Source organism: Sorex fumeus, unplaced genomic scaffold, assembly GCF_029834395.1.
Source record: "Sorex fumeus unplaced genomic scaffold, SorFum_2.1 ptg000043l, whole genome shotgun sequence".
In the NCBI taxonomy this organism is placed as follows: domain Eukaryota; kingdom Metazoa; phylum Chordata; class Mammalia; order Eulipotyphla; family Soricidae; genus Sorex; species Sorex fumeus.
This window is the reverse complement of record NW_026606100.1, coordinates 3466193-3597458: the sequence shown is the minus strand read 5'-3', so window position 1 is coordinate 3597458 and position 131266 is coordinate 3466193. Positions and strand designations below refer to the sequence as shown.

General features: G+C 57.9%; 3 protein-coding genes across 3 annotated transcripts; all 3 read left to right on the top strand.

Annotated features, from left to right (window-relative positions):
* The first annotated feature begins 2143 nt into the window (after positions 1–2143).
* LOC130029632 (D-dopachrome decarboxylase) lies at positions 2144–4686 on the top strand. The gene is made up of 3 exons (XM_056120638.1): positions 2144–2316; positions 2675–2850; positions 4437–4686. The coding sequence occupies exons 1-3, from the start codon at positions 2209–2211 to the stop codon at positions 4507–4509; spliced, it is 357 nt and encodes a 118-aa protein (XP_055976613.1). The 5' UTR covers positions 2144–2208; the 3' UTR covers positions 4510–4686.
* A 5818-nt stretch (positions 4687–10504) lies between these two features.
* Positions 10505–111108, top strand: CABIN1 (calcineurin binding protein 1). Its single transcript, XM_056120802.1, is given in 38 exon segments — positions 10505–10603; positions 10787–10864; positions 24690–24782; positions 26035–26148; positions 29229–29363; positions 30261–30441; positions 31443–31572; positions 32866–33015; positions 34198–34484; positions 35428–35596; positions 36752–36888; positions 37377–37594; positions 38839–38917; positions 39706–39893; positions 40495–40647; positions 41771–41965; positions 43592–43834; positions 44949–45105; positions 48280–48395; positions 51661–51822; positions 52760–52966; positions 53155–53300; positions 54543–54804; positions 55430–55690; positions 56424–56575; positions 58091–58269; positions 66688–66870; positions 70440–70516; positions 70518–70772; positions 79056–79169; positions 101200–101363; positions 101976–102072; positions 102528–103187; positions 104208–104282; positions 105506–105782; positions 109556–109681; positions 110378–110604; positions 110702–111108. Coding segments are annotated over 38 exon segments (6690 nt in total). The 3' UTR covers positions 110846–111108.
* Positions 111109–112528: 1420 nt separating this feature from the next.
* On the top strand, positions 112529–122928 carry SUSD2 (sushi domain containing 2). Its single transcript, XM_056120801.1, has 15 exons — positions 112529–112608; positions 114036–114240; positions 116093–116244; positions 116625–116792; positions 118927–119101; positions 119228–119429; positions 119560–119645; positions 120469–120737; positions 120836–120979; positions 121061–121216; positions 121714–121962; positions 122054–122326; positions 122463–122639; positions 122713–122815; positions 122904–122928. Exons 1-15 carry the CDS (start codon positions 112542–112544, stop codon positions 122926–122928), a joined length of 2451 nt encoding a protein of 816 aa, XP_055976776.1. The 5' UTR covers positions 112529–112541.
* The last annotated feature ends 8338 nt before the right edge of the window (positions 122929–131266 follow it).

Genomic DNA, 131266 nt, shown 5'->3' with positions numbered 1-131266 from the left:
CCTTGCCTCCTTGTCTCCTGGCTCCTTCTCGTCCCTCGGGGAGTGGCATGTTCTCCCACAGGGGTGCAGGGCTGATTCACGAGCCTCATTGCCGGGAAGGAGGTGCCAGGTTCTTTTCTTGCCCTCCAGGTGTTGCCAAGAGAATTTTTCCTGACAAACCTGTTTGTAATTCCTTTCCTAGTTCTCTGTGCCCCATTCAAGACACAATCTATCCTGTGTCACCCTCTAATGTTGGAGTCATGCAATGAAGTACTAATGGGAAAAATCAAAAGCAGATCCCAATGGTCCTACCTGCCACCTGAGGGATGTTCCCCTCATAGCTACCCTCGTAAAGAAATTTTATTGTAATTGAAATCATTCATACACACCCACATAATTTCAACATTTTATTTTTAGTTCAAATGATTTGACAGCACTGATAGGAGTATGGCAACTTTTTTAATAGTGTAATTTAACTTGGGCCCTAAGTGATAGTACAGTGGGTAGGGTGCTTGCCTAGCATGTGGCCAAGCCAGGTTTAATCCGCAGCATCCCATATGGTTCCCCAAGTCCCGCTAGGAGTAAATCCTAAATACGGTGTGGAGCCAGGAGTCCTAAACATTGCTGGGTGTGTATCCCGCCCCTCCAAAAAGAGAAAAAAGTATTTTCATTTGAAGTCCTTTATTTTGGGGAGGAGGGCACACCTGGCTATGCTCAGGGCTTATTTCTGGCTCTGTGCTCAGGGATCATTCATGGCAGTGCTCAGGGATCAATGTGGATCAATCCTGGGTCAACAGTGTGCAAGACAAATGCCTTACCTATGTGCTATCTCTTTGCACCTATGTACCATCTCTTTGGCCCCAACAAAGTCCTTTTGTCAACAAAGTTAATAAGGAAAAAGACAACCTCTCATTTCTCCCACTAGGTCCCACAAAATGATGTTATTCAAAGGTCTTAAGTAATTTTTCTTAATGATGCCTTTTCTGGGTTGGAGCGGTAGCACAGCGGTAGGGCGTTTGCCTTGCACGCGGCCGATCTGGCCGACCCAGGTTTGATTCCTCCACCCCTCTCGGAGGGCCCGGCAAGCTAGCTACCGAGAGTATCTCACCCTCACAGCAAAGCCTGGCAAGCTACCCGTGATGTATTCGATATGGCGAACATAGTAATAAGTGTCACAATGGAGATGTTATTGGGCTCGCTAGAGCAAATCGATGAACGGGAGGACAGGGACAGTGACAGGGACAGTGATGCCTTTTCTGGGAACTGACTGAAGATGACACAGAGCAATTATTGTAATGCTTGTCCAAACCAGTAGATTTATACGTTTTACTATTATTTAAAAATTATTTTTGTTTTTGGGGCCACACACTCTGATGGTCAGGGATTACTATTTCTGACTCTGGTCAGGATTGACCCCTGGTGGTGATCAGGGGAACATACAGGGCAGAGTCACCTGCAAGTAAGGCATGCCTCTCCCTCTGTTTTCTCGCTGGTCTGACTTCTAGATTTTATAAAGTACATTTTGCTTTGTTTATAGAAATTATAGGGCACCATAAATACTCTGGTACCCGTATTGCACCTGTACCTGGTACCTGGCTTCCACCGTTTGGTAAAAGGAACTTTACCATAGGATAAGATTGTCACCAGCCCAAGAAACCACAAAGGCAGATGTCTGCTTGGCTGTGCAGGGGTGCAGTGAGCCCAAGCTTCCTTGCTTACCCCTGCCAGGTATCCAGATGGAGAAGCGCAGATTCCCATATTGAACATGAAGTTGTTTGACTTTGAAATGGGGGCAGCTTCCTCAAAAATAGTTTAAGCCTCCGAAACGTGGTGTGCATTTGGGGGGGCGTGCATTCAGCCCTCCACCTCAACAGAGGCTTGGAAGCCCACCACCTCAGCGTCCCACAATTCCCTGGAGCCGGTCAACCGCCTGCTTTGAGCGGGGCGGGGGGCGGGGCGGGGCTCAGTGGGCGGGGCTGTGGCTGGACCAAAGTCCCTGCAGAGCGCGGGGCGGGCCTGGGACAGAACTTCCGGAAATCTGAGCTCGCCAAGGTTACACCGCTGCGAGGGTGTAACCTAAGCAGCCAATCGAAGGGGTTCTGTGCGCCTGCCCAGCCAATACCGAGCCGGGCTTTGTGGAGTCCCGCCCCCGGGCCTTATTGCCCGGGCTCCGGCTTGGCGGACCCGGACTGCGCGCATTCTCTGGCTGCGGCCCACCACCCCGTGGACATGCCGTTTGTAGAGCTGGACACGAACTTGCCCGCCGCCCGTGTGCCCCAGGGCCTGGAGAAGCGGCTCTGCGCGGTCACCGCGGCCATCCTGGGCAAACCCGAGGACGTGAGCAGGGGCCGGGGAGGGTCGGGCTGGCGGGGGCTTGGTGTAGCAGAGGAACCGAGGTCTGTCCACACTGGGGGTCCCCCAGCACGACCCGATTCTGTTTCCCAGGGACCACCCCTCTCCACCCACCTCGCTCTCTTTCCGCGTTCCATGACCTTGTTCCAAACCCCCTCCCCCCACCCCCCCGCCACTTCTACTCGGTGGTCCTTCCCAGCCACGACCGTGACCTCCACGGGCTCCACCTCTGCCCCCAGCCCCTATCCTGCGGGGCCCACGCGTCTCTAGCCTCGCCTCCCTGGGGTCTGGGGTCCAGTCCGGCCTGCACCGACCTCGGGCGGGACTTTCATGTCCCCCGCAGCGCGTGAACGTGACGGTGCGGCCCGGCCTGTCCATGGTGGTGAACGGGACGTCGGATCCCTGCGCTCAGCTGATCGTGTCCTCCATCGGCGTGGTGGGCACTGCGGAGGAGAACCGCGGCCACAGCGCGCGCTTCTTCGAGGTCCTCACCAAGGAGCTGAATATGAGCCAGGATCGGTGCGTAGGGCAGGGCGATGGGTTTGCGACAGAGGCAGTGATCCCACGCATCAGGTTGGGGCCTGCCTACAGCCCCAGGACCTTGATCCCCTCGGCCCTCCTAGGCTCCCCTTCAGAGTGGGAGCAGAACTGAATAGCGTTTGGCTCTGCAGTGACATCTGCACAAAGCCTGGCCTCACTGATCCATCTGTGGAGTGGGAAAACTCCATGAAACTGGTCTGGGGAGGGGCAGAGGGGCTTATGAGTGACAGTGCCTGGAACTCAGCACCTGGCAGGGTAGGGTGTTGTTACTCTGACAAAGCTTGAGCCATTTGTCACCTCCCTTCCATCAGGCTTCTCCAGAACCTAGAAAATCAAGACTGGTTTCCCAGAATCTTTCAAAACTAGTCAGGAGGGATTCTGGGTATGTCCTGTCTCTGTGACCTTTGGGCCTATGGCCCAATCAGGGAACAGAGGAAAAAAAAAATAGGGGCCTGACTGTCTGGAGTCCCGGCTTCTGGGTCCAGCACAATTCAGGGACCCCAAACAAATCAGAATTCCAAGTTTCTAATTCATAGTGTTCTCTTTTGTGAACAGAGGGTGAGGTATTAAATGACCTCCTCCCTTCCCCCCAGGAAGTCCCAACAATTCCCCAAACCCCTGAATCTGTAACAGAGTTAAAGGGTCAGGGAGATGGCTCAGAGGACTGGAGCGTGCTTTGCTTATGGGAGCCTGGGTATGATCTCTAGTGTTGCCTGGTTCCCCCTAGCACAGCTGGGTATAGCCACCAAAACATAACATAAACCAAAACATTTTTTTCTGGGTGAAAGTATTCCTGAGCCACGTTCCATCCTATGAGGAATTAAGGGGATTCAAAGTTTGAAAGAGCCTTTGATAATGGAATCTCAGTTGGCCCAGGGAGGCTGGTAAGTTTCAGCTGGGGAGTAACCAAAATGCCACCTGCTCAAACTGGGGAAAGAGAACAATTTTTAACAATCAGTACATAGAGAATGTTTACCATGTTCTAGGTACACTCTGTAAGTAAGTACTTAACTGGTGGAGCTCTCATTTGATCCTTGTAAGCCTTATCCTCTTGTCTGTACCACCTCATGCAGACTTTTCATCCCCATGGAGATGCCTCTGTTTAGGCCCATTTTCAGGTGGAAAAACAGGCTGTCATGCATACCCTGTCTCCCACGCTGTCCCAATACCCTGGTGCTCTTCCCAGGAACTTCCTGTCATGTCTGTGGGAGGGGCATATTCACCCAGGCCACAAATGTTCCTAGGGGTGGCCCTGCACCTGATGTTGTTTGAATGGACTGGGACCCTGGCACTTTGGAAGAGAGACGGCTGCCCCACTGAGCCCAGAGCATCCCAGTGGCAGCAGAGGCTCCTGTGTTGGGTATCTGTCCAGGGACAACGACTGTCCTGGCCCTGAGAGGCCCACTGCTCTGCCAGGGTTTGGCAGAGAGATCCTTACTGGGATGACAGGCTTATAGATGCCTGATGGGCAGGCCTGGGAGCCCATGCTAAGAGTGCCCAGGGTCTTAGACTATGAGGTGTTGATAGCAAGGAATTGATGACATCTTTCTCTCTGTCTCCTGAAGGATAATTGTTCGCTTTTACCCGGTGGAACCTTGGCAGATTGGCAAGAAGGGGACGGTGATGACTTTTTTATGATGGGCACAGAGGTCATTCCAGGGCATCTGTGAGTGGGCCACCCCTTCCTGAGAGACTTGCTGGCAAAGTAAGGGCCTGGTGGATACCGGCTTCTGACACTCCTGGTGCAGACATGCCTGGGCTCCACAGTCCGCTTACTCTGGTACACATGCAAAATAAAGACGCATTCGACTTTCACACATGCTTTCTTTGCCTCCCGAACCACTCCCTTGCATTCTGGGCCACCCTGGGAAGTGGTGTGGGTTGTGAGGAATGGACTTCGGGAATCTGGGGCACGGGCACTTCCTGTCCTCTGGGCTGCTGTCTCAAATATGAGCAAATATGTTTAGGCTGCTCAAATATGAGCTTGGAGGGCTTAGCCTGCAGGCCTTCCTATCCTGTCCAGCCCCCTCTCTGAGTGTGTGGAGACTTTCTCACAGCAGCGAGTCTGAGAATACAACTCACTTCTGACACTGTCTCCCCAGGCTTAGCACCAGATTCCAAGGCTATAGGCTTAGTTTCCCAAGACCTTCTTCTTGAAACTAGGCTGTTCCCTCAGTTTCTGACCAACTTGCTACAAATGAGAGGTTCCCAGATTGCAGGTGCCATCCACAGGTTGTCATCCATGCTCTGGGTGGTTCTAAATCAACAGGTTCTCCCCCTCAGATTCAGCTCAGGTGCTCTATCACTTCACAGAACGCAGCAAACCCAATTACTCTCTGATCAGTGAGTTATTACAAAAGATAGAACTCGGAACTCAGGAATGGCTTGACTTCATGCTCTCTCCGGTGTACCACTCTCTCCCAAATCTCCCCGTCTTCACCAACCTGGATGTTCTCAGTGTCCCTCCTGTGTAGCTTTGTGTTTTCCCTTGTCAGTACTGGAAAACTAAACTCAGGGCCTTACCGTGTGTTCTACTTGGCCCTCTTTTTTTGAGATTTAATTGTATAGGTTTGGCTGATAAAGTCCTTAGAGCGCCTCGCAGAGAGTGAGAGTGGGAGTGAAGGTTCTGCATGCTATTCTGGTTTCCTCCAGCACTCTACTATCCTCTATGCTCGGGCATTTTCAAAAGGTCACCTTTATTAACATAACAAGAGTTTGGGGAGGTGTGAGCCAGAAGCAATGGATGAAGACCAAATGTCTGAGAAAATATTTGTCATCTGGAAGACTATGTAGATATTCTATAGATAACAATATTGCAATGCTCATTGCTTCAGCTCTTGGATCTAGAAGCTGTTTGAGTCCCGACCTTCCTGTAGATTTTGCTGACCAGCAAAAATGAACCCCAGGTGGACAGGGCAGTTAAAAATTCTCAGGACTGCTTTCCTGACAGGGAGAAGGAAGGGTTGGCTTTGGGGCGAACTTCTTTAGTTTCCAAACTCCATTTCTCATGAGTCTGCCTAAGAATTCTCTGTAGTTGTATAACTTGTAAAACCCGCAACCCTGACTGGAAAACATGGGAGTGCAACCATCATAGCTAAAAACGGAATGGATGGGAGTCTCATTCTCTACCTGAATACCCTTTCATGCTTTGACTTTGCTGAGGAGAATTAAAGAACAGAGATGGGTAGGAGCTTAAAGTCATCTCCTTTCAGTTTCCTTCCAGAGGTTTGATGCAGCGTTTACATCTCATGACCTTTGAATGTCACAATGGTGCATTTAACTCGTACACCCAAGAATCAAACCATCCTTTAGTGCACAGTGAAACATCAAATTGAAACATCATTTAAGCATAGATACTCCATGTTAATAAAGCTAGTTGCAGTGAAATGTACCTGGGCCTGCTGTGTTTGTACCTGACCACTGCTGAGGGCTCTAGTTAGAAGCTAGAGTTCAGAGTTTTATCCCCTGGCTCCCAGTTCCAACAGCTGGGCACTCATTTTCTTGGGTCCAGAGTGATAGTATAGTGGGGGACTTGCCTTGCATGTGGCCAACCCAGGTTAGATCCTGGAATCCCATTTGGTCCTCTGCGCACTGCCAGGAGTAACCCCTGAGCATCACCTGGTGTGGCCCCCAAACGAAAAGCAAGCAAACATGTGTCTTGTTTTCCAAAGAAACTCAGGATGTATTTAAGGTGGTTGTGATAAGTCCAAGGAGAGAGTCAGGTCTAACCCTGAGATCACAGAGAACAGCCTCGCAGATCTCCACCTTTCATCCCCCTGTGGTAAAAGTGGCAAGTCAGCTGCTCGATGTTGGGATGGTCTCTCCACTTTCCCCACTGACCTTAGATGTATTTTTGAGATTTTTTTTTTTTTGCCATGGCTGCGGGTGGGTTGGGGGATGTGTCGGGTGCCCACCAGTGATTCTTGACCACCTAGGCTAGTGCTTCATTCAGTGCATGGGCACTAGCTGTAATGTTGCTGCGGATACCCAGGCTACCTTGGGGATGCTGGGGGCCTCAAGGGCCGCAGCAGCAATGATACTTAGGCAACCATGTGGTGCTTTGGGAATTGAACCCTGCTAGGGCTCATGGTAGGCCTGCACCCTAAGGACTAGACTATCTTACAGCCCCAGACACTGAGTTTCTTTCTTTTTTTTCTTTTTTCTTCTTTTTTTTTTTTTTATTTATTGAATCACCGTGAAAACAGTCACAAAGCCTTTCAGTTCAAGTCTGGGTTGATCATACAATGATCAAACACCCGTCCCTTCACCAGTGCACATTTTCCACCACCAAGAACCTCAGTATACTACCCCCCCCAACCCCCTGCCTGTATGGCAGATTTTCACTTTACTCTCTCTCTCTCTATGTTGATCACATTCAATATTACCAGAAAAGACCCAACATTGTTATTTGGAATTTTCCCCAACATTGAGACCTGCCACAAAGACATAATTAGAAAATTTGTTTTCTATTGCTGATTATGAAGAGCATATGATGTCGTGTGGCCACAACAGCGGCCAAGCGAATTAGGATTTCTGACATTTTAGTAATAAACCTGGAGGGATTACTGCCAGAAGCCCCTGGGTTCCAAGATTGGTATGTGTGCCTCTGGGATCATAGTTGGTCCGGATGAGGCATTTGAGGGTGGCAACCCGGAGCATTGTCATGGCAGGGCGCAGGGCCGATTCCACTCCCATCCCATGAAGCCCCAAGTGCCTCATCAATGCAGTCTCATAGCAGGCTGTTCATTGGGCTCTAAAAGATGCAGGCTACCATGCTGCCGCTGTAAAGGGGGACAGGCGAGGGACAGACACCCTTCCACTCCCAGGGTGGCATAGCATCATAGTTAAATACAAAGTCCAGATGTGTTTGGGTTGGGTATTATCTTTGCCTCAGATTTTCCTATCGCCATTCAAGCCTGATTTTCAGGGGGAAATGCTAGATCATTTGCTTTCCATTGATCACTTTGCATATCAGGAAATGTCGGCTTACGCGGTCGCGCAGTTTAGAAAAAAGTTCTGGTACCCGCATGCCAGAGCCATGCTTGTAGAAGCTCATGGTCACCAGGATTCCATCTGGGGAAGGCGGGGAGACGGCACCTACCCCATCTGGGACCTCCCGGTGATATCGGCTCTGGACAGGGCCCGCCAGGCACTGAGTTTCTGTGCTGCCAGAGGGAGCTTCTGGCATGGCCGGTGCAGTTTCTCATTTCCAAGCCACTACTTGGATTGTTCATACCTTTTTTTTGTGATGCCAGCAGCAATGGAACTCAGGGCCTTATCTGTGTATTACTGAACCACATTCCCTGGCTACATTTCTTGTGTGTTTTCAAAAGTCCGGCAGCGCTCTGTCTCTCCCGCCGCCCACATTCGGTGGTCTCACGTAGCTTCCCCCACCCTGGGGAGGTTGATGGTAATGGGCAGGCGAAGGAAGGAACGAGGGCCAGGCTGGTCGGGACCAATCTTCACTACCCTTCTGCTTCTCTCTCTCAAGCCTGAACCCCTCTCACTTCTGATTCTGTTCTCTGGAGCCCAAGCTCGAGCCTGAGCCTCAGCCCGAGCCTGTCTGCGCTTTCTCTCCTGCCCGAGCTTACAGTCTTAGTTTATATAGCAATCATGTAGGGTGGTGACACAAAGATGGGTTGAACATTAACAAATCAGCAAAGAGAGGTAAGACCACTCCTTGAGGAGATTAACTCAAGGATAAAATCTCATCTAAAGAGATTATTCCAGATTACTAGGAGATCTGCTCAAGGGTGGGATCCCAACAAGGGTGTGTTCTTTCCTCAGAGAGTAATCTACTTAAATAGTTGTAGTAAGTCTACTTCCAATATTTCTAGCAATGTCATTCAGTATGAACATAGTAAGAGATATAAACTTACAGTTTGGTTCTTCCTGAGGACATCTCACTATATATTCCGCAGTCCTCAGGCCAGGTTAGTCTTCCTAGCCCCAGCAGGGTCCTAGTCTCATCGTCACTTACTTTTGGATCATGACAGCATTTGTCCATGTTCGTGCCCTCAACTTATAGTTGAGTATCGTGGTGCTTTGGCCTGGCCCATTTCAATGCCAGGGTAGCTCACAGCTTGTCCTGGGTCCATTCAGTCCCTCGCCGGGACCCTGCTTTTGGGGTGCTAGGAACTAAGGGCAACTGAGTCAGGAAAGCAGATGCCCAGGAGTAAATATTATTCGGAGTCAATCAACTCCCAAGTTACAAAGCATAATATTAACTGGCTTCCTGTGTCTATACAGAAAGGACATTGCTTAAGGTAAACTATGCAAAAGACATAATTTACAATACAAATTCAGTGTCCTTAGAAGGATCTGACCTTATAAGCTAACAGAATCTGATAAGGGAGAAAAGGTGATTAACTGGCTGGGGAGGAGAGCACAGAGAAGAGTTTACAGATAAACAGGAATGGGAGTGACTCAGGAGCACTGTGATGAGTATAACCAATAAACCTAAGCTCCCTGTGGCAGTGTTATCCTACAATTTCCATGTATTCTCAACTATTTTCATCCGAAAGAATCTTCTGATGTTCAGTAGGACGATGCATCCAGAACTGCATGATGTCAATTTTTTTTAAAGTCTGGTTATGCATATAGTTACTGTCTCTCTGTCCTAAGGCTATTCTTTCAAAATCTGTCAAAACCAAGATTTGTGACTCAGTTCTACCTCCTAACATATCAGTAAAAAAATGGGGGGTACACAGCTACCAGTGCTCAGGGGCTAATTACTTCTGGCTCTGCTCAGTAATCATGTCTGGCGAGACTGGGGACCGTACCTGCTGAACTATCTCTCCAGGTCATCAGTAAAATTTTGTACTGAACTGATGGTATGAGTTCTTCCCCAGGTAAGTAAAATCAAAGAATAAAGATAAGGCCACAACGTGGTTTCTAATGGAAACCATTCTTGCTGGGATCAGGGAGATGGCTCTAAGGGCTGAATGCATGGTTTGCATGGGGGAGGTCCTGCTCTGATCTCCATACTACAAGATTCCCCAGTAGCCAAGGAGCGACTCCAGTGCACCCCTGGATGTCGCCTAAACACCATCACCACAACCACCACAAATAAACCTTCCTCAGGTTTGCAAGCAGCCATGTGTTTGAACCAACCAGAACCAAGCTCTGCCCTACAACACAGCTTGACATAGCAAGATTTATGCCAGAATCTCTGGAACCTCTTTTCGGCTCTGGAATTTGTGTCACACTCCCTGGATCTTGTCTAACCCCTTGCTCCCCACACACACTTGTTTGATAGCTTGATTGCACTTCTGCCCTCTCGGCTTTGAAGCCTTTTAGGAGAGCGGTGAGAAATGGGATAAAATGAAGGAGAACGCGCTTCCCCGCCACATTCCTCAACCTCGAGTACCCACTGCCTTCAGACCTCCAGTCCCAGGTTGTAACAATAACACAACCCGACTCTTAGCGACTGCTAGGGCCAGGCAGCGAATCAGGCGCTACCTACAAGTGCTGGACCCAGGACGCTCGCCAGAGCTCGGCGCCCATTGGCCCTCGGCGTCCCGGTCCGGCACGCAGGAAGCGGGAGCTGCCGGCCGCGGCCGGAGCAGCTCGCCGGGCGCGCGAGCGGCGCCTGAGCCCTCGTTGATTGGCTGGCGGGGCTGCACCGGAGCCAATGGGAGCGCTCCTTGTTGACAGGCGCGCGGCGGCCGGCGGGGGTCGAGGCGGACCGGCTGTTGCCGTGGAGACGCCTGAGGAGTTCCTGGAGGCCCCGGTAGGGGCGGGGTTCTACTGACCCGGGGTCCGGGGCGCGAGCTCCGGGGGCTTCTGGCCGAGGGCAGCCCCGCCGGGGACCCCGAGGCCAGCGCGCGTGGGCCCCCTGCCGGCCCTCCCTGCTGCCCGGGGCCTCCCCCCGGCCGGGCCGGGCTGCCGCCTCGTGGGTGCTTCTCCATGACAGCTGCAGCCACCATTGATTCTTTGCTGCGGGCTGCAAAGCCCGGCGCCAGCCTTCCACCTCCCGGAGCGGCCGTGCGAGGTGAGTGCTGGCACCTGCACCCTTGTCCGGCAGGAAAAGCCAGGCCGAGAAGGCGACGGGACGTCCCCGCCCGGCCGGCTGGCGCTGCGGAAATTGACCGGCCTGCGATAGCACAGCGGTAGGGCTTTTGCCTTGCTCGCGGCCGGCCCAGCCGACGCGAGTTCGATTCCCCCGCCCCGCTCGGAGAGCCTGGCAAGCTCCCCGTGACGTTTTGGATATGCCAAACACAGTAACAACAAAGTCTCACAATGGAGACGTTACGGGGCCCGCTCGAGCAAATCGATGAACAACGGGAGGACAGTGCCGCCCCTGCACCGGTGGTTTGGGGAGCCACCGACTCTTGGGGTTCGACAGGGTCGGGCTCCAGAAGGCCGAGGTTGCATCTGTGGGATCTGTTAGCTGGTTAGAACTATGGGAGCCAGATCTTGTTCAGGGGCCGGCCAACGTTAGTGGTAAATGCGGTAACATTGTTATTTTGTGCATATAACGAGTACATACTATTTACAGCCCGGGGGTCTCGCCTTCTCAACTCTGTCCTTGTATTGTGGATGCAGTCAAAGACCAGTGCAAGTGAGGGGCCGTTGGCACAAGGCAGCTTTACTTATGGACACCAATATTAAAGTCTATGTAATTTTTATGTTTACATACCATGAATTATTTTTCAGCCAGTTGAAAATGTCAAAACCGGGGCTGGGGCCAGGAGGTAGTGCAAAAGGGCTGGAGCGCTTGTTGGAAGCCTGGCTTAGGTGACCCAGCGAGGGTCACCCTGTATCAGGTTAGTTAACCGCCTTCACACAGGCTTTCTTCCCCGGCCAGGAAACACCACAGTTTATCTCTGGAGCAGGGTACTGAGGTTCTCAGCTCCAGCTGATCTTTATTTTGTGCTCTTGAGGCCTTGGAAACAATGGTCTGGAAAGTTGGGAAATCTGTGGGGTTGAACTTCTGAGAGTTTTTGTTGCTGTTCTGAGAGTTCTACTGCTAACCTGGGAGTTTGAGAAATGAATGCTTTCTCGTGTCTTTGTCTCATAGCTGGCTCTTTTTTGGGGTGGTGGGCTGCTGGGGCCATACCTGGTGTTGCTCAATGCATACTCCTGTCTCTGTTCAGGGATCCCTCCGAGCGAGCTCTGGTGACCATACAGGGTGCTGGGCACTGAACTCAGGGTGGCATCATGCCTTACTCTCAATTATCATTGCTCCGGCTCATGCTGACTTTTTAAAAAGACTCCTTTCAATGATTTTCTGGCATTTGTGGCGAATAGTAGTAGGACACAGTCCTTGTCCTTACTTAGTCTGCACATGACACATGCATAATGTTGAATGGGTGTTTCTTTTTATACTTTGTTGAGAGGTAACTTTAGGTTTAGAAAGTTGCAACAATAGTTTCTTTATGTCCCTCAACCAGCTTCCCTTAAAGTTCCACTGGTGTTTCGCTTTTCTACTGCCCTATCCAAGGTATCATATTGAATTATTTCTCCTTGGTCTCAGATCTTAACAGCCTTTTCTTGTCATTTTAAATTTTTGATTAAAGATTATTGATTAGTTTTTTGTTTTTATTTTTGGCAGTTCTCAGGGGTTTACTCTCAGTGGTCCTCAGGGGACTGTGCAGTGCTGCGATTGAACCTAGACCTCTCATAAGCAACCTTTGAAATATCTCTCTGGCCCTTGAAAGTTATTTTGTCCTTATCCTTCAATTTGGGCTTGTCTAATATTTTCTCAGTTTTGGAGGGAGGTTTTGCATTTGTACCAGAAAAATATGATACATATGTCCTTTGAGACTCATATGAAGGAGTTCAGTATGTCCATATGTCTTGGTAAGTTTTACCTTGAAAGTTTGATTGAAGTTGGTGTCTACCAGGATTCAGTACCAAAAAGTTATTATCTTTCCCTTTCTATTTTCATAATGCTGCTTTGATCTTATGAGTCTTCACAAATGTGTAGATATTAGGTTGTTTTCAGTATGTTATCATTGCAAATAATGCTTCAATGTTTGGGTAATGAGTAATCCTGATGACTAATTCTGTCCATATGTATTTTAATATTGTTGGGACCACATCTTCAGGGTAGATTGCTGGAAGTGGAATCGCTAGGTTGAAAGTAAGTGTATAGTCATTTTGTTGACTATTTCAGCAGTTCCCTCCATAGTGATTGTTCCAATTTGCATTCCTATCTACCATGTATCAAAAAGGTGCCTGTTTCCTCACAAACTCTCCAACAGAGTGTGTTGTAGTTTTAATTTTTGTCAGTGTGATAGGAGAGATGGGCCCAAAGAGAGAAGTGATGTTTCTGTTACTTGGCATTTTTCTTAGATATATGAGCTTGGACTTTTTTTTTATATGTTTGAGAGACAGTTGTATGCTTTTTATTTATGTGTAAATTGTTTTTCTCCCCTCTTCTGTCAGCTTCTGTTTTTCGGTTCCTCGGATTTGTGTAGTGTGTGTTTGAAAAAAATATTATAAATTGTGGTAAAATGTGCTCAACATGAAATGTACCATTAAAAAATTCCTAGGGGCAATTTTACTCCATGGTTTGGAGGCCAGCCACATATGCTAGGGGAAAAGGGAGCTCAGATAGAGAAGGGAGCACCAAATAAAGGTGTTGGGAGGATCCTCCCAGGATGGGAGAAGCATGCGGAAAGTAGACTATAGACCAAACATGATTGCCACCCATTGCCTCTTTTGCAAACCACAACACCCAATAGGAGAGAGAGAACAAAAGGGAATACCCTGCCACAGGGGCAGGGTGGGATGGGGGGGATGGGGGATGGGAGGGATACTGGGATCCGTGGTGGTGGGAAATGGGCACTGGTGGAGGGATGGGTATTTGATCATTTAAAACCCAAGCACAAAAATTTGTAAGTCTACAACTGTACCTCATGGTGTCTCACTAATAAAAATTAAAAAAAAAATTCTAGGGGCAACTGCTAGTGATTCTTGGTCAACAGGGTAAGTCTTGAGGGAAACCATGTGGTGCCAGACATTGAACCAGGGTTGGTGACATTTAGGGCAAGCATCTTAACACCTGAACTGTCTTTCTGACACAACTATTTTATTTACTTACTTTTTAAAGTGATATTTTGCTAACAGTTACAGTAGTGCTTTTATGATTTTGATATACAAAATTACTTACCTATCCCACTTCTAAAGCATCCAAGACCCTCTACTACTCAAATATGGTTTGTCCATATTTAATTTTGTCTGTTCCCTTGCTTTGTTTCTCTATATATTCTAGATGTGTGAAATCATCTGGCATTTGTTCTATCTCTGACTTATTTCAGGATGCTTTCCTGTTCCCTCCAAGTTGCAGCAAGCTACAAGATTTCCTCTTTTCATAAAATTGCATAGTATTCTGTTGTGTACGTATGCCACAACTTACTTATCTGCCTGTCCTTTGTTTTGGGGGGGGGTAAGGTAAGGTAAAGGTAAAGGCCCTCCCGTTGATCGTCAATTTGCTTGAGCGGGCCCAGTAACGTCTCCATTGGAGACTTTGTTGTTACTGTGTCTGGCATATTGAATACATCACGGGGAGCTTGCCAGACTCTGCCGTGCGGGCGAGATACTCTCGGTAGCTTGCCGGGCTCTCCAAGAGGGGCGGAGGAATTGAACTCGGGTCGGCCATGTTGGCTGCGTGCAAGGCAAACGCCCTACCGCTGTGCTATCGCTCCAGCCCTGGGGGGGGGGGGTCGGGCACATCTAATGGTGCTCAGAGTTTACTCCTGTGCTCAGGGATCACTCCTGGTGGGCTCAGGGGACCACTTGTGTCAGCCATTTGCAAGGGAAGTGCCCTGCCCACTGTATTATCTCTCTGACCCCTCATCTGTCATCAGGTGTTGACAATATTTTTAAATCTTGACTGTTGACTTAGTGCTGCAGTGAACATAGGTGTGCACACATGTTTTCGAATGAATGTTTTTGTGCTCCTGGCTAGATACTCAAAAAAATGGGAGTGGTGGATCATTTGTAAGCTCTATTCTTTGGTTTTAAAGAGGTGTCCATACTGTTTTCATCGAGTCTAACCCAGTTGACATTCCCACAAATAGTGAAAGAGAGTTCCCTTTTCACTACATCCCTGCTAACACTGGTTGCTTCTAGTCGTTTTGATATATACCATCCTCACTAGTGTGAGACGATACCCCATGCTCACTTTGATGAGAATAAAAAGTGACAGTGAACACTTTAAGATGCCTACTGACCAACTGTATGTTCTCTTCAGGGAAGTGTCTGTACATCTACCCCAACTTTTTAAAATGCGATTATTGGTTTTCTGTTGTTGAGATTTGTGAGTATTTTATGTATCTTGGATATTAGATCTTCATCTGATGTAGAGTGTACAGATATTTCCTTCACTTATTTTCCAATTTGAATGCCTTTTATTTTATTATTTATTTATTTATTTATTTATTTTGGGGGGCCACACCTGGTGATGTTGGGTTACTCCAGGCTGTACGTTCAGGAATCACTTCTAGCTGTGCTCAGGGGACCATACGGGATGCTGGGGATCAAACCTGGTTGACTGCATGCAAGGCAAGCACCTTACCCATTGTACTCTCTCTCCAGTCCTTTAATTTCTTTTTATTTCCTGATTGCTGTGGCAAGGACTTCCAGAAACTATATTGAATACTAAATAGTGGGAAAAGCAGGCTTCCTTACCTTGTGGCTGATCTCAGGGGGAAGGCGCAGCTTTTACTACTATGATTTGGCTGTGCATTTATTGTCTGTGACTCTATCATGGGTATGTTCTTTCTATTCCTGTTTTGCTGGGTTTTAGATGATTATTAAATGATTATTCATCTAATCATGAATAAGTAAAAAGTAAAGTAAAGTAAAGGCCCTCCCGTTGATCATCGATTTGCTCGAGCGGGCCCAGTAACGTCTCCATTGGAGACTTTGTTGTTACTGTGTCTGGCATATCGAATACTTTCGGTAGCTTGCCGGGCTCTCCGAGAGGGGCGGAGGAATCGAACTCGGGTCGACCATGTTGGCCGCTTGTAAGGCGAACGCCTTACCCGCTGTGCTATCGCTCCAGCCCCATCATGAATAGATGGAGAATTTTGTCAGAATCATTTTCTGCATCAGTTGATATGATCATATACTTTTAGGAGGGGTGGGTTACACCCAGCAGTCCTCAGGGGCTACTCCTGGTCTTTTGCTGGTCAGAGTGACCCCTGACAGTTCTCAGGGGGAACCATATGTGATGCTGGCTATCTAACTGGGGTGGTGGGATGCAGGATAAGTGCCTAACCACTGTACAAATTCTCTGGCCTCTGATCATTTGCTTTTTATCTTTCCTTTTGTTTATGTAGTCACTGTCACTGTCCTCCCGTTGTTCATTAATTTGCTCGAGTGGACCCAGTAACATCTCCATTTTGAGACTTCTTGTTACTGTGTTTGGCATATTGAATACGTTACGGGTAGCTTGCCAGGCATTGCCTTGGGGGGAATATTGGCTGTAGTTTTCTTATTTAGTAATATATCTGCTTTTGGTATTAAAGTAATGTTGGGGGCTGGAGCAATAGCACAGCGGGTAGGGCATTTGCCTTGCATGCGGCCGACCCGGGTTCGATTCCCAGCATTCCATATGGTCCCCTGAGCACCACCAGGAGTGATTCCTGAGTGCAAAGCCAGGAGTAACCCCTGAGTATCACCGGGTGTGACCCCAAAAAGCAAAAAAACAAACAAAAACAAACAAAAAAGTAATGTTGGATTTGTAGACATTATTAGGAAAGATTTCCATTTCTTCAAAATTTTGGAAGAGCTTGAGAAGTGTAGATAGTAAGTTTTGTTTATTCAGTTATTTCTTTATTTTTGGGGCCACTCCCAGTGGTACTCAGGAGTTATTCCTGCTTGGCACTCAGGAATTATTTATGGTGGTACTCAGAGGACCATATGAGATGCCGGGGAGCAAACCTGGGTTAGCTGCTTGCAAGGCAAGCACCCTACCCACTCTACTGTTGCTCTGGCCCTGTAAGTTTTAATGACTGAATGAGTTAATTAGCTTATTGTTGGACCACCTAATCAATGCAAAGAATCTGGGGACCACTTGGCTTGACAGTGTGGGCCAGACAAGATTGCTATTGTTGCTGATAGCTTATTTCTGAGTGAAAGCGTGACTTGGTCCTTCACATCTACACAAAGCTATACACAAAGGTGTGCCCACAGAGGTGTCCATTGGATTGCTCCACTGTGTTTGCTTTACACATAATGTCATGAAATTTTGTGCTTGGTCAAGTGAAGCTGTGCTGGGGCCCAGTAGGACCACACCTGATGGTGTTCAGGGAGGCCAAGCAGCACCACCAGGGAACTTTAAGGAACAGCTTTGTTTACTTATTTGGCTTTTGGGGCCACACCTGGCAGTGCTCAGGGGTTACTCCTTGCTCTGCACTCAGGAATTACTCCTGGCTGTGCTTGGGGGACCGTATGGGATGCCAGGGATTGAACCTGGGTCAGCCTTGTGCAAGGCTAATGCTCTAACCGCTGTGCTATCACTCTGGCCCCAACAGCATTTTATTACTTACATGTCCTAGTGAGCTCTTGGTACAGTTAAGGGCCATATAGTGAAGTTGTAGGTGGGAGAGAACTGACCGCAGAGTCTGTGTTTATGGGAGATTGAGGGTGAAGTGCTTAGGGTTTAACAGATTCATTCTTTCTTTGGGGAGTAAAAAGTGGGGGCTTCCCAGCAGTACTCAGGGACTGGTGTTTCGGTATTTGGACCTGGAGGTGCAGTGCTGCCCCAGCCTGGTGGTGCGCAGTATGGAAGGTCAACTCAGGGCCTTGCTCTACCATTTGAGGCATCTTCCCAGCCCCTGTCCTGACTTCTTACCTCATTTTCTTTACTCGTGGCTGTGTCCTACACTTGGCAATGTATGTTTGAGATACTTGAAGTACTCTAGACAATTCTTCATTTTTCATTTGCTCTCTGCTTACTAGACTGAATAATTTATGCGGCATCATCTTCAGATTTGCTGATCCTTTCTTCTGCTTGTTCAGATCTGTTCTTGAACCCAGTTAGTGAATTTTCTGTTGCAGTTGGATTTTTCAGCACCATAGTCAGCTTGGGCTGCTCCTGGTGGTGCTCAGGAGACCATGTGGTGCTGGGGATTGAACCCTAGCTTACTGCATGCAAAGCATGAGCTCTAGTGCATCAAGCTGTTTCTTAAGCTGTGAGGATCACATTTTAGGTTCTGGATGAAATGTGAAGATACTTATGAGTATGTACCAATTCTGATGTGTGTCCGTGCCCTCCCAGTTGTCAATTTCTTGAGGTCTGCATTATATCCCCATTTTCTAAACTCAGAACTTGAATTTAAGGAGACTGGCTTACCTATCCTATCCAAAGTCTAGTCAATGCCAGAAAGAAATAGAAATGTTTCTGCAAGTCTTTCAGGTTTTGTTACCTGCCACTCTACTATACAAATCTATTGTTTTTAGGAGTTTTAGGGTTCTCTGAGTATAGTATCATGCCATCTGCAAATAGTGAGAACTTGACTTCTTTCTTTCCTATCTGGATGCCCTTAAGTATCTTTTTCTTCCCTAACTGCTATGGCAAGTACTTCCAGTACTATATTGATTATAAGTGGCGAGAGTGGGCAACCTGATCTTAGAGGGAAGATTTTTAGTTTTTTTCCCATTGAAAGTAATGCTTGCCATGGGCTTATGATAGATGGCTTTGACTATATTGAGGAAAGTTCCTTCAATTCCCATTTTGTTGAGAGTTTTCATTATGAATGAGTGCTGGATCTTGTCAAATGCTTTCTCTGTACCTATTGATATGATCACATGGTTTTTATTTTTTCTTTTATTGATATGATGTTAATTGGCTTGTAAATGTTAAACCATCCTTGCAGTCCCGGAATGAATCCCATTTGGTCATGGTGTATAATCTTTCTCATAAGCCGTTGGATTCTATTTGCTAGAATATTTTGTTGAGGATTTTTGCATCTGTGTTCTTCAGCGATATGTAATTTTCTTTTTTTTTATGTAGGAGTATTGCAATTTATTCAGCCATTGATTAGGCTGACTAAATTGGGCATGAACTCCACCTTACTTTTTTTTTCTTTTTTATAAATTTATTTATTGAATCACCATGAGAGCAGTTACAAAGCTTTTGGGTTTAAGTCTCAGTCATACAATGATGAAACATCTGTCCCTTCACTAGTTCCCATTTTCTACCACCAAAAATCCCAGTATACCCCCTATCCCACTCCCTCCCCCTACCTGTTGGGCAGATGATTTCCACATTAGTCTTTCTTCACTTTGATTTCATTCAATATTTCAATCCCAGACCCATCATTATTATTTGGGATTTTACCCCAACACTCAGATCTGCCGAAAAAGCAACCGTAGACAATTTGTTTTCTGTTGCTGGTTATGAATAACATATGATGTCGCACTGCCGCAGTAGAGGCCGCAATTTTGGAATTCTGAAATTTTAACAATTAAATCTGGAGAAATTTCTGCCAAAACCTGCTGGGTTCCGAGATTTGTTCCTGAGTCTCTGGGATCATGGCCTTTAAGCAGCTTGATCAGGAGCCAGAGAGGCCATTCGTGGGTGGTGACTAGGGGTCTCATTGGGGTGGGGAGTAAAGGACTGGCTTCACCTGCATCCTGTGAGGCCCCACTTGTCTTGTCACTGCAGGCTAAACCTGACTGTCCAATGGTCTCTGGAGGATGGTGACCACTGAGCCGCCAGGGGGAAGAGGCCATGGCACGATACCTATTCCCACCTGAGGTGGCCCAGCGCCGGTAACCTACTGCGGGGACTGGACACATTTCTGCCAAAAGCTGCTGGGTTCCGAGATTTGTTTCTGAGCCTCTGGGGTCATGGCCATTAAGCAGCTTGATCAGGAGCCAGAGAGCGACTCAGAGTCTTGTTGGGGTGGGGAGGAAAGGGCTGGCTCCACCCGCATCCCGTGAGGCCCCGTGTGTCTCGTCATTGTGGGCCCAAACCTGACTGTCCAATGGACTCTGGAAGATGGTGGCCACTGAGCCGCCAGGGGGAAAAGGCCACAGCATGAAATCTATTCCCACCTGGGGTGGCCCGACGCCAGTAACCTACTGCGGGGACCAGACACATCTCTGCCAAAAGCCACTAGGTTCCGAGATTTGTTTCTGAGTCTCTGGGATCATGACCATTAAGCAGTTTGATCAGGAACCAGAGAGGCCTTGCCTCCAATTATATAGCTGAGCTGGAGGTGGTTTGGGGGTATGTCTCACACATACCTAACTTTTGGCCATTTACTTTCTTGGTAAACTTGGCCCCAAGTTGTTGGGGTCTGACCAAAGGCACAGCAGCAATTTTGGGGTATCTAGAAGCCTGAAGGCACCATCAGACTGCTGATATACTTGCCTCACAGGTATAGATTGACCTGCTGGTGGCACCATACCCCCTGTATTGTTTTTGTGCTGTCTCTGCTTTTGGTATCAGAGTGATCAGAGAAACTGGGAGTGTTTTTGTTTTTTCCAATTTCCTGGAAAAGCTTGAAAAGGACAGGCAATAGGTCTTCTGTAAAGGTTTGGAAAAATTCACTAGTAAATTCATCTGGACCTGGACTTTTGTTTGGGGGACGACTTTTGATTACTGTTTCAATTTCTTCGATAGCGATAGGTCTGTTTAGGTATTCCAAGTCTTCTTGGTTCAGCCTTGGAAGGTTACAGGAATCCAGGAATTTATCCATTTCTTCTAGGTTCTTTTGTTTTTTGGCATACAGAGTCTCAAAGTAATCTCTGATGATCTTTTGACTTTCTGTAGTTTCTGTTGTGATGTCCCCCTTTTTATTTCTGATTTTTTTTAGGGTTCTCTCTCTCTCTCTCTCTCTCTCTCTCTCTCTCTCTCTGTGAGTCTTGCGAGTGGTGGCTATCAATCTTGTTTATTTTTTCAAAGAACCAGCTCTTGGTTTCATTGATCTTTTTGGATTGTTTTGGGGATTCACAAGTCTTTCTGAGAGAGAGTGAGATAGAGATTTAAGTGAGATAGAGATCCCCAAACTTCTGTCCCATTTTCAGAAGAAAAATGACATTACTTCCCTGGAAATCTACCTTCGTTAAATGAATGAAGAGAAAGCGTCTCCCAATTGCACCTGTGGCTGTACCTGTTCTAGTTTTACCCTCTTTGGAGTCATTGAAGTAAGATAACACAAACGTGTCTTTTAAACACCGGGATGGACTATAGAGCAGAATATATTGAAGTTAATATAGATGTTCTTTTTTTTTTTGGTGTGGAGAAATAGCTTGACTTTTAGCATGGAACAATTCTGAAAAGAATTAGAAAGTTTTTCTTTAGGGGCCATACCCTGCAGGTACTCAGGGCTTACTCCTGGTTCTGTGCTCTGGAGGAGCTCAGGAGACTATATGGGATGCTGGGGATCAAACCCAGGTTTGTCTTGCACAGGGCAAGCACTCTACCTGCTGTACTATCTCTCCGGCTCCAAGAATTAGAAAGTTTGAAAATTCTGTTTCCTCTTCTTCACCATGGACTCCTTAAGGATCTCTTGGTCCCGCTAATCATATCTGGGGGAAGTTTTTTTCTAAGAGTGTGAGAATAGGCAGAGACAGGCTAGGACTTGGACACATTTAGGGCTCGGAACCTGTCTACCATCTTTTCCTCTGACTGGTCAGTCTCAGGACTATGCGTCTCCTGTCAGCATGGAGATTGCACCCACCTTGGTTCTGGGCACACAGGAGCCCCTGTGAAGGCACAGGCCAGTGATTGTGATGGCAGCAGTGGTTGGGGGTGTCTCTGTGTTCTGAGTGGTGGGCAGGGAGCAGGCATGCTATCTTTAGAATTCCTTCAGGAATTGCCCAGCCCAGCATGTTGTCCCACTGCGCCTAGGCAGGGACCCGTCTCTCAGCAGTCCCTGGGTTCTCCTCTTGCTTTCTTCTTCCTAAGGATTTAGCTGGTATCTAGAAAGACTTTCCTCCTGGGTCTACCTCCTGCGAGGGAGAGCGGGAGAGCGGGTGAAAAACCTGTGGATGGATGGGTGTCAGGCTAATTGGGTATATTGTGGCCTTTTACTTAACTTTGCTCTTCCTGAATTACAGTATCTTACCCTTGCTTTCAGTTCTTTTGTTGTATCACTGTATCACTGTCATCCTGTTGATCTAGATTTACTCGAGCGGTGCCAGTAACGTCTCTATTCATCCCAGCCTTGAGATTTTAGCAGCCTCTCCTTACTCATCTTTCCAAATGATTGGAGGTTCTTTTAGGGTCAGGGGAATGAGACTTGTTATAGTTACAGGTTTTGGTATATCGAATACACCATGGGGAGCTTGCCAGGCTCTGCCCATGTGGACGGGATACTCTTGGTAGCTTGCCGAGCTCTCCGAGAGGCATACATATATATTTCTCTCTATAATTTGTTGCCTGCTGTCCGAACTCCATCAAACATGGTGTGGTAATTATGGAAAATGGGTAGGAAGTATCCGCGTGGTCTGGAAGGCTGCCTGGAGCCTGGGGGTGGTGGCTTGTGGAGGTTGACTGCCGGGGCTGGGTCTTGGGGCGAGGAGGGTTCTCGCCTGCCCCCCTCTGGAACGCCTCGAGTGAAAACAGCCTGGCGTGGAGTCTCTTCTTTTGTGTATCTGTGAGAAATGGAAATTGCTGGGTCTTGTAGTCATTTGAGATCTAAGTTTTGAGGAACTTCCATACTCTTTTCCGTAGCAGTGGCACCACCTTTCTCACATCGTGATGCTTGTTAATATGTGCATGTCTTTGAGAATAACGGCCTAGGTGCTGGGTTTTAATATTGATTGTAGTTTCAATACCCCCGCCCATAAAAATTGTATGATTGTCTCAGTGCCCATCATGGCAGGCCTTATAGTGAAGCTGTAGTGTCCAGACTTAGTCCCCCTACCTCGCGTTGCCCCCCCCCCCCCAAAGTAGATCCCAGGAGATTTAAGAGCTATCAGCCTAGGGGAGGTTTGAGTCCTCTTTCTCTATGAAGGAGAAAGACCCCTGGAGTATGCAGAGCCCGTGTGTGAGCCCTCTCCAGAAATCCTGCTCTAAAGCTGCGAGGGTTATAGCCATAACTGTCCTTTTCTTTACACCAGCCGGACATGCTTCTGTCTGTCAGGGCTCATTCCCACTGCCTGCAGTGCGCCTCTAGCTTCTGTCTCCTCCTCTGGCCCTCCCTGACTTATTTGGTGTCCTACCAACAGGCCAGAACTCCAGCATCTCTGCTGTTTCCTCCTGAGTCTACTTCCTGCAGTGTGACCCTCTATCCCCACGGCCACAGGCCCTCGCAACAGCGTTACCAAGAAATGTTCCACATATCACACTACTTGCCCAGGTAAGGAGTAAAGTTAGTGGGGCTTAGGGGCATGTAGGGGAAATCTCAAATAATTCTTAGGAGACCTGGGGTTGTTCCTAGCAGGACAGGACGGTTCAGTGCTTGAGCCCGACACTGAATGTGACTTTCCTCAGGCTTAGCAGGGCCCACAAGGGTGACTTCAGCTGTGCTGGGCGGGGGGCTACAGGGTTGCACCTTGCTCGACACCCTTAGAAGTTACCTGTGTTGTTGTTGTTTTTTTTTAATTATGTTCATCTTTTGTAAAAAAATTATTTATAGTAAACATTTCTTTCCATTGCCTTATCGAACATTGTGCTCTGGGGGGCCAGAGTTGGTCTCAGTCTTTCTGTTCTTTGGAGTTTCTGGTGCCCGGAGCTTTGCCCCTCGAGGTCAGCTTCTCTGGCCAGGGGACATAAGGGCTTACTGGGTGATTGCCCACGTAACCAACAGGAGGCAGCTGCTCACCAGCTGCCTGTGTGCCTGGAGCCTGGGAGGCCCATGGCCTGGTGTCTGGCTCCCTGAGGGCACCTGATGTGGTGGGCTCTTCACGGCCTTCTCTCTGTCGCCCACTTTCATGTAGGAGACTCGTGGACTGGCACAGGCCCTGCCAGTGAAGGGAAGCAGCTCTCCCAGTTCTCGGCACTGAGCACTCAGCACTCAGAATGGTAAGGATGGATGCTTGCCTATTGGCTACTGTATTCTAGTGTCCCATTCTTGTTCTTTTGTTACTTCATTCCTGGGGCAGGAGGGTTTTTCCCTGGAGGCTTTTCCTCTGGCATCCTGTCTCTTGGGAGAGTTGTTGCCTTTGAGGGTGTGGGTGCTTGACATTGTATCAAAGTGGCGGCTTGTACCATCCCACAGTTGCTACAACAGCACAACATTGACACTTTGTTGGAATCTGTTATCCTGATGCCTGGGTCTTTACTGTATTGGGTTATTGCTTGGGTATCCCTAGGCTCTGTGTCCTTTGCAGTGGATGGTATCCAGGACAAACTTTTCAAATACTTGGGATGATCCCTCTAGAAATGTTCTGGTTCTTACTCTTTTCCTCAGTGATCACGTTTAGTTGATTCCCCACATTCTGAGGAGGACATAGTTGTTGGAGGCAGAATAACATACGTGCCAGAGCAGAATTGTATTCATTGTGGGTTATAAAAGAGACATCTGACAAGTCAGTGATGGGTGGAGGGATTGCTCAGGATGGGAGATCTGTGCTTAAGTAGATAAAGGACCAAACATGATGGCCTCTCAGTATCTGTATTGCAAACCATAATGCCCCAAAGTAGAGAGAGAGTAAGAAGGAATTGTCTGCCATAGAGGCAGGGGGAGGGGTGGGAACGGGGGGTGGGTGGGAGAGATACTGGGGACATTGGTGGTGGAAAATGTGTACTGGTGGAGGGATGGGTATCTGATCATTGTATAACTGAAACTCAAACATGAAAACTTTGTAACTGTAGCTCACAATGATTCAATTAAAAAACAATTTTAAAAAAGAGAGACATGTAACAACCAAAAGCAAGTCTTCTTTTCCCTTAAACTCCTTTCTAGATTCGAATTGCAGCCTTGAATGCCAGCTCCACAGTTGAGGATGATCATGAAGGAAGTTTTAAAAGTCACAAAACCCAGACGAAGGAGGCCCAGGTTTGTGATCTGTGCTCTTCCTCTGCATGTAGACCTTGCTTCTGATCTCTGTACAGAACAGACCTCGTTTTAAATGTGTTCCCTTGTCTCCTTAATGGGATTTGAGAGATTTCATTGTGGAGCATCGCCAGCAATCCCTGTCACATTGCCCTGCTTCTCCTAGGCACTCTCACACCGCAGAGGAACTGTGTCCTTTGTGTTTGTGTCAGTTTGGGCCAGGTCAGCCCTAGGGAAGGGGAGGGAACGGCCTTTCTGTGCCATTCCATTCTTTGTGCAGGCTGTGGGAGTTGCCTTCCTGGTGAACCCAACAAAACAGGTGCTAGATGGGCTTCAGGGGTCTCCGCTGAGGTGCCCTCACTTTTCAGTGTGAGGAGAGTCCCTTGTGGGGAACTGCAGGACTGAATCTTGTGGAGATCAGTGGCAGATCCAGGTTCCACTTCAGCTCTCTAAATTTTGGTGCTTCCTTTCTACCGTGAGGTCTAGCATCATTTCCATTTTGACCTGCCTGCCTGTCTGCCTGCCTGCCCTCCTTCCTTCCCTCCCTCCCTCCCTCCCTCCCTCCCTCCCTCCCTCCCTCCTTCCCTCCCTCCCTCCCTCCCTCCCTCCCCCATTCATCTGTCCATCCATCTATCCATCTCTCCATCCCTCACTCCCCTCTCCCTCCCTCCTTCTCCTTCTCTATCTCTCTACCTTGCCCTACCTCTGTATAACATGGGTTTGTGCTTATGTTTGCTTTCACTGAAATGAATACTCATCTACCCCATTACAGGAGAAATCAGGATAGCGTGGGGCCCTCTCAAAAACCTCTTCATCCACTGTCCCACGTCGTTGAGGTGTCTCAGTGGGGCTCAGCCTGCCCAGTTGTCCATCTTCCAACAGTGTTGGGCAGGGGGTGGACAGAAAACAGTGGAGTCCGTCCATACTCCCTTGGTGCTCTGGGTTACCCTGGTTTTGTGAGCACTCTTCCAACCAATTGAGCTCATAACCTTGGCACTGAGACGATTCTACCCTGGGTCTCTGCAGCATTTGCTGTTGCTTTGTGCCTGTGTTGTTTCTATCTTCTGGGGAATCCTTAAGGTTTCTGTCTGATGATGGGAGGTGGAATACAAACATTATTACCACTGCAGAGGGTCCAGCTGACAATTAGCATACATAGCCTTGATTACAGCTCTCCTTCCTTAGACTTTTGACTTAAAAAAGACCAGTGTGCTTCATGTGTTTTTATGGAAACGTGCCTTGTCTTGGTTCACAGGAAGCAGAGGCTTTTGCCTTGTATCACAAGGCTTTGGATCTGCAGAAACACGACCGGTTCGAGGAGTCTGCCAAAGCCTACCATGAACTTTTGGAGGCACGTCTGCTGCGGGAGGTGAGGTACCAGCTGGCCGTTGGGGTGCCCTAGACCAGGCATTCTGATCCTGACCTTTGTCCTCCTACCTTTTTTATTTTTTATTTTGTGGTGCTGGGGATTGAACTTTATACCTTGCACGTGTAAGGTGCACGTGTAACCCATGGGCCTTACACATGCAAGGCGAGTGCTGTACCGCTGAGCTCCATTCCAGCCCTCTACCTCCTACTTGTTGCTTGGATCATTTCCCCTCTCAGCCTCATTGGCTTGCTGTGGGGTTGAGTGAACCAGTAGTGCATGTAGCAGGGCCGTTTCCTTGTCATAGTAGGAGCTTTGTGTCAGCTACTTTTGTATCTTTATCTTCACCTCCACTTTGCTATGAGGTATGGAGTGTTGTCTCATTTTACAGTCATGGAAGCAGAGACTTAGGGAGCTATTGATGGCTCAAAGGCCCCAAGATGAAAAGTGTTATATTAAGTATTTGAGTTTTCTGATACCTAATGATCTCTTGGCAACACATTTTAATAGGTGCCATAAGCTCAGGAAACCTGTTTAGATGCACCATGGATAACCCAAAGCCCTGTTGAGGAGATATTGTACATGGGAGGGGCAGGCAGGTGGGCCTGGCTCCCGGCTGGGCACTGTGCTGGTGGTGAAGTTGGTTGGGAGTAGGTTTCAACCTGAAACTGACTTAAGAAGAAGTGTATTTCATTAGAAGGAAAGGCTTTTGTTTCCAACTTGGGCACCAACACAGATGCCCTGTGAGTAAGGAGCAGGCAGGCTACATTTTCTGGAGCTCTGTCCTTTGGCTGGGCAGTCTCCTACAAATCTTGGAGGCAGATATTTGTGTGTTAAGCCCCTCCACTGCTAGGTTCCTATTACTGATGAGGCACATGCTACTTGTCAGCACAAAGCATCTCTTCTCTTACCCAGGCCCTCTCTTCCAATCACTAATTGTGTGGCTTTGGAAGAACTGTTTGTTTGTTTGTGGGCTAAACCAGTTGGTGCTTGGGAGCTTCTCCCAACTCTGTGCTTGGGGGTGGAGGTGGGGGATTGCTCCCGGTGGTGCTCAGTGCTCCACCCTCTGAGCCACCGTTCCTGCTCCTGCTTGCAAGGTTGTTTTGCGCTGGTTTAGTGCCTTGGGATTAGGGCTACGGGAATGAAGGGCACGATGATCTGTCCCCTCCCTTTCAGTAGGCACCGAGTGAGGGCCGAGGGAGGAGAAGTGGCATTCTCTGCATTTACTGAGCCCCAGACATTGCGGGCCCCTCTCAGGGGTGGCTTTTCCTGCTCTGGCCGGGCTGCCTTAGAGATAGGAGTGGGTGGCACTGCGCTGAGCTCTGGTCTGAGAATAGCAGGTTGCAGGTGAGCCAGCATTCTGCGGGGACCAGGTATGGAACCAGTATAGGAAGGGGACTGCCTTGGAGGTGGGGGTGTGTCCATGTGCCAGTGACTTCCCATCTTAAAAGACTGTGGAACCCCCTTCCCCTTTGCTTAGAAACAAGGTGTGGTCATCATAAAATTGAGAAGTACAGAAAATCTACAGTGATATTTTATTTCACATTCATCTAGTTGTAGCATACTTAGTAGTAAACTAAATGATCTAGTTAGTCTCACACACAGTTGTTATAAATGGCCCCGGAGCACTTAGCTAGTGGGCATGCTCTGCGAGTGTTTCTGGATGAGGGGAAGGGGGGTGCTTATTGTTTCTCATGGGCATGCATGAACTTCTCATGGAGGATAAGAGTAGTGTTGAGTCCAGCCAGTCAGCTAGGTGGAGGCTGGTTACAAGAGCTGCTGTGGCAGCTGGACGTGTCACTGACGATCTCATCTCTGAAGTCAGCTTGAACAGCCGCTATGCCTGTCCACACCAATTTTAAAAACAGTTCAAGACCTAGAGGCACAGAGGCACCCGGAGACTAGCGCTCTTCAGCTTATTCTCGGAGGTTTTTCTCTTTGTGCATTATTAGACAGTAAAAGCTAATGGATGAGACTTAGTTTGAAGGATTATTATTTTTTTAAGGTGTGTGGATTTGGGGCCATCCCTGACAGGACTCTGTGCTCAGGAGTGAGCCCTGGCAGTGCTCAGGGTGTCACATACAGTGCTGTCAGCCAGCTTAGGCTGTGCTGTAAGGCTAGTGCCCTTCTCCTGTCTTATTTCTTCAGCACCTGAAATTTCTTTTCAGCCTTCTTGATGGGATTCCGTCTGTGCTCGAGGGACGGTTTCTTGTTTGTTTCCTGAAGCTTCCTGAAGCTTCCATGTGCTCAGACCGTACCTGTTCCAAACTTGAAGATCAGCCCATGAACCCATTTTAGGGAAGACTGAGGCGTGACTCCCCTGACAAGAACTTTACATTGGTTTTTCTGTTAGAAAGTTCTTTATTTTTTGCCTGGCGATTGGAGCAATTTTTCTAATCAGTGGGTTTCTTTAGGAGTTGTAAGATTTTTCTAAGAGTTGTCACAAAGACTGGAGTGAAATGAATTTATTTGGAAAAAAAAATTAGTATGTTGGTGCTGGGAGCACAGCATGCAGTGGGGGAGGGGGGGTCACTGAGCCTCACACGCCAGGCTGGTGCTGTGCCAACGGTCCTGCCCATGCAGCCACTCTGTGAGAGCCTGCGTACGGTCTCCTGGCTTTATGGACTTTCACTTGAACTACATCTTTACGTTACAGAAGTTCTCGGACACTAGCTTTTTTGTTAGCTTCTTGTGTGATTACTACAGAGTTGGGAGGTCAGCCTCTCAGCTTCTAATCCCATGCTCTTCCTGCTTCAGGACGGGAAGGGGCGGCTGAGTTGGTAGTGTGGGTGAAGTTCAGGTCTTGTTTGGTGCCTCCCTGACAGTGTTTTCTCACCCTGACACTACCCCTTCTTGCCTGATGAGCTGCTGGCCCAGGCGTGGTGCTGGTGGGATTGGTGGTGCTGGGGAGGCCCCTCCCTGGGACCCACATGCCTGAAAGCTGCCTTGCACTAGTCTGCCCTATCTCTGTGTGTTTGGCCCTCTCAGAATGCCTGGGTAGCACTTCTGTTTCCTGGGAGGCCATGCATGGTGTCCTGCTTTGGGGTCGTGGTGTCACCTCTGCTTCTCTGTTTTGTTCACAGGCAGTTTCGTCTGGCGATGAGAAAGAGGGGCTGAAGCATCCTGGGCTGATGCTGAAATACTCCACGTATAAGAATCTGGCCCAGCTGGCGGCACAGCGGGAGGACCTGGAGACAGCCATGGAATTCTACTTGGAGGTGTGGTTTTGGCTGTTGGGCAGGATGTGAAGTTGTGGTCTTGGGGGCCAAAAAGAGGGTGTGCGCTGGCATGTCACCAAGCTGTGAAGCCTGAGTCCTGGTTCCCGGGGGGTGCCGCAGAAAATCTGGAGAGGCCTGGAGAGGAGGTGGCCTGCACCCTTCTCACCCCTTAGAACCCCTGCAGACAGGGAAAGGGTCTCACGCCTCCGTGTTCTGCACAGTGTCTCGGGAGCAGCAGAGAGGAGGAGGATCCTGGAGAGGGAATGAATTGGCACCTAGGCTGGTACTAAGTAGAACCCTGTGCAGGGCACCCTGCTGTGCTGTCTCTGCTGCACTCATCGCTGTGGCCACTGCCCCTGTACCAGGCACAGTGCTCGAGGCTTTTCATGCCTGCCTGATCTCAGACCCAGGCCAGCGAGATCTGATTACCCTCCTTTCAGTGGTCCCCCTGGTCCCCCTGGTCAGTACAGGGTGGGGATGAGGACTGAGGTCTCTCACTAGAGCCTGTTTGTTATCTAGAACCCCACAAGACTCTCCAGTTTTATTTTAGTTTCTGTTTAAATTTCTTTTAACCTCTCAAAAGTGTAAGGAAGGCAGGGTTCAGAGTGACAGAGTATGGCAAAAAAATGTTGGACTCAGTAGGTCTGTGTTACTTTGTTGGTAGTCATGGGGGGTCATGCCTGGCAGTCCTGGGGGCAGGCAGGGCCTGAGGTGCTAGGAACGGAAGCCAGGGCCCCACGCATGCCCGGAACCCGCATCCCCAGCCCACGGGAACTTCTCTTTGCCAGTTTCCTGGTAGTGTGAGCAGCTGGGCTGGTGCTGTGTCCCCCGGCCAGAGGGCGTCTGCTCAGGGAGAAGGCCAACAGAGCATGTGCCCTCTGCTCGTGCTGATTGCAGGCCGTCATGCTGGACTCCACCGATGTCAACCTTTGGTACAAAATTGGCCATGTGGCCCTGAGGCTCATCCGGGTACCCCTGGCTCGCCACGCTTTTGAGGAAGGGCTGCGGTGCAATCCCGACCACTGGCCCTGCTTGGACAACCTCATCACGGTCCTGTACACCCTCAGCGATTATACAAGTGAGTCACTACACTTGAACGCCTTCTCCTGGGTGCTCAGGTTTCTGGAGAGAGGAAGGCGCTCGGCTTGGGTGAGCTTGAAGCTAAGTTGAGGCTGATTCTGTCTTCACATATCGGCTTTGTTCTGCTTGCTTTCATCTGGCTCCTTTGAGATGTGCTGCTCCTGTTGGAGGAACAAGTAGCATGCTCTCTGGGTGGTCTTCCCTTCCGGTCCTATCACCTCATCCTGGCGCTGTTCCATCCTGTGGCTTGTTTCCACAATTAGCTGTCCAGCCAACCAGCAGTTGCAGTGTGGCCTATCTGATGTGGGAACCTCTCTGTTTCTCACTGTGGCCCATACCTTCACAGAGCAGCAGCATGCCTGACGAGCCACCAAGGCAGGCACTGTTGGGGTGTCAGCGTCCTTGTGTCCCCCCCCCCCCCCCCGCCCCAGGCCAGAGCAGAGGCGGCCACCAGGGGCGCTCTGTGGAGGTCTGAGCTCTGAGACCTGTGGGCGGCCCCCATTGCTCTGGGTGGGCTGGGCCCACTGACCCCAGTTACTCTTTTCAGGACGGGCGGGCTCAGGAGTGCACGCCATCAGTTTGAAGTCTGGAGGGCTGCCTTTCAGAGGCCTCTCCCACCCCTTTCAAAAGGCACCTAGCACCAGGTCCCGGGAAGGTCATGATACAGCTGTCAAGGTAGAGCCACACCCCGGCACATGCACACTGAGAAACAAGTGTGTTGTTTGGGGCTTGTCACTTCACCTGCAAGAAACACGCCAAGACATGTTGTCGAACCCCAGAAAGGGCCACTTTGGGTCTCCTTTCATTCAATTTTTTTTTTTTCTGTCCACACCAGTATTTTTTCTGAAGTCTTTCCTGATTGATGGGCCACAGTGCATCTCGTTTTGCTCGCTGTGCATTTTTGTTGAGTCCAGAGCGGGGCACGCTCTTGGGGTTACCTGGCAAGGCCAGAGGTTTGGCGTGCACACTCAGCGCTTATTCCTTTTCTTTCCCCACCAGCCTGTCTGTATTTTATCTGCAAAGCTCTGGAGAAGGATTGCCGCTACAGCAAAGGGCTGGTCCTCAAGGAGAAGATCTTCGAGGAGCAGCCTTGCCTCCGGAAGGACTCGCTCCGGATGTTCCTCAAGTGGTGAGTGCCACCGCCTCCCCCACCCCCACACTAATACAACACGTGATTGGGGTATGGGGAGGGAGGGTCTGCACGCATTCTCCCAGGCCCCTGGACTTCCTTCCCCGTGGCATCCTCGTGGACAGGCCCGTGCCTGCCCTGTTCTCTCTCTGCCTCCTTGCCCACTGCTGCCGTCCTTCTCTCTCCCCTACCTGCCCCCCTCTGCAGCCTGCTTGCTGCTCCCTCTTTCCAAGGCTTTGTTCTCAGTGATGCTCAAGTCATGTGTCCCAGACATACATCGACTGAACTGATAGACCATGTGCTCAGTAGCACTGGCCAGGCATTCTTTCTTAGCCTGGCACCCCCTGCCCCCCATCCCTATTCTCCGACCTCCCGCTTTTCCCCCTTGAGGAGAAGTGTTGCCCCAACCCCTGGCGGCTTCCGTACCTGACCCCTATGCTCAGTCCCATCCCTGCGTGCTGGCCCTCACGGTGCCTGCACCTGCCATGCCAGCTTCCTGCCTTTCCACCTGTCAGCCTGTGCTCCTCCTCATAGTCTGCCCCAGGTCACTCCTCTGCAGCTTTTCAACGTTTGGCTGCTGGCCTTCCCCAGCTGTCCCACCCGGTCAGCCTCGCTCTCTGGTATCTCCAACCCGGACTCGCCCGTCGGAAGGTTTTGGTTGTGCATCTCATTGTTTGGTCCCCGTGGAACTCTGCCTCTTGTTCTGAGCTGTGCTGAGGGAATAACTTTTTATAGAGAGATAAACGGCTAAGTCTATAAGCTGGTGGAGTCCCTGCTGGGCACCTCAAGAGCTCTTGGACATGGGGTGGGCACTGCTGGCCTCCTAGGGCGGAGCTGTGTCTGGGGGAATAGGCATGCCACCTTAAATTCCCATCCTTCCTGTGGTTTGGGGGCATTGTGGGTTTCAGTGGGCATGGCTACCCGCTGGCTCTCGGTTAGGTTGGTCAAGGGTGGGCTAGCTAAGTCCTTTTTAAAATGTTCTGTACGTAACTGAGAACATGAGTTTGTTTCCTGTGGTGTTTCTGATACTGCTGTGCTACTGTTCTTATACATGAAGACCTTTTGTTCAATTCTGAATTAAATAGAAGGAACAAAGGGTATTAGTCACTTCTAGTGGATGTGGGTATTGCAAATGCTAATTACTGTCCCGTGGAGGCCAGACTGAAGTGGTTATTTTATTTGTTGGAAGAATTAATGCAGATGAAAGGGTATTAACTGCACCCCTGCTGTAAAATTTCAGCCTTGGCTCTGCCTGGTAACAGTGTAATTTCTCCCTTTCTTACATGCCGATAGTGACATGTCCATCCACGATGTGTCGGTGAGTGCGGCCGAGACTCAGGCCATTGTGGACGAGGCTCTGGGGCTGCGCAAGAAAAGGCAGGCGCTGACCGTCCGGGAGAAGGAGCCGGACCTGAAGCTGGTGCAGCCCATCCCCTTCTTCACGTACGTCACCTGGTCTCAGGGGTGCTGACTGGGCTGGGCTGGAGATGCAGAGTCTAATCTGTGCGGGTAGCTTGGCTGGGCACTGCTGACTGCCCAAACAGGCCTGCCTCTCTGATGTGTGCCCAGCCTAAGCCCTGCTTTGTTGCTGGGCTTCCTGACAGCCTCTCAGAGGGGAAAAGGAAACTAACCTTGGCCAAACGCTGACAACAGGTGGGACTGCCCCAGGGACGTGGGGATGTCCCTGAAGTCGGGGCAGGCAGTTCCTCTTCCTGTGGGGTTGTAGTGACCCTGAGCTGGAGCACAGGGAGGGCAAGAGCAGAGCCAGCACCCAGCACCCCCACAGGATTCAGCCTGTGTGCAGGCCTGCAGGGAGGCGAGAGGAGCCGTTTCTAGGAGGAAAGAAAGCTGCAGGGTGGGGGTGTGGGGGTTGTGAGATGTGGCTGGGCCGTCCCTCTCCATGAGGCGTCAGATTGGGGCTTTCGCCCAAAAGCTTGAGAAGCTGCCATTCAGGAGGGGTCAGGACAGGCCTATATACACGCTCAGCACAGCATAGCATGCAGCCCAGGCGTGATGCAGAGTGGCAGACAAGGTGGCCGTCCACGCCACACGCTGTCGTAAAACACACAGCCCCACACCTACCCCTGACACGCCGTGTATGATAACCCTACCCTGGTCTGCGTGCTCTCCCCAGCGGCCAGCCCAGGTCGGGGTGCGTGAGGTGGGGCTTCGTGCTTGCTCTCTCCGCCTAAAAGCCAGATTGGACTCATGGTAGGAGAGAATTGCCACAGGTGTTTTGTTTACTTGGTTTTTTGTTTGTTGTTTGTTTTGTTTGGGGGCCACAGCTCGCAGTACTTGATGCTCTAGGGCCCATGTGGTGCCAAGGCCTCCTCACAGGCTTGTGCTTGGCCCATCCCTTACTGAAGTGAGTGTCCACTGAGCTGAGTGAGGTTCCGTCTGGAGGCGGGGACACTCCATGCCTTTTGCCAGGAGGGCCCCACCCCAACTTCTGCTTCTACTCCAGGGCTGTGCCTCAGCTGTGCTGGCCTTGAGATTTTTGTCAGTAGTGACGATGACAAAACCAGGCCCACCACCCGTCCTCCCCGCCCCAGAATGGCACCTGTCCCTGTGCTTGGATCATCCCCCGAGAGGTGCTGACCAAGTGTGGTGACCCTCTTCTTGCAGCTGGAAGTGCCTTGGGGAGAGTTTGTTGGCCATGTACAACCACCTCACCACGTGCGAGCCCCCGCGGCCCAGCCTGGGCCGGAGAATTGACCTGTCGGACTATCAGGACCCCAGTCAGCCGGTGGTCTCCTCGGTGGCAGTGGCGCCTGTCAGAGTGATCCAGCCGAGCCCCGTCAGCGCCAACCCGGCTGTGACTGTGGTGGAGCCCGTGCTCTCCTACACCCCCGTGGCCACGGCCGGCTTCCCGCTGCACAGTGCCAGCCTGCTGGAGACCGGCATTCCCTCTGGTGAGTGGGCTCTTGCGGGCGGCTCCTGGGAGACCTCTTTTGCTGAGCAGGAGTTGGGGCCCGAACACCTCCAGAGGTGCTTGTTCGAGCGAGAGCCCCCGGCTCCCCTTAGCCTCGTGCGGGGCTGCTGCTCCTCAGGCCAGCTTCTGCAGCGACTCTGCTGGTGGGAAGGCTCAGGGCTCCAGCGAACAGCTCCTGGGGTCTGCATAACGCGTGGCCGACAAGTTTGGATGAGGTGGCTTTTCCATTAAGCAATACGTGAGCTTGCCCGTTCCGCAGCTCCTGGTGTGCTGGTATTCCACACATATGGTATTCCATACTTTCAGGCTTCAGCGTAATCAGCAAAGTTGCCACCCTCTGTGGGAGACTATTTTTGCATAGTTTCATTGATTTCAGTTATAACTGGAGTATAAAGAGTTCCAGAGAGAGAGTTCCCAAACCTTTCCTTGGTTTGGTGTCACTAGGAAAAAAAAAGTATCTGGCAATTAAAGAAGTTCCAAGTGACGTGTATGGGATTGTTTCTAACAAGTCACTTCACCACATGTGATACATCTCTGCATTTTCTGGGCATCACATGATTTAGCTGCTCACAGCAGTGGGTGCACAGGATCCTGGGCAATGGGTAGAGTCATTGTCACTGATACTTGCTCTGTCAAGGACCCAGAGGCTCAAAGCCCTTCAGCTGGTGGGAGGGTTGGGAGCAGGGGCAATGTTTGACTGAGCCTTTGGTGTTCTGTAGCTAGGGGAAGTTCAAGAAAAATGTGAGAGGTGAGTGTCCTGACTTTCCTCAGGTCTCTCTGTTGTTGGAGAAGCGCTAGGAACTCCTCAAGCAGCATAGAAGATGAAACTTGCTGCTCGAGTCGGAAAAGAGGCTAGACATGCGGGGCGGTTCGCTTTCCAAGCCTTCTCCCTCATAAGGCTTCGGCGTGCTCTCTTTGCAAAGGTGACGTTTCCGGGGGAGATAAATCCAAGAAAGGAGTGAAGCGGAAGAAGATTACAGAAGAGAGTGGAGAGACAGCAAAGAGGCGGTCGGCCCGGGTCCGAAACACCAAGTGTAAGAAAGAGGAGAAGGTGGATTTCCAGGAGCTCCTGATGAAGTTCTTGCCGTCCAGGTACTGTGGCTGCTGCTCTCGGTTTAGGACTCCTGTGTTAGCTCCGCTGAACTGTCACTAGGGCAAGAGCAGTACAGTGTGGTCCCAGGCTGGGCAGGTGCGAGTGAACGAGTATGGTTGGTCCCAGGCTGGGAAAATGCGAATGAGTGAGCAAGTGTGGTGTAGTTCTAGACTTGGCAGATGCAAATGAGTGAGTATGATGTGATGTGGTCTGGGCAGGTGCGAGTGAGCGAGTATGATGTGGTCCTGGGCTGTGCAGATGTGAGGGAGCGAGCGAGTATGGTATGGGTCCAGGCTGGGCAGGTACGAGTGAGCGAGTCTGGTCTGGGGCTGGGCAGATGTGTGCGAGCAAGCCAGTGACCAGGAGCTTGTGTTTGTGCTACGGGGAGGACATGCTGGGCATTGGGCCAAGCTCCAGAGTTTGGATCGGTGTGCCTCCTGCCCGCCTGCCATGAACTTACCTTCTTGTGGCAGACAGGCCAGACTCAGAACCCACCACCAGACTGTCTGACAAAGAGTCACAGGGAGGCCCAAGACACGGTGCAAAGGGCTGGATCACATGCTTTGTGTGAGAAGTCGGGGCTCGATCCCCCGCACTAACACCTGGCACCACCTGGTCCTCAGGTACTGGCTATGGAGTAGATCCTAGGCAGTCCCGGGGAGGCCCCAGAACACAAAAGGACGAGTCTCAGGCGCCCTTCGTGAGAGAGCAATGGCAGAAGGCCCAGAGCGGGCACTGCTGGTGCTGACACTGGGGAAGGGACAGGGGACAGCAACAGGGACAAAGGCACAGCCGGAAGAGAGCCTGGTATGTCTCAAGACCTCAAGGAGAGAAGGAAAGGGAGAGTCAGCCCCAACCCGGTGACACCTCTGTCCAGCCGCCACCATTTCTTCAAGTATCTCCCAGGAACCACATTCTCGCAGTTCTCCCCGCATCCTCCCTGTAGCACAAGCATAAGCTCGGCTCATTGAGTGGGTGGGTGAGGACTCAGCTCTCCCAGGCCTGGGAAAAGGCAGAGCCTCACTGCAGCCTGGGGTCTGGACTCGACTCTCCCTCCTAGTCTGTCAGGCTCAGACTTTGTTTATCTTGGAAGAATTCGGGTGCCCGTGGAGGAATGCATGTTGTGGGTTGGTGATTGGGGGTGTCCTACGTAGGCTGAGAAAGTTGGACCCTGAGGAGGAAGAGGACCCCTTTAACAACTATGAAGTCCAGTCAGAAGCCAAACTGGAGAGCTTCCCCAGCATTGGCGCGCACAGACTGTCTTTCGATTCGGCCACGTTCATGGAATCTGGTAGGAATCAAGCCGTGAGGTCGTTCACACTTCAGTGTTCTTCTCTTTCCCTCTCATCATCTCAGGGTTTCTTCTGGGGTGCCTTTAAGAGTGTGGTCAGAGGTATCTCTGGGTTTGTGTTCACTCCGAGGTTCATGGTTAGCTGACAGGCCCATCCACTGAGGGGTGACAGTGCCTGTGCAGGCCCAGGTGTGTCACCCGGCCAGTGTGCGTGCTCTGTGCCCTTTCCTCTGCACGCTGCAGGACACAGAGAGGGGCCAGTCACGGCCACCCCAGACTTGGAGATTCAGAGAGCTGGTGAGGGCGGGGACCGGGACCGGATCCCAGTAGTCTGCCCTGGGCACTGCACGTAGTGGGAGGCCCCAGGCTCTGTCCCACTCTGTCCCCATCTCACCCCACTGCCACCCTCCCGCTTCTCCCATAACACGTGCAAAACTCCAGCATGAAAAGACCTTTCTCAAGTCAGCTGTTTCTCCCTTCCTGGACAGAGAAGCAGGACGTGCACGCATTCCTGCTGGAGAACCTGACGAACGGGGGCATCCTGGAGCTGATGATGCGCTACCTGAAGGGCATGGGCCACAAGTTCCTGTTGGCGTGGCCCCCAGGCCTGGCAGAGGTCGTGCTCAGCATCTACCACAGCTGGAGGCGGCACAGCACCAGCCTGCCCAACCCACTGCTGAGGGACTGCAGTAACAAACACATCAAGGTGGGCCGGCGGCCGCCTGTGGCCATGGGCTCCTACCTCGCTGACCCTATCCGGCTGTATCGGCTTTGGGCTTGGAACTTGGGCCCCGGGAGGTTTGAGGCAGGCGGGTGTGGGACCTGGCTTGTGCCTCAGCTGAGCAGAGGGTCCCTTCAGTGGGCACAGGACTGTCAGATTGCTGTTGCCTGGTGAGTGTTGGTAGTGGCAGCGAGATGGAAAGATCTGGAAGCAGAGCTGACGGAATGAAGTGCAAATGACAGTCAGGAATTGAGTGGGGGAGGGCTCCCGGGATTGATGAAAGCAGTTCATGGGGTGGGGAACCCATTGGTGGGGGAGATAGAACATTTGACTCTGTTCAGGGTGCCAGCAACTTGGCAATATTTTAAAGAGATGAGGAAGTGGAAGAGCAGAGGTGAAGTGGCGTGCCCCAGGCAGTTGGGCCACCTCCAGGAGAAAGGGGCCATGCCACAGGCACCTGAGCCACCTGCACTCAGCACCTCAGACCCTCCCATTCTGCCTGCAAGGGTCAGGAGAACAAGGCGCTCGGGCCTCTGGGGAGGAGGAAGACTGATGGTAGTAGGAGCACTGGGGAGCACTGAGAGCGTGAGGACTTGGTCCAGGGCGCCCAGCTCAGGGGCGACAGGCCACTCGCGCCCTGGGAATCAGCCCTGTTGGGACTTATGGCTCCACTGTGACCACTCAGGGACCCTCCCCGGGTAGTTTCTGCCCCTTTTGCTCAGGGTTAGAGTGGGACAGTGGAGAAACCACAGCATCAGCTAGTGCTGATGGTGTGTGTGTGTGGGGGGGGGGGGAACCTCAGCACCAGGTGTGGGATGGAGGAGCTGCAGCATCAGATGGTGCTGATGGGGGGGAGGGTTGGACCTCAGCACCAGGTGCGGGATGGTACAGCTGCAGCAGTGGGTGGTGTGGGATGCTTGGCAGGTGCCTCCTTTTTGCTGAGCATCAGTGCCCTGTGATCACGCAGCAGACCCTCGCATCAGGAAGGGTTGACTGCTGTAGTGTGGATGTGGTATCCAACAGACACCAGGCACCTGCAAGGGGAGTCCCTCGGGACTGGAGGCAGGGCTTTGTTCCTCCCGAGTCTTATTCTAGTGTAAGCCTAGAGCCACGCGCCTAGTGGCTGCTAATCAATCACTCTTGAGGCAGTGGGAAAGTGGGCAGAGGGCGAATCCTGGGTTCCTCGAGTGCATTCTCTCTTACTTTTGTGTCACTGACTCTCTGTGCAGGACATGATGCTGATGTCTCTTTCCTGCATGGAACTCCAGCTGGACCAGTGGCTGCTGACCAAGGGCAGAAACTCTACAGGTAGGTGCTGTGTGTGCTGTGGCGGGAGGGGTCTTCTGCACCCTCGGAGCCTGGGGGAGGGGGAGTAGGGGAGCTGGAGTGTCTTTACCAGCAACAGGCTCCCATCTGTATAGACACATCCTTTGGGTTGTCTTGTCAGGCCAGGGAGAATCTGGGGTCCCAGAGAAGTTGCCCAGACACTTGAGCAGTAGCCGAATAAGCCCCCAAGAGGGAGCCACCTGCCTGCCTTTTTTGTTGCTAAGCATTGAAGAAAGTGGCGTCTTCGTTTTCTGGCTACCACTTGGCACTGCGTTTCCCCAGTAATTTTCCCAGAAGGGGCTGGTGGCTTGGATAATAGAGCACAAGAACCCAGGCAAGGCCCTGGGTCCCATCACTGGCCCCACATGCCCCCCAGCCCCAACACTGTCTGGGGTGACTCTAGTGGACCCGACTATTGCTCAATGTGGCTCTCCATCCCCCCGCCCGCCCTGCTTCACGCACGCACATGTATTTTTCTCTAGAGGGTGTGGATTACACACACACACACACACACACACACACACGTATTTTCCTCTAGAGGATGTGGATTATCACTCCTGGTGATCAAAGTTGAGTCTGTACAACAGTGCCCCCAGCTCTCCGTGTCTGCATCTCTGATTGCTTTGGCTTCTCTGATGCCACCACGGAGGGCTGTGACGCTCTCGGCGCCAGGGGCTGCTGCGCGAGGGCGCAGGGCTCCCTCTGCAGGCTAGCAGGTGTTTGGACCTTGCTGTTGAAGTTGATGGCGTTCTGGCCTGGCTGCTTTTCAGTGTCTCCTCGGAACTGCCCTGCGGGTGTGGTGAACGGCAGGTTCGGCCCTGATTTCCCGGGAACCCACTTCCTCGGCGACCTCCTGCAGCTGTCATTTGCCTCCTCCCAGCGGGACCTGTTTGAGGACGGCTGGTTGGAGTTCGTCGTCCGTGTTTATTGGTTGAAGGCTCGGTTCCTGGCGCTGCAGGTGAGGCCTGTGGCTGGCTGCCTGGGAATCAGCCCCCTCTCCCCCCTTCCCCTCCAGAGGGGGTTGTTCATGAATTCCCAGCTAGTCTGTGGGGCATGTCTTTGTAATTGCAGAGCTAGAAGGGCACAAAGGAATGTAGACTTTTCCAGAAAGCAATTTACCTTCCCTATTTTATGTGAATTCTCAGGCAGTTTGCCCTCAGTGTCCAGTCTGAGGGCCAGGATAGGCTGGCTGCTCCCAGCTCCTTGTATGTGGTGATACCCAGTGCCCCTGGGAGAGTGAGGAAAAGATGCCACGGTTATTTCTGGGATTGGGGCAGGCCCAGATTCTAATTTGGCACTTTTGTAAGATACTTGGCCTTGCTCAAATGTCAGTGTCTTTACCAGCAACGTGGACTTATGATACCCGTCCTTAGTGGTATGAATCACTCATTCACTTATTCATCCATTGGTTTACCAAGCCCTGCCTCTCCTGCACTCCCGCTGTGTGCCAGGCCCCCTTTAGAGGGGTAACAATTGTCGGCTAGAAGCATGGTGCCTCCGGACCATAAGGCACCTGGCACAGCTGAGTGCGTTCCCGCCTGTCCCCATTCCTTGACCAGGGAGACATGGAGCAGGCCCTGGAGAACTATGACATCTGCACGGAAATGCTCCACAGCTCCACAGCCATCCGGGCAGAGGCTGGGGCAGAGCCAAGGGACATCGTTATCCGCCTGCCCAACCTCCACAATGACTCTGTTGTCTCTCTAGAGGAGGTGAGAGGGACTTTTCAGGGGTGTTTTCTTGGTCAGGGGTGTTTTCTTGGGTTTGGGTGGGTCTGGGCAGGAGCAGGAGATTAGGCCATGTACCGATCAGAACTCCTTCCTGGAGACATGCCACTCCGGCCTACAGGAACCCTTGAGGACTTGCAGGCAGGCCCCCGGCTCGCGAGATAGGCTTGAGAGTCTCTGCCCTCTGGATCACACACACAGCAGCACCCCTGGTGGAACTGGAGGGAAAGTCCTGCAGAAGCCCACCGGACTGGCTGGCAGGGGCATGAGTCGACCGTGAGGGCACAACTCCGACTTTCTTGGGTTCTGGGCAAGCTCTCCCTGGAACAGACCCGTGCAGGTCCATGATGGTTCCATGGCCAGTGGCGCCTCCATCAGCAGAGTTGTTCTGGGCAAGGGCAGTGCCTGGTCCCCAGAGCCACTGACACTCTCCTGTGAGGTCCTGTGCCCAGAACTCACTCCATCTCTAGTGGCCAGATACTCCATGGTTGTGCAGCCTGCTTGGATGACCCATCCACGAGGCTGGTCAGCTAGTCTAGTTCTCCTTTTTGAAATTTCTCTGCTTCTGGAGAAGTTTAGATTATTTTTTCCTTCAGTATATATATTTTTTGTTTCTTTGTTTGGGGGCCACACTGGCGGTGCTCAGTGGTTACTCTTAGCTCTGATTTATTCTTGGCAGTGCTCAGGGGACTTTATGGGATGCTGGGGATTGAACCTGGTCGGCTGCATCCAAGACCAGCGCCCTCCCCACTGTATTCTCTCTAGCCCCTCTTCAGGGGTCTGGAGAAGATATATTTTATTTTAGTTTTTTCCTGGGGAAAAAAATTGGACCCAGACCCTTACACATGCAGGAGTAAGCATTCACTCTGTCACTGAGCCACATTCCTAGTTCTAGTCTCTCTCTCTCTCTCTCTCTCTCTCTCTCTCTGTTTAAAAATAGCTAAGTGCCACAACATTCATGGAAACACTTTACACATGAAGTATTAATTTGCCATAGATGCTGCTGTATCCAGGGGAGTCAGATTCTCTGTTCCTGCTCAGGGTCTGAGAGGGGCCAACTCAGGCCAGTTCTGGGGATGGTCAGGCAGCATTTCGGGGCCTTTTGCAGATTGATAAGAACTTGAAGTCCCTGGAGCGGTGCCAGTCCCTGGAGGAGATTCAGCGGCTCTACGAGGCGGGTGACTACAAGGCCGTGGTGCACCTGCTGCGCCCCACCTTGTGCACCAGTGGCTTCGACCGGGCCAAGCACCTGGAGTTCATGACGTCCATCCCCGAGCGGCCCGCTCAGCTGCTGCTGCTGCAGGTACGCATTCCTGGGAGCACAGGTCTGTTCCCGGGGGCTCTGAGGTCGCCCTTGAGAACCCCACAGAAAAGAGTGGGAGTGACAGTTTCCTTTTCTCCTGGTAGAGTTTTGGGACTATGCAGCAGCTCGGGGGCTGCTCCCTTTAGGTGGGGCTCGAACTGAGGCTCCAACCCTAGGAGCACCTCCCCGGTCCCAGACCCAAGCCATTACTCAGCCCCTGGGAAGATGCCAGCCAGCCAGAAGGTAGCGGTCAGGCCTGGAGGACACCTGGGGCCTAGGAGTGTGGGTCCCTGCATTCAGAATCCGGCATGGCAGAGGAGGAGGGAAGAGGAAGCAGTCATCCTTTCACTTGTTTCTTCATTCGTCCGTTTCTTTTTTCCAAATCGCCTTTAGATAACTGTTGTGTGGCTGTCAGAGTGGCTCAAGTATCTGCTCAGTGTAAGGAGTCACGGTAGTAGACGTGGGCATGCGCCGTCCCACGCACCTGCTCTGGCTGCGCTGTAGCCACTGTTTCCACCCTGCCAGCAAACACCCTCAGCCTGCTGGGTGATGGCCTTCGATCAGAGGCGTCAGCCTGCGCCTTGGGTTCTGTGTCCGCCTCTCATGGCTCTTGGATGCCTCTGCAGTTCACACTGAAGAAAGTCAGGTTAAAGCCGAGTGATAGTACAGCAGCGAGGGCATTTACTTTGCATGCGACTCTGTGGGTTCGATCCCTGGTGTTTCCTGTAGTTCTCTGAACACCGAGTGATCTCTGAGTGCAGAGCCTGGAGTGAGCTGGGCGTGTGCTGCCCCCCAGAGGGGGTGATTTTGCTGTGGTCACAGGTTGTAGCAGCATATCCCTAAGAGAGTGGGCATTCCGTAGAGAGGGGACAGAAGCACCAGCAGGTCTGGCTGCAGGAAGGGCAGAGTCCATGGGGCAGCAGGGCTTCTAGCTGCTCCAAGAGCACCACAGGGGGTGTGTGAATTCAGGCAAGCTGGGGTGTGTGAAGCCACCCCAGCTCAGTGGTGAGTTACGCCGAGAGGCAGGATGTTTCAAGGTTGTGTTCTGTGTCCACAGGAAAGTGATCTCACAGGGAACAGTGACCTCCCCCCCCCGAAAAGATTTAGACTCCCCAAATCAGCCAGTGCCTGGGGCCCAGGGTTCCTCCCAGTCAGGGCGCAGCACTGAGCATGGGCCTGGCGGTGGCCCAGCTCAGAGGGCTCAGTGCCCAGGAGGAGGGGGCCTGGGGCATGACTGCATCGCTGCCTTCTCCATAGCCCCTGCTGCGGCCGCTGCTCAGCCTCCCTTGGCCATACGCTGTCCCGGCTGCCCGCCCTCCCCTGAGAAGACCCTCTGGAGCCACCGCCCTGGTGGCCCAGGGCACGTGAGCCCAGGGAGAGCTGGTGGCGTCTGGCAGCCTCGCCTTGATGGTTTGCGGGCTGTGTGGGAGGAAGGGTGTCGCCTTTGGTCCTGACACCGTTGTCCTGGGCAGGGGTGTGTGTGTGCGTGTAATCCACATCCTCTAGAGGAAAATATGAGTGTGTGTGTGTGTGTGTGTGTGTGTGTGTGTGTGTGTGTGTGTGTGTGTATGAGTGGCTCCACCGCCCCCACTCAGTGCCCCCTCCTCCTGCTCCTGCCTGCCTCAGGACTCCCTGCTCCGCCTCAAGGACTACCGCCAGTGTTTTGAGTGCTCCGACGTTGCCCTGCACGAGGCGGTGCAGCAGATGGTGAACGCGAGCGAGGCGGCGGCCAAGGAGGAGTGGGTCACGACCGTGACGCAGCTGCTGCTGGGGATCGAGCAGGCGCTGTCGGCCGGCGGCAGCGGCAACATCCTTAAGGAGTCGTCCTCAGCCTCCGGCCTGGTCCGGCTCACCAGCAACCTCATCCAGGTAGTGCCCCGCCCCGTCCCACTTCATCCCGCCCTGCCCAGCAGAGGCCGCTCTCCAGGTGCCCCTGGGTGTTCTGAGCCCGTGCAGGGTGCCTTGGCTTCTCTGGCTGGTGAAGGAGGCGGGGCCTCGCAGCCTGCAAAACTTCCCAGAGCTGGTTGGGCTGGTGTCCGAGGTGGGGTAGCCCTCACAACCCCGGGGTTCTTCTGGACCATCTGTGCCAGGGAGGCTTGTGGCAGCAGTACCTGGCCCACCGGCAGAGCGCGGGAGGCAGAGCCGGGTCCTCAGGTCCTCAGCCCAGGCCGCTCCAGCACCCCATCATCCTGGCATCAGAGTTGGCCCGAGGCCCTGCAAGCAGGCAGGCTTCCTGGGCTCTCCTCTGGTCCCCCCTCCCCCCACCCTCAGGCCATTCACAAGTCCCGCCAGATCTGTGACCTTAACATTCTGCCTGGCATTTCTCCCCACCTCGCCTTAGTTCAGGCCTTGGCCATCTCGGCCAGTGTGGCATTGCACCTCCATTATGTGCCGCGGCCGCTCCACTGCCTCACCCCCCCTGCACAGCCAGCTGCCCGAAGGAAGATGCGGGCTGCTCCTCTTCACCTCCGCCCTGCACATCCCCTCCAGGGCACTCCTGCCTCTGTCTTTGCCCGTTCCCCTCCCAGCCCAGGGCCCTCGCCACAGCATGCTCCTCTGCCTTTGTCACCCACTGCTGACCTCTCTGGGCCTTTGCTGCGACCGTATCAGTCCTTAGCTCTTCCGTGGCCTGTCTCTGACTTTGCTCCCCGTGAGCGTCACTGCCCTAGTGACCGTAGAAGCCCTCGTCCGTCTGAGGACCCACCTGCAGCTGGTTGAGGGTGTCGGCAGCTGCATGTGGCAGGAAGGAGGGTGCTCAGAGCTGGCTCCTCTGACGCAGGGGGAGCTCTTGATGGGGCTGTGGGACTCTGCGATGACACACTGGGCCCCAATGTTTGGGGCTGGGAAGGCTCCGTGCCCCTGACCCCCCTGCTATGCCCACTGGGCCCCAGCCGCACCCACCACACCCCTGCCCTGCCCGGCCTTCCCAGAGGGTGGAACGGTGCAGCAGCCCTGCAGTGATGCCGTGCGTCCCACCTCCCAGGTCATCGACTGCAGCATGGCGGTGCAGGAGGAGCCCAAGGAGCCCCACGTCTCCTCCGTGCTGCCCTGGATCATCCTGCACCGGATCATCTGGCAGGAAGAGGACACCTTCCGCTCCCTGTGCCACCAGCAACAGCTTCAGAACCCTGTGGACGAAGGTGGCAGGGGGTGGGGGTGCGGGGGCCCCTGACCTGCTTGTCCTTGCCTTCTGCACGTGCCCCAGGGCTGCAGCCTACCTTGTGACTGGCAGAATTTGCATGATGTGGTGCTTGCACAGAGGCAGGTGCCCCCTTGGGGGGCTCATTGTGCCATGACCGGGAGACAGTGAGGGATGTGCCTCACGTCGCTTCCGGTGGCAGCCTGGGAGGGATGACGGATGCTGAGGGCTTCCACACAGTATTGACACTGCTCCAGAATGTTCCCTGCAGCCCTGTGCTTGACTGTGCACCTGGCCCCTGTCCCTAGCACCCCTCGTGGGGGTGAGCCAGTGATCCTGCGATGGGGAAGGCTGGAGGACAGGCTCTGAGTCCCACAGCCACTTCCTGGCTCTGACCTTAGGCAGGTCGTACCATCTCCTGCCTCCATCCCTATATGCACATGGGGAACAGTGGCACTTGTCTCAAAGGGCGGTTCTGAGTTACGCATGAAGTCCAATGTGACCGTAAATGCTAGAAGGACACCAACAGTGAGACAGGAGGAACAGCCAACTCGGTGTCAAATGTTGAACTTTTTTTTTTTTAATACAGTAGAACAAAATCTGTGATCAAAGCATATAGTGTAGTGAAAAATCAATAAATGTCATGATGTACCCTGGTTAAAAGTTTTATTTAAAAATAAAAGGTTTCAGGCTGGAGCGATAGCACAGTGGGTAGGGCATTTGCCTTGCATGTGGCTGACCCGGATTCGATTCCCAGCATCCCATCTGGTCCCCTGAGCACCTCCAGGAGTAATTCCTGAGTGCAGAGCCAGAAGTAACCCCTGAGTATCGCTGGGTGTGACCCAAAAAGAAAAATAAATAAGTAAATAAATAAATAAATAAAGGGTTTCTGGGCCTGGGGAGCTATTATAGGAGCTGAGGCAGTTGCTGTGCATGTGGCCGACCCTGGTTCAGTGTCCAGCATCGTCTGGCACTGTCAGGGGTCGCTGCCAGTTTATTCCTGAGTATAGAGCCAGAAATAGCACAGGTGAGTATGATCCAAAATAAGAAAACAAAGGGTTTCTTTTAAGCATCTAACCTGAAAAATCAAATACTTCTCTTCCTGCATAATGAAATGAGACGCATTCCAGATGTCTCCACAGCAGCACCTGGGGCTGATGCCTCGTTCTCCTGTGTAGGAAAGAAAGCACCATCCGAGGTATCTAATCAAGTCGTCTCAGTGGTCACAGGCATTTGCAAACAGGCGTTCCTGCTCCTCTTAGTGCAGCTTAGAACACTCCTGCAGGATGAAGTCAGCCAGCCAACATGAGTCAGAAGGAAATTCCTCAGGATGGAGAAGCCATGGGAAAGAATTTATGAGGCCACACCAAGTCGGTTTAAAGCTGGAACCAAAAGAGAGCAAAGAGGCTAATTGCAGCTGCAGAGCAGAATGTAACCGTTATAAACCTTGAAGTGCGTGATGAATAATATGCACAGCCAAGTTGCAAATGGGAGGCAGGGGACCACTACAAGGCTTTCCCTGATTGTGTAGCTCATCCTTTGAAACTAGAAACCAATCTAAAAGACTCAAAAATCATAATCTCTCGAGCTTGATAATGATTTTATTTAAACCAGTGCTTTTGATACCTTTTTGACTGAAAGTAAAAAGCATGAAACACATTTCAGGAAAGAGTCCTCGTTCTAGGAGTATGATCCCCACTGGGATTTTCTGTTCTGACCTGTTCCATTCCAGTCCTCTTAAAAAAAAATCTCAGTTACAAAAGAAAAAAAAATCTTAGTTACTAGTCCACTAGCGCATTATGGCCTGGAGGTTCAAAAACAACAGAGGAGCTACAAGAATCTAAAAATAATTCTGATGGTGAACAAGCATTTAATTGAAATTTAGTTGTTCTTTTTTTCTTTTATAGTATGTGAATAGATCTGAACATAAGAATCTTTGACGGAGCTGGAGAGACAGAACAGTGGGTAGGGTGCTTACCTTGCATGCAGCCGACCCGGGGTTTGATCCCTGGCACTCCGTCTAATCCCCTGGGCCCCACCAGGAGTGGTCCCTGAGCAGAGAGCCAGAGCACTGCTGGGTGTGACCCGAAACAAAAAAAAAAACCAAAACCAACAACAAAAAAGAAACTTTGAGACAGGAGAGACGACTGAATGGACTGGAGCACGTGCATTGCCCAGGGAGACAAGGCTCAGTCCCTGTCACCCCCCACACTGCTGGCTGGATATGTACATAAAAAATAATTTTTTTCTGGAGCTTCACAAGCCATACTCAGGGAGCCATGGGCCTCTCCCAGCCATTCTCGGTCAACTGGACTGATGGTTCAGCATGGGTATCCAAGGGTGTGGTGCTGCTCGGGCCCTGCAGGGGTGCCGGGGATTACACAGGCCACCCTGGCAGTGCTTGAAGGGCTCTAGGTCTGTACCCAGGATGCTTGGGGGACCAGGTGGTCCTGAGGATTGAGCCAGGGTTGTCCACATGCAAACAGTACCTTAGCCCCTATGTTGTCTCTCTGGCCCCGAGGTCACGGTCATGGTCCTCCCGTTGTTCATCGATTTGCTCGAATGGGCCCAGTAACATCTCCATTGTGAGACTTGTTGTTACTGTGTTTGGCATATTGAATACTTCATGGGTAGCTTGCCAGGCTTTGCCGCGCAGGCGAAATACTCTCGGTAGCTTGCTGGGCTCTTCGAGAGGGGCGGAGGAATCGAACTCAGGTTGGCCATATTGGCCACTTGCAAGGCAAATGCCTTACCCGCTGTGCTATCGCTCCAGCCCTGGCCCCGAGAAACTTTCATTTTAGAAGTGGCATATGGGGCCCTGGATGATAGTACAGCAGGTAGGTTGCTGTAGATGTATAATGGGTACAGTGCTCAGGAGCCATTCCTGGCTCTGTGCTCAGGAGTGACCCCTGGCAGTGCTCAGGGGACCATGTGTGGTACCAGGTACCTTGAACCAGTTTCTGCTGCACGTGAGGCAAACCCTTTAACCCCAGTAGTATTTCTCCAGCCTGATTTGAATTAGGTTTTGATAAGATACATTGCTTCAGCAAGGCCAGCGCTTAAAAGAAAGAAAGATAGAAAGGGGAAGAGAATCCATGACCTCTGAGCTTGAGCCAGAGACGCCAGCCCTTGACTGCACGGTAAATCTGCGTGTGTCTATCTGGTCTTTCCCCAGTGATGTCCGAGACGCCCATGCTCCCGTCCTCCCTCATGCTGCTCAACACCGCCCACGAGTACCTGGGCAGGAGGTGCTGGTGCTGCAATTCAGACGGGGCTCTGCTGCGATTCTACGTAAGCGCTGCCCACTGAGTCAGGGCCGGGGTGCTGGGGCAAGGGCGTGCACAGGGGCGTGATCCTCTGGGCTGCCTCGGCCTCTTCCTGGACTCAGGCCCCCATGCTCTCATGCTGGTTTGTGATTCCTGCCAGAAAGCCTGAGCTGGATCGATTTCCTGGTGCTCCTGAGGCTGGGGGTGGTTGGGTATGCGCTGGGCCTTGTCTTGAGCTCCTTTTGGATTTATATTTAGGACCCATGTTACCGAGTCATGTGTCATACTGATGGAACCAGCGCTTCATGAGAATTTTATTTTATTATTTATTGCGGTGCTGGGGTTCAAACCAGGATAAGGCAAGTGCTCTAGTTCTGAGCTACATCCCCACCCTCCAGAATAGTTCTAGAATAACTGCCTTCACCACCACTTTCTATTGAATCCTGTTTGCCAAGTGCTGTTTCCCATACCAGGTTATAACTGCTCAGGCACTAGCTCTCACGTTCAGCGCTCAGCAGTGCTTACAAGTGGCTTCCTCTCTCCCGCCAGCCGGGAGTACTTGGATTTACTGGGGATAAGTAGCATGATGCCTATCCCCAGGTCCCACTGTTGAGTGCAGGGCCATTTGTCCATTGAGGTTACAGAGAGATTTGGGAGGCGCCCCCTGCCCCGATGAGCCTGTCTTGTCTGTTGATAAGCATTTTCATGGAGAATAGCTTCACCCGTTCATTTGCACACCGCCCACTGCTTTTGCAGTCCAGTGGCAGTTTTGTTTGAGCCCACTTGGTCTGTGAAACCTAAAATATCTGCCACCTGGCATTTGAAGGAAAGGCTTGTGACCTCGGCTCTATTCTTATTTCTCAGCAAGCGTGTCTTCTCTACAACTGGAGCCGTCTCTAGTCTCTTAGCATGCTGCGGCATTGATTCTTTTTTGTGTCTCTTCTGCATCAAAGTGTAGCTTCCATGAAGGCCAGCATTTATTTTTCTTAGTTTTAGTCAGTGTAGCACAGCCACTCGCGCGTAGAAGTTGCTTGATGCCTACAGGTTAAATTGAACAGCTGAGACGCTCCCAGCGGCAGGGAGAGCCCCTTGTGTGCAGTGCTCAACAGTTTGCAGAGTGCTTGTGCTGGATTGGTCTGGCTTAGGGCCCTGGACACTGTTGGTGTCTGAGGTGGTTTCCAGCTACTGCTGTAGCTGCCGAGGGTCTGTCCCACCCTGTGAGCTTCAGGGGCTGCTGGGGTGCCTACCTGGTCAGCTCCATGCTCCGGGACCGTATGCAGAGGAGTCGTGCCAGGTTGTGTCTGTGTTACTGCCCAGAAGCCAGCAGCTCGGGTCTTCTGCCTACCTCTCCCAGTCGGAGGGTGCAGACCCCGTTTTTCCGCAGACTCCCCTTCATCAGGCGTTCGCCGTGTGCCAAGGGGGAGCAGGGGCAGCGTGAGAGAGAAGCGCTTACCTCTGCAGCGTGAGAGAGAAGCGTGGGATGAGGGGATGATGATGGGGCAGAACTGCTAGTTTTCTCCTGAGTGCGTCTTTCTTAATGGAGCATGAATTCTCGCTGCCAGGTTTTACCAGTCGTTTGAGGGAGTAGCGCTGGTCGGCCAGAGTACCGCTGTGTTTCATTTCCTGGCTCCCAGCTTCCCTGTTTGGGTCTCAGCCTTTAGATGCTCTTGCAGCAGCCTCCTCTTGGTTGTGACCGTGGCTTGCGGACCCCTCCTCAGTGTGCGCAGGGCTGGGCCCCGCTGCATCATCTGTTCCACACACTCCTCCAGGCTGCCCAGCAGACTCGTCCTTGCCTTCTTGCCATACATCATCATCTCTCAGAACCATATTTTTGAATTGTTCTCCAAAACATTGAACCAGCTTCATATTATTATTTTTTAATTTTTTTATTATTGAATCACCATGAGATACAGTTACAGGCTTTCGTGTTTAAATTTCAGTCATGCAGTTATCAAACACCCATCCCTCTACCAGTGCCCATTCTGCACCACCAATGTCCCCAGTGTACCCCCCCTTCCCCACCCTCCCGCTGCCTCCATGGCAGACAATTTCCCCCATACTCTTTCTGGTTTGGGACATTATGGTCTGCAATACAGATACTGAGAGGTTATCATGTTTGGTTCTTTATCTGTTTTCAGCATACACCTCTGTTCCCGACCAATCCCTCCAACCATCATTGACTTAGTGATCCCTTCTCTATTCCAGCTGCCTTTCTCCCAGCTCCTGAGACAGGCTTCCAACTATGGAGCAGTATTCCTGGCCCTTGTGTCTACTGTCCTTGGGTGTCAGTCTCATTAATGTTATCTTATATTCCACAAATGAGTGCAGTCCTTCTATGTCTGTCCCTCTCTTTCTTGACTCATTTCACTTAGCATGATACTCTCCATGTCTGTCCACTTATAAGCAAATTTCATGACTTCATCTCTCCTAACTAGGCCAGCTTCATATTAAATGTTGGGTAATTCCCACATGTCCCACCAACCCTACTGTGATTTGAATGTGAGGATGTATTTCATGATACTAAATTTTGAGGTGCCAGGAATCAAACTCAGGGATTCGTGGATTCTAAGACTGACACTCTGCCCCTGAACCATGTCCCTGATTCTAAAGTGCTTTCATTCACATATTAGTGAGGTTGATCATGTATTTTACAAGGGCCACACCAGGTATCTTGTGAGTGGGCTGGAACGCAGTGCCCAGGATCCCTCCTGTCCTTTGCACTTGTCAGTACTGTCTGTTCCAGTGACTTCCTTGGCCCCACGGAGACTCACATTCTCATGTGATAACTGCTTGTTTTACTACCTGCCCCTGCGTTGCGATCTGCATCTCGTCAAAGCAGAGACTCTTTTGCACTGTGCCTAGAATAAGGGGGTGCTCGGTGTATGTGGGGGAGCAGACAGATGGCTGAATAAATAAATGATGCTCCCAGAAGGCACATCTCCAGGCAGCTGGTAGAGATTGATGGGGGCGAAGGGAAGGAGGCAGCTTGGCACGTCCCTCAGGGCCTCTGCCACAGTTGCCAGAGCAGCTCCGAGTGAGGCTCCCTACGCCCCCTCTCAGAAGAGCACCTGGTGCCCGCCCCCAGAAACCTACTGAACCAACAGAAATTGCCCCAGTGTCCTCACCTTTAAAAGTGCCCCCCAGGGTGGTATTGCCCACTTTGGGCAGTGCTGTGCCAGGCCATCTCGGAAATAGACGTGACCTCCCCCAGGTGACAGCTGATACAGGTGGGTGTTCTGGGACCCCACAGTAGCTGCCTTTTTCTCAGGCCTCTCCCCCTGCCGCTGTAGGTGAGGGTGCTCCAGAAGGAGCTGGCTGCGTCTGCCTCTGAGGACACGCACCCCTACAAGGAGGAGCTGGAGACGGCCCTGGAGCAGTGCTTCTACTGCCTCTACAGCTTCCCCAGCAAGAAGAGCAAGGCGCGCTACTTGGAGGAGCACTCCGCCCAGCAGGTGAGGGGAGCCCGGCCCCAGAAGATGGATGCAGGGGAGCGGGGCCCCCGCAGGGGGTGCGTCAGAAGCAGAGAAGTCCCCTGATGCAGCAGGAACGCAGCCAGGCTTTCTTTGCAGACACCACCTTTGAGAATGTAGGCTACTCAGACGTGCCATCTCCAGGAAATGGGTTTTTTTTCTCCCAGTTTGAAGACTTGGACATTTACAATTCCTTGGAAGTTATTTATGGAATTTCTCCCCGGCACAGTCCCTTCACCACTGGAAGCTGGGACCTGGGGCACTCCCTACAAGCCCAGCACCCTCTGTTGGTCAGGGGGTTGTGCCAGGGAGATCCCCACCAGTTATTGGTCTTCGTGGTGGTTTGGGTTCTCGGGGCACCAGCGGGGGCATTGTCTCAAGGCTTCTCAGTCCTGTCTGCTATTCTCCCCCTTAGCAGAGTCTAACCCCTGAGTGGAAGCTCTGGTGGGCACGGCGCCTGCTTTCACCCCCCTTGAAATGTAGACCCACCCTGGCCCTGGACAGGCAGAGGCAGGGGGAGGGTCAGTGGCCCACTCGGGGCACCACTCACAATTGAGCTCCCCCCAGGCTCCCCCAACACGGCTTGAGGGTAGCCCTCAACTTCTTGTACACCAACCAGGCTCATGCTGGTTCACTTGGACAGACACGTGAGGATGGCCACCCCAGCCTTCTCTGAGGCAGCCAGGCCGGCCCCCAGCACTAACCGATTGGGGCAGATGCAAATGTCGTGCATGTAGAACTTGATGGCCTTGGACTGCTCCTTGTTTTTGGACAGACTTGGGTTAGGGGTTCCAGGGACACGCCGGTGACAGTGCTTGTCTGGTCTCGCTAGTGGAGGCTGGCTTCTTCATCACTTTGCATGTTCCCCTGTGCTTTTACCCTGGCGGCACTCTGATTTGCTCTTCTGTTTCTTTTCAAGGTGGACCTTATATGGGAGGATGCCCTGTTCATGTTTGATTATTTTAAGCCCAAGACCCTTCCTGAGTTTGACAGTTACAAGACCAGCACCGTGTCCGCTGACTTGGCCAACCTCTTGAAGAGGATCGCCACTATCGTGCCCCGCACGGAGAAGCCAACCCTGAGCCTCGAAAAAGTCTCTGCCTACATCGAGGGGACCTTAGCTGAGGTAGGGGCCGCAGGGGCGGGGTTCTGGCCCACCTGCTCCTGCGCGGCTCCTGCCACCTTGGCCCGGCCCTGTAGTGGTGGCCGGGAGGCCCTGAGCGCCTGTGCCGTGTCGCTGGGAGGGAGTGGCCCTGGACATGTGCCTCGCTGCCCACACCTGAGCCTGTTCTGCCTTGTGCCCTCACCCACCAGGCGCCCTGCCTCCCAGAAGGGGCAGACCCCTCCCCTCCTGTGGTGAACGAGCTCTACTACCTGCTGGCTGACTACCACTTCAAAAACAAGGAGCAGTCCAAGGCCATCAAGTTCTACATGCACGACATCTGCATCTGCCCCAATCGGTTAGTGCTGGGGGCCGGCCTGGCTGCCTCAGAGAAGGCTGGGGTGGCCATCCTCACATGTCTGTCCAGAGCTGGAGGCCAGGGAGCAGGTGCTGTGGCATCAGGGTTACTAGGAAAGGTGTCTTCACTGTAAGGAAGGGCAGAAGAGCGGCGTCTTTCCAGAAGTCCCTGGGAGGGGCACGGGAACCTGAGGAGAGGGTAGGAGTGCCTCTGGCTTCAGGTGGGAGGGCACCGGCCATGGCCAGAGCCTCTGGCTTTCTGCTGTTGGTGAGCTGCACCCAGTGCTGCCAGGGGCTCTCCTGGTTCTGTGCTCTGGGGGCCTCCGCAGTACCAGGGCATGCGGGCAGCCCCTTGCGCCACCTCCCCGGCCCCTGTGCTGCCTCCTCTTTGGCTCCTGGCCCCGGGGAGTTGGTTGCTGTGTGCGCTTGTTCCCCCACTGTAGGGGGATTGCTTTCCAGTTTGGGGGGCTGGAGGAGAGTGATAGAAGTGACTGCAGGCAGAGGTGGTCCTTCCTGTTCCAGGGGTGGGGGTGTCCCTGCTGAAGGCTTGGCTGCCATGTGGGATGCAGGCTGCCACCTCCCCTCCGTTCCTGCTGCTTTTTCCTCGAATATTGCTTGTGGGCCTGCTGTCCCCGAAGGGCCGTTGGCTTCACTGGGAAGAGTATCTCCTCATGGCTGCCACACCTAGAAGGTCAGCCTTCGGCTCAAAAGGACAGTCCTCTGGGCTGACCCATGCCAGACGAGCCCAGGCCAGTGGAGGCACAGTCTTCCTGGGCATCCTCAAGGGCCAGCGGTCCCTCGGGGAGAGTGGAGGGGCTGGGAGCTGCCCGTTCACATGATTTCTACAGCTGTGGAATTCTCCCAGGACCCTCTGTGTGTTCTCCTGTGGTTTGCTCCAGCAGGAACCATGCTCACCTCCCTGGAGGTGATGGGGTACCCAGGGCATGATACTCACCTTCTCCCACTCCATGTCAGTGAAGGGAGGGTGCTGCCCCCTCGTTGGGGGGACTGGGCTTGGGGTGGAGGGGAGGTCACAGGAAGTGGACCAAGCTGTGCATGGTCCCGTCAATGACATTAGCGCCACCTTTGCTTATGTGGTCCTGCCTCTAGCCTCTGTGCCCCTGATTGAGTGGGTCTGGGCCCACCAGTGAGCACCAGCCCCAGGGCCAGGAGATACATGGGGGTCCAGCCCCAGATGCCTTCTCTCTGGCCCTAACAGTTGATGCTTTGGTCACCACCACAGGTTTGATTCCTGGGCAGGCATGGCCCTGGCCCGGGCCAGCCGCATTCAGGACAAGCTGAACTCCAATGAGCTCAAGAGTGATGGGCCCATCTGGAAGCACGCCACGCCGGTCCTGAACTGCTTCCGACGGGCCCTGGAGATCGACAGCTCCAACCTGTCCCTGTGGATCGAGTACGGCACCATGTCCTACGCTCTGCACTCGTTTGCCTCGCGCCAGCTGAAGCAGTGGAGAAGCGAGCTGCCCCCCGAGCTGGTACAGCAGGTGGGCAGAGGCGCCGCGGTTGTCTGACTTGTACTTGCACCTGTGCTTGGAGCCTGGGCCTGGCCTCCTGCCAACACGCACACCCTGCTATGGGCAGCGAGAACCCCGCCCACTGGGGGTGACTCTAGGGCCCGGTTGTTGCAAGATGCTGGCCGCCAGGGTCGCTGTCCCCTCAGTGGAGCATGCCGAGTCCCGGTGGGCTTCTTCAGTCAGGGCTGGCAACACCCCCTGACGTGGGCCACCAGCTCTGTGTTTACTAGGGACCCTTCGTCTTCCCGAGACGGAAGAGGAGCCGTGCTCAGGCTGGCGGTGTGACCCCAGACAGGTCCCCCGGAGAGCCAAGTGCCTGGGGGCCGGGGCTGCCATGATGACCGTTCAGATCAGCACCCGGAACAAGCCGAGCGAGGCTGGTGTCAGCCCTCTCCTGGGAGTGCTGGGAGACGGAGGAAGCCCCTCTGTGGGGTTCCCCCTTGGCGGTGGCGGGGCTGCTGGGCGTGGTCCCCTGCCTTCTCCCGCTCAGGCCTGGCCGGGGCCAGGCTCGGACAGTCGCTCCTCGACCCGGAGGTCAGCAGGGCTGGTTCCAGCGGGCATAGTCCTGAGCGGGTGTGGCCTCGCGTCCTTGCAGATGGAAGGCCGGCGCGACAGCATGCTGGAGACCGCCCGGCACTGCTTCACCTCGGCGGCCCGCTGCGAAGGGGACGGGGACGAGGAGGAGTGGCTCATCCACTACATGCTGGGCAAGGTGGCCGAGAAGCAGCAGCAGCCGCCGGCCGTCTACCTCCTGCACTACAGGCAGGCCAGCCACTACCTGCACGAGGAGGCCGCCCGCTACCCCAAGAAGATCCACTACCACAACCCGCCCGAGCTGGCCATGGAGGCCCTGGAGGTGACGCGGGGCAGGGGCCCTCCCCAGAGCTTGGCCACAGCTGGAGCCCGTATGCCAGACACGGACGCATGAGGATGCCAGCCGAGTCACTTGTGGTGCTGGTGTGATGTGTGGGGTGTGCTCAGGGCTCTGGGTGACAGGAGGCAGGCTGCCCTGGGCCGAGCCTGACCCGACTTCCCTGGTTGGGGGGCTGTGGGCCCCTCGCTCACACGTTTGTCAGTGTGGAGGGTGGCAGGAAGCCCTGCCCACAGTGCCAGCAAGGCCGCTCAGCCTGCACTGCCACGCGGAGCTCGTCCACTGCTAGGACCGGAGCAGACACTCCTGACTGCAGCCATGGGAGAGAGTTGTGGGGACCCTTTCTACTGGTGTTGGGCAAGAGGCACAGAGAGGGCGGTGGGCACTGCAGTGGGCACGGTAGTGGGCAGCTGACCCCTGGGCAGAGCAGAGGCTTGTGACTCTACTCACCTACCACAACCGCCTGGGTTGCTGGTAAACATCGGTGCTGGAATGCCAGTACCACGATGCATTTTAATCGAGGGCTTGATGTATTTTAACCGGCCAGCTTGTTTCTGGGTGAGTTCTAGGCTGATTGGGCTAAAAACTCGCACTCAGAGAGCAGCGTGTAGGGGTGCCGGTTCGGAGGCTCATTTCCGGTCTGACCTGTGCCTGGAGCTGCTCGGCCAGGGGCCCCGCAGCCCCTGGGAGTCTGCTCACGCCTGGGTCCTTCCCCTAGGTCTACTTCCGGCTCCATGCTTCCATCCTGAAGCTCCTGGGGAAGCCCGACTCGGGCGTCGGCGCTGAGGTCCTGGTCAGCTTCATGAAGGAGGCTGCTGAAGGGCCCTTTGCCAGGGGCGAGGAGAAGAACACGCCCAAAGCGTCAGAAAAGTGAGTGCCACATTCCTGCCCCACAGCTTCACAGCTGAGCCGGGCGCCGGGGGCACTGTTGAGCATACGGGGGGGTCAATTCTCCAGCCCCCCATCACGAGCCCCCTGGAGGCTGAATCAAGCTGTTTCTGTTGATCCTTGAAGGGGAGACTGAGTGTGCCGTCCCAGTCCTCCCTCTGTGGCTGTGGCTGGCGGTGAGGCCTGCTCCCACGAGGGGGCCCTCGGACCTGGGGCTCTTCTGTGCATTCTCCCGAGGAGCTTGAGAGGGACACACCACCTCTGCCAGTGCCACACTGTTTGGTGGCTTGGGGCCCTAGTGTCATATCCTCAGAGGGCTTGGGACAGTCCCCTGGGCTTTTGGATTGTGTGTTCTTCCTGTGATTCAGACTCTTTAGTATCCTGGTGTCTCTGTCCTGGAGACTCAGCTTGGCTCATGTCAGCTCTGCTTCTCTGCTTGGCCAGCCTTGTCCTTGCGGCCCGATGGCGTGGGGGGCAGGGGGGGATGGGCACAAATGGCAGATCCTGTCGGGGACCCCGTGTGCCCAGGAGGTCTTGATACATGTTTTTTGATCACAAAGGCACAGTCTTCCACTGATCATCTTCCTTCCCTCCTTCCTTCCTTCCTTCCTTCCTTCCTTCCTTCCTTCCTTCCTTCCTTTATGCATTATACCCAGCGATGCTCAGGGGTTACTCCTGGCTCTGCACTCAGGATTACTCTTGGCAGTACTGGGGGGACCATATGGGATGCTGGGGATCGAACTGGGTTGGCTGCATGCAAGGCAAAAGCCCTACCCGCTGTACTATTGGTCCAGCCCGATCATCATTCTTTAAAAAAAAAATGATAACAAGGGCTTGGGAGATAAGCAAAGGGCTGCAGTCTTGCTTCACATGCAGGAGCCCCAGATTTAAGCCCCGACACCATGTGGTCCCCGAGCACTGCTGAGTGTGGATCCCTAAAAGAACTTGAAACTCTGCATATAGATGCATCTAGAAAGCTCCATACAGACTGAGTGTGGCCCAGTCCACGCCCTCCCCAGAACCAGCCTCAACTGCAGTTCAGTTTCTGGCATCATTTCTCATGCTTCCCTGCATAGTGCACCCATGCAGATGACAGGGTGTAACTGAACTCATGAGGGAATAATTCCACGGATTTGCTCCTCCCGCAGTGCCAGTCCTGGAGACGACGCCGTCTCCTCAGCCCTCTCGTGGCCACTGGCTGTGTGTGGCTGGGTGTCACTCAGGGTGCACAGTGCCATGTTTTCTGTCGTGCTGTTTTCATGAAGATTCGGAGTGTTTCGAACCTTTCCCTCAACATTTCCACAGACATTCTTGTGTCTGTGAGTTTCCGGTCGCCTAGACACTTTCTCCGCTTCTGTTCCGAGCTGAACACCTGTCGGGTCTCAGCATCCTGTGGGAGGTGGTGGAGATGTGGCGGCGGGAAGGGCTGCCCGGACCCTTCGGATGCCCGATCCCGTGTCATGCAGACTCTGACGCGTCCCCGCCCTCTGCCCGCAGGGAGAAGGCCTGCCTGGTGGACGAGGACTCCCACTCTTCAGCTGGGACGCTGCCGGGCCCCGGAGCCTCGCTCCCCTCCTCCTCTGGCCCAGGTCTGACATCCCCACCTTACACAGCCACTCCGATTGACCACGATTACGTCAAATGTAAAAAACCCCAGCAGCAGGCGACGCCGGACGGTACAGTCCCTGTTCCCCTCTGCAGCCCGGGCGGCACGCCCCGCGGGAGGGCGCTTCGGGCAGCCAGGCGCTTTGTTTTGGTGAGGGGGGTGCTGGGTCTGGGGTGACACGGGCAATGTTGCGGCTGCTCATTAACCTCATGGACTCACGGTGATTCTGTGCTCCCGAGACATGCTCAGGGTCGCCACCTGCCAGCCAGTCCCTGGGGAGGGGCGGGGAGGGCAGGGGGTGGCGCGGCGCCTCCAGTCTCCGCCTGATTTCCAGGGGAGACGCTGTGGAGGCCCGTGGGCCAGGCTGTCGGGGGCACCTGCGCCCAGGCGGTGCCTGTGCCGTCCGCTCGGTGACGCCTTCACCCAGTCGTGGGGAGGTGGCGGGGCTCAGCCAGGGCCTCACGCGAGGCCGCCCCACGCGGGCTGGGGCAAGTGGCGACTGGCCAACCACATTCCTTACTAACATCCGGAGGCTTGCATGCTGGCCTCGTCGCTTGGTTTCCTCATGTTCCCTCTCCTTCCCAGCAAGAAGCAGGCGACGGCGTTTGCTGGGTCATTCCCGATGGCGGACTTAGTGGGCCCGGTGGGTGGAGCCCGAGGAGGCAGCGCTTGGGCTGAAGGGACCCCCCCCCACACACACACACACATCCCGGGCTCTCACGCACTTGTCGCGTGTCTGATTAGGGTAGCCCAGCCCCGCTCTGCGTGGGCCCCGGGAGCACGGGCGTGCAGTCAGCTGAGAGCAGGCTCCGGGAGGCTGCGGTGTGTGTTGTGAGGCTGTGGGTCTGAGTGTGTGCCGAGGAGTGCCACCCCCTCCCCTGCCGCCCGCTCCCAGCTGGGGCACCTCCCTGCCTGTGCGGTGTGGAGCAGAGACAGGAGGGCAGGAGGGCAGGGCTGGCCGCAGGCTCCCGCCTGGACCCTGCAGGCAGTGGGCCCCAGGGAAGGCCCTTCCCCCTTCTTTAACTCCACATAACAGATGCTCCTGCGCATGTTGAAGAAACACACTGCAAGCAGGTTTCTGTCCTGGGATTTGCTTTCTGTGTGGCCCGCCCTGGGAGGGCTGCACTTCAGGAGACACAGCGGCTCAGACCTTTGTCCTCAGGCTCGTGGCCTGCAGCCCGGAGCCACACGAGGCTGAGGCTCCGTACTGGTGCAGACACCCTGCAGGCCAGAGCTGAGAGACAGGACTGCCATGGCCGTTGTTGCTGGCACCTTCCCCAGCCTTCTGCACTAGCACATGTATATGCAAGGGCCCTGGGGCAGCAGAGAGCCAGGGAAGACGCTGCTGTCTCCTGTCCAAGTGTCAAGATGAAGGTCGGGGCTCCAGCAGTTTTCAGAGGGAGCCGGAGTACCAAGGACTGTCCATCTCAGAGTGACTAAAACATCCTTTTCTGAAAGGGATCACTGGCACAAGGATTAGGGGGTGGCGCTCACACATTGTAGGCACCCCCAGCCACATCCCCAGGCTATCGGAGCTGGCAGTGCTGCATCGGGGGGCTCCTGAGCAGTCAGGGGCTGTTTACCTCTGCTTGCAGGGTTGGAGCAGTAGTCTAGTGGGCAAGGTGCTTGCCTTGCACATGTCCAACCTGGGTTCGATCCCCAGCACCCCACATGTTCCCCAAGCCCTGCCAGGAGTGATTCCTGAATACAGAGCCAGGAATAAGCTCTGAGTACTGTGGGCCCCAAATAAAACAACAAAAATGACCAGAACCTCAGCTTGCAGCCTGATTCTCTTAGCCACTGGGTAGTCTCCGAAGAGGGGCAGCAGCGTCCCGACATGGCAGCCCCTGCCAAGCCTGGGCCTGGGCTCTGTGCACTGTGGAACTTGTCCGGGGTGATTTGCAATCAGACAGGGCTGTTCTCAGGAGCAGGGCAGGGACCCTACCTCCCGTCTGCCCCTCTCCCACGGATGGACACTTGCCGAGGTCACTTCTTACGGGGACCAGCATTAGCAGGGCTGAGACCAGTAGCTCCAAGTGTCTTTGGTCGCTCCCACTTGCTGGCTTCTAGTTGCTCCCCATCCTTGCTCCCCTGTTGGCTGGGTCACCCACCGAGGGCTGAGTGCTTCCTGCAGCTGTCTGTGACCCTGGTTCAGACAGCCATGGCGACTGTCTAAGTCAGCACTCTTGGGAATGTCACTTCCCGCTGGCCCTTGGGGGCCTTCACCTGAAGCTGTCAGAAGCAACCCACCAAGCCGAAGGGGGCTGCTCTGCCCTGCCCGCCCTTTCAGCATCCATCCTGTGCTGAAGGCTTCCGTATTGCTGTGTCCCGAGCAGGAAAATGCCCCGCAGGGAGCGCTTGTGAGCTTCTAGGGCCTCCCAGTAATCGCCTCTCACACATGTCCGAGCACAGGGCGGGACTCAGCCCTTGCCCACATGCAGTGTCTGTGCATACTTGTGTGTGTAATTGTGTATGTACATGTATGTGTGTGTATGTGCATGTATGTGTGTGTGTTTGGGGGGCCTCTCACCGTGGAGTCTGCTTGCTCTGTTCTGGACCTTGGGCAGATGCCTGGGGTGTATCAGCTGGCTCCCATCCTCAAATTACCCTGAAGACTTGTCCTGTTTGCTGCCCTCCTGCCGAGGGCCAGTCGGTGCTAGTCTGGGGTGAGCTGGGCCGAGGGCCCGGAGGGCAGCCCTCACCGAGGCTGCATGCATGTGCATTTGCTCCCACTGGGAACCTGGGGTGCAGGACCCTGGGGGCTGAGCTAGGGACTTCCTGGCCCACTAGCTCCTTGCCGCCTGGGAATTTCAGAGCCAGACAGATTTGTGTGGTTACAGACTTGGCCCAGTGGTCTGCCGTCAGGGTGTCCCAGTAGTGCTGGGACAGGTGCTGGAGATCATCCCAGTTCTTGCCGGGGGTCCTGTGGAAGGGAGGAGGCACGGATCAGTGAATGGCACAGTTCGAGGAACTGAAACCAACCCTGAGGCCAGATCCCGCCTCCTGGGAAAGGGAGGCCTTGCTGGGGTAGCCCATCACAGGGGGTGGAGAGAGCTAGCTGAGGGTCAGAGAAGACTAGCTGGGATGAGAGACTGGTGTTCGTGGTGGTAGGGTGCCCACCTGGCCCTGTGACAACACAAACAGGCTTCCCTGGGCAGCTGCGTGGGTCCCCAGGAGCCCCGTGTGAGTTCATCCCACTTGCCATGCCGTCACTGCGTGTTGCCTGTCTTGTCTGTGCTCATCCTCGCCTGCTCGCCCACTCTGCCTCCACCAATATTGCCCGTGCTGCCCCTAACCCTGCCCACACTCTGTCCTCCAGGCTCTGTCTCTCCTGCTTGCACCTGTCACGGCTCGCTTCCAGGGACGGCGCAGACCGCATGCTTAGCCCACAGTCCGGCTCCCTGCTTCCCCTGTGCTGGGGGCGCCTCCACGTCTGCTGGTCCTGTTACCCAGAGAGTGTGTGTTTAATGTGCTTGGCTTCTGCCCACGGCCTGTCTGCCCGGCCCGGCCAGACGCTGATGCAGTGCTGGCCTCCCTCCCTCCTGCTGGCCGGCAGGTGGCTTAGTTCTGTATTTCCGTTGCATTGTTCTCTCGTTTTCAAAAAGTAACACAGACAACAGACTCTAAGATACCAAGGGATCCATCCGAGGGCAGGTGTGTGAAAATGCAAGTTATGCACCGGAATCACACAAAGACACTCTGAAGGGGGCCCTGTGTCCATGCCCCTGGTGGCCAGGCCCAGGGTGGGGGCTGCACGGGACAGTCAGGCCTGGGTCTCTGCTCACTCCTTCCCCAGGGGCCCGATCCGCTTGTGGTGGGCAGACTCTGCTCCTGGAACCACCTAACTTCCCTGGGTGCAAGAGACCCCAGTGGGGATTCAAGCTGCCCCCTCCCCCCCCCCCCCCCCGGTTTCCCCTTAGGGTGGGAAGTGGTCTTTGGGGGAGGGAGGCTGTCTCAGGATTATGTCACCAGCTCTGTCCTTTCATTCTTGCCTTTTTAAAAATCACCTTTAGGCCCTAGCTGGTCATGGCATTTATTGGGTCTCTGCTGTGTGCTGGGCATGAAAGAGGGTGCGCTGTCTCTCTATCACACACACACACACACACACACACACACACACACACACACACTATATCTGTAACCCCCTGCCCGGGGCCTGAGGCAGCCAAGAGGGAGTGCCATGGGCTGTTTCCGGGGTTTGGAGGGTGGGAGGACTTTCTCGAGCAAGGAGGTCTCCAGAGTCATGTTGGGCAAGTGGAAGTGGGAGCAGACCTGGAAGCTGGAGACTGCAGGGGTGGGCCTTTGGGTCTTGGGGTGACCCAGGGTAGGAGGAAGAGCACCTGAGGGGAAGGAAGCAGGGAGCCTGCTGGCCTCTGGCCTGGAGAGTGCAGGGAGAGGGGTCCTGGTGTCTGTCCATGGAAGTCAACTCCCAGACACCGTGCTCCCCCTGGCCTCCACCCCCCACCCCAGCACTTACGTCAGGGGTGACTGCCTGCCTTGCTGCCTGCCATGGGAACCAAACGTTGCCTGGAGGCCTCCCTGGCCCAGGTCATGCCTTGCTTGGGGAGCAGAGGGATCCGCCATGGGGGGCCCAGCAAGGCTAAGTGTTTCTCCACTCGGAGTGGTGGGTTCCCAGCAGGGCGGTGCCTGGTGGTGCTGGGGGAGCCCCGCCTCTGCAGGCGTGTCATTGCGGCCACCCATCCCCCTCTTTGGGCTCCCAGGTCTCTCCTCCAGGCCCATGGGAGGGTGTTCAAGGGCAGGGATTGTCCAGTTCGGGGATTACTCATAGCAGCTGACCTTAGAAACCTGTTTTCTGCCTGGGAGAATACTTGTCATCTTTTCAGGATTTACTGGTCACAATTACTGCCGTTCTCATGGTTTACGGCCACACCACTTCCCTCAAGCTTCTAATGAAAGGACAGGATGGCCTGAAAGAACTGTTTCTGGTCTGCTGCAGCAAGGGGAGAAGACACAGGAAACTGGTGTCTTACCATTGAAATGCTCGCGGGCGGGCCTGCAGAGCTGAGGGTGTGCAGCGGCGTCTCGCAGAGCCAGCCTGAGTAGAGAGCCCGGGGACAGTCGCTCTCACATGGACCAGCCTGGCCTTTCCCTGCGCGTTGCCACCTCTGCTCGAGTGCTGGTGTCCCTGTGAGTTCCGCCCTGGAGGCGAGGTTGCCAGGACTCCAGGTGGGCAGGGTTTGCAGCAGGTGGCTAGCGATGCCCACCCTGGAAGGGAGTCAAAGCCGGGACACAGTCCAAATGCGCACTCCCACGACAAGAGTTAGCACTTCACGGGAATTAGTCATTGTGAGCAGGGGTTTTGGCAGTGGGGAGGGGCTGACACCGAGCACTGCTGGGTGTAACCTCAGAACCAAAATATTGGCACCTTTTAAAAAATCATGGAAGGTCAGCTCGCACACAGCGTGACTCCCGACTCGGCTGTCCCTGCACGGTGGCTCAGCCGCTGCATATACTGTGATGAGACGGCCCCAGCGACTTTAAGTCCGCAGCAGCATTTCACTGACCTCAGCCCTGTGGGGATGAGTGTCACACCTCCGTGACTGGCTTAGTTTGTAGCTGGAACTTCGTATCTTTTAGGCCCCTTCACCCATCCCAGCAGCCCCCTGCACCTTGGAGGACTGTTTTCTGTCTTAGTTTTGTTTAAAACTGGAGTCGTGGGCTAGAGGGATCATACGGGAAATCGGGTGCTTGTGCTTGTGCCAATCCATGTTCGACCCCTGGCTCCCCATATGGTCCTCTAAGCTCCGCCAGGAATAACCCCTGACACTGCCGGTGTGCCCCCCAAACACAAACACAGAGCCGAGAATGGGATGACCTCACCTTGAGCACAAACTAAGGAGGGAGCCCTGAGCACTGCCTGATGTGTGTGGCCCAGAAGCAAAACAAAACAGCAAAATTGAGATCACTTCACTGTGGGCGTAAACAGGAAGTAAGCCCTGAGCACCACCAGGCGTGACCCCAAACCTGGACTCGTTATAGCCCAGGCCAAACCTCTCAGACATACGTGACCCAAAAGGGTTGGAGAGAAACTTGGCCCTGGCCCTTGTGGGTCCCCATGGGTGGTTCCTGTTTGCAGTGGCAGCCTTCACCACTCTGCCAGGCATGTGCTGACTTCACCAGCCTGAGGAGGACGGGTTTGCGGGTCCAGCCAGGGCACCTCCATGTGCACAGTCCCCACCTGCAGGGGGCGCTGGTGCACCACATTGCCTCCTGGAGACTCCTAGACCCGGCTCCCTCCCGTCCTGAACCTCAGCCTGAGACTTGCTCTGGGCCCTTTCAGTGCCCGGGTTCACCACTAGCATCCACGCACACCTAGAGCAGCCCCAGTGCCCCAGGTCCACAGCCACCGTCTCTGCGGGCTGCCTGGCTTCCCCGCACCCTGCCCCTCACCCGGTCTGTGCTAGGTTGGTAGAAGTAGGTCCCCATTGGCCCCACCCACAGTTGTTGTTCCGAGCGAAGAGAAGCCCCAGGGCCGCGGAATGCTGCCCTTGTTTTCCTCCACACCGGCCTCGCCACAGCCTCGGCTCCGGCCTCCCGCCTCTGTTGCAGCGTGCCAGAGAGTTCTTCGCGGTGCAGCAGCTTGGAGGAGGCATGAGCGTGCTGGGCGCAAAGAGCTGCCTGCGGGAGCCAAGCCTGGGCTTTCACTGTGTTCACAACTAGGATCCCACAGATTAGCGATTCCTTCGGGCCCCAAACCCAACAGCTTGGGTGCCTGTGAGCACGCTGGGCCTCGTGCCAGTTCTCAGAGAAACCCTCCAGCTGGGCTTCCCGAACGTTCGAGGCGAGGTATACTGCCCAGCATGGGACAGAGGTGGCGGGAAGGCGTACGGGGTGTGGGCCTAGCCCCAGGCCCACGCCAGGGCCAGGGTCCATGCCCCAGGGCAGGAGTGGCCACTGGGAGAGTGCAACTCTCCCCATCCTGCAATTCTCATATGTCTGTCAGGAGAGTTGATGAGAGTGGTGGTGGACAAGTGTTTCTGCAAAGTGTGGCCCAAGTGACAGACCTGGGGGTTGAACTGTGAGCCTGGGACTGGGGTAGTGCTCCTGGGTAGCCTCTAGAGCCCCAGGCCTCTGTGCCAACCCACCTGGTTCTCCCGGCTAGGGCTAGGCAGCCTCAGAGAGGTGGAGCCCTCACCCTGGAGATTCAGGCTGGGGCCATCTCACGAGGGCTGCAGGCTTGCCTGGAGTCCCACCCACCTCTCCCAGAGCACTGGGGAGTCTGTCCCCCAACAGTGCCACTCAGGGGGCCCGTGAAGTCTATCAAGAATCCCAGTAAAGGCACTCTTCTGTTACTGTGTCTTTAATTTTTTTTTCAACGTGGGAAACACTCTTTATTCTTAGCACTTGGTTCATTTCAGTGGGAAATAAGGTCATGACGAATAGCAGTACTAAGTTTCTAGCTGTGGGGGACAAACAATAAGCAATAAGAGTAACGTTGAATTGGTGATATAGTCTGTGAGAAGGACAAACAGTACGGCAAGTGAAGAGCAGGGTAAGCAGTTGTACATCGATTCCAGTCATTCTTTTTCTCTGATGTTCCACCTTTATTAAATTGGCAGCCTCACTATCAAACTCTGCACCTACAGTTCCGTGTTGGTGTTCTGTGTCTTTAATTTTTAGTGTCCACATTTTTTCTTATCACCTCCACCTTAATCCTGAAATTCCCCATGTCTTCATGCTTGTGTCCACCATGTGCACTAGAGTGCTTATTAACACAGTAACTGTTTCTGCGTCAGGTCACTCTTAGTCATTTCAAATTTCCCGTCAGGTGGATCTGACATCTAGGTCATCTCTGGCCCTGGTTCTGTTGACTGTTTGGTCTCTTGACAATACTCCAGCTGTGTGTGTCTTACCATTTTAAGATTGAATTCCAGATACCATGGTAGGATCAAAGTGCATAATCTGCACCCTTACTTGCCCCTGTAGGCCTGATGTGACCTCAGCTCCTCAGCTCTTTGGAAGTGACAGCTACAACCCCCGGACCTTTCCGGCACCCCTGGCAAATGCTGTTCTACCCCACCAGTTGCCATTAGCACCTGGTCCAAGTTTTTGCTAAGTTTTTACTCACCTCATTTATTTATGCCCAGTACCTAGAAATACAATCTAACACGTGAATGCCAGGTAACAGTGTGCTACTGAGCATCTCTTCCCAACTCCAGCCTCACTGCACCTTGTTGGGTGCATGTGGGAGTCTTTCCATGGTAAATATCAGATCCTTGGACTGAGGGCTTTCCCTCACCCTAAATTACCAAAGCTGGGCCAGGACTCCGCCAGTAGGGGGAATCCCAGGAGACTGGACCCTGGACCTCGGCGCTTCCGGTGAGTGCCTTGGTGGTCTCCAGGACGCGCCTGGCTTTGCAGCGTTGGATGGGCCGTGCTCAGGCCCTGTGCAGGGCGCCTCCCCAGGCCTCCGCCGGTGGCGCTCTGGGTTCATGCGCCTGCCTTCTCTCCCTCCTTCTCCCCGCAGAGCGCAGCCAGGACAGCACGGCTGTGGCACTCTCCGACTCCAGCTCCACCCAGGACTTCTTTAACGAGCCGGCCAGCTCCCTGGAGGGCCTCCGGAAGCCCTACGCAGAAAAGAGGCTGCCCGTGGCCAGTTCCCAAGCAGGACCTGCCGGTAAAGACCTGCCGGCGGCCTCCGAGGATAGAGGTACGGAGGTCCCAATGACTGCGCTAAGTTGCCTTGATGGCCCTCGGCAGTCTGGGCAGTGCTGAAGGGTGTGGGCTTTGGGACAGGCATGCAGGCCTGACTTGGGGTCCACTCTGTGCCTCCACATGCTGCCCTGTGACCTACCTCCGGTAGGAAAGTTCTGGGACTTGGGGCTGCTGCTCTTCTCCCTGTAGGGCGGGAGTGGCCCTGAGGTCCAGCCCCCAGGGGGTGAGAGTTCACCCAGGTGCTTGGGGGAACTTCTGCCCAGGCCTGGCACACAGCACACACACAGCGCAATGACACTTGTCACTGCTGTCATCCCGCCCTGGCCACGCGACAGAGAAGCGATGCCCAAGGCAGGAGCACGATCTTATTTTTATGGCCCCCCGTAAATAGTTATAAAAACAGTGTTCGGATCCTGAGGTCACAAGTGTGATTTATTTTCACTGAATCACATCGGGCCTTTAGGCGGAATGTGCTTTTCAGTTGAGGGCACTCTGTAGGCCTGATGTGACCTCAGCTCTTCAGCGGGGTCCCCAGGCCCCCTGTTGAAAGTCATGGCACGGTCTCCAGTGGGGCTTGCTGGGAGACAGGCAGGACAGGGTTCAGGGTTTGGTAACACATAGGTGTGGCCCAGCGCTCCTCCCAGGCAGTCTCTCAGCCTGGAGTGACCTGCCAGGGCCCTGCGCCCTCCCAAGTAGCAGGTGGCAGCTTCCCCAAAGCCAAGCCCCTGCAACCAAGGGAGAAGGAGAACACACCCGCTGGGGTATGCAGGGGGACGGAAAAGTGCCTGTGATGCCCAGCGCTACCCAGCGGTGCTGATGGTCTCTGTGAGGCCTGGCCGGGGCGGGGGGGGGGGGGGGGGTGGTGGGCATGGCAGGGGGCTGGGCCAGGAGAGCCTGAGCGCTGGTCTGAGCTTCTGCTGCCCTTTCTCTCTGCAGCTGACCATGTGAGCAGGTGGTGAGTGGGGCTGGCATCGGGAGGGCAGGGTAGGACCAGTCATGCCATCGCTGCGCCTGGAAGCAGCCTCCTGCGCCCTTGGATGTGCTCCTTTCGCGAGGCCCCACCTGTCCGTGTCGGGAGATCAGGCAGCAGCCAAGGTGCTCTGAGCCCCTGTTCTATGGGTCGTCCTCACCTCCCCAACAGCGCCCTGTTTCCAGGGCTTCCCCATAGCTTTCGGCCCCGCCCCCCCCCCCCCCCCCCCCCCCAGGTGCGGGATGTAGGATGCACACAAGACTTCACAAGACTTGGGAGGAAGGGCCTGTGTCCAGCACTGGGGTATGCCCTACACATGTGCCCCATCCGCTTGGCTGTGCAGACTCAGCCTATGGGTAGCACAGTCCATGCGGCAGGCAGCGGAGAGTTAGGGGGCCCCTGGGTCTGTGCTGGTTACGGGGGCCACCAGGGAGCAGGATGCCACTTGCCCCTCCCCCCGCCACTGCCCTGGGCCCACCTATGAGTTCCTGGGGACTCGTGTTCCTGTCACTGTCCACTCTGCTCAGTGTCAGGGCCGTGGAGGAACGAGCTGTCAAGAGGTTACTGTGCTCACTCCTCAGAGCTCCCCCAGAAACAGTGTCAACTGTAGCAACAGCAAAGGTTTATATAGATGGATATTTTTTGTTCTCTTTTGTTTTTTGTTTCTGCCACACCCAGCAATGCTCAGGGGTTACTCCTGGCTCTGCACTCTGGAATCACTCCTGCGGTGCTTGGGGAAACATATGGGATGCCAGGGACTGAACTTGGGTCAGCCACCGCAAGGCAAACCCCACCCCTGCTATCCTCTCGCTCCGGCCCTTCTATTTTTGAGAGGAAAAGTGCTCCCTACAGTCTTATCACCCAGACACAAGCTGCTCTACTCTCCTCTGACAGCAGCAGCACTGTCGCCAACCTGCCTCCCGGGCAGTGGGCACAGGAGCCCTCCTTGCCTGCTGGCCCCAGGCCTAGGTGTGGATTGAGGATGCATCTGTGGGTCCCTGGCCCCAGGAACACTGTGCCACACATCCCGAGGGGCAGAGGGTGCTGGGTGGAGGCAGGTCACCGTCAGGCTGCTCTGTCCCCGGGGTGGAGGCAGGTTGCTCCAGTCCTTGGGCAATGGTCTTGCCCGTTTCAGTCGCCCCAGTGTGCCTTCACACCTGCCTCCTCCACCTCTCTGGGTGACTCTTTGGGCCTTTAGTCCCTCAGAAGCATCTTCCTCCCTGTGGGGCTGTGTCACAGCCCCTGCTGCTGTCTCTGGGCCCCCCTGGAGGGATGCCTCTTCCTTTGCACCCGAGTCATTGCACAGACCAATGTTTTCAGAACCACCTGGGTAATGTGTCCTCTGAATGAAACCTGCTGGGAATCCGGTACATTTGCTGCTGCTGCTCCTCCCCTTCTGGGGATGCTCCCAGCATCCCAGCAGTGCTCAGGATCATTCCTGGTCAGCATGTGGATGAGGCCTGCAAGGCAAAGGCCTTATTTCCTGTCTGTCTCTCCAGCCCCTGGCATATTTCTTCGACTACAGAGATAGATCAGACCAAAGCAGGGGCCCCCGCTGCCCTCATCAGGCAGTGAGGGGTGCGGTGGCCCTCAGCGGTTTCCTGTGCTCCCGTGAGGGGAGGTTTGGCCCATGGCTCGGGCAGGCGGGGCCCCACACCATCAGATCCACATGGCAGGTGGGCACATGGCGTGTCTGCAAGCCTGCGCGGGGGCGGGAGGTCTGGAAGAAGCACGACACTGAGGAGTCACGCAGGAGAAGAGAGTGGGTGCATGCGGGAGGGGGGCGGGGAGCGTGTCCAGAAGGAGCGACAGCAGCGAGGGAGGAACAGGAGCGAGATGTTCCCAGAGGCCTGCGGGGAGCGGCCAGGCCATGGGGAGGCCCCAGCGCTCTGCTCAGCTGCGTGGCTGTCACCGGGCCCCGGGAGTGACCACGCAGATTCCCCCACGGGAGGGGCGCTGAGGGCCGGGCCTCTTCGGCGTGGGTTTGCCTTCACTTGGCAGGGGAGGCCTGGAGCCCTCGGTCCTTGCCCGCGCCCACAGCCCCCACGGTCTGGCTGCGGGGCTCGGAGGGGCGGCAGCAACGCGCATGGCTGGGCACGCAGATGGGCTTCCGGCTGGGGCCTGGTGGCTTCTCGGCCTGCTCGAGGCTGGATCCGGCTCGGCTGCCCGCCCTCCCGCCTTCCTTCCCTCCCACAACAGCCTGGGTGTCAGTGCCGGGCGCCTATGAGGCCGCGGCCTGCGCATGAGCTCAGGGCTCCCACGTAGGTGCAGCAGTGGCCGCGGTGGCCTGGAGAGCACTGAGCTGGGAGGAGGCTGGGAGGTGGCCTGGCACGGCCAGTCCCTTGCTTGGCTGTCCCCAGTGGCTTTCCACGCACCTGCGCTCACCCAGGAGGGGCCCAGGGTTCTGCACATCCTCAGGGGCACCCCCACCCCCTGGGAGGAGGCGGGGAGGCAGGGGCCAAGGGTCTGCTGGGTCGACCGCCCCAGTGCCCCCCAGTGTTGCCCGTGGGCTCCTGGGGCCTCGTCGCTGGTCGGGGCAGACCAGCGCGGACCCGGCCTCAGCTGAGGGCTCTTCCTTTCCCTTCTCCCTACAGGGAAAGCGGACGAGTCCTTGGAGAGCCCAGAAGGCTTCCGGGCCACAGAACAAGGCAGCCAGAGACCTAGTGCAGACCCCCCCGGCCGCTGCCTGCGTCCCTGTCAGGGCCCCCGTGGCTGCACCTGCCCAGTGGGATGGGCGGAAGAGAGGAGACCCCCCAGGGGAGCCCGCTGCGTTCCCTCAAGGGCTGCCCGCGGGCGCTGAGGAGCAACGCCAGTTCCTCACCGAGCAGTGCATCGCCTCCTTCCGCCTGTGCCTCAGCCGCTTCCCCCAGCACTACAAGAGCCTGTACCGGCTGGCCTTTCTCTACACCTACAGCAAGACCCATCGGGTGAGTGGGCGGCCGCTGCTGACTCGAGCTGCCTGGGGCGGTGGCAGGACAGGCAGATGGGTGCTGCAAAGGTGCTGGCAGGGAGGGCTGGGCCGCCCAGGAGGGGAGCAGCTGTGCAGGGGAGAGGGGTCGCAGCGAGGGACGAGGGCCGAGAGCGTGTGGGTGCCGCCCCGGCAGCAGGCCCATGGGCTCGGGTACTGGCTGTGGGCTCAGGCGGAGGGCCAAGGAGTGGCCCCCTCCACCCGGGAGGCCAGAGCAAAGTCTCCCTCCACTGGGTGGCCCCTCACCTGTTTTCCCCCACCCCGCGGGCAGCCCCCCTCCACGCCCTGCCCCTGTGCTCCCGGGCCTTCCCCAGCCGTGCCTGGTCTCCAGAGGCCTCCTTGTGCCCCCCATGGCCTTGGGGCGCCTCTGGTGCAGCTGCCGCAGCCGTCCTCACAGCCTGTGCAGTGGGGGCAGGGCGCTGCCAGCCTCCCCCGACTTCTTTGGGGAAGCAGATGACACAGCGATCCTCGGCAGCTGTGCCCCGGGCGCGCGGGCTCCGGGGGCTTCCCAACCAGCCCGCCCCCGCTGGCATTTAGCGTCTGCTGGGCGTGCGGCGTGTCTTTGCCTCCATCCTCCCTCACACTAGAGGCCTGGGAGACGGTGCCCTGGGGTGCAGCCTCGGCCCCTGGGGAGCCGCGCCACAGACATGCCAGTGAACAAATGAAGCCGCCCGTGGTGCGGATGGGGAGAAGAGAAGGGGGAGCCCAGGGTGCGGGGTGGCCGTGGCTCCCTGAACGGGGAGTCAGGCTGGAGGAGAGGGGGAGCAGAGGCACGTGGTGGTCGGGGGCCAGGCCCCAGGGTCCAAGCAAGGACCACGGGGAGCCAGGCTGGTGGGGACCGGCAGGGCAGCCTTTGGCGTCCTGGCTGGCCCCCCGCTCAGCAGTGTCAGGGCTCTGCTCATGGGAATCTGTGCCGCACTTCTCCGAGGGCTCTTTGGAGAATTGTGCAGAGCCATCGGCCAGCGACCCGGCGACCCGGTGGCCGGTGGCGTGCCTGGCACTGCTGCCGCACAGGGAGGGAGCTGCTCCTTGGAAGTGAGCGCGTGGCCCAGGTGTGCCCCGGGCCTCCTCCAGAGAGCCCTTCCGGGGCTGCGTGGGTGCTGAGTCCGTGCCCGGCCTGTGCTCCCTCCGCCGTGGACCTCTGGGTTCAGGTGGCTGCCAGCTCTCCTGAGCCCCCCTCCTGGGGGCTCCCCGACCCTCAGCGCTGCCCCAGCCCTGGCTCCACCGGAAGGACACCAACTGATCCCCACGGCTCCCCCAGGCGGCTGTGCAGCCCGCCCCCCACCACCACCGGGCCGAGCCCCTCTGTCCCCACACCGTGGCAGGTCATCTCTTGAGGCAGATGCTGAGGCTGGACTTGGGGTTCACGGTGTCCCTGAGGGATCAGGCCCTGTGGCAGGAGGCGGGAGGAGGCTGGAGTCCCCTCCCCCCACCTCCCCGACTTCGGTCTGCGTGACGGCATGTGCAGGAGCATCCAGAGGGCTCTCCCATGCCCTGTGTCGCTCCCTGCCTGTTTGGGGGAGTTTTCCACGTGGGCCTGTCTAGAGCAGTTGTCGGCTCTGGGCAGAGACCGTACACAGGCACCTTTTCCCCACCTTGTATGTTTGGGCTATTCCACTCTGAGCCTCCAGGGCCTCGGGTCTGGCCACTGGGGGACATGTCCGCCCTACACATCAAGGGCATACAGGGCTGAGTGGCAGCGCAGCTGTGCCCCAGGCATCCTCAGCTAGCCTGACCGCTCGGCTGCCCCTGCTTGCAGGAGAGCACATGCCCACGTAGGACCTTCCTGTGTCTGTTTCCGCTCTGTGCATGCATGCGTGTGTGTGTGTGTGTGTGCGCGCGCGCGTGTGTGTGAGTGTGAGATCTGATGGTCCGTGGGGTCAGGGTGGAGGTTGCTCGGCTGCCTTCCTCATGGGATTCCCCGCCACGTCCCCCCAGGTTTTCTGAGACGGGGCGCTGTTCTTGATTCCCAGAGACGCCCCTGCTCTTCCCCAGCAGCTGTGCCAGGGCCCACCAGCTCCCGGGGCTCCCCCGCTGGCTTCCTTCCCAGACCTTTGCTGAGTGGCAGTCACTCCCTCACCCCCCGGCAGGTTAACACCTCGTGCCTTGGTGGGCCTGATCCAAGTGCAGCCCTGTCTGCAGCCTGCTGCTGCCCCAGGGCCCGGTGTCAGCTTTCCCTGGATCTGGGGACACCACGAGTGGGCTCCGTGACTCATGCAGAGCCGTTAATTGACAGGCAGCAACCGCTTTCCAAACACAGCTGTTTGGTAACAAACACTCCCCACTGTGTATATTTAACAGCAGCACATTTCTTCATAAAACCCGCCCCTGGGCTTGGCACTGGCATTTCCCCGGCTGCTTGGGTACAGAGAGGCCCCTGGGTCGCCCGGGCCAGCTAACGCTGCAGCCCCGGGATCCGAGCCTGCTCCACTGCAGAGGGAAGGACCCAAAAGGCACTGTGCATGTTGAGCTCAGCTTCTGGGGACTGCAGGAAGGCCTGGGATGGGGGCTCGCAAGCCTCCTTTCCTGGCTATAGCTCCTGGTTCAGCGCGGGGACACTCAGCTCAGATACTCTGCTCTGTGATGTCCCCCCTCTCCTCTGCCCAGTCAGGCTCCTCACCCCTCAGCAGGCTTCTGAGAGCCCAGTGTGCCTCTGAGACCTGCCCCCGACACCCTCCTGGGCAGGTGCAGGCAGGCTGACCCTACCCCCAGAGCCAGGTTCACACTGGCCCTCCTCAAGCTCAGCTGCTGAAGGAAACAGGGAAGGTCCTTCCCAATAATCATGGGTCCCTGGTACGCCACTCAGGCTCAGAGAGCACAGTTCTTCCCAGGATTGTGGCCTGCAGCTGCAGGAGAGAGCGCTGGGCTGGACCAGCCTCCCGTATGGATAGACCTTTGCTGATGGAGCCCAGGGAGAGGGCGGAGTCCTGGGTACCCGCTCTGACCCACCCACTGTCTCTGACTCCCTAGGGGACCTGAACCCCGACTCCCCTCATGGGGCCAAGAACAGGCTTACAAGCAGCCCGAAAGCCGGACACTCTTGCATTGAGTTTGTGCATCATTCTTCCCACGTGGAAAACTTACTGCAAGTCTGCGGTTATCAAAACTGTGTGGTCGTTTGTTAGTCTTTAATTTGGGGTGTGGGGGGTGTTAGTGAAACAGCTCAGAGGACTGGAGTTTATGCCAGTTTGATCCCATCCCTCATAGTCCAAGTACTGCCAGGCCTGTGTACCCCTGCAGACCCCAAGCGCTGCCAGAGTGGCCCTGTCACGTCACTTTGCTGGGCCTGAGCATTGAACCGCTCAGAGTGGCCCCCAGATCCACAGAGCGTTATGTGAGAGCGCCCCCTCCCCCAAAAGGGAAAGTAACTGGACCTAGAGAGAACCCAAAGGGTAGGTTTGTGCTAGGTATGCTTGAGACCCCAAATTGGATCCTTGGTCCAGCATCGCTTCCCAGGTACCCCCTCTTGTAGCCCTGATGGCCACACCCTCTTCACTGCCAGGATCACCCCAGCATCACTGGACCTGAGCACCCACTGGGGCAGATATTCCAGGGAGCGACTTCTGAGTTCCCAGACACAGCTAGGGAGACACTCCCCCCATCCCCCAGAGTATAAGGGGCGAAAGAGGTACTATAGGGAGTAAGGCGCTTGCTTTGCTTGTGGTTGACGCCAGTTCAGTTCACGGCGGCACATATGCTCCTCCTGAACACCATCAGGAGTGATCCCTGAGCACAGAATCGGGAGTAGGCCCCAAGCACTGCTCGGTGTGGCCTCCCCCAATAGCTCTCTAACTTAGTGAAAGAAACTGATACATGCTACAAAGAGGTTCCCAAATTTATTTGTATGCTGCATTAGTTGGCCAAATAAATAAAATACAGAAAAATAAATTCTTGGCCAAATAAGTTACTTAGCACCACCCTGGAAATGCATACTCTGTCTTTAAGTGAGCAAACAGAAAGCCCTTCTTCGCCCCACCCCCACCCCCAAGTGGCACCGGAGGCTGCTTCCACCGTATTTCACTTTAGGAACCACTCGAGTGCGTGAGGAGGGGCCTCAAGGTTGTCATGCTCAGTGAAGTCAACAAAGGACAGAGACGAAGTGCAGCCACTTGTTGAGTTCCCTCAAGTGGTGAAAATCCTGTAGACAAAAAAAAATATGATGGTGGTGCCAGGGACTGGGAGTAAATGAGGTGTTGTCAAAAGGAGACAGTTTCAGTTCTGCATAATGAGAATGTTCTGGAAGTTGGCTGCACAGCTCAGCGAATGTCTGCACCGCTGACTCGAATGCTTCGGAAGGGCAATGAGACAAAGCCGACCTTTCCATGTCGTACACGGCAGTCAGAGACTAGAGAGTACCGGGCTGGGGCCGGCCCAGGGAGGGCTGCGGAGACCAGCACGGTGGGGTTGGGAATGCAGGAATGGCCAGTGGTCAGTGAGGACACCAGGCTGCTTCAGTGTGGGAGGGGATAGTGGTCTTCAGACTGCAGTCAGATGGCTGGACAGCCCACCCGCCTCTCACTGAGCTCAGAATGAGCCCCAAATGGATCAGAGGCTTGTGTTTCAGAGCTCAGCTTACGTCCAAGGCGGTAGAGGGATGCACAGGGGTCAGTGTTCATAGCCTTGTATTAAGCAGAGGCATCTTAGAGATGACCCCAGAAGCTTGGATGACCAAAATGACAATGATCATCATCACATCATTTTAGGGGATGGAGCAGTTATACAGAGGGTAGAGCACTTGCCTTGCTTGCAGCCGACCTGGGTTCAGTCTCCGGCATCCCAGATGGTCTCCCAGCCCCGCCAGAAGTGATCTCTGAATGTAGAGCCAGGAGTGAGCCCTGGTCACCGTTGTGTGTGGCCCCCAAACCAAAGAATTTTATAAATAAATAACGGTATTTTCATGCTGTTTATAAGTGCTAGTAACAAACACTAAATATTAGCAAATACTAATATATGTTGTTACTAAAGAGTAATAACCTAGATGCTATAAAAAGATAGTCTACAGAATGGGAGCTATTTTTATAGATTGTATATTTGATAAGAGATGTCTAAATAAAGAATTCTTATAATTCAGCGATTTAAAGCCAACTCATTCTTGAGTGTACAAATAAAATGATGCATTTTTGTTTGTTTGGGAAGGGGGCACACCCAGCAATGCTGAGGAGTTACTCCTGGCTCTGTACTCAGGGTTGGCTCCTCTTGGTGCCCCGGGGACCATGCTAGGGATTCAGCCTGGGTTGGCCGCGTGCAAGGCCAATGCCCTACCTGCTGTCCTACCTCTCTGGCCCCTTAATGATGCATTAAAAAAGAGAGACAAAGGGTCAGAATAGGCATTTCTTCAAAGCAGATAGGCCAGCGGTTCCCAAATCTATTTGAACTATCACCATCTTTTCAGAAAAAGTCACTCACTTCCCCCTCCGCCCCCTGCCGAAAGTCCTCCTCCTTTAAGCAAGCCACAATAGTCCCCGTTATTGCACCCAGGGTTACTCTGCCCCCACTGGACCTCTGAACACATTGGGAAAGACTGAGATGGACAAAAGGTCAGCCGGGGGCCGGGGGGGATGGATCGGTCTCAGGAAGTACCTTAAGTCCTGGCCACAGGGGGCTGTGGAGGCACCCAGGGGAGGCCTAAGTTCTGGCTTGTCTCCTCAGGGCCTGTGGGATGCTGGTTTGTAGGTGGATGTGAAGCCCCACCCACTGCAGTCCTGGGGGTAAGGCGGTGAGTGCCACCCCCACCCCGCCCGGCTGCCCTCCTGCGTGGGTGCTCCGATGGTCCCACCCCTTTCTCGTTGGACCTCTTGCCTCCTTTTCAGAAGAACCACTCAGCACCCACTTAGGCAAGATGACCAAAAGCACCCCTCAGGTGCACCCATGGCTACTCGTGACCCCCATCATTCCAGGGCCATCGCCCACTCCAGGAGGCACCGGGTCCGTGCCAGCAGGGTCTTTGTGATCTGTGATCCGACTCTGCACCCAGCCCATGGCAGCAGGCCCCCAGGGCCACTGGGAAGTTTGTTCTGTCTCCCACCACCCTGCCCGTCCATCCACTCTGGGTAGCGGGCTTTGTTCAGTGCCCACCTCTGGCCTCAGAAAGGAGCCGGCTCTGGTTTCACAAGAGCTGTCTGGACACTGTCTCCACCCTCCATCGCCCAGTTCCCCGCAGGCCTCAGGGACCTTCCACATGAGACTGATGGAGAAGCCTGGGCGGTGGCTAGTGCACTCACTGGGCCCTCCTCCAGTCCAGGGTCCCCCCATGCCTCTGTGGACAGGCTGCCATGGACACTCTCCTCCCATCCTTGCTCCCCATGCCACTCCATAAAGAGAACCCCACTCACTTCCCACATGCCCCCGTGGACCCCAGATCAGATATTAAGAGTCTTTTGTCTCAGGCCAGGCCTTGGGTCACTCGGACGGAGATGAGGAAGGGCACAGCCACACTTAGCTCCTGGTCACTGCATGCCTAGCCCCTGCCTCACAGCCTCCTGCTTCCCCGCCGGCCACATCTAGTGCCCGAGTTGTCCGTCTGAGCTGCTCTAGCTGGACATCATTCCTTGTCACGAGTGTGCCTGGCTTCCCCTGCTCCTGCCTCTGTAAGCAGCTTTTCCATGCATGCTCTCCCTCGCCTCTCTCAGGAGGGGCTGCTCGGCCCAGGACTGACTACCTCAGAGGCCCAGGGGTCTGGCCTGGATGCTGGCGCTTCCTGTTGGCATTCCAGCTGACCTGCGACTTGGTGCTCCACCTGGCCATGTCAGGGGCTCCAGGGAGCAGCACTGTGGCACCCCGGTGATCAGCCCTGGTGTGTGGGAGCTCAGAAGCAGGACAGGGCCGGAGAGATGGCGCTGAGAATGGGCATGTGCACCTGCATGAGAACCCCAGCATCAGCCCCTGGTACCCCGCAGACTCACGGGTGAGCCCAGAGCGCTGATGTCCCGGATGTGACATAACACATCACCTCTGAACGAAAAGCCCGAGGATGGGTCCAGGAATTGGCTCTTAGCGAGTATGGAGCAGAGGGGTGTGGTCGGGCTGGGGGTCTGAGGGGGCGTGCCGCAGCCCTGCCCCTTCCCTGGGCCCCAGCTTTCTGGGAGAAGCTCCCAGTGCTGTGGGTCTCTTGGGGCGCCCCCTGGCTGCTGTGGTGGGAAACAGCCTCAGTCAGCTCCGGAGCTCAGCAGACAGGAAGCTTCAACCAACACATGCGGCCTACCGGGCACTCAGGAGTGGTCCCAGGTGTTGGGGAAGCACCCCCCAACTCCATTCTGGGGATTGGGGGACCCCTTTCCTGTGTGCACTGCCCTGACAGCAGCCTCTATGGCATGTCCCTGGGCACAGGGGTCAGTGTGAGGCCCAGGCCAGTAAGCGAAAGGGCTGGGGTGGGCACCTTGGCCCAAGTGGGTGCCAAGAGACCCGTTGCATGCCCACGGCCTGGCAGGGAGGGGCACTGCAAAAACAGGCGTGAGCTGAGGGAGCTCTGGCCTGCAGGAGAGAGGCTCGGAGGGGAGCTGGGTGGAGGTGGCATGCAGAGCCGTGCTCGGCCTGGGGGCTGTGGGCAGGGGTGTGTGGCCCAGCCCCGCCCTGTCCAGTGGCTCTGTCCGAGGTGGGCAATGATGGCCCACAGGGTACTTTGCTCTGGTGCTCGCGTGAGCCCCATGGTGCAGACCTGACTGGGGGGCGTCTGGGGCTACTCTCGGGAAGGGCTGTTCTGTGGTCGCTGCAAAGACCCTCCACTGAGAGGACCACGTCCAAGTCCCCCCACACACACCGTGCCAGCAGGCTCTTGTTCCTGCCTCTGCAGACCCACTGGGCCCGAGGTCCTCCCTTGTCCAGAGAGCATCAGCTGCAGCCATGGACAGAGACTCCCCTCCCAACTGCCCCGAGCCCACGCTGGCCATATCGGTGGCCCCAGTGAGCAGCACTGTGGCACCCCGGTGACCAGTCAGGGCAGAGCACCGGGGGTGCCCCAGTAGAAGGCTAGTGCTGGGTCCACGCGGCAGCTTGGCAGGGCCGCTTGGCGGGAGGGGCGCCCCGCCGGAGGCCCTCTTGTCAGCTGTTCTGGCCGCCAGCCGTCATGGACACGCAGCCTGCAGTGGCCTGTCAGAGCCTGCGTCCGGGAGCAGCGGGATCGATGTCTGCAGCAGCTGCTCGGCGCCACGGTGCCCGCGCGGCCGGGAAGGAGGGCCTGCCTGCTTCCCCGTGGGCGCCGTGAGCTGCCCACACACTCACTTCCAACCTACTTCTGCTTCCCCAGAACCTCCAGTGGGCCCGCGACGTGTTGCTAGGCAGCGGTATCCCGTGGCAACAGCTGCGGCACATGCCGGCACAGGGGCTCTTCTGCGAGAGAAACAAGACCAATTTCTTCAACGTGAGTACTTGCCTTATTGATTTCCACACTGCCCGCTGCCGGGGCCCTTCCTGGATGGCGCGAGTGGACGTGCCCCCTCCCCCGGGCTGGGCGTGCCCGGGACACCGGCAGGGGGCGGGCAGGGTGCGTGGCAGAGATGCGCCAGCGCGGGAGTGGGGCCGGGCTTGCTGGGAGACAGGTTGCTGCCCCTACTGGGCACTGGACTGCCCCTGGGCGCCCAGGGGTGGGAATGGGCATGGGGGACATGTGGAGCCGTGCAGGCTCTCGGAGATGCTCTGGCCCCCCAGGACAGCCCCCCTCCACCCCAGGGAGATTCTGAGGCGGCTGCAGCCAATGCTTAGAAACAAAGTTTGCCCGGGGCTGGGCTCTGGGGGCCCTTCCAGAACCGGGGTTCTGTGCTGTAGGAGAGGCTCCCCTTAGCTGGCACCCGGCCCACTGCCGGGTCACCGTTCCCTCCTGTCCCTGGGAACCCTGCCTCTGTCCCCAGGTCTGCGTCTGCCCCAGAGGCCACCTCACACAGACCCAGCTCTGCTCCACAAAAGTCGCACCCTCTGCTCTTCCCCACCCTCAGATCCTCATCGTTCCCCACCACCTTGGCCAACCTGCTCCCCGCAAGGGCTCAACACAAGGGCACAGACCCCCCAGATCCCACTTCTGTTTCCCCTGATTTCCCTGTTCCAGGCAGGGAAGCTGATGGATGGGGCTGGCCTGAGCAGGGGTGGAGGGAGCAGGTCTTGGCCCCCGGGGTTGTGACCATGTGAGCCAGCCTAGTGGTGGGGTTCCTGGTCGGTGGCTCTTCTCTGTGATCTTAGAACTGGGGAGCCCAGTGCCTGCCCATCTTTCCCCTCTAGACAAGTACTAGGTTGTCTCTGAGCTATCTATGTATTAAGAGGCGTTTGCAGTGAGAGGGGTACCTGGCTGCTTCACAACCTGATTGTTCTCCTGCTCTGCCCTGTTCCTACTGCTGCACGGGCCCTTCTGAGATGCTCGGCCCTGCACAGGCCAGCACGGGTGCTCCTGCCCTTGCCTCGTGTCACTTCTACTTTGGAGTGTGTCGCAAAGTGACTTAGAACTCGCCACCTCTTTTTACTTGCTGTATAGTACTCCAGCTGAAGGATGTAGCTTTGCTTATCTGCCAGCCCTTGCCAGTGTGCCCCGGGGTAATTTCCAGTTTTCATCTAGTGCAACAGAGCTTTGTGTGTTCGTGCCTCTGGGGCTGGTACAGAGAGGGAGAAGCCCACTGAGTGGGCTCCCAACCTGCTCTCCTCGAAGTGTCTGTACCACCCTGCTTCCTGGCTTCTTGTCATCCAGGAGTTACCTGGGCTGAGGGCCTGACCCTCGCAGAAATACTGCTTTTGAAATCTTGGAGTCATCTAGTTCAGATCCATGGTGGGTCTAGATCCCCGGGTCCACTCTGGCTGGGTTCATATTCCGCGTGAGCGGTGAAAGGGTACATAGAAGTACCCCTGTGGGCTGCCGGCCCTTCTGTCCCCGGGAGTCTCGGAGGTCAGGTAGGTTTACCAGGAACTTGAGGAGAAGTGCACGTGGGTGCTGGGACGGGAATGCCCGTGGCGGTGTTCTGTCTCCACTGGCGCTATCCTGGAGCAGTTTCCCCGGGGAAAGTGCAAGGTGTCTGGTTCTTGGAGTTTGGCAGGGTGGGGTTTGAGGGCGGGGGCGTCTCCCAAGCATTGCTCAAAGGATCCAGGGGCCACTCCTGTCACTGTTGTGCCTGCCCTTGAAGCATCTCTCGACCCCCTGTGACTCGTTGCAGCTGCCTCTTGGGATTGTGTGAGGTGTGAGGCCACCGTCTTGTCGAGTGGACAGGCCAACTTGTGGGCTCCCAACCAGGCCTCCCCCTTCCCATGCATGCTCTGCGGGGTGTCAGCTATTGCCCCCCGGAGCCCCTGCCCCGGCCACTTCTCCCTTGACCGACCAGCCTCCAAGCCTGTCATCCCAGTCCAGCCTGTGCTGGTGCTGGGGACTCAGCTCACGGCTGCCCGCAGCCAGGGGTCGGGTCTGGTATGCTTGTGTCCCTTCCTGCACGGCCTTGGCCAGCTGCTGGGAGACCCCAGGGGGGTCCTGAGTGAGAGGGGGGGGGGTCCTGGAGGAGTCCTGGGAGGCTGGAAGCAGGATTCACACTGTCAGGGTGGATGCTACCCAGCTGGGAAGGGGCTAGAAGCTGGGCCCCTGGAGTGCAGTGAGGGGGGTGGGCGCTGAGGGCTGGGGCATGTGGTCTGGGGCCCCAGCACGCGGGCCTGCCCCTCAGCTGGCTTGTCCCCACAGCGGCACAAACAGGGCCCAGAGCAGGCCTGGCAGCGTGTTTGTGAGAGAGGAGGGAAGCTGGGTGCTCTCCAGCCCGCTGCTCCACAACTTGCCTGAGAGGGAACAGCTCCCAGCCCCCCCCTCCCCATTCCTCTGCCGTGGAAAAATTCCTGCTTGTGGGCTGTCTGCCAAGCAGGTTGGAGCGCCTGGGCCCGTTCGTGCGGTGCAGCAGGCCAGAGCCCAGCCGGGAGGCCCCCACAGCCCGGCCCTCACCACCAGGCACGACCGTCTGCCCGCGGCCACGGCAGCCCGAGCTGTTGTCTGGATTCGCAGGGCCCCAGCGCCTGTCCTTTCTCGGCCTGGGGGCATGAGACCCCGGGCAGCTCCTCAGGTGCCTGGTGCCCAGCAGGGTGGGGGCGGGGAGAGGGATGTCTGGGTTGGTGATGGGATGCCCCCGTGTCCCCCAAGGGGAGTGCAGCGGGGGAGACCGGGGGTTTCTTCCGCCCTGGATGGAGAGACCCCGGGAGCAGGCACCGAGCTGCGGGCTGGGGGCCCTGACCAGAAGTGTCCGTGGCTTCCTGTGCCCTGGGGGGCCCTCCAGGCCCGAGCCAGAGCCAGACTGCTCTGTCCAGGGGAACTTCTCTCCCTCTTGGAGTGGATCCAGAGCTGTTCCCATAGTAACCAAGCCCGGCAAGGCACACCCTCCTTCCCCAAAATATTTGCTTATTTTAGCAGGCAGATTTTTTTTTTCCCTTTTACTTCAACCCAATTTCTAACCACTGAAAGAAGTTAAGGGAGCCAAGGGCCCAGGTGGTTCTGCTCCCTGGTTCCGGGCAGTCAGGGCAGGACCTGGGTGGGGAACAGAGGGGAGGTGCGGGGTGCCCGGCCACAGTGTCCCGCCCTACAGGGGGCGGTGTCAGTGGCAGCTGGGGACACACCCCTGGGTCCCTGGGTCCTGGCAGTCTTTGAGCTATGGCCGTTCCACCTCCAGGTCCACAGAAGGATGCCACCACCCCCAGGCTGGGTGTTCACTGTGCTGAGGGCAGGAATACGGGGAGCGACATCACCTTCGGGACTGTAATTGGTCTACAGGGGGCTTTACTCGGGGGGAGCTGGAGGGGGGCTGTGGCTGGACAGGGAGCAGGGGTGCCTCAACCCATCCATCCCAGGGGCGTTCCCCGGAGGCACTTCCCCCAGACACCCCGAGTCAGCTGCGGACCAGGGACATGGGCCCTGCGTGCTCCTGGACCTCGATGCCCTGTGGTGCCCCGGGTGGTCATCTTGCAGCCAGTTTCCAGTTTCCCACACACATGGACCCCCACCCAGGTCTCCTTCCTCCCCTAGCCAGGTCTGCAGGAGGGGAGCCTGATCTGGGGGACCCTGCCCCAGTCCCGCGGCACTCCGTCCTCCACCCCGAGCCACCAGGGAGCAAAACCCCACCTTCTCCCCCACCAGCCACTGCCCTGCTCAGGCCCTGGAGACTGTGATTGGGAGTGAGGGGCTGAGCCCCCTCCCTTCCACCCCTCACCCCCCGCTCTAGCCGTCGCTCCTAACCTGTTGCTGCCCGCCTGTGGCCATTGACCCTCCTGATGTAGCCCAGTGTCCCCCTCCCCAGCCCAGCGAGCAGTGACACCAGGCTCAGAAACAACCCCCACCAGGTGGGACCTTGGCAGAACCCAGCGGGGCGCCCAGCTCTGAGCCGGCCCAGGGCCCCCCATGCAGGCCAGGCCTCAGCCAGCGCCCCACACCCCCCAGACCCGGAGTCCCAGGCAGCACCCGGGACCTGTATCTGCCACATCCCCCACGAGGCGCCCTCACTCGAAAACAGTGATGAGCCTTCCCTGTGTCCCCCTCACGCGCCCCACGCCGTGCCTGGGGCTTCCTGCCACACGGGAGTGGCTCACTGGGTAGTCCCAGCCCAGAGAGAGGGGAGGAAGGAGGCCCCGTCCCGGCCTGGGGTGCCCTGGAAGTCCCCCAGCTGAGAAGCCCTCACAGCCCTGGCGCCTGTTGGGGAGGTCCTGTCTGGCTCGTGTTCCCCCCCGCCCCCCTCGCCCCCCAGGGGTGAGTCACCGACTCCCGCCCCCAGACGCCAGCCCCGAGTTCAGGGCCTCTCCCAGGCAGATATCTGGGAAGGCCAAGCCCCGGGAGGTGATGGTCTCCGCCCCGTCATTACACCCACACGGCCCCGGCAGTGGCAGATGGGTGCTGCCTCCCAGCCTGTATGCGGGCCCAGGAGCCTCTGCGTGGGGGGCTCCCACTGCAGGGCTCCCCATGCGCCTTCCCCGGGCAGGCACGGGACGTAATGGGAGAAGGCCTGCCCCGGGGGCAGTGGACGCCAGCCTTGGCCGGAGTCGCCCGCTGTTTCCGTGTCTCCACTCGGAGTAGTCGGGGGCACCTCTGTCCCCACCCCTGAGCCCCACCAGCCACCTCCATGGGCTCCCCAGCCTGGGGGCCGAGACCCCACAGCGGGGTGCAGCCCGTGTGTGTATCATGGTGGGGGGCACAGCTCCAGGGCCCTGGCTCACTCCGCTCCCTTGGCCCAGCCGGCATTTTGCCCGAATGGAGGAATGGGGGCGGGAGGGGGAAAGACCCCGCTAGCCGGTCGCGCCCCAGGAGGCGAGCGGGGTTCTAGGTGGACACGGCCCTGCCTCTGTAGCTCCCTTGGGGGCTGGCTGGGCTCAGGCCTGTGCGGGCCGCACCGGGTGGCCCCGAGCTGGGCAGAGCCTCCTGTCTCTGGTCGCCTCCCAGGCTGAGCACAGTGACTTTGCAGGCTGCCACCAGCCCACGGCAGCAGAACCTCTGCCTTGCCCAGCACAGGTTTTGGGGTGACCCCAGAAGCTGCAGCGCTGGCCCCTGGGACCAGCACTCTCTGAGGGCTTGATTTCATGCCTCCTGTGTTCCCCCCGGGCCTGCACATGACATTTAGGGACCTGAGCTAGTAGCACCCCGGACTAGGAAGGCCACGTGTGGCTCTGGGAACAGGGAGGATGCTGCCGAGCACTGCTCCCTGAGTGTTCCTACCCTGAGATACTTACTCCCAGAGTGCTCTGGCCCTGGGGTGCTCCCTGAGTGCTCCTGCTCTGACGTGGTTTGGCCGTTCCTGCCCTGAGGTACTTACTCCCCGAGTGCTCTGGCCCTGCCCTGGGGTGCTCCCTGGGTGCTCCTGCTCTGAGGTGTTCCCTGAGTGCTCCTACCCTGAGATATTTATTCCTGAGTGCTCTGGCCCTGCGGTGCTCCCTGGGTGCTCCTGCTCTGAGGTGCTCTGGGTGCTCCTGCGCTGAAGTACTTACTCCCTGAGTGTGCCTGCCCTGAGGTGCTCCCTCATTGCTCCTGCTCTGAGATGCTCCCTGAGTGCTCCTACTCTGAGATACTTATTCCCGAGTTCTTTGGCCCCGAGGTGCTCCCTGAGTGCTCCTGCTCTCAGGTGCTCCCTGAGTGCTCCTACCCTGAGATACTTATCCCCGAGTGCTCTGGCCCTGAGGTGCTCCCTGATGCTCCTGCTCTGAGGTGCTCTGGGCGCTCCTGCCCTGTAGTACTTACTCCCCAAGTGCTCCTACTCTGAGGTGCTCCCCAAGAGCTCCTACCCTGGGGTTGCAGCTCTCATGTCCCCCAGACTGGGTCTGCAGGGGGCTGCTGGTACCCTGAAGCAGGCTCAGAACCCGTGGTGGCCCTGTCAGCAGGAGCCCCGGCTAGGGCTCCGTCTGGGCTGTGGCACTGCAGGGACGGCCCTGGCCGCAAGGTGTCACTGGGAACTGACAACCCCAGCCCGGCTCTCAGCACCACTGCAGGTGTCACCATGGTCATGCAGGAGAGCGTAAGGAGCCCTGGAAGGCCATGTGGGGAGCACGCTGGGGGCCCATTTCATCTCCCATCGAGCTCCTGTCCCCAGGCAAGGGAATCAGATGATTCCTGGCTGCCGCAAATAAAAGAGGGCTTGGGTGGACCGGAAGCAGGGGCACTGCCAGGGGCTGTGGTGGCTTCCTCCGTGCAGGGTCCCAGCTCAGCCCCCGCCTTCCCTCTCACTGTCTGACCCTGCCAGGGCCCCACTACTGCTTTCCTTCTGCAACCTGTTCTTGGGGACCACCCCCCCCCAGTTCCTTCTGAGCTCAGATCCTCTAGCCCAGGGGGTTCCAGACAACTGTGGCCCACAACCCCTTATCAGAATAAAGATTCGGCATCCCCAGACATCTGCTGTTTTTAAGCACACAAGCAGAGAGCACCTCCCGTTGTGCCTGAAGTTCCACTGGTCTAGCCCCCCCCACACCCGCTTTGGGTGGGAGGGGTCGAGGCAGGGGTGATGGGCAGACATGGACCCCGTGGAGGAGCAGGGCAGGCATCGAGTGCTGGAAGATAGGAGCCAGTGGGAGAAGTGTAGAGGGTGACCTCAGCCCCTGCGCGTCTTGGTGGGTGAAACAGTAGACATGCTGTCCCTGGAGAGAGGCCGGGTGGAGGGGAACTACGCTCACCCCGAGGTTTGGGTAGGCCAGGCCGCCCACCGGCCACGTCTTAGGGCCCCCAAAGGCTGTGCACCCCCCAAGTTCACTGAAACCTGACCTCCAGGGGTCTTGCAAGTGAGGAAACAGACTTTGCCATACAACCCGTGTGGATAAGAGCCAGGATCCAGACGTGGTCGGACAGTGGGAAGGACAACCCATAGGAGGCTTTGCAGAAGGGGAGGAAGGACCCAAGGGGCCCAGTGGCCGCAGGAGCATGGACGGGGCTTCAGTGGGGGGCCCTGGGCACCACCCAGGGGCTCAGTACCTGTGGCCCTTCAGCTGAGTCTCAGAAGAAATCACCTGCAATTCATTGAAGCTTTGCTCATTCTTCATTAGCCCTGGGATTCCCCCATAGCTGCTGATGTCCCTCAGCTAGCAAGAGAGGGGCCAGACTTCTGTCCACTGCACACACTCATACACATGCACACGCACACGCGCACACACACACACACACACGCCTCCTTCCTCTCACTCCTCCTTACTAACGTTCGCGCGTCAGCAGCAGAACCATCTGGTTTTTGTTGTTTTTTAAGTTTGGGGGCCACACCCAAGGGTTCTGGGGGCTGCCCCCGGCTCAGTACTCTGGGGATCATGCCAGGCAGTGGTCGGGGTGAGGGGGATCCTATGATGCCAGGAGCTGAGCCCAGGTCTCCTGGCTGCCACGCTCAGGCACCGGCAGCACCCTCTGAGGTGGGGGAGGCTAGTGGAAACCCAGCTCCTTTGCAGTGGGAATCGGGGCCGAGAAGAAGGGAAAAGTTTGAATTGAGGAAACAAGAGCTCCTTGGCAGTAGTAGGGATTGCTGGAACAGCACTATTTTTAGCATTGTTGAGATGATCTATGGGCCGGTTGCAAAAGCAGAGTAAACAAAAGAACCACTTTAAGTTCTCCAGGGAAAAAGGGGGCCCCGTTTTTTAAGAGTCTTAAAAGGGTTAGAAACTTGTGGCTTCTGCTCCTCCCGCTCTGTGGACCTTCCCCGTGTCTGGCCTGGGGCAGGTGCCGGGGGCTTCCTGGGCACCACCCGCCTCCGTGAGGGGCAGCTGAGCCCACGCGATGGCCAGCAAGGCCTGGTGGTGCGTCCTGAGAGCCCAGGGGGACGGGTGCAGCAGGGCTGGGCCTGCAGGGTGCCTAGGCCCTTGCCCTGACAGCGCCTCTGCTCTCACTCACAGCGAGAATTTTGCAAGAACAAAAAAAGCATCCGATGTGAGTGGCCGTCGGACAGCCCCTCTGCGTGTGCTTGCGTGCCCCTCTGCGTGCCCGCGGGACAGCTGTGGCGTGTCCTAACTCCAGGTGTGGGGTCAGGCCAAGGAGAGGACGCACTTGGGTGCTTTAGCATCTACAGGACCACCCCCCCTTTCTGCCATGAGGGAGGGGGTGCAGGGGTTGCACAGGGGGTCTGCCTGGTGGGCCCCCACCCTGCCAAGAGGCAGAGACAGAGGGAGCCCAGGCCTGGCCCCGGGCCGCCCTGTTTGCGCGCACTTCAGAACTGACCTCAGCCCACAGCCGCTCCCCCGGCAGGAGCCCGCTGTTTAACATTCCTGAAGAGACAGTGTGGACGTGTTCTCCCCGCTGCAAGTTGTTTTTCAGAGACTTCTGGAGTCAGTGTCTTGCTGAGGCCCGTGTCGAAGTTTCCTCAGCTGAGCAGGACCTGCCGGGCAGAGGGGGCACTTCCGGCCAGGAGCCAGGAGCCAGGAACCTCTAGCAGGGCTGGGCAGATGCCCACTCAGAGGCGTGCCAGGGGCCTCGCACCGTGGCGGAGGCATGGCAGGGCCGGGCCCTGGGAGGGGAAAGAGCTGGGCAGCTCCTCACTCTGCACCCCAGTGCGGGCACTCGGGGCTCACTACAGGCACAGACCCCCGATGTGCCCCTCGTGCAGCTGCAGCCGAGTGGGGTGGTGTAGCCCCCCAAGTAGACATGGGAGTGGGAGTGAGGGCTGGTAGATGGGTCCATGTGCGGCCCTGAGCGCTGTGGGGAGTGACCGGAAGCAGCGCAGAAGCATTGCAAGGCCTGTGCCTCCTGGGCCTCAGCGAATCTCAGGGTGGCCGGCATCTGCCTCTCACTGAGGCTCTGTGGTCCGCATCTCAGGAAGAGCTGCCAAGGCAGCCGTCCGGCCTGTGAAGTACAGAGCGGGGGTCTCTACACTGGGGAGCCCGGCAGAGAGGGGGCCCTGGGGTGTGGCTGCCCCCTGTCCCCTGTGTCCTAGGCTGGGCCATGACCACGAGCCCCAGGGCAGGAGAGCCGCACGCATCACCCCTGTCGGCCTGAGGTGTTTGAACAACCCCAAACCGCAGTCGGGGGTGGGGGGGTCGAGTTTGGGCCCTGTGCCCATGGGTGCTGGGGCTGGCCAGGATGGAATGAGCTGTCACATCCCCTGTCGGGATGGTGGGGAGGGGTGTTCCCGGGTCTCCCTTCCCTGGGCACCCACCTCCCCACCCTCCGCCCATCCTTGCCAGGCTTCCCTTGGGCATCTCTTGCTCCAGGTAGCACATTGGTGCCCTTGCGAGTTTACAGAGGGAAGATGGCCTGTGTTGCCACCCCCCCCCAAAAAAAAAACACCCCTTGCAGCACCCTAAGTTCCAATTGAAGCCCCCAGGAAAGTGGCTTCCTGAGGCCGTAGACAGGGGTCATGTGCGGTTTCCTCATGTGGAAACCCGAGTGAGGGGCCTAGGCTCCACTCTCTGTGCCCCAGGGTCGGGCACGAGGCAGCTGCCCGGGGCTCTGGGCTCCTTGTAAGGATTCTTGCCCCTCCAGAGCACAGTGTGGACTGAAGGCGCCCCTGCCCACAGGCTCCTGTGTGGGCATCTGCAGGGAGACAGATCCGCCCGCCCTCATGCTCACGGCTGGCAACTTCCTGGCCCCCTTCTGACCTCAGCGTCCCCCTCTTCAGAGGCTGGGGGGGTGAGGTCAGTGATTTTCCAGCTCTGTTTTCCAAAAGAGCCCTTTCACGGCCTCCGCAGGGAAACATGAAATGTGGGTCCTCCCGTGGACAGGAAGGGCTGGACCCCACCTGCTCGGGCTGGCAGGCTGGGCCCTGCCACACCCGCTCCCCTCCCAGAGGAGGGTCTGGGCTTCGGAGAGCATGGAGGGGGGAGGCTGCCCCCTCCTCCCCCTTTCAGTGTCTGAGGGTCTCCCCCCCGCCTCCCCGCCTCTGTTCCCTCCACCTTTCACTTTTGGAAAGTTGGACCAGGAAGCCTGTGAGAGCTGCGCTGGGTTTAAAATCCAAACCAGAGCTGCAGGCCCCTGGCCAGGCCCTGCCCTCTCCTGCCTGGCCCCCACATGGTCCCGGCAATATGTCAGGATTTGTAAGACTCAGTTTCTCCATCAGAGCAGACCCCGCCAGAGGATCGTAGAGGCTGGGAGGAGAGGAAGCAGGCGCCGGCACGGCTGAGGGCGCAGGGTACCAGGCTTGGGGGCAGGAGAGGCTGAGATGGCGGGGGAGGGGCTCATTAGAAGGCCCCTCGAAGTTGGTGCTGGAGCTTGTTTGACCAGAGACACAAACTTTGAGGCTGGGTGTGTGGCTTGTCAGTAGGATAGGTGCCTCGTGTGCTGCGTGCTGGGACCCAGGGCTGGATCCTAGCACAGCCCAAACCGAGGAACTGGAATCCTGGTCTGCAAATACGTGCGGGGCCTGAAATTAGGGCGTGACGGAGCAGGTGGTACTTCCCCTCCTCCCCCCGCCTCCACCTGTCTCCCAAGGCAGCAGGGACTAGCAGACTGTCCTACCGTGCATGCACACACACGCACGTACTCATTCTTATATGTGCGCACATATACATGCCTGTGTGTGTGCGTACATGGCTATACATCTGCACGCTCACACATGCATGTGTGCCAGCACACGCGTACATGCGCATGCAGCTGGTAGGAGCCGGGGGCTGCCCTGACCTTGCCCGGGCCTCCCCCAGGAACATCCAGCCAGAACTAGCCGCGGCCAGCGCCTGTGCTCAGCTCTCATTGCAGAGAGGGGGAACTGAGCCTCGGGGGGAAGGAACCTGATTGTGGGGCCCCCTGTGCCTTGGTGCTGGGTGGCCCGACTCCAAGTGCCGCTCACAGGAGAACAATCCCCCCACCCGCCAGATCACTGCCCTCTGCTTCACTGCTCTGTGAGTCTGGCTGGGAGCTCCCACCCCCAGGCTGAGCCACTGGCACTGACTCCAGTGCAGCCCTGTCTGCATCTCAGGGTTTGGGGGACCCCCTGAGGGCGGCTTGGCAGACAGACCACAGCCCCCCCTCGGGCTGACCCTGTGGGGTGCAGGGGACATGCTGGTCATGGGGAGCTCTCTGGAGCATGGACGGGGTGCCAGCGTGGGATGGGGGGGTGCCCTGTGGCTCCAGGGGACATTCGCCTGCTGTGACAGCTGTGGGCCAGCACGACCTGTGCAGTGGGGCCTGAAGCGGGAGTACCTGTAGGCGGGGGCCACTGAGAACGAAGACCAGCCCCCTGCTCCCAGGACAGGAACCCATCTGCTCATGCACAGTAGGGGCAAGAGAGGGGTAAGGTCACCAGTCCAGCCTTTGGTCACAGCCGAGTTTGTCCCAGCAGATGTGGGTCAGAGCCCTTGTCTGCAGGGCAGGCTTGGGCAGGTTTGCCCCCTTTCTGACTGATGCTGTGGGGAACCTGAGGTTTCCGGAGCTGTCCAGGAGGAGAGGGCAGGGGGCAGGAGTCTGCTGGAGAACCTGAGAAGGGTGCCCTGAGCCCCCCGCCGGCCCCTGCACAAGGAGCCTATGGCACCTGTGGGTCCCTGGGCGTCCCCGCCACCCGCCGGAGCAGCCCGCGCCCGCCACGGCCCCTCACGTGCCCGGAGGCAGTGGGGAACCGTCCTAGTTTTCTTGCGGGCCCGTGTGTCAGACGGGACTTTTCTAGGATGTGGGCACCCTGCTGGAGATGAAACGGAAGCGGCCCAGCGGCCCTCCAGAGAACGGGCCATTGAAGCCTGGACAGTGGCTCGCGTTTCCTGGCCTGTGTGGGGGCGGGCCTGGTTCTGCAGAGACTCTCCTGGCCCTGTCAGGTCAGACCGCAGGCCCCGACTCACCCCCTGAAAGACCCTGATGCCGCTGGCCCCCCATCTCTGCCTGGCGTGGCTCTCGGTCCCTGTTCCCCTTCCTGGGGACATCAGCCTGTGGCACTCCGGTCCCGCTTCTCCCTGCTCTCTGCTCAGCTCCATCCTGGACCGTGCCAACCCGCTAGGGTCCTACACCCGGGGCCAGGACGCCAGCTCTGAGTGTCCCTCAGGCTTTCTGATTTCCCCCAGGGAGCTCCAGGGCGGGGCGCATACTTGCTGTGTACATGTCGGGGTGCAACTGGCCCAGGCTGAGGCAAATGCACTCTGGGCCTGAAGGACGGTGTTCCTGGACAGTAGGCAGACCAGGGAGGTCACCTCGGTGTCCCGTCATGGGGCCATCAGGTGAGCAGATGGGATGAGGGTGGCCCTGGGGAGCAGCAAAACGCAGGCCGGGCTCTGCAGCTGGGAGCCAAGGGGGGTGCTGGGCAGGGCCAGGGCCGCTTGGGACATGGCAGAGCGCTTGGCCGGCAGGGAAGGGAAAACACAGGCTGGCAGAGCCTGTGAGCCCGGGGCAGCCGCCGGCTGGCACACTCCCAGCAGAGGTGGCCGAGCCCGCGTCACAGAGCCTGGTCCCACGGCGGGGAGGCCGGCCCGCAGCCAAGCTGTGCTCCACCCTGCCGGCCGTTCCGAGCTCCAGCCACGGGGTCCCGCTGTGCACCCCGAGAAGCAGCCTCCCGGCTCCAGGACCCGGCGGGTGAGGGGGCTGGCGGGCGGGTGCAGAGGAAGCAGGAGCCCACCCCCTCAGTCAGCTCCGCTCTGGAGAAGGGATTGGCCATGCAGTGCCTTGGCTCCTCTGCTGGCCGAGCCTGTGCCACCGGGGTAGGCCGTGTGGGGTGTTTGCATGAGCCCCGTCGATGGTGTCTTTCTAAGGAGGGCGGTGGCCTCTGGGGAGGATGTTCGCCCAGGACGTCAGAACGCGGCAGGAGAGGTGTGAGCTAGTCCTGTGCCCCCACCTCTCGCCCTTTGGTCCCAGGCATTCTCCCGTCCTCGCAGTCACTGTGCTCCCGGACCCCCTCTGTGCTCCCCGCTCTCTGCGCTGCTTGAGCACCCCAGGGCTGGAGGCACTGCTGGGCTGGCTCCGCTGACCTCCCACTTTCCCCGTCGGTCCCTGGGAGGTGGGTCCCACCCTCTGGACAAGGCTCGTCACCCTGTCTCCATCCTCTGGCTCCTCTGCTCTTGGGCTACCGACAGTCCCTGGGGGAGCTCGCCGCCCCCTTTGCAGCCATGGGCATGTGCACGGTCTGGGGGAGAGCAGCCCCCCGGCCCCCAGTAGCAGAAACCCAGAGCAAAGGGGGCAGCCAGGGCCTTGGTGGGTGGGGCTGTGGGAGCACTGACCATCCGGCTTCCTGGCAGGAAACGGGGATGCCCTGTGGCTGCAAGGGGACACTGGGTGGGCAGCAGCCAGGGTGTGAAGGTCTGGGACTGCCCGGGAAAGGCCCTTATGGGAGGAGAGGGGTGTGCAGGTGGGGGATGCCGGGGAAGGTCTGAGACCGGGGCCTCACCAGTGCCCCATGCACCCCTTCCAGAAGAGCCCACCCACAGCCCTGCCTGGCAGGGGGTCTTGGGTGGGAGGTGACTCCCTGTTGTCCTTGCCACCACCTTCCCCTCTCCGTGGTGACCCCCCGTCCTGGAGCTGGAAGCAGCGTCCACCTGCAGAGAGGCCTGCCTTGTTAGCTGGCACCCCCAGAATGCCTGCTTTCTTTTCGGGGTACATTGGAAGTCTGCTGAGAGACTTCAAGTCAGACAGTTCCTGCCCCGATCTTCTAATGTCGGCTTATCCTGCTCCGGGGTGGAGGGGTCTTGTCTGCAGGCCAGGACCAGCGTCCCCCTAACATCAGCCTTTCTGGGGCACTTCCTGGCATGTGTGTGTGGGGGGAGGGGCGGGGAACTCTCACTGTGACTGACAAAATCAGCGATCATAAGCTTGGAGCATCACCTCCAGATGACACTTCCCGAGAGACATCGGGAACACCCCAGCCCCTGGGTCTGTGTGGACCTCCCTGGCCTGGTTTCTGGGGTCCTGACCCCATAGAGCTTCAGGTGCCCCCAGCCTCCTAGGTCTCACTGGTCTCTCGGCAGGGGGAGCCTGGGCTTTGACTGGCACAGATCTCTGGTTTGCTCAGGGTTTTTTTTGTTTTTGTTTTTTTTTTTTTTTGCTTTTTGGGTCACACCTGGCGATGCTCAGGGATTACTCCTGGCTCTGCACTCAGGAATTACTCCTGGCAGTGCTCAGGGGACCAGATGGGATGCTGGGAATCGAACCCGGGTTGGCCACGTGCAAGGCAAATGCCCTACCTGCTGTGCTATCGCTCCAGCCCCTCATTCGGGGTTCTGTTGTGAGCCAGCCCAGTAGAACCCACTGACCAGCTTTCTCAAAGCCCCAGGGGGAGGCTGGAACAGTATATATAGCAGGTGAGGTGCTTGCCCTGCACATAGTCAACCCAGGTTCAATCCTCGGCACTGCATACGGCCACCCAAGCACCGTCACAAGTAATCCCTGAGCACTGCTGGGTGTGGGCCCCCTCCCCCAGGGGCCCCAGGGTTCAGAGGAGTGTCACACCTCCCCCACTTTGAGCCTCAGTGCCCAGCCTGTCAGCAGTAATAGTGCCACCTCTTGGGAGAGGTGCAGGGAGCAGATACCTGCCTCCCCCAGCTTGTTGGCAGGACATGGGGCTGCTCTGGGGAGAGCCGTGCATCACTTTGTTGGCTTTTCCTGGCCCAGGTGTGATGCGTTCGTGTGACCGCAGCCTGCTCTGCTCTGTCCCCATCTTGCAGGAAGTGGATAGGCTGCGGTAAGGTCAGGGGCTGGGCCTTGTGCTGAAGATGCCTCTGCCAGCCCAGGTTCTCCAGGCTGTGACATCCCCCGGTTGGAGGGGCACACTGGATATGGTGCCTCTAAAAAAGGCGGTGGTCGGGGCAGGGGACAAGGTGGCCAACCCTTGTGGGCAGGAGCAAGCCTGGGTGTTTAACAGGTGAACACTAGCCATTTCAGGAAGGTGTCCCTTGGACCAGTGTCACAGTGAACAGTGAACAGGGGTCCGGTGACTTTGGGTCTGGGAGGGGCGCATGGGGGGCAGGTCACTCCCTACCTCTGCTCACTTCTCAGCAGCTGAGCTGGAGGTTCATCGGGAGGTCGTTGTCTCTCCAAACTGGGGGGAGGGCTTCTGTGGGGGCCGGTAGCCCTCCTCTCGGTAAAGCTGTTTGAGGCTGACAGTTGGCAGGACGCAGAGGCTGAGGGGGACCCTGACCTACCTGGCTCCTGCTCCGGGGAAATGGGGGTGGGGGGCCTCTTCCTTCCGGAATCTCCCCCCTGGGAGAGCCCCTCCAGCCGCCCCACCGGGACCGGGACCGGGACCGTGACGGTCTCCGGACCCTGCCCTCCAGGGGCCCTCCGGGGCCCGGCTCCAGGGGGCGCAGTCACGCAGCTCCCTGGAGCCGTGCAGGATGGAGACGGGGCGCACCGCCCCCCACCCCACCCCCAGCTCCCCGAGCGCCGCGCCCCCCGCCCCCCGCCGGGCCCGCGTCCAGGCCGTGCGAGCGGGCGAGCGAGCGCGCGTGTGTCTGCGCCCCGTCCGGCCGGCGCTGCCCGCCCCGCCCCGGCCCGCCACGAGCGAGCGAGCGAGCGTCCGCGGCCAGGCCCGCCGCCCGCGTCGCCCCGCGCCCAGATGCCACGGCGGAGCCGGCGGGTAGGAGCTCGCCCGGGCGGGGGCCGCGGCGCCCAAGTTCGCGCGCGGGGGGCCGGCTTCCCCGCCGCCCCTCCCCGACCCCCGCGGGGCCCGGGCCCTTCCTCGCGCGCGGGCGGGCGGGCGGGCGCGCGGGCGCGCGGGGGTGTGCGGAAGCGAAAGCCGCTCCCCCGCCCCGCGGCCGCCGGCCCGGCAAGTTGGCGGCGCGACGAGGAGCTGCTGCGCGGGGCGCTCCCGGGGATGGTGAGCGGGCCGGCGGGGTGGGCAGCGGCCCCCGCTATAAATAGCCGCGGCGCGGGGGCGGGAAGCAGCTGCCCCGGGCCGGGACCGCGCCGGGCTCTGCGGCGGGCTGCGAGCGAGCGAGCGAGCGCGCGAGCGGGGCCGGGGCCGGGCCGGGGGCGCCGGCGTGCGCGCCCCCTCCGCCGCGCCCCCGCCCCGCGCCGCGCACTTAGTTGTTTGGCCGTTTCTGCTTTTCTTCCTTCCTTCTTTCTTTCTTCCTTTCTTGGCTTCCCCCGGGAGGGGGAGGGGAGGGCAGCCGGGCGCGCCGTCTCCGCCAGCTGCGGGCTGCTCCCGGGCGGGCGCGCGCCGGGGCCCGCGGCAGGCTCCCCCGGCCCCTGCCCGCGCCGGGGACGCTACCTGTGGCTGGCCCGGGGATCCCTCCTGGGCAGCGCAGCCGGGACCGCGCCGGGAAGGAGGGCAAGGGCGCCCCTGGCGGCCAGAGAGGCCCCGAGGCGTCTGCCGGGGTTGCTGCCACTTCCTGCCCCCAGAGGTGTTCTGTCGCGCCGGGCCGGGGCGCGTGCCCCCTCCGTCCCTCCACCCCCCCCCGGTCTTAGGTCCGGAGCAGAGGCTGCGGAGGCCCCGGGGGTGACCTGCTACTCAGACCTGCGCCGGCGTCCCCCGGGCTTTGGAGCAGGGCCCCTGGGAAGGGGGGTGGCGCTGTCTGGGCCAGGGCTGGAGGGCGTGGGCACTGGGTACTGCCTTGCCAGGGCTGGCGGTGTGTGGCACCCACCTCACTGGAGGGCAGGGGGAGGAGCCAGGTGGCAGGGCTGCAGGTGCCCACCCCTCCTTCGAGGAGCGAGTGATGTGGTGCAGACGCACTGCACACACCCAGTGTGGGCATCCTCCAGGGCCCCGGGGGGTCGGGGGCACCAAACCTGCGCCGTCGTTCCCTCCCTCACGTGGTCTTGCGCTTGTGGAGGTTTGTCTGGCTTGGCCAGGTGGCCCGTATCTCCGAACTCTGCCAGCTGCTGCTGCTGCCCCTGGGCTGCCCCTCCCTGGCCCAGCTGCCCTGAAACAGCCCAGCGGGAGTTTGGGGGCTTCTCTCTGGGGGAAGTGATCCTCTCACTGGTGGAGGGGCCTGCTCTATCCCCAGGAGGCAGCTGGCCTCGGCGCCCAGCACCTCTGCAGCGCCCGCCCCCTGCTCTGGGGGGGGTGCCAGGAGGCTCCCGCCCTCGCCTGCTGGAGTGCTGAGTCACCACTGCCCATGCCAGGGAGGGGGGGCTGCAGGAATCCCTGCGGGGGGTAGGGGGCAGGAGGTGCTCCGGGCAGCGTGCTCTCTGACCAGGCAGCCCTTGCTGAGTGCAGCCACTGGGCCGGCTCAGACCAGGTTCCCCAGCCCGCCTCTGAGAGCACCCCAGCTCGCTCTGCACGCCCACCTCATTGGTCTGTGAGGGGAACCTTCCCCAGTGCCCTGGCGGTCACAGCGCTGACACCGCAGATGCCCACCTAGCAGGCGGCTGGATGAGTCAGGGGAGCCCGCGGGGGTACACAGCGGCCTTTCCGGTGACAGGGAGGTTTGGCCCGCTTAGGGAAGCTCCCTGGCTGTCTCTAGCACTTATTGTCACCGGGGGCAGCAGCTGTGTGTTTGTTCTGCTTGTAGAAACCCTCTTGGGGGACACGGGGTCTCCCCCATCCGTGGGATCCCCAGCCCTGGGGAGCTGCAGCCAATGTGAGGGGCCTCGGCGGGCAGGGTGTCTCAGTGTTCCCCACTGCGCTCAGGCCGGCCGTGCCTCTCCCGGCGCTGGCGCTTCCAGGCCGCGCTTTTCCCTCAGGAGCCGGTGGCTGTGCCCTCCGAGGGCAGCCAGCCCAGAGGAGTCCCAAGAGGAAGATGCGGAATGGGGAGCCCCACCATGAGGAGGCACCCAGCAGAGAGGGTGGGCAGGCCCCCACCCCGGCGGACTGGAAGGGGCCATGCCCGACTGGGCCAGCTGCAGAGGTGTAGAGTCGGGAGGGGGACCCCTGCCCTCTGGGAAGAAGCGCCCCGACCTCAGTGAGGGAGACAGCGTCAGCTCCGGAGCAGCAACCACGGCAGCTGTCTCAGCGCCAGCGTCCCCCTGCCTGTCCCCTTGCCCTGCGAGACTGGCCCAGCAGCGCCCCATCCACTGGTTCAGCCTTGTGCCTCCCTAAAAGACCCCAGGCCCCCAGCACCGTGGCCGGCTGCACCCTTGTGAGCCCAGATCCAGCATCTCTCCACTCAGGGCTCTTGGCCCCGGCGCAGTGTGTGGGGCGGCCGAGGCGCTGGGGGGGTGGGGCAGGGGGCGGGTTGAGGGTCGGCAGGGCTGAGTAGCTGGTATCGAGCGCTCCACGCTCGTCTGGGCAACATGAATTATTCAGGTGGCTCTCGTCTGTCCTGACCTCGTCTGCCAGCCCAGAATCACTCAGTGGGCTGGGGGCATCGACTCAGCTGCTCCTCCGGATGAGGTGTTTGGCACAGGCGAGCACTGAGCGCCAGCCCAGTGTGTGTCTGAGTGCTCCGGGAACCAGCCAGCCCAGAGCAGCAGTGAGGTGGGCACCCACTGTCCCCCGGCTGCTCCCCTCCCCAGCCACCAGTGCTGATTCCTGCCCTCTGTTGGGGGGACTCATCCTGAACTTCCCTCAGGGCTCCTGTTCACTGTCTGGGCCGCCCTCACCTGCCCTGGGGTGACGCCATGCCTGCTGGAGTGAGTGGGAGGGTTCACTGCTGTCGTGGGAACCTGCATCTTCTTCCCTGCGCTGCCTCCTCCCCGATCCCTCGGGGGGGCCAGAACTTGGTGCACCCCTGTTGTGACTGCTGGTGCCGCCGTAGACTTGGGGGTGCAGCCCTGCTGAATCTGAGGAAGGAGAAGGCTGGGTATGATTGCCCACACCCTGAGGGGGCGCTCTGGTGGCTGTGCCCGGGAGCACTGGTTCCTTTCGATTTCCCCTGAGCCTGCCTTGGTATTTGCAGGGCGTCCCGTTCTTTCTCCCGGGAGTGGGTACCGGCAGGTGCAACCTGCTGGGAAGGGAGTGGATCATTCAGGAACCCGCCAGGCTTGAATCGTGCAATGCTCGTGGGACTCTGCAGGGGTGGAGGAGGGCAGTGAGGTGTCCTGGTGGTGCTGGCCCTCCCAGGAGTCTGCCCCTCAGAACAGGCCCCAGGGCTGCCCTCGGGGGTCTCAGCTAGAAGCCGCAGCTGCAGATGGCTGTGGTGGGGGGTGGTCTGCCTGCCCCAGGCTCCCGCTGGGCTGCAGTGTGGCCGGGTCTGCTGGTCACGGCTTCCACCTGTCACATGCATGTGTGCCAACAGCAACGGGCAGGCACTCCACCCCAGGAAGGGGCGCTGGAAGAAGGGCCAGGCCGGAGAGGGTAGCCCTGGGGGTGGGGGTGGAACGTACGTAAAGCCGGTGGGCGGTGCCCAGGCCCTGGGAAGCTGGCAGCAGACCCGCCCCCATGCCTCCTGCTTGCACCAGAGCGAGGCATCGCCTGGTTGCACCCCTCCGTGAACAGATGGCGCCCCGCCTCCACGTGCTGCCGATCCACAGTGTCAGGCCCAGGATGGGGACGCCCCGGTGGCGGGAGAAGGGGGGCCGGGGGGCGTGGAGGGGGAGGTGGTGTCCAGCCCGTTGGACCCTTCTGGCAATTCCGTGCCCTTGTAGGATAAATCAAAACAAAATGGGAAAATGCCCTCGGAGCAAGGGCCGAGGTTTGGGCTCTGCCCAGCCCCCGCCGTCTGCCAAGGCTGTGGTGCCTGCAACAGACGCAGATGTGTGTTCTCCCTGCCGCCACCTCCTCGGCCCCCTGTTTCAAGGGAGAGACGAGCGGCGGTCTTGCCAGCCCCCAGGAGCAGCCGCCCACTCCCTGGGCTTGGCTGAAGCTGCCGTCCCAACAGCAGGGCCCCCTCCCCCCACCCCCATGCAGGCCAGCGCACAGAACCGCAGCTTTGACCCAGAGCGTGTGTTTGGCCGTGGGTGGAATTGTCTGTGTATCTCCCTTGGAGACCTCCAGGCTTGGGGAGCCAGGGGCCTACTTTCCCTACACAGAAAGTTCCTGCCCTTCCCGGGCACCTCGTCTGCTCTGCCAGGTTTGTTCCAGGCCTCTGGGGATCCCAAGCCGAAGCCCATCTGCTCTTGCCTGGCATGTACCCGCGGAGCGCCCCCATCCCCGACCGCACGAAGGGCCAGAGATGGCATCCTAGCCCGACATGGAAGGTCACAGAGGTGGGGGTGGGTGGCCAGAGCCGAAGGAGGGGTCCCAGCCCCGGTGGCTCAGACCTCAGGCTGGGGGGTGAGGGGTCCCCGAGCAGGACCATGCCCCAGCTGGGCGGGCTGAGGCAGGCGTGGGGGCCGGGGGCAGGTTTCGTTCCAGGCACCCCAAATGCCTTGGAGCCTGGCAAAGTGTGGGCCTGACTCTGAGCTTTCTCTGACCCCTTCCCCCTCAGCCCTTCCTGCAGCCAGCCTGCCCTGGCTCACACCCCTGCTAACCCGAGCTCGGACTCCTCTTGGCCTGGGGCCACGCCTTGCACAGAGGACAGTAAGGTCTGTCCCCTGCCCTCCCGCACCCGCCACCAGGCGCAGCCTGGAGGAGCCGTGCGGTCCTTTATTCCTCCTCCCTGCCCCCGTCTTGGGTGGGTGCTCCTCAGAGGAGGAGATTCCCTCACCCCGGGAGCCCTTCTGAGGGGCTTGGCGTGTGTGGCGCGTAGAATGGGTCGGTTCCCCCCCGCTTGCCCTGCAGTGCCTGGGCTGCGGTTTTGGAAGAGCCTTAGGCAGGTCCGCTGTCCTGGCAGTTTGAGAAGAGCCAGTGGCCAGGTGTGGAGGCCTCGTCCTGCCCATTGCTGTGTTGTAGGGGGGCCTCATGAGGTGCCCTCCATGGTATCTGTCGAAGGGCTGGGCTCACCCCACCACCTCTGTCCTCCACCTCCTCCATCTTCGTCGCTGTCATCACACCTGGGTCGGGCTAGGCCCGTCCTCCCACTAGTGCAGTTGCAGGAACCTCCCAGGCCATCCCTGGGAAAGCTGAAGCCCAGGCACTGGTGTGTCTGTGCCTTTTTGCCTGCAGAGGGGACAGCAGGGCAGCAGGTGCATCATCTGGCCACGGGTGGAGGATGACTATTGGTCACCACCAGTTCACTGACCTGTCCAGGGATGCCCTCCGTGTTCAGCGGGAGCCTGGTGACCGGGTGTGGGTGCCACAGGGGACTCCCCATTCCACCAGGGAGCCCCGGAGCCATGCGGGGTGCCACAGACCGTCACCAAGCATGGCCTGCCCTCTTGGCGGCTCCCTGCGGAGGAAGTGGTTTGGCTCAGAGCGTTGGTCCATTCTGGGCAAGAGTTTCTCTGGGGGCCTGGGCACAGTCAGTGGGCTCGGTGTGTGCTTGACATGCGGGAGGCCTGGGGTCCGGGACTGGGGGTCTGTGCAATACATCCCATGCATCACCGGGTGTGGAAAAACTCCCATAGCATGTTGACTACGGGGACCCGCCGGGAGCCACCCGCTCCTCTCACTAAAGGAGCCCTGCTCTGAGGCGGGTCTCACCTAAGCCTGGGCCGGGGCGACTGTGGGCCCGCAGGAGGTGGCACTGACCCAGTCGTTCTTGGTCGTCTCCCTTTGACCAGATGCCGGTTGGCAGATCCCATACCGGGTGCAGGATCACCGCAGGGACCTGGACCCAGGAGGTGGGGCGGGCCGTGGGCGTGGGGAGGGGGTCCCTGAAGCTAGCTCGTCCTTTCCTGACAGTGGGATTGGCGGGGGGGGGGGGGGGGTAGGGTGTGCAGGGGGCGTCCAGCCGTGAGGAGCTGCTGCAGGGTGGGGGTGGGGGGGAGACCTGGCTTCTGCAGAGCTGGTGGTCATTTTGCCCAGTCTCTCAGAGTTGACTCTGCAGAACGGGGCCCCAAGGGCCACACTGAATCACAGGAACTACCAGGAGTTTGTCCTAGACCCCCCTTTTCTAGGGGGCACATCCTTCTGTTCCTGGGCCACCCTCCGGAGTGCTGGGGGACTATGATGTCCGTGGCGTAAAACCCAGGGCTCCGTACGCAGAGCGTGTGCCAAGCCTTGGTGCCATCTCCCCGCCCCTGCCCCCCGTCACCCCCTCACTCACCACCAGCTGTGCCCACAGCCGTGCCGAGACACACAGGTCCGGCTGCTCCCCATTTCCCAGGCATCCCGGGTGAGCGTGTGGCCCGGTTGGGGAGGGCGAGGAGATGGGGGCCGGCACTTGGCATGGTGAAAGCCTCAGTGTCACCGTGCCCGAGCAGCACGGCCGTCGTCACACGCACCCCGTCCACCTCGCAGGGCATCTGGCGGATCCCTGTGGACGAGATCGACCGGCCGGGCAGCTTCGCCTGGCACATGAACCGCTCCATCGTGCTGCTGCTCAAGGTGCTGGCCCAGCTCCGGGACCACAGCACCCTGCTGAAGGTGTCCTCCATGCTGCAGCGGACCCCGGACCAGGGCAAGTGAGTGCAGCCCCCCAGGGCCTCCCCACACCAGCCTCCACGATGCCCCACAGCAATGCCGTGAGCACACCGGCCCTTCAGGGCCTGCTCCCCCCAGGCTTGACACCCGACTCCTGGGGGCACCCTTAGGTTCTGGGGAAACATCCCAGTGATGGATAAAGGCCCACGATAACCATCCTGGCAAGGGACCTGGCCTCCGATGTACCCACGGTCTCTCTGCAGAGACAACAGACATGGCATGTGGATATCACCGTGGCTGCACTCAGTGATCGGGGGGTGGGGGGGTATCCCGGCAGGCACATGGGGTCTGCTTTGCTCCTCTGTGCAGCCTTGGGCTGCTGGCGGGGCTCGCTCTTGCGTTCCCTCGTCACTCTCATGCCCATGGTCCTGGCAGGAGCTGGAGCCCAGGGAGCAGGGAGGACGCCGTCCTCAGCCCTCCGTGAGCCCCCCGACCTCTTGTTGCTAGGGTGGGTGGCCAGACCCTGAGGCCCCCAGATCAGCCTGGAGGGAGCAGGCTCTGAGGAAGGCCACTGGGCGGGCAGGCGGGTGGGCTGCGTGAGGGCCGCCGTAGGCAGCGCCGTGGTGTGACCATACCGTCCCCTCCACCCACAGGAAGTATTTGCGAGATGCTGACCGCCAGGTGCTGGCGCAGCGGGCCTTCATCCTTACTGTGAAGGTGCTGGAGGACACCCTGAGCGAGCTCTCCGAGGTAGGCGGGAGCCCCCCCCCCCCCCGAGGGGAAGATTGGGCCCCCGAGCATCTCAGTGCGTGGCCCCCAGGCTGTTCCCTGAGCACTGGCCTCCCCCCGGGCTCCCTGTCCAGGCAGCTCGTGCCCCCTGGCACCACCTCCCCCCATCTTCAGGGCAGGCGCCGTCCTTACCGCTTCACAGCAGAGCCCCCGAGGCCCAAGACGTCAGACTCAGCCACACGCTGCCTGTCCGGGCTGGCTGGGCCTGGATGGACGGAAGGGCTCAGCGGGGCACCCCCAAGCACCCTCTTTGGCCCCTGCTGAGGGTCGTGTGCAAACCCGGCCGGGCCGGCTCTGGAGCAGGGAGCACCTTCCCTGGGCAGAGCTCAGGCTGGCGGGCCTGGGAGCACTGGCAGGGGAGAGCCTGGGGCCCGGGAGTCGCTGCCCCCTGAGCTCTGGCCTCCGCCCTCCTCTAGGAAACCGAGCGCCCAGGACCCAAGGCCTGTGGCGGCCCTGGAGCCAGGATGACCACCGATGTCTCCCACAAGGCCAGTCCCGAGGAGGGCCAGGAGGGCCTCCCCCATCCCAAGAAGCCCCCTCTGGCAGATGGCTTGGGGCCAGGGCCAGAGCCCGGGGGCAAAGCGGGCGCCCTCAACCACCGGCCTGCGGCCACCGATGTTGGGGACAGCACAGACCAGGGTGGGGAGCGGAAGGACAAGGAGAGCCTCCGGGCAGGGCCCACAGAGCCCATGGACACAGGCGAGGCCACACGGCGCTTGGACGTCGAGCGGGCCCCAACCCTGGCCCAGGGCCGCACCCCTCGGGACCGGGGCCCCGAGAACCGGCCCACCGAGCTGTCCCTGGAGGAGCTGAGCATCAGCTCGCGGCAGCAGCCCAGCACCCCGGCCCCATCGCAACCCGCCCCCGCCACCACTGCCACCGCCAAGGGCGGGGGCTCCCTCGATGAGGCGCCCCCGCGGCCCAGCCGCAAGAGGAAGCTCCTGGAGGACACCGAGTCAGGCAAGACGCTGTTACTGGATGCCTACCGCGTGTGGCAGCAGGGGCAGAAGGGCGCAGCCTGCGACCTGGGCCGCATCGAGAGGATCATGTCTGAGACCTACATGCTCATCAAGCAGGTCAGTGGGGCTCCCGTAGCCCCCAGATCTCCTCAGACCCCCCAGTCCTCTCAGTCCCCTCAGACCCCTCAGTCTCCTTAGACCCCCTCAGTCCCTTCAGACTCCTTCGTCCTCTCAGTTCCCTCGACCCCTCAGCCTCCTCAGTCCCCTCAGACCCCTTAGTCTCCTCAGTCTCCTCAGACCCCCTCAGTCCCTTCAGACCCGTTAGTCCCCTCAGACCCCTTAGTCTCTCAGACCCCTCAGTCTTCTCAGTCCCCTCAGACCTCTCAGTCCTCTCAGTCCCCTCAGACCCCTCAGTCTCCTCAGATCCCCCCAGTCCCTTCAGACCCCTTAGTCCTCTCAGTTCCCTCAGACCCCTTAGTCCTCTCAGTCCCCTCAGACCCCTCAGTCTCCTCAGTTTCCTCAGACCCCCCATTTCTCTCAGACCCCTCACTCCTCAGTCACCTCAGGCCCCTCAGTCCTGCTCAGTGAGATGACACAACTAGCGGCGAGTCCTCCTCAGACACTGGCAGGAGACTTGGTTCCTTGTGGACATGGGGGGTCAGGGAAGAGAGGACCTAGTCAGGGCGTGCGCCCACAAATGGAGCAGCAGTGGAGCGGTCTGCATTGGGCCTTAGAAAAAATGCAGACGCCACCACCACCCCGACTCCTGTCAAGGCTGCAGGTGCTGGGGGTCTTCCTCAGAAGTCCCTGCAGCTGCCAGGGAGGAGAGCATGGTCCCTGAGAGTTTGGCCCAACTTGCCCGCCCTTAGGGCATCTGTTTAGAGTCACATCAGGCTTTCCCTGGACGGCTGCGCAGAGGGAGCGTGAGCTATGCGTGAGCACACCCAGAAGCGCCACCACAAGGGCTCCGTCCTCCCAGGCCTGCCACCACCTGGTGGTCATTCCCTGTCGGCTTGCACCCTGGGGCCGGGCTCTGGCCCCCCGCACCTGGCTAGCCACAGCCCTGAGGGCACTGTGAGCAGGTTGCGGGGGGAGGGCTGCGGCCTGCACCCCCTGACCTCTGCTTCTCCCCGGTAGGTGGATGAGGAGGCGGCCCTGGAACAGGCTGTGAAGTTCTGTCAGGTCCACCTTGGAACCGCGGCGCAGAGGCAGGTGAGCCTGGGAAAGGGGCTGTGGACAGCTGGGCCCGGGGCCCCATGGAAGACCCTGACCACCAGCTGAGGAGACCTGCATGGCAGGTGGGGTCCTGGCAGGCCCAGAAAACCCACCCATGGATGGGGTGCAGAGGCTGGTACTTGCCCAGCAGGGTGGAACTTGTTGACCCCGTTTGGGGGTATCCAGCTCCCTGCAGCTGCCTCACCGTCAGGTGCTCTGGTGGGACACCCTGGAGGCATCTTAGACCAGGAGCAAGTCCCTGCAGGAGCCCGGGGTCAGGCCAGGTCCTGGTGTCTCAGTGGGGTGTGGCTGGAGAGCCCCGCAGAGGAAGGACAGTTCTAAGACGGCTCTAAAGGTACTTAAAGCCATAGGAGCACCAGAAAACCCCAACGGCATCCTCTCCCCTGGTCTGATGTGGTGGGGAAGGTGGTCCCCGACCTAAAGGCCGCGAGCAGGGCGGGGGTCACCTCTTGGGGGAGGAGAGTGAGATCCCAGTGGCCCTGCGTCCAGCTGGTCTATCAGAGTCGTCATTAACAACCTCCAGGAAGACTAAGGGGGACAGTTGGTCCCCGGGGTCTGGGTACTGTGGGGGCATGTCCGTTTTGGGATTTGGGGGTGGTCCCAGTCACCATGGCAGTTCTGTACATGCCAGACAGGGCTGCTGCTCAGTGCTGGCCCTTGTGCTGAGGCTCATTCCCGCAGGAGGGACACGGCACCTGTGGCAGCGCCCTCAGAGAGGCCCCGGCTGCCCCCTGCCCTGCCCCCACCTGGCATTCTCGGGAGACAGCCCGCCACATGGCGAGGGCCACACGGCGAGGGACATGGGATACCTGAGATACTCTGAGGTGTCTCAGGCACCCGCGCTCATGAGGGGACCCATCCCTCTTGTCCTGGGACAGGGGATGCTGACTCGGGAGAGGCCAGGTGACCAGGGGACAAGGACACAGAGGCCCCAAAGACCAGGCAGTGGGGGAGGCAGGCTGAAGTGGCCGGGACAGCATCTCGAGGCCTCCAAGACGACTGTCCTGGCCCAGCGGCTCCCTGGGACCGTCCCACCAGGTGCCTGGCACCCTGGAGCGTGACGCCCTGTTCCTGCAGCCCCCTCTCAGCCGCAGCCCCCTCGCTGTGAGTCGCAGCCCCTCTCAGCAGGGGTGAATTGGGCGTGAGGCCGAGTGGAGGGCTGCTGTGGGCTGCACAAGCCCCTCACTTCCTTCTCACAGTCCGCAGGGGACGCACCCACCACCCCGAAGCACCCCAAGGACAGCCGAGAGAACTTCTTCCCTGCGGCAGCCGCCCCTGCAGCCCCTGATCCTGCCCCCGCAGACACCCTCCAGCGGCCCAACGACCCCCACGCCAAGTCCCGCCCTGCGCCAGCCTCCGCCACCGTCCCCTGCCCCCCGTCCATGTCCGCCTCGACACCAGACCTGTCCAGGGACCCCGGTCCTCCCCGGCCACCCCGGCCCGAGGCCACCCCCAACCTGCCCTGTCTGGGCTCAGGTGAGTTCTCTCCCGCCCCCCAGGGGAGCGGCCTGGGTGTCCCAGACTGGGACAAATGCTGCTGACCCAAGTCAGCCATTTGCTGGGGGTGGACATGTCTGTGGCCACTCTGTCTTCCTGTCTGAGGTGCAGTGTGTCACAGTGACCTGCACACCTGGGAGCACAGTGTTACAGTACTCCCGGGGAATGGAGCAGGGAGCCCATATCGGAGTCTGCGCCAACCCTGGCACACGGGTCCCTTTTGTGCCAGTGACCCGCCCTCACTGCCTGCCGGGCCGACAGGGCGGGGCTTGGGGACGGACACCTTTGAGCATCCGGGTGCCCCTGGGAAGGGCAGCCCTGGGGCAGTCGAACCCCCATGTTCTGGGCAAGGACATTAGGACACACGTGGAAGGGTTCTCAGCCACCAGCGAGGTGACTTTCTGGCCTGTCCAGCCAGGAGATAGCAGCATGCAGGGGCCCAGGAACTGGATGACCTGCGGTGGCCCGCTGGGTGCAGGTGCCTCCAAGTGTGGGTGCTCCTCCTGTGTCAGGGTGACGGGGAGTCACCGCCCCGTCACGTTGCTCCGAGAGGGAACTGCATGACAGGACAGCAGACGGAGGGGGCGGGGGGCGTTCCCTGTGCCCCGCCATGTCCCCCTGTTCCCAGCCTGCGGCACCTAGGAGAGAAGCACTGCTCTGCGGGACTGGGGTCGCGTGGGAGACAGGGAACAGTGGCAGGTGGCGGTTTGGGAGCGTGAGCCCCCGCCCAGGGAAGCCACCCTAGACTCAGCTCCTGCCCACCTCAGCTGGGTGTCCCCGTTCTCGTAGTCTCCGGGTCAGGAATTTGGACACAGTCGGGTCTTGGAGACACCTGAGAAGTTGCAGGGCCTTTGTCGCCGAGTCTGTGCCGAGGGGCCACCGCTGGTGCTGACCCACCCAGAGGCCCCTGTGGGCAGTCCTGCTCTTGGGCCTCCTTCCGCAGCTCACCCAGCCCAGTGTCCCCCTTGAAGGGACGTTTCTGGTGTCCTGCCTCCTTCCCCCAAGCTGCACTGAAGGGCTCTCACAGGACATGGGGGTTAGGACACACGCAACATGGACCTGGCAGGAGGGCCTTCCAGCCCACTCTCTGCTGGCCAGCTACTGCCCAGCAGGGAGGCCTGGGACCAGCCCTATGGGGGAACAGGGGGTGTTCTTGCTTTCTAGAGCTTTCGTTTCGTGGCAAGTTTGTTTTGGAGGCCACACGTGGTGGTGCTCAGGGCTTACTCCTGGGGCACAGAGGGTGTTCTGGGGATTGAGCCCAGGTTAGCCACATGCAAGGCAGCGTGCCACCTGCCATACTATCTCCCCAGCCCTCTAGAACTTTCTAAAGGGCCGGCATCGGGGCCAGGCTGCATCTTCCCTTCCTGCTGGTCACCAGCAGGCACAGGTTTGCAGACACAGGACAGGCAGGACACCCTGGCGAAAGCGCAGGTGACAGAGAAGGTGCCGGCCGAGAACTGAAGCTGGGGCACAGTGCAGCGAAGAGGCCCAGCCCCAGCCAGTCCCACCCTTCTCCCTAGGGGTGCCCCACCCTCTTCCCCAGCCGTGCGGAGGGGGTCCGCAAGCCCAGGTGCACCCCGGCATAGCGCCGTTCCGCCGCAGACTCCCGGGAGGTTCCCGTCTGTCCCCGCAGGCCCTCCGGGGCTGCACCTCTCTGCCTCCCCTCGACGAGACCTGGGGTGCTGACTCTGGCGCTGCTCAAGCAGTGCCCTGCCGAGAGGGGGCCAGGGTCACCCGCACTGGGCGAGGGTGCGGATGTGAGTCCCGTGGGAAAATGGGGAGCAAGGAGGAACCTCTGAGCAAAGAGTGCTGCCACCTGAGAGGTGCTCGACCCCCCCCAGCCACCGGGGCCAGGCCGGGGGAAGCCTCCTTCTCCGCAGTACCGACACGGCCGGGATGCTCGCGGCCCACCAGCCCCATGAGGGCACCTGAAAGCCTCCTGATCCACACTGCTGGAACCGTGGACGCAGCCGGGGGCCAGGAACGGGAAACGGACAGTCAAGCCTGTTACAGAGACATCACCTTCCCTCACAGGAAAATTTAGGAGACAAAATCGAGAAGCGGAATTGTTTCATTGTGACTTGAGAGTGTGCCGCGGGCAAGGCACTTGCCTTGCGCGCAGCAGACCTGGGTTCAGTTACCAGCACCCAATACGTTCTCCTGAGCCCCACCAGCAGTTATCCTTGAGTGCAGAACCAGGAGTAAGCCCTGAGCACAGCTGGGTGTGACCCAATAACAAAAAAAAAGAGAGAGAGAATCTTAAGCCTAAATGGGAACTCTAACTTCTCTAGCGGCGTTGAACATAAAGACCTTTATTTTCCATACTGAATTAAATCAGTACCTTAGTTTTAAAAAATCAAGGAAAGAAATCCATCAGATAACTACCAAGAGTCTTAAGAACAAACCTTAGAAATTAGTCACCAACTAATCAGTCACCCAGCAGAGTCCACGGAGAGATGCAGATAAGAGACCAGGGCAATAGCACAGCAGGTGAAAGCACTTGCCTTGCACACAGCTGACACAGGTTCCGTCCCATACGCCCCACCAGGAGTGGTCTGTGAGCACTGAGCCAGGAGTTATCCCCGAGCACCAAAAAAAGAGTCTGCTTCTGGGATATTGTTGGGGAAAGGGCTCTGAACTTCTGGTGACCCAGCTTTTCTTTCCTCTTGAGAGGTCTGCTCTGGGGGCCAGAGAGGGCGTTCCCCCTTCTCTGAGTGGAGTCTGACCAGGCCAATTTCCGCACCTCCGAAGGGGCTGGGGCTGGCTTCTCTAGTACTTCGAAACAAACTCATGGCAGCAGGGTGGGGTCATGCCCCGGCATCAGACGGAAAGGGGTGGCCGTTGCAGCAGTGGCCAGCTGGGGGAGGCCAGAGCCTGCTCATGCAATTCCTTATTTTTCTTCCCTTGCAGCCCTGAGCTGTCACATGCCCCAGTGAGCAGGGACAGGCTTCTCGAGCGCACAGGAGTCCCTCCTGGCCGCCTTCTCCCCACTGACAGGGAGCACCTCAGGGACCCCTCTCTCGGGCCTGGGGAGCACCTCCCCACGTGTCATTGGTCTCTGCCAGACACCCTGCCCCGCAGGCTTCTGCAGGAGGGATGGTTTCCCTGACGTGGAGGCTGCCAGCCAGGTCCTCAGGGAACAGTCGCCCCCTCAGAGAGGCCCAGCAGGGACAAGGGGGTCCTCGAGCGGGTGGGGCAGCCCAGGTGTCCGTCCAGCCAGCCTGGACGGGATGTCCAGTGTCTGGTGCCGACGGGGCTGGCTCTCTGGGCAGAGTCGGGCCTGTGTGGCAGCGGCTCTTGCCCATCAGGAAGGCTGAAGAGGCCAGTGATGCTGAGTAACAGGCTGGCCGGCCGCCACAAGCTCCGTCTCCTCGCCCCTGGGGCCCCTCTGGGCCTTGGCACGACTGCGCCCCGTCCCCAGCCCCAGCCTCGTGCCAGGGAAGGTGTGGCCTGCAGGAGGGCGCGGGGCCAGCCCTCCGCTCCGTCCACTGTGGCCTCCGTCGATTGGGTGGGTCGGGCTGGATCACCTCCCCAGAAGCCGGAGGGAAGCCGGCCTGCAAAAGGGACCACGGTCGTCCCGGGGTCCCACCCCCTGTGTCAGGTACCCCGAGGCCGGAGCGGGATGATTGTCTCCAGGAGGCCCCGTGAGAGGGGGGTGCTTGCGGGAGGGGATGCGCCCCTCCCAGGGGGTCCCTCCGGGCATCCTGGGGGCCTGGCCAGGGCCTCAGCACAGCTGCCCCGTGTCCCCACAGGGGAGGAGCCACCAGGAGGGGCGGAGCCGAGCCCCAGCGAGCAGGTGAAGATGGCCCCCGAGGGTGCCCCGGCAGAGCTGCACCGCTGGGCGGTGGAGGCAGGCGCCGAGCCCACCTGCAGCCAGGGTAAGGCGGGAGCAGGCTCCTCCCCTGGGGTGGGGTGAGCGGGAGAGGCCGGCTGAGGCATCTGGGGGGACAGTGCTGAGAATCCCACCCCAGCCCCCCGCCATGCTCCCTTCCCCGACCCCCAAGGCAGGAGCCAGGCCCAGAGCTGGGGTGCCTGCGTCCAGGGGCCCAGGGGCCGAGGGAGGGACGGGCTCAGCAGACAGAGTGGGGCAACATCCGGCCTGGGCCTCTGTGTCCGGGACCGCACCCCATCGCCTGTCTCCGGCCGTTCCCACGTCTCCCCGGCAGCCAGGCCCCCTGGGGGCTCCTTGGAACCAGAGCGTCTCGAGACCCCGCTCGGCCCTAGAGGGCCTGACGCCAGCAGGCGGGGGCCGGGCATGGGCTGGAGTCAGCCTCGCTCCTTTTAAAGCCATGGGGCTGCTGAGGAATGTGGCGGCCGGCCAGACCTGCGCTTCTGCTCCGTGGCTGTGTGTTCTTGGGTCCGCCACCGAGGCGCCCTCAAGCCTAGGACTCTGGGCCTCCACGTGCGCGTCCCAGGGCACAGTCCCCCGTCCTCAGGCGTCCCTGGATGGGCGCAGGGATGCGACGGTGAATATGCCCTGGCCTGGATGGCCCCATGGGGAGGGGGCCGCGGACGGAGATGATTGGAGGAAGCGGGGTGGGGGGGCACCCAGGTTCACCCGCGTCTCCCTGCAGTCGCCAGTGCCAGGCTCCCCGGCAGCGCGAGCACCCAGCACCCCGAGGGCCATTCCGGCAAAGCCGAGCCCAGCCGGGCCAAGTCACGCCTCCTGCCCAGCATGCCCAAGTTGGTCATCCCCTCAGCGGCCACCAAGTTCCCTCCCGAGATCACCGTCACGCCACCCACCCCGACCCTGCTCTCGCCCAAGGGCAGCATCTCGGAGGAGACCAAGCAGAAGCTGAAGGTGACCCGAGGGTCCCGGGGCAGGCAGGGGGGCGCGGGGTGGGGGGCGCCACGGGCCAGGCCCCCCTGACCGCGGCCTGTCCTGGCCTTGTCTGCAGTCGGCCATCCTGTCTGCCCAGTCAGCTGCCAACGTTCGGAAGGAGAGCCTGTGCCAGCCGGCCCTGGAGGTGCTGGAAACGTCGAGCCAGGAGTCCTCACTCGAGAGCGAGACAGACGAGGATGATGACTACATGGACATCTGAGTGGGCGCGTTGCCCGCCCGCCTGCCTCGCCCCAGCGGGGGCTCTTCCCCGGGTCCGTGCCCCACTGCATGGACGCAGCGGAGCCCAGCTCAGCCCAGGGCATGCAGCTCCCGCTCCGCCCCGAAGGGCCCTGTCTATGAAATCTGACTCTGGTGTAGCCACCCCCGGCCCAGGTGGTCACTGGGTGGGGGATGGCACCCAGGGTCGGGCTCCCCCGCTCCCTTTTTTGGTTTTTCTAATAAAGACGGAACAGTTGTCTCCACTGTTTGTTCACAGGGCACCGGGGCTGGTTCCTCTCCCTTTCCTGCCCACACACCCCCCCTCGTCAGCATCTGTCCTCAGGCACCCGAGGAGTAAGGCATGAGCCTCTCCTGGAAGGGACATGAAGCGCCCCCTCCGCCCACCGGACATCTACGGATGAGTCTCTGGGGTGGATGTGTGAGGGGCACAGGGGCACCCAAATCAGTCCAGGCAGTTGGTCTACAATGCAGGGGGGCCCGGGGAGGGGGTTCTGCGAGGGACGGAGGAGCTGGGGGGAGCTGGGTTGTCCGGAAGTCTGCTGACCCCACTTAACCTCTGACAGGCTGGTGCAGAAGTGGGGGCCTTGGAGCAGGAGCCCAAGGCAGGTCCTCCTTGTTTGAAAAGTTCACCCAGCAAGCCCCCTCTCCACTGTCGTCACCCCCATGCCAGGGACACCCAGCCCTGCCCTCCGTGATTGACCAAGTGCCTCCCGGTGCAGAGGAAGTGCCCCCCTTCGTTGCCTTGGGCCCCTCCTGTAATGGATGTTGCCCTCCAGGGCTCCTTCCCAGGACCCCAGGCTGCCCCGCATGCAGAACCTCACAGAACCTGCTCCTTCAGGTTGCAGCAAGGTTGCCCGAGGCTGGACCCCCGAGACCCCACACCCCAAGACATGGAGTCCCCCCTCCACTCCCGAGTGCCCAGGTCAAGGAGGGGCCCCCAACAGGCCAGCAGCAGGCCTTAGCTGACCCTGTGCCTTGGGCACCCCCCTGACCCCACGGGGCTTCCCTGTGCGGGGTGGGGGGTACCCACTTGGTCCAGGAGAAAGGTGCCTCTGCTCAGAGGGTGCAGCCCGAGCACCGTGGAGGAGATTGTGCAAACCCCAAGGGATAGGGTGGGGCAGGAGGTGTGGTCCAGCAGGGCCAGTGGTGCGGGAGACCTAGCGCCTGCTCTCTGCAGCCCCCTGGGAGCAGGACCCCCTCCTTCCCGCCTGCACAGTTCCCACCCCCCCACCCCCCCCATGAAGTGACTGGCTCCCGCATCCCGCCAGTTTGTGGGGCGGGGTTAGGCTGGCCTTTTAGCAGGAAGCGGAGAAGGAGCTTCCCAGCAACTCTGGGCTGCACCCCTGGGATTACCACAGGCTCGCCCCCCCCCCCACCCTACTGCTCCACTCCTCTCCCAAGGAGCCCCGTCCAGACAGGAAGGGGGTCGGGAGCTGCAGCCTCCGGGACATCCTCTCGTGGGAGATTTCAGCCCCTCCCCTGTGTCCTGGGTCAGTGGGGCCAGGAATGTGCTAACAGGGCAGGTGACTCTGCTGGCACCTGTGGACTTTGAGATGGGCCGCAGCGCAGTGCTGGGCGGGGTGGGGCTGATCCTCCCGGCAGGCGGGCGGGCGGGGCCAGGCTCGGGCCGGGCCGCCGCCTCCCAGTCCAGTGCTGGCTGCTGCGGACTCCGCACCATGAAGCTGCCCCTGCTGCTGCTGTTGCTGCTGCTGCTGACGGCCCCGGGGCCCCGGCCCGCAGCAGGTACGCCCGACCCTGCCCTCTGTCCTCCGGTCTGGCCGTCTGTCTCTGCAGCCTGGCCCTGGTACACGACCTCTGGCCACAGCTGCTCTGTCAGTGATGATCTTGGGGTGTGGGGAAGAAATTCTGGGGGACCACGGCCAGGAGCCATTGATGGAGACAGAGCAGGGTGTGCGGGGTCTTTGTCCACCCAAGGCCCCCTGGGAGCCTGGGGCCGTGGCTGTCTGAGAGGGAGGGGACCCAGGAGAGTCTTGGGCTGCACCCTGAGCCCCCAGGGAGCTTCCTGGCACCTGGAGGAATCGCCCAGAAGCAGGACTGTGGGTCTCATCAGGTAGGACTCTGAGAGGAAGAGCCAGACCCACACTCTGGAGTGGGCACCCTGGCCCCCACATGGCTGGGCTGGGGGACCCCCAGCCCCTGCGGCATCCCCTGCCTGGCCCAACACCCACTGTGTCCTGTGGCAGGGAAATGACAGTGCTCCCCCCACCCCCACTCCCGCCGCCTCTGATCTCACTTTCTGGCAGCTCCTGGCTTCCTCCCCCCCCCCCCCCCCCGCCCCGCCCCGGGAGCCATCTCATCCTCAGCAAATATTGATGCTCTGAGTGCCAGGCCCTTGACGGAGCTGAGTGTTGCCAGGTGGTGCAGGCTGGATTTGGCCCCGCTGGTCCCCCTCCAGGGTGGTGGAGAGTGGAGGGAGGGCCAGGTGAGCCCACTTTCAGTCCCCCACTGTCGTTGCTGGCCAGTGCAACTGCCTTGGGTCCCCTGAAAGTTGGTTCCCAAATTTGCCCTTCTACCCATCTCTCCAATCTGGGTCATGTTGGACCTTCTGCTGGACATGTCCCTCCAAGAGTCGGAGAGAGAGCATGGGGGAAGGTGTTCATCTTGCATGTGGTCTGCCTGGGTTGGATCCCAGGCACCCTATTTGGTCCAGGTATGGCTCCCAAACCAACAATAGAAACTTCCTCCTCTCCCCGAAGGGGGGGTGCAGCCCTCCCTGAGGGCAGAGAGGGTCCCATTGATCTGGGGCCATGCTCAGATGTGCCCCAGCCCTCAGTTGCCTCTTTGCTGATCCCCCAAATCTGGGTCTGGGGGGGTCCTCTAGACTTCAGGTCCATGGATGCTTCAGGGAATGGAGGCAGGTCCCTGTCGAGAGCTTAGACATCTGTGGCATTGGCTTTGGGACCTGATGGCCAAGGGCCAGCCGTATCCTGAGGCCACACGTTGGGGAAATCTGGAAGTGTTTCTGCTGATCACCCCCCAACTCAGGCCAGGTCGCCAGCACAGAGAGTCTCGCAGCCATGGGCCCTGGGTGTCTGGGTGTCTGTGCACCGATCCTGGGGGTCTGGGGGCTGCTAATCTGGGGGCCTGGGGGCGAGGGGCAGTGCAGGCTCCGTGCCCCTTGGCCACGGGCTCAGGGCTCTGTCCTCCAGGCTCCCAGAGCTGCTCACTTCGCTGCGGGGACCGGGAAGGCCCATGCTCCTGCCACCCCACCTGTGAGGGCCTGGGAACCTGCTGCACCAACTTCCGCGAATTCTGCCTGGAGATCTCGCCCTACTCGGGCTCCCTCATGGGCGGCAAGGACTTCCAGGTGCAGCACTTGATGTCGCACGATAGCGACAGCCGTGTGATCTGCAGGTGGGCCACGGGACATGGGGGTCCCCACACCCCAACTCTGAGTACCCGGAGACAGATCCAAGCAGTTGACTTGGATGGGGTCAGAACAAGCAGACTGGTACCGGCTGAAGCGCATTTACCTATCTCCTAGGTAGAGTGCTTACCTTGCACTCGGTAGCAGACCTGGCTTTGTTCCCTGGCACCGCATAGCCCTGAGCCCTGCCAAGAGTGACCTCTGAGCGCAGAGCCAGGAGTAAGCCCTGAGAACCCAAGTATTCCCCCATGAGAGCAGAGAAGTGGAGAGGAGGGGAGAGGAAGGGAAAGGAGAGGAGAGGAGAGGTGAGGAGAGGAAGGGAAAGGAGAGGAGAGAGGAGAGGAGGGCATGGGAGGGGAGGGAAGGGAAAGGGAGGGGAAGGGAGGGGAGTGGACAGGAGGGGATGGGAGGGAGGAGAGGGAAGGGGAAGGGAGGGGAGGGGAGGGGAGGGGAGGGGAGGGGAGGGGAGGGGAGGGGAAGGAGAAAGAAAGGACTAACTAGCTGTATGCATTCCCCAGGGAGGCGTGTTCCAGCACCCACTGAGTATCTTTTATACTTAGTGAAAGTTGACTCTAGGTCCAGGGAGATAGTACTAGGATGAAGGTGCTTGACTTGTGTGCAGCCAACCCAGGTTAAGTACCCCGCCAGGAGTAAGCCCTGAGCATTACTGGACGTGATGTAAAGTAGCAAGAAAAACAAAAGCAGTTACCCTTTATCAGGCAGCTTAGGTAAGAGTAAAGAAAGTTTATTGTAGTGCTGGAGCAACAGTACAGTGGGTTGGGCGATGACTTAACAGGTGGCTGACCTGGGTTCAATCCCTGGCATCCCATATGGTTTTCCTTGCATGCAGCTGACTTGGGTTCAGTCCCCGGCATTCCACATGGCCCCTTGAGCACTGTCAGAAGTGATTCCTGAGTGCAGAGCCAAGAGTAACCCCTGCGCATCGCTGGGTGTGACCCAAAAAGCCAAAAAGTTTTTTGTCAGCAGACGTGCTCTCTGGACTGGGACAGTGGAGAGATGCCAGAAGGAATCTCTGTCTAATATGGTTGGAGAGGGGATGTGTCTTTATTATTTTTTGGGAGGAAGTTTCATTTTGGGAATATCATAAATTTGAGGTTTCAGATATTAGAAATGTCACAGGTTAGTAGGGGGGTCTCACCTTTGACCACGGACTACACAGGGAACTGAGTTTGGTGGTCTCCTGTGAGAGATTAATCCTATTAACTAAACTGGATTATACCGGGAACTAACCGAGTTTGGGGTCTTAGTCGTCAGGACTTTGCCACCCTCCATAAGGGGAAACTTGTGCCATGTCAATTTTAGTCCTTCTGAAACCGTTTAGTTGAAGGAGCCAGAATCTGTTGGGTTTGTCCTTGTGTGAATTGGGGACCTTACCCAGGGTCTTACCCGAGCCCTGCTTGTAGTTGGGGACATGAGCATTTCATTTGGGGCCACACCCAGCCGTATTTGGGGTCTCTCCCTATGGTGCTCAGGACACCATGCGGTGCCAGGGTCGACCTGGCAAGTGCCTTAACTGCTATACTATCTCTCTAGCTACCTGAAAGGGAGTTTTATCCATGAAAATGTTCTGGACGTGGGGCTTACATTTTAGTAGGGATCATAACTGTTGACATAAGAAATTGGGGAAAAAAAAGAAATTGGGGGGAGGGGTTGGGCCACACTCGGCAATGCTCAGGGTTCCTCCTGGCTCTGCACTCAGGGATCACTCCTGGCGGTGCTATTGGGACCATATGGGATGCCGGGGATCGAACCAGGGTCAGCAGCATGCAAGGCAGGCACCCTACCCCTTGTACTGTCTCTCCCGCCCCACCCCTGCAGGTTCAAGGAGAGTGTACAGACCCTGGGCTACGTGGACAACCAGAACGTTGTGCACTGCGTGTCGCCTCTGCTTTACGAGACTGGCCGCATCCCCTTCAACATCTCCATGGACAATGGCATCTCCTTCCCGTACGCTGGCACCTGGCTGGCTGGTGAGCACCACGCTCTCTGGCCTGGCCCACGGGGGGACTTCCCAGGGAAATAAGCCCCGAACACCTGCTGTTCTGGCTAAACAGGTCCTGGGGCGGTGCCTTACCATAGCTGCTCCGCTCCTGTGCTGGCACCCCAACAGTCCAAACACAGAGGGTGCAGGGGGCGGGGGAGGCGCCTGCCTGCAGACTTGGCCAGCCCCAGGCCTAGTGGAGGGGGCCAGGTGAGGCCTTGGTCTCCAGAGGGAGGGCCTGGCTCTGGCCACTAGCCCTCCTGGCCGCGCAGGTCTGCATGGGGCAGTGGCTGCTTCTCTGCTCGGTCCTCTCTGAGCCCCGAGACATCCTCAGATCTCCCCCTCACTCTTTAACCCCGCCCCCCTCAGTACACCCCAGCAAAGTGTCAGCGACAGAAAAGTGTCAGCTGGTGAATGAGACCCGCTGGCAGTACTACGGCACCCAGGGCACCGCGGGAAACCTCTCAGTGACCTGGACCACCACTGACCTGTTCGCACAGGTGGTCAACATTGAGCTGTGGGGGTACCAAGAGACAGGTACGGACATAAGGGCCACAGAAGTGGGTTGCGGTGGGGGGCTTGGGGGGTCTCGGCCTGCATCTGGTCTTTTGTTTGCTTGGGTTGTGTTGGGGGGGCCACACCCAGTGGTCTCAGGTGACTCCAGGGCTCCCGCATGCAAAGCATGTGCTCCAGCCCTCTGAGCCCTCTCCCCCGCCCGGACTGGTTTTGAAATCGGGGACACTCCCAGCGATACTAAGCCTGGCAGCCTCTTGACAGTTCTGCTGCTCCCCAGCACCTGGCCCACACCTGGGCCACACCTGGAGGTGCTCAGGGGACCCTACTGTGCCAGGAACTGCACTCGGGACTCCACCACTTTTGTTGTTATTGTGTTTGGGCCACACCCAGCAGTGCTCAGGGTTTACTCCTGGCTCTGCACTCAGGAATTATTCCTGGCAGGCTCAGGGGACCATATGAGATGCCCATGATGGAGCCTGGGTTGGCCCTCCCCTCCCCCCTTACTTGAGCTATCTCCAAGCCCCAGGCAGGATTTTGTTTTGTTTGGGGACCACACCCAGAGGTGTTCAGGACCTGCTTCTGGCCTGTGGGGAGGGGGAATAGTGAAGGGGAGGGAAAGGGGAGTGGTATAGGGGAGGGGTGGCAGCCTTGAGGGGTAAGGTGTGCGTATGGGGGGGAGGGGGTCCCCCCATGGATTCCTGCTTGGTCACCTGGGAAGTGCTTGGGGAAGTTGAGGATGGATGAGTGTCTTCCCTGAGCCCCTGCAAGGAGCGGACCTCTCTATGCAGCTCGCTCCATGCGGACCTGACGTTTCACCTGTTCCACTAGACTGTCATCTGAGTGCCACTTGTTCTTCCCAGCCTGGGCAGATTGCTCAGGGAGCCGTGGGTCTCAGGCTGGAGCAAGGAACTGCTCTTTGCAGGAAAGGAAACTCAGTCCCAACTTTTCTACTGGTGTTCCAGGAATGTTGCCTTCCCTGGGGGACGGTGGGGGGAGGGGGGAATTAAAAAAAACGAGGTAAAGAGTGATGTAAAATACATTTTGGGGGAAACGAGGGAAGAAAAAAAGAGTTTCGCACTCGAGAGAGCGGAGGCGTGTCCAGAATGGAAAGAGCCAAGCACACATCCCAGGTAGTGCTGCGGTGAATCCCAAAGATGGAGAAAATGCACCATAAACGAAGGAGGTCCCCGGGTCAGGCCACTTGCCCAGAATGGGGAGATGCTTACCTTGTCTTAGTTTCTCTGCCAACTTAGTTTGTATACAGTTGTTTGTTCTTTTGTTTGGGGGGGGCCACACCTGGCAGTCCTCAAGGTTACTCCTGGATCTGTTCAGGAATTACTCCTGGCGGTGCTCAGGGGACCATATGGATTGCTGAGGATCAAACCTGAGTTTGCCCACCTGTACCCACTGTACTATCTCTCCAGTCGATTCATATACAGTTTTCTTAAACTGCCTCTCATCCCCCACATCTGTTACTAGGGCAGTTGCCCAGGAAGGAGAGCTTGGCGCTCTGATGGCCTTCACTGTTCTTAGCATGGCCTTTGTCCAGCAGTGGAGATTCTCCTTCCAGGGGCTTCAGCCACACTCTGGGCCTGGACTTCTGTGACTTAGTGGTTTTCTGGTCTCCTCAAATGGGTTCTGTGTCTCAAAGGCCTTCATGCCTTTAGACTGGTTTGGGTTCCAGACAGCGGTTTTCCAAATACACATTACCTGGACCTCCTCTCTGCCTGCAACAAGGGGGAACACTCCAGACAAAGGCTCAGGGGACCATGTGGTCCTGGGGATGGGACCCAGGCCTCCTGCATGCAGAACAAGTGTGCCAGCCCTGTGGCTTGCTCTCACAGGCCCCCAGGAAGGAGAGAGAAAGCACAGGCAAGGAAGGGAACAGGCAGAAGGACCCGGGCAGCCTGGGAGGCTGAGGAGGCAGATGACTCAGCTACAGGAGCGCCATGGACACTGTCCTTGAACCCGGGTCTATCCTGAGAACAAATAACTGGAGATTCCCCTTTCCCTCAAATCCCTTCCCATGCCCCCCACTCCGATCGCCAGCAGGGAGAACTAGCCTGAGGTCAGAGAGGGGCGGTTAGCCAGGGATCCTGGGGATCATCTGTCCAGCTGCTGTGTGTACCAGCCTCACCAGGGTCTTCTCGCTCAGGGAAGCCCTACTCAGGGGACTGGAGAGCAGAATGGTCATACCTGTACACGCTGGCCAAGAACATCCCCAACTCTGGTCGCTTCACCTTCACGCCCCAACCGGCGCCCCAGCCCTACCAGAAGTGGCGCGTGGGTGCACTGCGGATCGTCAGCCACGATCACTATGAGGGGCAGAAGTAAGGGCACGGGCTCCAGGCACGCTGGGCTGCTGGGGCAGTGCGGGAAGGGGGGGGGTGCCAGGGCCTGGCGGTGGAGCCCCAGCGGGACAGCGCCAGTGTCCTACCCGCTGTCCCTACCCGCAGGGACGTGCAGGCACTCTGGAGCAACGAGCACGCGCTGGCCTGGCACCTGGGCGATGACTTCCGAGCCGACCCTGTGGCCTGGGCCAGGGCCGAGTGCCTGGCCTGGGAAGCGCTGGAGGACCAGCTGCCCGACTTCCTGGCGGAAATACCCGACTGCCCCTGCACGCTGGCCCAGGCCCGCGCAGACTCCAGCCACTTCCACGTGAGCCCCAGCGCGGCGGGCACGGGGCGGGAGGGCACCAGCAGACGCGGGTTGGTGGGGCGGCTGCAGGTAAGGCACCTGGCACTGAGGCCGGGCAGAGCACCTGGCGCTGAGGCTCTGCCGCCCGCAGACGGACTACGGCTGCGACATGGAGCAGGGCAGCGTGTGCACCTACCACCCCGGGGCCGTGCACTGTGTGCGCTCCGTGCAGGCCAGGTGAGCCCCGCCCGGCGGGCGCGGGGAGGGGGAGGTGCGGGGCTGGGGGCTGCGGACTGGGTGGGACGGTGGGCACTCTGGACGGGGAGGGAGGGGAGGTCTCTTTGGGGGAGGTGGGTTTGGGGGGGGAGGGCGGGAGCCCCGGACGGGTCTGTACTGGGACACGCGTTCTGGATGGGCGGGTGAGGCGCGGGATGGGACTGATACAGACGCCCTGGACGGCGCGAGGCCGGCGAGAGTTGGGGGTGGGGGGTGGGGGTGGCTGCTAGGATCGGTGCCTGGCACTGGGCGGGGAAGCGCTGGACCGGGGTGGGGGGTGGGACAGGCGCCCCGCACGGGGGGGGGTGGGGGGGCGGGACTGGGACGGGTGTTCTGGAAAGGGCGGGGAGGCTCCAGGTGGCGCTGAGACAGGCGCCCAGCCAGGGCGGGAGTAGCGGGAGGGAGGGGCATCCCGGGGGCGCGGGGCACGAGTGTGCGTGTATGTGGGAAGGGGAGGTGGGGGGACGGGCCTCTCAACCGAGGCGGGGTAGGGGTGGAAGCCCCGGACAGGGTCGGGGGTGAGGGTGGGGATAGGGGGTGGGACAGGCGCCCTGGGGGGGCAGGGGTAGGGGTGGGGGTGGGATGGGCACCTTGGACTGCCCGGAGCGTGGGCGGGGGCGGGGGTGGGACCCGAGCCCTGGAACCGGCGGAACTGGGACGGGCCTTCTGGAAGGGGCGGTGAGGCGCGGGGCGGGGCTCGGCTGGGCACCCCCTCCCCCAGCCCCCAGCCCCCAGCCCCCAGCACCCGGCGGGCGAGTGGCCCCCTGAGCCGCCTCCGTTGCAGCCCCAAGTACGGCTCTGGCCAGCAGTGCTGCTACACGGCCGAGGGCACCCAGCTCCTGACGGCCGACTCCACCAGCGGCAGCACCCCGGACCGCGGCCACGACTGGGGGTCGCCCCCGTACCGCGCGCCGCCCCGCGTGCCCGGCCTCTCGCACTGGCTCTACGACGTGCTCAGCTTCTACTACTGCTGCCTGTGGGCACCCGAGTGCCCGCGCTACATGCGGCGGCGCCGGTCCAGCGACTGCCGCCGCTACCAGCCCCCGCGCATAGGTGGGCGCCGGCCGGGCGCGCCCGGTGTGGTGGGGGGATCTCAGGCCGGGACCCCCAGACCCGCCTGACCGTCGCCCCGCCCAACCCCACCCCCGCAGCCTCCGCTTTCGGGGACCCACACTTCATCACCTTCGATGGTGCCAACTTCACCTTCAACGGGCACGGAGAGTACGTGCTGGTGGAGGCACAGCTGACCGACCTGCGGGTTCACGGGCGGGCCCAGCCCGACGGGACCACCCGGAGTAAGAGCGGGGTCCTGGCGGGGGGAGGGGGCGTGGCGTGGCGTGGCGTGGGGGCACTACAGCCCAGCGCCCGCCCCTCAGGAGCGCAGACCCGCGGCACGGGGCTGAAGGCGGTGGCGGTGCAGGAGGCCGACTCGGACGTGCTGGAGGTGCGGCTCGGGGCGCAGGGGCAGCTGCAGGTGCTGCTCAACCAGGAGATCTTGCGCCTCGGGGAGCAGAGCTGGATGGACCTGAAGGGTGAGCGCCCCTGCCTCTGGGGGGACACAGGCGGACTCCCGGCCCCTCTCCCCTGCACGGTCACAGTGCCAGGTCATCAAAGCTGGCTGTGGGGGCGGGGACAGGGGCACGTGTCTCCCCTGTGGCCAGAGCAGGCCCCTGTATGGTCACCTGCTGCTGGGAAGTCAGCTCTGGGAGCCCCAGCACCGCAGCTGCGGGGACAGAAGCTTCTGTCGCTGTCCTCGGAGGCTGTGCTGGGAAGGGCAGGGGCCCACAGTTCCCAGGATGGAGGATTGACCTGTGAACCCGCCCTTTCCACCCCCCCCCCCCCCCAGAGTGGTTTCGGCCCAGCGGTCCCTTTGGGGGCTGGACCTCTGGCCCCTCTGAGGGTCCAGCTGGGTGGCCGGGGGAATGGAGTATGACGAGAGCAGAGTTGGCTCTGGTCAGCCAGACCTACCGTCCCCCAGAGTCAGGGTCCCCAGCCCCGGGGCTGCCCTGATCCCCACTCCCCTGCCCAGGCATGTTCCTGTCGGTGGTCGAGGGCAAGAGTGTGTCTGTCATGTTGGCCTCGGGGGCAGGCCTGGAGGTGAGCAACCAGGGCTCCTTCCTGAATGTGAGGGTCCTGCTGCCCCAGAAGTTCCTCAGCTCCACCCAGGGCCTCTTCGGGACCCTCAACAACAACGCCACCGATGACTTCACCCTGCGCAATGGCCAGGTCCTCAGCCACAAGGCCACTTCCCGAGAGCTGTTTCCGTTTGGGGCCGACTGTGAGTGACCTGCCTTGGAGGAGGGCGGGGAGGGGGCAGGGAGCACCCCCCAGCCCCGGGACCACCTGCAGGGCCTGCCATGCACCCCCAGGGGCCGTGAAGAATGAGTCCTCGCTGCTGACTTACGACAGCCCGTACTTGGTCAACACCTTCCTCCGTGGGCCCAAACACGACCCCAACTACATCCCTCTCTTCCACGAGGAGATCACCCTCAGCCCCAGCCAGGCGGCCGACGCAGCGCGAGTATGTGCGAGTGACCAGTTCTGCACTTTCGACATGGTGGCCACTGGGAACGTGGATGTGGCCAATGCCACGCGGACAGCCCACCAGTGGCACCAGCAGCTGGTCCAGAGCCTGAAGCCAGGTGAGGGCGAGGTGGGGGAGGGATGCAGGGGTGTCGCCTGCCCTGGGGCCAAACCCCTGCGCCCCGGGGGCCAGGCTGCATGAGGGGGGAACAGCCAGCAGCTCAGGCCTGTGACCCCTGTCCCACCTTCACTCAGTGGTCTCCTGCGGCTGGCTGGCCCCGCCTGCCAATGGATACAAGAGTGGCATCAATTACCTGGAGGGATCCACCATCAACTTCCACTGTGACAGCGGCTACAGCCTGGTGGGGCCGTCCGTCAGCACGTGCCAGCCTGATGGCTCCTGGTCCCAGCCCCTCCCGACCTGTGAGCAAGGTGAGGCTGCCTGCCTGTTCTGCCCAGCCCAGCACCCCCGCCCTGGCCCCTCCTGACCACCGGCCCCCTCCAGCCCACAGCTACACGGTCCTGCTGAGCATCATCTTCGGAGGCCTGGGTCTGGTGGGCGTGGTCGTGCTCATCTATCTGCTCGTCAGACGTCGGAAGGGCTGCAGGTGAGCCCAGACCCGCGGGCGCCTGCTGGGCTCTCCGGGGACCCCGAGAGGCGCCCCGAGTCTGCTTCTGACCACGTGTCTGTTGCAGGAGCAGCTGGGGATCACAGCCCTGAAGGGAGAGAGCTTGGTCCTCAGCACCAGGTGCCACAGGGCTCCCAGGAGAAGGCCCAGAACCTGTGAGAATGTGCGCCTCATTACTTCAGCCCCCCGATTCCTGCCATCATACACCTGGGACCTGATCCCTGAGGCTCTGACACCTGTGACCCCTCAGAGCAGGACTCCAGGCCCAAGCCACGCAGTGCCCTGTGCTCTGTTCCCCAAAGCACTGGGGCTGTATCCAAGATGTCTGACCCTGAGACTCCTTCCCCTCCTATGCAAATGCCAGTGCCCTCCACAGAGCCCCAGGCCAAGCTGTGGGTGCCCGATGCAGCCGCCTCGGGACCAGGATGGATCTGGGACCTGAGGTGAACCCCACGCTCAGGCCTCTGGATGGGGACTCAGTGCTCCCCACCAATGTGAGCAGAAGCCACCTGGGGGTGCCTCCTCCCGGGGTCCAGCACAGCCAGGCTGTGCCCACTCCAGAGTCCCACATCCGCCCATGGGGTCCTCATACTCGAACCACCTAGGCTGTGTCTTTCCTCCACTGCCAGGTCACTGGGGACAGACCCCTCCCTGGCCTTCATCTCTACCCATAAAGTGGGGTCAGCTTGGTGAGGAAAAGGACAGTGTTTGTGAAGGCTCACTGGGTATGAGGGGGGTGTGTCCAGGTGCAGGGACAGGGCTGGCCTCCCCTTTCATCCCACAGCAAGCTGGTGCAGCCTGATCTGAACATACCCCCTCACCCCTGCCCACCCCCCCCACCCCCTACACACACAACTCTGCCTCTTCTCTGCCTGCTAGTGCCCTGGACAAGTCTGATGGACCATGTTCTAGTCCTTGGACCTTTCACCCAGGGGTGTTCACAAGCTGCCCGGCTGGGTGCCTGGCCCTCCTCTGACACCTGGGGGAACCAGCAAGCACAGGCTGAAGCCCCCTGAATCCCTGGGGAGGGCTGGGCAGGGCGGGGCACTCAGACTTGCGCTGTGGGTCTCAAACAGCACCTGGAGGGCACTGCTGGAGATCAGGGGTGTATGTGTATGTGTGTGTGTGTGTGTGTGTGTGATCAGGTGTGTGTGTATGTCTCAAACGGCACCTGGGAGGACACTGCTGGAGATCAGGTGTGTGTGTATGTATGTGTGTGATGTGTGTGATCAGGTGTGTGTGTGTGTCTCAAACAGCACCTGGGAGGGCATTGTTGGAGATCGTGTGTGTGTGTGTGTGTGTGTGAGAGAGAGAGAGAAACAGCACCTGGGAGGGCATTGCTGGAGATCAGGGATGTGTGTGTGTGTGTGTGTGTGTGTGTGTGTGTGTGTGTGTGTGTGGTGGGGGGACTCCTATGCCAGGTGGGGAGCCAGCAAGACACGGAGCTATGGGTAGAAGGTGTCTGTGGTGGCTAACTGCAGTGCCACAACTGACCACGAGGGGACAGCAGAAGGCAGAACCACGCATAAGAGGGGGCTGAGGCTTCCCTTCCAGGACGAGGAGCTGTTTTCTTACGGCAGCCTGGTCTGTGGGTGCAGGCACCCCGACAGGGCCGTGAAAAGAATGAGGGGGAATTCCCAGAGAGGGGGAGGCTGAAGGTCGTTCCTGGCAGAGGAACAGCCACAGCAAAGGCTCAGAAGAAGGCGGGAAGCTGGGGGTTGGGGGTTGTGAGTGAGGGTGACAAGGGGGCTGCCCTGGGTTTCCAGTAAACTGCCCCAGCCTGCTTCCTTCAGGACAGCTGAGAACCAGCCTCTCCAGGGCAGAAGGGGCCCCAGACACCAGGTACTGCCAGGGACAGGCCGGGCCGGAAACCCCCACCCGACAGGGTTTTCCCAAAGGGCTCCGGAGGGAGCCAGGAGTGTGCTGGGCCTCCGTGAGGGCCTCACGGAGCCCCTCTCAGGGAAGTGGTCTCCCCAAACCTCAAGCCCAGTCTCCTCTCCCTGTGCCATCTGAGCTCTGGGGATCGGAGCCTGAGGATGCAAGTGGAGGAGAGAACTGGAAAAGAACGTAGAGATGTTGACGGAGCCCCCGAGAAAAGGGCAGTGGAAATAAAGGAGAATGGTACGAAGGCAGGCCCCGGCCTCACAAGAGCGGTCACTGCCAGACCCACTGGGCCCAGCTGGAGCCACAGACAAAAACAATCTCAACACAGTGTCCCCCACAGGCCCAAGGGTTTGGGAACACCCACTTCTCCCCTCCAGCCTCCCAGGAGGCCTCCAGATGGCTGGATACAGCGGGAGCTGCTGCCTCAGGGCCAAAACTAATATGCTTCGTGGGGGGGGGGAGGGAAATGGAAGGGGGGTGGAGTAGGGACCCTCTTCCTGGCAGAGATGGGTCCTTCTACCAGCCCCAGAAAGGTGGAGGGCGGGGTGGCAGCTGTTGGTGGGATGCTGTGGGTGGGAGGAGGGGCTGGTCTGTGTCTGCGTCCCTCCTGGGAGCGGGAAGTTAGGGATGCTTGGGGCGGGAACCTAGCTTCAGGCAAACTTCTGGAACGAAAAAGCTTTAGGGTAGGTAGTGGGTCGAGGGGGTGTCTGCCAGCCTCTCAGCAGCCCGCCCTGCTCAGACACCTCCCTTACGGTGCCAGACTACACCTCCCAGCCTGTGACTGAATTCCAACCCCTGTGGTGTGAGTTGGGGGCTGGGGCCACTCCCAGCCTGGCCCGTGACTCCTCCCATAGACGCCTTCTGCTTCTTTTCCCTGCTCCCCTGATAACTGGATTCCCTGACAGCCTCGACTCCCCAAATGTGGAGAACAGTAACCTGCCCACCCCCACCCCACCCCACCACCCCCGGTGCTGCTATGGAGACAAATAAATTCTTTGGTGACCAAGTTGTGGTACACTTTGGGGTCTGTTCGGTGCAGCAGTTGGTCCTTCCGGCTGGGCACTTCTTCAAACGTGGCTGTTTTTTGTTGCTAAGATCAAATTTCTCCCCATAGGAGAAATTCAGGGCAGAGGAGCTGCGAAACTGCAGGGGTGGTTTCCGAGTAGAGCTGAGACACCCACCACTCCCCCCACCCACCCAGGAGGGAAGCTGCTTCCCAGCGCCCCCTTCAGGCCGCACAGGGAAGCTTCAGGCGAGTGGGAGGGGGTGCGGGGCTGTGTCGGCGTGGCTGAACGGAGTGGCGTTGGCCAACGTTCCCTTCCCTGTGTGTTTCGGGCTGGGACGGGCCACAGGAGAGTCCCACGCACAAGTGGGAGGGCAGGAGGGACTCTGAGAGCCCACTCACTGCCTGCCTGCTGACTTAGCTCCTGCGCCCAGGCCTGGACCCAGCATGCCTCTTCCCCCACAAGCACCTGCAGCTTCCTGACTCCTGGAACCTGGTGGCTCCAGCTTCTGCAGGAAACTTGTGGCACCCTTTGCAACAAGAAGGCGCGGTGTTGGGTCCACCCACCCTGGGCTCCAGCCCACGCGGAGAATTCCAGCCAGCTCTCTTGTCTCCTCCATCTGTCTTCATTCCCCACTCCCTGAGACGTGAACCTCCAGCCCCAGCATCAGATGTAGATGCTCAGAGGTCCCTGACAGCCCCCAGCTAAAGGGCCTGCTTCTCTGAGGACCCTGAACAGTATCCGTGTGGAGCTTGTGTGTGTGTGTGTGTGTGTGTGTGTGTGTGTGTGTGTGTGTGTGTGTGATGCTGGGGAGCAAACCCAGGGCCTCACACGCGCAAGGCAAGAACTCTATCACTGAACCAACTTCCTTCCTTCCTTCATTCCCTCCCTCCCTCCCTCCCTCCCTTCCTTCCTTCCTTCCTTCCTTCCTTCCTTCCTTCCTTCCTTCCTTCCTTCCTTCCCCACACTTGGGCGTCACTCCCACCAGTACTAAGGGGACCACACAGCACCAGGGAACGAATCTAGACCTCCCTGCAAGCCAAGCATACACTCCAGCCCTCTGGCTATTCCTCTGGCCCCTTTACTTGCTCCTTAAAGTGTAGGTTATATGTTGGAATGTAAATTGATGCAGCCGTGGTGGGAAAGAGTGTCAAGACCCTTTAGAAAATTCACTAGAATTGCCATGTGACCCGGCCATCTGACAAGTGGGTAAATAGCCTCAGGAAGTGAAAATAGGTTATTGAAGCTGTATCTGCAACTCACATTTATAACCAAGATATGAGTGTCCATCAGTGGTATGTGAATAAGGGTGCAGAATCCAGACATAGACACCCACCCAGACGTGGCTTCTCATACCCACTGCAGGTCATCAAATAATGTCTTCATAATAGCATTAATGAGGGGGCAAATCAAGTCGCAGCAAGGCCACTGCCTGAGATTTGCATGTTCTCCCCAAGTCTGCTTAGTTTCTTTCTTTCTTTCTTTCTTTCTTTCTTTCTTTCTTTCTTTCTTTCTTTCTTTCTTATTTTATCACCGAGAGAAACAGTTACAAGCTTTCATGTTTGCCATAGGTTTCTTTAGCTAAGATAGTTGGCTTCTCCCGCATCCCCACACTGCGCGAGTGAGGATCACTGTGTCTCAGTCCTGCTAATGTGCATGGGTGTGGGTGCCCAGTGCTGCAGTGTCCTGCAGGGTTTGCTCCCTGCTTTGTGCTCAGAGCTGCCAGGACACACTCCAGTCACCAGAGACCCTGAACTGGAATATGCTAACGGAGAAAGAAAGAATGAATGAATGAATGAGTGAGTGAATGAATGAATGAAAAATATTGTTTCATACTAGAATTGCTTTGTATCTATTTTGAAGTTACGTGATGCCTTTTGTGACCAGAAGAACTAAACTGTAGCCTTTGGTGGCCATAAGAACTCAACTCTTCTTTAGGTCAGTTAGCCTACGGTAAATTGCTTTCATTATGTATCGATTAGCATTTCATTACATTATTGTTTCATTATGTATCGATCTAAAAGTTGCAGATTTCAAGACTCAGTGAGCCAGGCCAGGAGAGGACACTGTGTGCTCTAATGCTCATCAGCCGGAAAAAGGAGGATGTGTTACCATCAGCAACATGGACTGAACCGAGGGCATGTGCTGAGATAAGGCAGGGAAGAGAAAGACACACACCATGTGAGTTCATGTAGATGAGAAATTAATAAAAACAGCAACAACAACAACAAACCAAAAACGGAACCAGAGAAGGTCTGGGGGAAGGAAGTGGAGATCAAAGATGAGTGTAAAAATAATAATAAAAAATAAAACCAAACCAAACCAAAACAAAGACGAGAGTGTGGTCAGAGTGCAGACTCCAGGGCCTGGGCTGGGAAGGGAGTTCAAAGTGTGCAAGCATCGCGTGCTAGAGCTCTGGGTTCAACACCCAGCACCACCGGTCCCCGGGCACCGCTGGGTATGGCCCCCCCCGAGAAAGAGTACAGAATATGACAAGAGAAAAGAATTCCCGGAATTGGAGGCATAGTACAGTGGGTAGGGTGTTTGCCTTGCATGTGGCCAACCTGGGCTCGATCCCCGGCATCACATATGATTCCCTGACCACCACCAGGAGTGATTCCCGAGTGCAGAGTCAGAGCTGAACATCGTCGGGTGTGGCCCTTTCCAAAAAAAAAACCAAACTAAAACTAAAGAATCCTCCTCCCCTTGGCTTCTGGCTGCTCCCAGTGGTCCTGGGGACCATGCAATGCTGGGGATCAAGCCCAGGGTCCTCCCCCACCCCGCTGAGCTATTGGAATTCTCACACCCTCCCTTTGTTGTCATGATGATCAGGAGTTGTACATTAGGTGGGTCACTCAATTTAGCTGTGACACTTAATACACTTGGTTGCAGTGTGTTGACAATTACACACTGACTGTGGTGTGTGGACCCCAAACTCCCCCGCAGGCCTCATACCTTCAGCAAGGCAGCCATTCTTCCTCTGAGCTATCCTATGCTCTACACCACCACCACCACCACAACAAATGTATATAATATATGTATAGAGAGAAAGAGAGAGAGAGAGAGGTGTGTATATACACATACACATAAATATGTCAACTGGTTTTTGTACAGGACCTGCCATGCTATTGCTCCAACCCCCCAAAGAAGAATTCTGAATAGATCTTTATCTCTGTTTTGGTTTCCACCCCTTTCCCTTGGCAGCTGTTGCTGCTGCTACTGCAGACCGGGGTTTGCTCGCATGCCGACATGGTGCTCACCCCATCTCGGCTGTGCTAGTTACAGGGGATCGCACATCTGGGAGCGGGGCTCACCCACTCGGCCGCACTGCTCGTGGCTGTGCTCCGGTTGCCCGGCTCTGTGAGGGCGAGCACTCGGCCCCAAGGCCACCAGCAGTGATGGTTGAGAGGCCGAGCCCGGATCGCTGCAGCTCCTACGCACATCTCTCCCGAGGTCACACTTCCCGGCCCTGGTGTTTGCACCTCTTTTTTTTGCTGCGGTGCTTTCCGGGGTAGGGGTTAGCACCCTCTTGTGTGACGTCATGCACACCCGGCTGCAGGGATGCAGGAAACCGCTTGCAGGGCTTGCAGACTGCAGCACGGCTGGCTCAGGGAGCAGAGTGCCTGCCTCACACTCAGCACACGTGGGGCACCAGGGCTGTGAGCTGGTGACCATCTGCTCAGAGTTCCGGCACTCTAGGCCCCTGTGCTATCACTCCGGCCCCACAAATAAAAAATTTTGAATAAAAGTGTTGTATGCAAGAACCCGAACTCGGGACAGAAAGATAGGGGTAGGGCCCTGGCCTTGCATGTGTCTGGCCCAAGTTTGATCCCTGACATCTCAGAGGGTCCCCTGAGCCTGCCAGGAGTGATCTCTGAGCATGGGGTCAGGAGCAAGCCCTGAGCACCACCAGGTAGGACCTCGCCTGCCTCCAAAGGGAAAATAACAAACCTGAACTTGGGGTATAGCTCAATGACTTAATCTATCACTGTCACTGTCACTGTCTTCCCGTTGTTCATCGATTTGCTCGAGCGGGCCCAGTAACGTCTCCATTGGAGACTTTGTTGTTACTGTGTTTGGCGTATCGAATACGTCACGGGTAGCTTGCCAGGCTCTGCCGTGCAGGCGAGATACTCTCGGTAGCTTGCCGGACTCTCCGAGAGGGGTGGAGGAATCGAACTCAGGTCGGCCATGTTGGTTGCATGCAAGGCAAACGCCCTACCGCTGTGCTATCGCTCCAGCCCTTTTAGACTTAATCTAAAGTGAATAAAATTTTACCACCTAAGCCAACAAATGAGATAGTGCCAATCTAAATCCGTTTCTCTTTTCCTTCCTTCCCTTCCATTCCTTTTACTTCTCTCCCCGCCCCTTCCTCTCTCCTTCCTTCCTTCCTTCCTTCCTTCCTTCCTTCCTTCCTTCCTTCCTTCTTTACCACACTCGGTGATACTCAGTGTTTACTCTTGGCTCTGCACTCAGGAATCACTCCTGTGGTGCTCAGGGAACCATTCGGAATGCTGGAGATCGAACCCAGTCAGCCAGACACAGGGCAAGGGCCCTACCCACTGTGAAATCTGTCCTGCCCTCACTATCATTTTCTTTATCAGTTATTACCCTCTTCTCCTCCTTCCCACTGATGTTCCCCACCGCAGTCTGGTCTGCTTCGTACAGAGATGGACCTACCTATAAGGCAGGCATCTAATTTCTTTTACACATTATGTTTGTATTTATAAGACTCGTAGCTGTTGAGGTATGAGGAGATCACTGATATCTTGGCTGTTATTCTATCCAATGAATGTATTCGTTTTCCTGTTGCACCACCCTGGGGCGGTGTTCTGTTTCGCTCTTTAACAACTGGTGTTCTAAACATTCTCCGATGCATGTCTTGATGCGTGGATGCGTGTACTGATGTTGGCTAGGTTCCTGAGAGCAGCATGGCTGGGTACAAGTTGGACATATTGGAGCTTTAGCAGATGATGCCACCTTTCCAAACCCAAGTGCCCCATGGGCGTTCCAGTGTCCTGCTTCTCTGCCATGTCTCTGCCAACACATGGTAGTCAGCGTCTCATCGTGGCTCTTCTGACACACATGTACAGCAGTCGCCTGGGGACTTACCTGTCTGAATGAGTGAAGCTGTGCATCTTTTTATTTGTGTGATGTTGTCTGAAGCGTCTCTTGTGAAGGGCCTTTGGAAGCCTTTTGAATTTGGGGGAGGGTTATCAGGATTTCTCTAATTGATTTGCAATCTTTTATAATATTCAAGATAAGAGTTTGTTGTCAGATGTAAAGCCCTGCAAACACTTTCCCATCCTGCCTTTTTACTCTTTTCATAATGCCTTTGTGAATAGAAATTTTTCATCTCAAGATAGTTCAGCTGATCGATTTCTTTCTCTTATTCTTAGTATACTTAGTAATTAGTGCACTTACACTTAATGCTCTCCCCTGTCCCGGAAATGATTCTATTTTTGGTTTGTTTGGTTTTATTTGCTTTTATTTTTTTTTTAGTTTGTTTTTGGCTTGCACCCATAGGTGCTCAGTACTCATT

What these genes read in the sequence shown, in the direction of transcription:
- SUSD2 (XM_056120801.1), top strand. Translation starts at nt 112,542, where the DNA reads ATGAAGCTGCCCCTGCTGCTGCTGTTGCTGCTGCTGCTGACGGCCCCG. An exon ending in GACAGCCGTGTGATCTGCAG is followed by an intron (nt 114,241 to 116,092) that starts GTGGGCCACGGG and finishes CCACCCCTGCAG; the next exon opens with GTTCAAGGAGAGTGTACAGA. An exon ending in GTGCGCTCCGTGCAGGCCAG is followed by an intron (nt 119,646 to 120,468) that starts GTGAGCCCCGCC and finishes CCTCCGTTGCAG; the next exon opens with CCCCAAGTACGGCTCTGGCC.
- LOC130029632 (XM_056120638.1), top strand. Translation starts at nt 2,209, where the DNA reads ATGCCGTTTGTAGAGCTGGACACGAACTTGCCCGCCGCCCGTGTGCCC. An exon ending in TCCTGGGCAAACCCGAGGAC is followed by an intron (nt 2,317 to 2,674) that starts GTGAGCAGGGGC and finishes TGTCCCCCGCAG; the next exon opens with CGCGTGAACGTGACGGTGCG. An exon ending in CTGAATATGAGCCAGGATCG is followed by an intron (nt 2,851 to 4,436) that starts GTGCGTAGGGCA and finishes TGTCTCCTGAAG; the next exon opens with GATAATTGTTCGCTTTTACC.